Here is a 144,179-nt window from a genome sequence, read left to right on the forward strand (position 1 = left end):
TCATTTATATGACAGTATAGAACGCACATTCTCAGAGGCCCATGAGCTAGAGTAATAAATTAGTGTCTCAGAATAAAAGTGTTAATCATATGAAATATTAATATCACTGTTTTCGAACTAGTGTGGAAGGACGAAAAGATTTTTCATGCAAGTGCATGTAATGAAAGATTTATTTACAAGCCATACTAGAGGAAGTCGAACAGCTAGGAAGCTGCAGTGAAATGTGCTTCGGAAGAGGTGGTAGGGGTGGAGAAAAGACAAATAAAACATAGTGAAAGGAACTGCATGGAATTTTTCAATATAACGTCTCCTAGTTATGAATGATGTGAGACCTGAAACTTTGATAGCAGGCCGAAAACTGATTACTTTCCCCAGAAACACAAAAATGACAAAGGCTGGTTTCGCAAAGGGTAAGAAGTCCCGTCCCAAACAGGAGCAACCAATTTTATCTCCAAGAAGAATTATCTTGTTGAAAAATACCACTGCTGTCGGGAAACATGATCGTCATGAAGAGCCGGACGCGGTCTACAACCAGAGTACGAAACTTCATAGCCGTCATGGTGCCTTGCATAAGTTCCACTGAAAGCAAGCATGACCATGTGAGCGCTCCCCTTAACAATGAACGGCACATGCGTGAATCGCCAGCTGCAGAGGCCCATCGTTAGGAGAGTTCGGTGCACTGTGCTGTCAGACATTCCTGTACTCTGCCCAGCTTTAAAGTCTGCTGTTAGATCCACCACAGTTCGTCTCCAGACCTGTTTTATCCGTCCGCTTAGCCTACGACGTCCGACATCGATAATGAGGGATCGCCGCCAATTCCGAGGACGTATGGACATGCTTTCACCTTGGTTTCTCCACGTGTTGATGACTCAAAACAGCACTCCTCGAACATCCGACAAATCGTGCAGTTTCCGAAATGCTAGTGCCATTGGTCGAACTCGAATAGATCGCGTGCCTTCCCCCATTCTACGGTCGGACAGCACGCTCACTGATGCTACACTACTGGTCATTAAAATTGCTACACCACGAAGACGACGTGCTACAGACGCGAAATTTAACCGACAGGAAGAAGATGCTGTGATATGCAAATGATTAGCTTTTCAGAGCATTCACACAAGGTTGGCGCCGGTGGCGACACCTACAACGTGCTCACATGATGAATGTTTCCAACCGATTTCTCATACACAAACAGCAGTTGACCGGCGTCGCCCGGTGAAACGTTGTTGTTATGCCTCATGTAAGGAGGAGAAATGTGTACCATCACGTTTCCGAGTTTGATAAAGGTCGGATTGTACCTTATCGCGATTGCGGTTTATCGCATAGCGACGTTGCTGCTCGCGTTGGCCGAGGTCCAATGAGTGTTAGCAGGATATGGAATCGGTGGGTTCAGGAGGATAATGCGGAACGCGGTCCTGGATCCCAACGGCCTCGTATCACTAGCAGTCGAGATGACAGGCATCTTATCCACATGACTGCAACGGGTCGTGCAGCCACGTCTTGATGCTTGAGAAAACAGGTGGAGACGTTTGCAAGACAACAACCATCTGCACGAACAGTTCGACGACGTTTGCAGCAGCATGGACTATCAGCTGGGAGACCATGGCTACAGTTACCCTTGACGCTGCATCACAGACAGTAGCGCCTGCGATGGTGTACTCAACGAGGAACCTGGGTGCACGAATGACAAAACGTCATTTCTTCGGATGAATCCAGGTTTTGTTTACAGCATCGTGATGGTCGCATCCGTGTTTGGCGACATCGAGGTGAACGAACATTGGAAACGAGTATTCGTCATCGCCGTAGTGGCGTATCACCCGGCGTGATGGTATAAGGTGCCAATGGTTACACGTCTTGGTCACCTCTTGTTTACATTGACGGCACTTTGAACAGTGGACGTTACATTTGAGATGTGTTACGACCCGTGGCTCTACCCTTCATTGGATCCCTGCGAAACCCCACATTTCACCAGAATAATGCACGACCGCATGTTGCAGGTCCTGTACGGGCACACAGAAAATGTGTGTCTGCTGCCCTGGCCAGCACATTGTCCATATCCCTCACCAACTGAAAACGTCTGGTCAATGGTGGCCGAGCAACTGGCTCGTCACACTACTTCAGTCACTACTCTTTATGAACTGTGGTATCGTGTTGAAGCTGCGTGGGTAGTTGTACCTGTACACGCCATCCAAGCTCTGTTTGGCACAATGCCCAGGCGTATCAAGGCCGTTATTACGGCCAGAGGTGGTTGTTCTTGGTACTGATTTCTCAGGATCTATGCACCCAAATTGCATGGAAATGTAATCACATGTCAGTTCTAGTATAATATATTTGTCCAATGAATACCCGTTTATCATCTGTATTTCTTCTTGGTGTAGCAATTTTAATGGCCAGTAGTGTACATGCACCGTGCGTGTGTCTGACATTCTTCGGCAGGTGATGCTGCTATCACCTGGACGTGTTTATATCGGTAGCAGGTTGGTCATAATGTTCTGGCTGATCAGTCTATACTCCTTCGTTCACAATTTGATAACAACATTAACATTCTGAAATACGCTGATGAGCGAATACATTCTGACAGCTAGTGAAGATAACACTACAGAGCGATATAGATTTTTTCCTGTAGTTTCTATTAATGGCTTTCTGCTTTATTTTCACGATACATTGAAAGGGTTATTTCAGGTTAAATTTTGTAAATTTATTTCTTTGTACAAATATGTTCGTGTTACGTAATACAGTCGTTATGAATGTGATTGTTATTTTAATTTATTCAGATGCTGTATGTTTTCTCGTTTATTACGATGTCGTTTAAATTCATTTTCTACGAGCGGAATAATATGAAGTTATAGTTCTATATAGAAATATAAATCGATGTTATCAGAATCTTTGAATGTGAAGTGTGAAGCGAGATGAATGAGCTTTATAGAACCATAGGCTGACATTAGAACACAAAATTTTCTTTGGAACGTTGGTCAAATTTTCTTTAGTCAAATCTACCACTTCTTCCTAGATCTGATCAAACAAAGCGTTCAGCTTCTGTTGACATCATGGAGAAGTGTAACCGCTCGCAGCGCTGGCATCGCTGCAGCTGTCTGCCATCTATCAACATGGCTCTGAAGTTTACACGATGCGTCGTATCTACTACAAGACTGATTGAAAGGTACGAGGCATATGAAACACTGCACACTGAGACTAAGGTGATGGCGTAGCGATATTTTCCGTGTACATACGGCATAAAAGGGCAGGCGTTGTCAGGGTCCTAATCTGCGCTCAGGTGATTCATGTAAGAAGGTTTCAGACGCGAGTATGGCCACAAGGAAGGAATTAACAGTCTTTGAAAGCGGAATGGTTTTCGACCTACACGAATTGCGCATTACGTTTCGGAAATCAAGAGGGAATTCTATTATGAGATCCAAGGTGTCAAGTGCGTGCACAGAATACCAGATTTCAGGTATTTGCCTCGGACAACGCAGTGGCCGACGGCCTTCCGTTAACGATCCAGAGCAGCGACGTTTGCTTAGAGTTGTCTGTGGTAACAGAGATGCAACACTGAGTGAAACAACTGCAGAAATCCACGTGTGGTGTAGGACGAAATGTGGCGTTAATGGGCTGTGGCACTAGACGACCGACGCGAGTGCCTTTCATACGCCTCGCCTGGGCTCACGACCATGTCAGTTGGATGCTAGACGATTTGAAACTGTGGCCCGGTCAGATGAATCCCGATTTCATTTGCTAAGAGCTGATGACAGGGTTATAGAGTGACGCAGACCCGAAGAAGCCAAGATAACAATGCACTGTGAAAGCTGGTGACGGCGCCATAACGGTGTGAGGTCTGTTTACATGGAATGGGCTGGATCCGGGTAATGTTGTGCTGCTTGGGTGACCATTTGCGGCCGTTCAAGGACGGCATGTCCACAAACGATTGAATTTTTGTGGATGACAATGCGCAATGTCACCTGGCCAGAGTCGTTCGCACTTTGTTTGAAGAACATTCTGGAGAATTCTAGCGAATGATTTGGCCACTCAGATAGCCCGATATGAATCCCATCGGACATTTATGAGACATAATCGAGACGTCAATTCGTACACAAAATTTCTGCACCGGGAACAGCTTCGCAGTTATGGACGGCTATAGCGGCCGCATGGCTCAATATTTCTCCTATGGACGTGTGCCACGTCAATTTCCCGCTCTACGTCGGGCGAAAGGAGATTCGACACGATATTAGGGAGTATCCTAAGATTTTTCTTACTTAAATGAATAACTTGCGGAATCCCGAATAGTAAAATAGAATAGGAAGAAGCGAGAGATAAAAAAAAGATGCAGAGGGGATTAAGCTTGAAGTACGACCAGGGATATAAAGGAGAAAATCTACAGCTTTTGCAGAAATAGAAATATTTCTCAATGGCTGAAGTATGTACTAAACAGTTATCTGCCTTCCGATTTTCCTCCTTTGTTGCTTTATAAACAGTTTCACAAGTTTCTGGAACTATTTTCGTCTATGTGCACCGCCGTATTCGAGTCCTATACCGTAAACTGGAGTAGCTTTCTCCTGCTTCAAGATACGCAGAATTACGATAAGTTTGTCTTTTGCGGCTACAGCATTTCTGACGAGGGAACCTCCCCATCGCACCCCCCTCAGATTTAGTTATAAGTTGGCACAGTGGATAGGCCTTGAAAAACCGAACACAGATTAATCGAGAAAACAGGAAGAAGTTGTGTAGAACTATGAAAAAAATAAGCAAAATAACAAACTGAGCAGTCCATGCGCAAGATAAGCAACATTTAGGAAAGTATCAGGTTTGGAGCGCCGTGGTCCAGTTGTAAGCGTGAGCAGCTGCGAAACGAGAGGTCCTTGGTTCAAGTCTTCCCTCGTGTGAAAAGTCTACTTCCTTTATTTTAGCAAAGTTATCATCTGTCCGTTCGTTGATTGACGTCTCTGTTCACTGTAATAAGTTTAGTGTCTGTGTTTTGCGACCGCACCGCAAAACCGTGCGATTAGTAGACGAAAGGACGTGCCTCTCCAATGGGAACCGAAAACATTTGATCGCAAGGTCATAGGTGAACCGATTCCTCCACAGGAAAACACGTTTGATATATTCTATACGACACTGGTGACGGCATGTGCGTCACATTACAGGAATATGTTGACGACCCACCTAACTTGTACACTTGGCGATTGGGTAAAAAGATTCTTCTACCTTTCCCGATTTATGTTTTCTTGTGGATGTGATAATCACTCCCAAAAAAGTGATGAAAACATAAGAGTTTCTCACATAAACTGCAACAAATGAAGGCAACAGTTTCACAGTCGCACAGTTTTCCCTGTGCTCTGTCAAAACGTATGTTTTTAACGTTTTCAAATTGTTCCTTGTGTAGAGCGTCAAATCCTCCATATGTCCAAGCAAATCTGAACATGTCCTGGAATTTTGGAGAGCGAAGTTGATTATTGTGAGTGCCTGAACATTGATAATTGTCTGAAAATAAAAAATTAAAGTTTTTGAAGTGTTGGCAGAAGAGCCAACACTGTGTTTCTAGAGGAGGCCGAAATGCACGCGTTTAATTACACGCTGACTGGCGTGAGGTCTGGAAGAGTTAAGGGAATTAATAGTAGCAAATAAAGTACGTAGTTGATATAATACTTAACTTTAATCCACAATTGGTGTACATCGCTCTTGACGGTACATGTTATAATCCCATTATCAAATGCTATGGCGCCTTTCTAGGTCGTAGCAAATGACGTAGCTGAAGGCTATGCTAACTATCGTCTCGGCAAATGAGAGCGTAGTTGTCAGTGATCCATCTCTGGCTAAGTCGGCTGTACAACTGGGGCAGTGCTAGTACGTCTCACTAGACCTGCCGTGTGGCGGCGCTCGGTCTGCCATCACTGACAGTGGCGACACGCGGGTCCGTCGTATACTAGCGGACTGCGGCCGGTTTAAAAGCTACCACCTAGCAAGTGTGGTGTCTGGCGGTGACACGACATTCCTCCCCCGCAAATCGGCGGACGGTTGTGTTATAAGGCTTCCGCCCGCCGTGGGGAGGACCCCATGTTGACCTGTGCGACAAGGTGGGGAGCCTAACAACAGGCGAGGCTGTGCCACCCGCACCCGGCCATTCGGTCCGAGGGGGGCTAGGAAACGCCTGAAAACCTAGTCCAAGGTGCACGCCAACATCCGGTGTATGCGCCCGTAGATAATCAGGAGGGGTCGAAGGGTCGACCTCCATCGGGTCGGAGCACCCGACGGGCGAAGACGACATATGGTCCGGAGCGGGCAAGAGTTCCATGGCGGAGGACAACTGGTCACGGGAAGCGATCGGCGGCGTGTGACTCAGGGAGGCGTCCGGCGGTTGCAGCGACGCGTCCACTGCGGGCGTCGCCGGCGGGAGAACAGGCGGCGGCGGCGGTGCGTCGCCATGGAGCAAAATGGAAGGCAGCGTCGGTAACACCTGGGGATGAGGCGAGCCAGTAGATGGGTCCCCAGGGCGCTAACCGGACGGTACCGTCGCTGAAAGCAGACGGGGAGCGGCAGAACCCGTGCAACGACAGAGGCGCAGCTGATTGAGATGCCGACGCACCTCACCAGAGGCCCCCAAAACCAGATTCATAGCGCGGCCGAGGCAGCGAAGAATGCGCCCTGCGAGCCAACGCCGTGAACCGCGATAGTTGCGAAAGTATACAACGTCGCCTGGGGCAAAAGCAAGTGTCTGCCGCTGCACAGAAACCTGATTCGGCGGATGCAGCAAAGACATCAAGGTTCGATGAGGGCGACCATGAAGCGACTCAGCCGGCGAGCGACCATCTCGGGGCTGAGAGCGATACGAGGACAAAAAGTGGAATAACACGTCCTCCCGAGAATGCGACTCTTTCAACTTCAACATCTGGGACTTGAAAGTCCGGACCAATCGTTCAGCGGCACCGTTTGAATGAGGCGAAAACGGCGCGGATGTCAGATGTTGAATACCATTGGCCTTGCAGAATGACTGAAAATTACACCTTGTGATTCCAAATCATTTAATGTTCTTGCGACCTCATCACGCAATGCGTGGGGAACATTGCGCGCTCTGTAAAATTTCGGTTGCGCGTTGACTTTCAGTTCCAAATGTGCTTCATAGTTCTTAGCGAAACCAAGGCCCGGTGCAAATATGTCTGCAATTTCTTCACATAGACGAGAAACACTGGCTGAAGGCACAGTCTGGTTCACTGATAGGACCCGATTGACTATAGACAAGTTAAACAACTGAAATAAATCTAAACCAAACAAGTTCACTGCAGAAGAAGAACGAAGGACGTAAAATGACACAAGTTTTGTTTGTCCCTTGTATGTTGCAAGAAGGCTGCACTGTCCTAACACAGGGATCCGCTGTCCTGAATATGTAGTTAGCTTAACATTTGCGGCACGCAACAGAGGTTTTCCCAGCTGTTTGTACGTGTCGTGATTGATCAATGAAACTGCAGCTCCGGTATTGAGCTGGAATGGCATCACGTTTCCGTCAAAGTCCAAATCTACAAAAAGTTTATTGTCCTGCTGACGACAAGAGCGACTGTCTCGTGCAACGTGAACTGTTTCTGGGACAGAATCACTTTCGACTTGACGGGATTTCCGTCGATGTCGATGCACACTTTTCGTGGGACGAACACAGTCACTGTTAGAGAGAGAAGCACTGGATGGAGTGGCATTAACTACATGAACTTCCATGGGCGAAGGTTCACGAGCCCGAGAATTCTTGGTTCGATTCCGGCGCGAAGCAAAGGGCCTGGAATGATTGTGAGTGTCCGATCTAAGCTTTTTCTGGCAAACAGTTTGAACATGTCCTTTTTTATTACAGAAAAAGCAAATAGCTTGGCGTGACGGGCAATTCTCATGCCAATGTCTAGTAGCACACCGCGGGCATGACTTTAGTACTGCATTTGCTTGCTTACGCGGCACACGTGGCTGCGCGGAAGGGCGCGAGGGCTGTTTACTGTTCCGTGCAGCTCGCCCGGCGGGCCGGTTAACGTGACACACGGCTGGCGAAGTTTCAAATGATTCCTGAGCAAAGTCAAGTGTGTCTTGCCTATCCAATATGTCCATCACTTGTTGAAGGGAGGGATTGACTAGTATCAAAATCTGCTCCCGTATACGAACATCAGAAACGTTCTGTGCAATTGCATCACGTACCATAGTATCGGAATAAGGGAGTCCACATTCACACTCAAAAGCACAATCCCTAGTAAGGCCTTGCAAAGTCGCAACCCACTCCCGATTAGTCTGACCTGCCGTACGTTTTGTACGAAAGAACGTATACCTTTTTGCAACTACATTGACTGATTCTTTGAAATATGCATCTAATGCAGACAAAATTTCTTCGTAGGACAGAGTTGCTATGTCGCGTCGGGGAAACAATTTGACTATCACACGGTAGGTGGACACACCTACACAAGAAAGGAGATGAGGCTGCCGCTCGTTACCTTGAATTCTGTAGGCGGCAAGATGGAATCCAAATTGGCGTGACCACTTCGTCCAGCGTTCCAACGCCGCATCAAACGAACGAAAAGGTGGTGCAACAGCGTGTTGTGGCTGCTGTCGTGGTGGAGCGGCGACGGCCGCATCGTTTTGCTTTGCACGTTGACCCTGGACGAGCTGTCCAAGGGCATCCAATAACGCCTGCGTCTGCTGATTCTGCAAGCGATAAAATTCGGACAGTACATCTGGAGATTGTGGGGAAGCCGTGACACAAGGAATTTAAGCAAGTATAAAGAACAAGACCCTTTTTATACTCGTCGCCATATGAAGTGTTGGCAGAAGAGCCAACACTGTGTTGCTAGAGAAGGCCGAAATGCACTTGTTTAATTACACGCTGACTGGCGTGAGATCTGGAACAGTTAAGGGAATTAATAGTAGCAAATAAAGTACATAGTTGATATAATACTTAACTTTAATCCACAATTTGTGTACATCGCTCTTGACGGTACATGTTATAATCCCATTATCAAATGCTATGGCGCCTTGCTAGGTCGTAGCAAATGACGTAGCTGAAGGCTATGCTAACTGTCGTCTCTGCAAATGAGAGCGTAGTTGTCAGTGATCCATCTCTGGCTAAGTCGGCTGTACAACTGCGGCTAGTGCTAGTACGTCTCACTAGACCTGCCGTGTGGCGGCGCTCGGTCTGCCATCACTGACAGTGGCGACACACGGGTCCGTCGTATACTAGTGGACCGCGGCCGATTTAAAAGCTACCACCTAGCAAGTGTGGTGTCTGGCTGTGACACCACAGTTTTCATTCGTGGGAAGACTTTATCCGAGGACCTCTCGTTCTGCAACTGCTCACGCTTACAACTGGACCACGGCGCTCCAAACCTAATACTTTCCCAAAAGTTGCTTATCTTGAGCATGGACTACTCAGTTTGTATATTTTGCTTATTTTTTCATAGTTCCACTCAACTTCTTCCTGTTTTCTCCACTGATCTGTGTTCAGTTTTTAAAGGCATATCCACTGTGCCAACTTATAACTAAATGTGAGGGGGGTGCGATGGGGAGGTTCCCTTGTGAGGTGAGTGTTCTGCTTCATGATATGAGGAGCCACTTTCTTGATGGCATACTGAAATGTACTTTCGTCCATTCAAAGAAATTTGCATGCGAGTTTACGTCCTCTGCTTGCAGTTCCTGTAACGTTTTTTTGGATGCTTTCAGCAGCTCGCTGTGAAACCCACTGGTTCACCCAGGTTTTCATTTTCTTTTCTTTTTCTCCTCCTTCAAGTGTAAGTACGATGTTGTGGCACACGCAACTGCAGAGCACAGTAAAGAGCCATCTTCGCCCATTTCAAAGTTTCTATGACGTCCAGGATCTTTGTCTTTGATGACATGTACAAAGTCAAATATTTTGTCAAAGAAAATATGATGAATATTCGGTCACTTTTGTTGTCAAAGAATGTCTGACAGTGTAATACTGGCCGCATCGACGGGTCGACAGAGAAAAGCACCAACAAAAATTCCCGAGCAAGAAGAACATAATGGATTTGATTGTCGTGTCATGCTTGTACTATTACGTATTGTGTTCGTGGTCGCTTAAAAATACGTGTTTGAATAGTGATTTCGGTGAGTGCAGCGAACAATGAACTAGTAACCTTACGTGCCACGTTGCTCAGTAGCCGGAACTACAGTCTGACTCATTAAGCTCAGAACTCTCATGTTCAGAGCGGTAAGCTGCGTTAACTCTGTGAATACACAAAAATGCGAGTACAGACAGCAGTGACTGCTTAGTTCGTACCGCGGACTGTGAAATTAAGCCGAAAATATATTAACACACTTTCTTGTCGCTTATTGATACAAAGAACTTCGTCTCTGAATGCACGGTGCGTACTTGAAATGATTATCGAGACAATTGCGCTCATCACGGATCGTTTGGTAGAAACCACGGACTGTTGATTCTCGGTACAATCATCTTAATATACCTTCGCAATGCTGGTGGACATACTTTGAAATGTGCCGAGCCGCGATCGAATAGTGAAGTATAAACTTGAAAACTGTAGCTATAACGACAAACAAACATGACATCGGATGCGTAACTCACACGTTGATGGAAAGAAGCGCGTCTTATGTTCGTCGTTGCATGGAGACATGCAAAATGGAGTTACCTCTACACACATCGAGTGTTTCTGTGAACTCTCGCATCAGGCGCCCACAATCAACGAGATCAGCAAGATGACAGCCGACAGTGGATTGCACGCTCGAGGGTCATAGACTAACGACACGGACGTCGACGACTTGCAGACAGCATCAGCTAACTATTTGGCCGAAAAATACCGCGAACTATTTTTTTTCTAATCAGTGATGTAAGAACTCATGTTGCAGAAAGAACAGCATCTTTCACTTTCATTGATTTTGGGTAATTGCGAATTGTCATATTCGATAGCTATTCTAATTTCTTTCCAGTAACATTCAGCATAACAGTTAATACTTGATTTAGTTCATTAAATTGTCACTTTCATTAATCATAATAACTTAGCGAATCCATTAACTTCCAACACTGTTATTCCTGTAACACTAATGAGCTAACTGTCAAACAGTTTTATTTCTTTTCTTACGCTTTTTAATTATCAGTGCCTCTTCGTTTGTGTAATTTGTGTTTATCTGCATTTGCATGTTTAATTATTTTGTATTTAATCTCTTGTGAATTACTGTGGTGTTCCGATGAGATACATGTGCTGTGCATTATCCATCATTAAATTAGCAGGGAGTAGTACGTCACGAGTTGTTGATACTTTTAAGGAGAATATCTTATCACTGGTAGTCTGTTTGATTTGTACTAATGAGTGATCACTAATAATGTTATAGTTTTTGGGATATTACTTGCATGCTTGACTGTAATGACCACTTTTTTTTCCTTTCAAGTCTGTTTTGTCTTGCCAGTCACTTCCCTGTGTAGACGAGATCATGACGAATTCCTCTCGGCAGTTGCACACTATCATATGATATAAGATGTGCTACTCGCCATCAGAAATTAGTAGAATCTTTGAGACTTTCTTATTGCAAAACTATCATCACTTATTGTTATTATAATATTACTGGTTTCAGTTACCTTAAAACTTCCGTGCACAGAAATCAGAGGAGACGGATCACAGTTTTGTCAGTCTTAGTATCTGAACATGGTCGGTTCTAGCTCGATCAGTATTCGAGGTAATACTGTTTCGGGTGATGGAGCTTGATATTGAGACACCACTGATCCGTTATCTTCACACGCTGCTGACCACGAGACCAAATGCTCTTGGATGACGTTTTGGGTACAGACACGGTAAGGTAAGCATGTAAGTAAGCAGATATGAATGGCGAATCATTGTATCGACGACAAGGGCTGCAGGTAGATAAATCCACTGACATAAGAGAGTCTGACAAGGAACAGAAGGGTATGTCGCTGCATCTGTAAACGAGCATCCCGGAAACAGTGCAGCTGGTGGGTCGTTCGCATACTGCTGTTTGAGCATCTGTGGGAAGTTTTTGAAGGATGGTCAAATTACTAGTTGCCGGCAAGAATGATAACTTGGTGTCACCTTTGCAAACTTTCAACATTTAAGTTACTGCTTTCACTATTCTGTTATTTCGCAATCTATTCAATGCAAATCTTCTCCGAAGGTGGGATCCTATACCTATTACGAATGCGAACCACTTACTCATCTTTGATTCTACCTTTGAGGTTTTCGAGTCTGAATATGGACTTGTTCCCTGACACACTTGGATTAAGACTTTGAAGTCTGATGCTCAGGTTGCTGTACGTCGTACGGTGTGTTGGTAATATTTTGTTTGCCTGTGTGCAGAAAGAGACACTTGAAGTAGGATTTTGTTAATCATTCACAGCGAGTAGATGGTTTATGCACTGTTATTTTCTTGATTCACAGCACGAAGTTATTGCACGTTCACGGTTTGGACTCTTGTCACATGTGGATATTCGGCCTCTCAATATTTGTGAGGAGAATATGTTACGAGGCTCGTTAGAGAATCTATTTGTTATTAATTCAACTAAATAGTGAAAAAGTTGTTTTCATCACACTGCCTACCAGTGAAAATTTGTCAACGGTTTCTGAATTATATAAATCTTACCTTGTTAAATTTTCTGTTGTGTTAGAACTATGCGTGCCACTTGTTTTCAGGCATTAATATTACACACGCTGTTGTCATTGTGTTACTTGTGGGAGTAAATTATAGGGATTTACATTTAAACTTTTTTTTTTCAAATCAGTTTTGTCTTGCCAGTCACTTCCCTGTGTAGACGAAATTATGAGGAATTGCTGTCAGCAGTTAGCATACGATCATATTATGTGAGATGTGCTACTCGCCATCAGCAATTATTAGGATTTGTACGAGTTTTTATTGCAAAACTATCATCATTTACTGTTGTTACAATAGCCTGCAGCGTTTACGTGATCCTTCAGCAGAAAAAGCAAATGTGGGGGAAGGCAAATCAGGCACAGCAGCGCTCCTTCATTATACGAGGTCTGTTCAAAAACTTCCGGAACATTCGTAATTTCACGGCAATGGTGTGTTGGAGCGAAATGCGGTTGGCATTCCTGCACACGCCTGTGTTTAATGTGCAACTGCCAGAACTTTTATTGTTGTATGTCAGTTATTCATTGTTCAGTGCTGTATTGAGTAGAACGTTATTTTGCACAGTTTGCTAATCATCCGCATAAAATTTTGCGTCAGTCTCAAGAAAACCTTTACAGAGACACATCAAATGATGCAGGAATCCTACGGTGATGAATTATGAAGCCGTAATCGATGTTGCGAGTAGTTCATATGGTTTAAAAATAGCGGGACGGAAGTTAAATATGGCTCACGTTCGGAACGCCCTCCAACGTCTGCCATTGGTGCTCATGCAGGAACGTCAACAAAATTGTGCGTGCCAATCGAAGAATGACTGTCCGAGGGATTGCAGAAGAATGTAACTTTTCAGTTGGATCATGTCATGAAATCCTGTGACAGCATCTTCGAATGCATCGTGTTGCTGCCAAGTTCGTCCCACGACTCATGAGTCAGAACCAGAAAGACGTTCGTTTCGCAACCCGTGAAGAGATTTTAGATCGAGCAAATAAGAACGAGATGGTACTAAAAAGAATCATAACTGGTGATGAGACGTGGGTCTACGGTTATGATGCTGAGACCAAGGTTCGGTCTTCACAATGTGTCGGGGAACGTTCTCCAAAACCAAAAAAAGGCTCATCAGGTCAAGTAAAATGAAAAAGCCATGCTGACAGCTTTCTTTGACTTTGAAAGATTTGTTCACATGGATTATTCCCACAGGACAAAGTGTTAATCGATGGTACTGTCGGGAAGTGTTGGGACGTCTACGAGAAAATGTGAGAAAGAAATTACCTGAAATGTGACGAGACAATTCATGGCTCTTGCATCACGATCACGCACCCACACATCCATCCCTGTTGGTGAGTGACAATTGCACAAAAGCGAAATCACGGTTCTGCCTCATCCTCCCCAATCTCCAGACCTATTCCCAGCCTACTTTTATCTTGTTTCTAGAGGAAAGGAAGAAGATTTGCAACGATAGACGAGATAAAAGAAAATTCGCGCAATCCAGCAAGAGGCAAACGAAGACTGCTCCCGGAAGTAGAAACGACGTTGGGAGCGGTGTGTCAATTGTGGAGGAGAGTATTTCGAAGGGGACCACGCACAGTAAGTAAAACGTAAATGGTTCAGATGGCTCTGAGCACTATGGGACTTAACATCTTAGGTCATAAGTCCCCTAGACTTAGAATTACTTAAGCCTAACTAACCTAAGGACATCACACACATCCATGTCCGAGGCAGCATTCGAATCTGCGACCGTAGCAGCAGCGCGGTTCCGGACTGAAGCGCCTAGAACCGCTTGGCCACAACGGCCGGCAGTAAAAGGTAAGCGTAGAAAAATTTTGCGGACAAAGTTCCAGAATATTTTGAGCCGGTCAAGTGCATAAAGTGTGATTACCTGATGCAATTAACTGTGAGCTGTGATAACAGAGTAAACATGCCCATAGCATTGCTTTACAGAATTTTATTACATGGTGAGATGCTTGTAACAATTAGTCTGGTTCATGTAAACTGAGTATTATTTTTCTATGCCCTATAATATCATTGCAGAAAGATGAAAGTGTTCGCTTCCTAGGTAAATTTCAACAAACTCCTTGCAGTCAGGATGCATTACTAATTTGATTTATGGGTCCAAACAACAGGTATTAGTGACAAACCATTTAATTCAGGGTATATGCGGATTTCTATTCTCCACTGATCCATTTTCAAAATTAGTAGGCGCCTTACAAGGTGTTCGAAGGTGGAGGATTGCCCGCTCTATAAAGCAGAAAAAAGGGGATCTGGCAGATCTGTTGAGAGACTACAGCGCTCATACAGATACGTATGGAGTGCGTCATTCAGCCCACAATGTTTTACATGGGGCTGTGTAACAGAGGACCCATACATGTTCCAGTGTTGACGTAATGGTAGCTTCAATTATGACTGCGGTGTATCAGTGCAAACGTGCTGCCCGAACGTATGGATTACGGTTAGTGTTACATCAGGTCTGTGGGCATGTCCCTATACGCACTCATCCAAGCTAACAGATTCTCGAAACATGTATCGCACCACGTACGAAGGCACGTCCGTGCGTAGCATAGTTAACTCTCCTCGTTGCGAACGAACCAGCTTCTAGCAGACTTCGTTAAAGTTGCACAAAAATGGCGCGTGGTGTCGTAAAGACAACAGAGACTGACGACGGAGCCCTCCTCTCAGTTTCTGAAGGCATCGTGAAGCGGGTGATCCGAAAGTGATACGATTTTCAAACATATTTTATAGCCGAGTGGTACATTTCCGGACGGGCTTTCTTGACTTAAGCCTTCTGGCTGGTTTGATGCAGCCCGCGACGAATTCCTCTCCTGTGCCAACCTCTTCATCTCAGAATAGCACTTGCAACCTACGTCCCAAATTATTTGCTGGATGTATTTCAATCTGTCTTCCTCTACAGCTTTTGCCCTCTACAGCTCCCTCTAGTACCATGGAAGTCATTCCCCGATGACTTAACAGATGTCCTATCATCCTTTTCGTTTTGCTTGTCGGTGTTTTTTACATATTCCTTTCCTCTCCGATTCTGCGCAGAACCTTCTTACTTTATGAGTCCACCCAAATGTCAACATTCATCTGTAGCACCACATTTCAAATGCTTCGATTCTCTTCTGTTCCGGTTTTCCCACAGTCCCTGTTACACTACCATACAATGCTGTATTACAAACGTAAATTCTCAGAACGTTCTTTCTTAAATTAAGACCAACGTTTGATACTAGCACCCTTGTCTTGGCTGGGAATACCCTTTTCGAAATTGCTATCCTGCTGTTGACATCTTCCTTGCTCCGTCCGTCATTGGTTATCTTTCTGCACAGGTGGTAGAATTCCTTCTTCTATTTCGAGATCTTAAGTTTCTCACTGTTCTCCATTTCTGCTGCTTCTCATTACTTCCACCTTTCTTCGATCTACCCTCAGTCTATATTCTGTACTGATTATACTGTTCATTCCACTGAGTAGATCATCTCATTCTTCTTCACTTTCACTCCGGACAGCAATGTCATCAGCGAATCGTATCATTTTTATCGTTTCACCTTCAATTTTAATTTCACTCCTGAATCTTTCTTTTAGTTCCATCATGGCTTCTTCAATGTACAGATTGAGCAGTAGGGGCGAAGGACTACATCTCTGTCTTACACTCTTTTTTAATCCCAGCACTTCGTTCTTGGTCTTCCACTCTTATTATTCGCTATTACCTGTTGTACATGTTGTATATTATCCGTCTCTCCCTAGCTTACCCCTGTCTTCGTCAGAATTTCGAACATCCTGCAGCAGTTTACATTGTCGAACGCCTTTTCGAGGTCGACAAATCCTATGAACGTGTCTTGAGTTTTCTCTAGCCTTGCTTCCGTTATTAACCGCAACGTCTGAATTGCCTCTCTGCTGCCTTTACCTTCCCCAAAGCGAAACTGGTCGTCATCTAACACATCTTCAATAGTCTTTTCTGTTCTTACGTATATTATTCTTGTTAGCAGCTTGGAAGCATCAGCTTCTAAGCTGAATGTCCCATAATTCTAGCACTTGTCAGGTGTTGCAGTCTTTGGAACTCTTTGGAAGATATTTTTCCGAAAGTCTGACGGTATGTCGCCGTACTCACACATTCTACTCACCAACGTGAATAATCGTTTTGTTGGCACTTCTCCAATGATTTTAGAAATTCTGATGGAATCTTCTGCTTTATTTGATCGTAAGTCCTTTAAAGCTCAATTAAAAAATGATTCTGCAATCTGTTCTAAATGGACTAGCGTTTCTTCTTTTATCACATCAGACAAACCTTCATAGAAGCCTTCCGTATACATTTTCTCCTCTCTCTTCTGCGTTTAACAGTGGAATTCCCGTTGCAATCGTAATTTTACTAGTCTTATAATTTCACCGAAGGTTATTTTGACGTTCCTATATGCTTATCAGTCCTTCTCACGATCTTTTCTTTTTCGGTTTCTTCATATTTTGTCATGCAGCCATTTCGTCCTAGTTTCCGTGCATTTCCTGTTTACTTCATTTCTCTGCGACTTGTATTTCTTTATTCCTGAACTTCCCTGAACATTTCGGTACTTCCTTCTCTCATCGAAGAACTGAAATATCCCGCCTGTTACCCATGATTTCTTCGGTGTTACCTTCTTTTTTACCTATGTTTCTCTTCCAAATTCCTGTAGAGATGCCCTTTTTAGAGACTTCGATTCCTCTTAGACTGTACTACTTGTTGAGCTATTCCTTATTGCCGTATCTGTAGCCTAAGATAATTTCAAGCGAATCTCGTCGTTTCTTCGTACTTCCGTATCCCACTTTCTTGTTTATTGATTCTTCGTGACATGTCTTAACACCAGCCTATTCTTCATGACTACTACATTATCATCTGTGTCTATATCTGCTCCTGGGTACGCCTTACCATCCAGTATCCGATTTCGTGTCTCTGTCTGACCATGATATAATGTAACTGAAATCTTCCCGTATCACATGCCTTTTTCCAAGTATACCTCTTTTTCTTGTGATTCTTTATGAGAGTATTCGCATTTACTAGTAGAAATGTATTGCAGAACTCAATTAGTCTTCCTCCTCTCTTATTCCCAGGCCCATATTCTCCTGTAACCTTTTCATACACTCCTTCCCCTACTTTACACGTCGGCATAAATACCTGAATTATCGTTGATGGTCTGGTGTCGGTTCTGATAACAAGACTCTTATCATTCAAGTGTTCACAGTAACACACCCTCTGCCATAACTTCCTATTCATAACGAATTCTACTCCAATTATAACATTTACTGCTGATTTTGTAGTTACCCTATACTCATCTGACCATAAATCCTAATCTTCTTTCAATTTCACTTAAGTGACACCTCCTATATCTAGATTGAGCCTTTGCATTTCCATTTTCAGATTTTATAGCTTTCCTACCATGTTCAAGCTTTTGACATTCCACGCCGCTACTCATGGAAGGTTTCCTTTCGTTGGTTGTTGAGTCTTTCTCCGACGATCACTTCCCCTCTGGCAGTCCCCTCCCGGAGATGAGAATGTGGGAGTTTTCCGGAATCTTTTGCGAAAACTGCGTATTACGTCGCCTCTGCAACATCTAGAAACTTGTCACTGTGAATTGTGGAACACCCTATATATACGGGATGTTTCTCCTAGTAATTAGTTGCATTTTTTTGACCATATTGCAGTGTAGTTATTGCAGTGAGAAGAGGGATTCAGCCAAAACAAATACTGCATCGCCCCAGAGTCAACTAAAGCAGCTGATTTGTCTCTCATTACAAACAAATATATTAACAGATACAGAGAAGCACGAAGAAATAACCAGTGCTCCGACAGTGACCGAATCACTCTGGGCAGCACCGACTGCTACGCAGTGCAGCAGCGCTGATCAGTCGCTGCTGGAATACAAGCCCTTTCTTCGTGTTTCACTGTCACTGTTAAAACATGTTACGTTTTCGACAAAGAACGTTGTATGAAAGACGCGACGAGCAGTATTTGTTAGGACTGACTAAACTAAATTGCAAATATCTGCGAAAGACTACGGAAAATGCAGTCGATGACTCTTAGTAGTACATAGAGGGTGTTTATCTCGCCCTATGGCTCTTAGAAAGGGCACGTGATTTTATTGCGGATGAGTACAAATCAATGTAAATTAAAAAATCGTATGAACAGTCAGTATGATGCCATATTTTCCACTGTGTAAATGTGAAACTCTGTCGCTCCATATCATGGCGAGTGATCACAAATATAAAAATTAAAAACCACAGTAATCCTCCGTGATATGTTACCGCCAAGTAACATACTTCGATGAAACTTGGACAGTACATAAAAAGTGCCGCTATAGTATACTACAGAAGGTAATCGAAAGACACACGCAATGAGAAGGACACAAACGACACTTTTGTTCAAAGACATGAAGTCGTCGCAGCTCATGGTGACCCAGGGCATTACAGACAATGGGACAGGGCTCTTAGTAGGGTGTATGGTCGAAGGGGATGGCAGTGCATGCCTTGCAACGTGTTCCTACGGTAGCCACAAGGTTGGTAGGGACTTTTTGTGTCAGAGCGTTCCATTCGTCCATCAGCGTGGTTGGCAGTTGGTGGATGGTTGTTGGTGCACGTGAGGGAGCTGAAACACGTCTTCCCACGCATCCCACACGCGTTATATGGGGCGTAAGTCTGAGGGAAAGGGCAAGCCAGTCTGTTCGACGAATACCCTCTAGTTCCAAGAGGTCCTCCACCTACGCTGTTCCACGCAGTGGTCCATTTCCGTCTACAACACTGAAGTCAGGGCCGAATGCATCTCGGAAAACACGTACAAGGAGAAGCAGTATGGTGTCACAAGAACGTTGGTCTATGAGTGTAGCGTGTTCAAAAACTTGGAGGTCAGTACGCACACGCAACATTGTGCTTCCCCTCGCCATAATAACTGCAGAAGGCGATGAACAAAATAAGACGTTGATTCTCCACAAAATCGGCAACGACAGGAATTTACGAGAAACACTGATAAAAAGAGTGGACTGATTTACTAGGGCTATGTTAAGATACCTCCCATGAACTATGGACATTGCCATTGGTTGGGAGACTTGCGTGCCTCAGCGATCCAAAACAGCCGTACCGTAGGATATGGAGGGATATCTGTTGAGAGGTCAAACAAACGTGTTGTTGCTGAGAAGGCAGGGGCAACAGTCTGGATGATTGCCTGGTCTGGCCTTGTAACATTAACCAAACGGCCTTGCTGTGCTGGTACTGCGTACGGCTGAAAGCAAGGGGAAACGACAGCCGTAATTTTTCGCGAGGTCATGCAGCTTTGCTGTATGGTTAAATGGTGATGGCGTCCTCTTGGGTAAAATATTCCGGAGGTAAAACAGTCCCCCATTCGGATCTCCGGGCGGGGAATACTCAGGAGGACGTCGTTATCAGGAGAAAGAAAACTGGAGTTCTACGGGTCGGAGCGTGGAATGTCAGATTCCTTTATCGGGCAGGTAGGTGAGAAAATTTAAAAACGGAGATGGATAGGTTAAAATTAGATATCTTGGGACTTAGTGAAGTTCGGTGGTAGGAGCGAAGACTTCTGGTCAGGTGAATACGCGGTTATAAATACAAAATCAAATAGGTATAATGCAGGAGTAGGTTTAATAATGAATAAAAAAATAGGAATGCGGGCAAGCTACTAAAAACAGCTTAGTGAACACATTATTGTGGCCAAGATAGACACGAAGCTCACGCTTAACACAGTAGTACAAATTCATATGCCAGCTAGCTCCGCAGATGACGAGGAGATTGAAGAAATGTATGATGCTATAAAGGAATGTAGTCAGATATTTAAGGGAGACGAAAATGTAATAGTCATGTGTGACTGGAATTCGATAGTAGGAAAAGGTTCAAATGGTTCAAATGGCTCTGAGCACTATGGGACTTAACTTCTGAGGTTATCAGTCCCCTAGAACTTAGAACTACTTAAACCTAACTAACCTAAGGACATCACACACATCCATGGCCGAGGCAGGATTCGAACCTGCGACCGTAGTGGTCGCGCGGTTCCAGGCTGTAGTGCCTAGAACCGCTCAGCCACACCGGTTGGAGTAGAAAAAGGAAGTGAAGGAAACGTAGTAGGTGAAAATAAACGAGGGGTAAGGAATGAAACAGGGAGCCTGGTAGAATTTTGCACTGAGCATAGCTTAATCATAGCTAACATTTGGTTTAAGAATCATGAAAGAAAGTTGTATATGTGGAAGAGGAGACACTGGAGGGTTTCAAATAGATTACGAAATGGCAAGACAGATACTTAGGAAGCAGGTTTCAAACTGTAAGACATTTCCAGGGGCGGATGTGAACTCTGACCACAATTTATTGTTTATAAACTGTAGATTAAAACTGAAGAAACTGCAAAAAGGTAGGGATTTAAGAAGATTGGACCTAGCTCAACTAAGAGAACTAGAGGTTGTAGTAAGTTTACGAAGAACGATTGACAAGAACGGGGACAAGAAATACAGTGGAAGAAGGATGGGTAGCTTTGAGAGATGAAATAGTGAAGCCAGCACAGGAACAAGTAGGTAAAAAGATGAGGGCTAGTAGACATTCTTGGAAAACAGAAGAGATATTGAATTTAATTAATGAAAGGAGGAAATATAAAAATGAACTAAATGAAGCAGGCGAAAAGGAATAGAAACGTCTCAAAAATGAGATTGACAAAATGGCTAAACGGGGATGGCTAGAGGACAAATGTAAAGATGTAGAGGCATGTATCACTAGGGGTAAGATAGATACTGCCTACAGGAAAATTAAAGAGACCCTTGGAGAAAAGAGAACTGCATGTGTGAATATGAAGAGCTCAGATGGAAAACCCGTCCGAAGCAAGAAGGGAAAGCAGAAAAATGGAAGGAGTACATAGAGATTTCATACGAGGGTGATGTACATGAGGGCAATATTATGGAAATAGAAGAGGATGTAGACGAAAATGAAATGAGAGATATGATATTGTGTGAAGAATTTGACAGAGCACTGAAAGACGTAAGTCGAAATAAGGCCCCAGGACTAGACAACATTCCATTAGACCTATTGAAAACCTTGGGAGATCCACTCATGAGCAACCTCTGATATCTTGTGTTTGGTGAGCAAGATGTATGAGACAGGCGAAATACATCCTGACTTGAAGACGAATATAATAAGCAGGTGTTGACAGGTGTGAAAATTACCGAAGTATCAGTTTAATAAATCACGGTTGCACAATACTAACACGAATTCTTAGCAGACGAATGGAAAAACTGATGGAAGCCGACCTCGGAGAAGATCAGTTGGGATTCCGTAGAAATGTTGGAACACGCGAGGCAATACTGACCCTACGACTTATCTTAGAAGAGAGATCAAGGAAAGGCATACCTACGTTTGTAGCATTTGTAGACTTTGAGGAAGCTTTTGCCTGGAATGCTTCTGAAGGTGGCAGGGGCAAAATATACGGAGCAAAAGGCTATTTACATTTTATACAGACATTTGCCTAGCTAATAATGTAATTGCAGACTACATCAAAAACTCTGTGAATAGCGTGTCATCTGCACCAAAGAAAGTGAAAAAGAAAGTGGAGATTTTATGACTAAAGCAAGAAATGAGGGAACTGTATGCTAAAAAGCAATAGCTCAGCGCTGAACTTAACCAAACACGTTTAGAATTGGCCAACAAATTTACAATACAAGCTCACTTTGAGGAAATAGCAGAGAGAGAAAAGGCATACATACAGAAATTAATGCAAGACAAACAGGAGAAGCAAAACAAACAACTCAACAGAATAATTAATAGCACAAACACACCCACTAGAAACAATCACAATCAAGAATATAAATTCCATGACAGAATCGTTAACCTAGCTGACATAAATCTTACCAAACCAGAAAAGAGCTTACTAGAAAAGGACCATACAGAACATTAATACAAACATATCACACTAAACAATAGAAAATCTCATAACGGAATCACAACACATTATAAAAGAATAAGAAAGACTGAGTACACCAAATTTTAATGAGAACTAGCCAAGAGAATTAGTAGCTGCAGAAATAACACAGATAATCAAAACACACAAATCCACAATTATTTCTCATCATAGAACATTAGAGGGAATCACAGACAACAAGCTACTACAAAAATTGTAACAGAACAATGGCTTAGTAACAAAAGCAGACAAAATGGAATATCACTGTAATTATGGATGAAAAATAATACATAGAGAATACACTAGATTTTCTCAAGGGCAACATCACAAACCTGACCAGTGACCCAACATCAAGGTACCAGAAAAACATTCAATAGACACTGGAAAACATCAAAAATACATTCACAAAAGACCAGGTAAAGAGGATGACACAGAAAAATCCAAAAGCACTAACCTTAAATTCCCTACCAAAGGTTCACAAGGATAATATCCCATTATGGCCTGTCACTAACTTCCGAATCGCTCCATTCTACCACTTAGAGCAACAGACACACGCACACTACCAAAAAAATTGTACACTTTTCACAAGAACAGGCACCTTGAAAACTCAAAGGAACTAATCAACAGAATCAAGAACATACACATACCAGACATAGCAAGTCTCATATCATTTAATGTCACATCAATGTACACCTGTTTTCCAGTAAATGAATCAATCAACTTCATCACACAAAAATTAAAACAACAAGGAAACACATCAGACACACATCAATGTAATAACAACCATACTCAAGATCATAACATCACAAAATTATTTTGTGTTCAACAAAGAGTTTTATTCTCACCATGAACGACTGCCGTTGGGATCACCAATTAGTGGCCTCCTAGCTAACATGTTTATGAACAACCTGGAGAACATGATCTTCAGACAAATAATAAAACTAAAACACTGCAAAGGTATATACTGTACCATTATGTCGATGACATAATATGCCTGATTGTTAACCACTTACACACATAGGAAAGCTACACAATGAAATAAACAACTTACACCCACGAATTAATTTCACATTAGGAACAGAAACTAACAACACACTACATTTTCTAGATCCCACAATACATAAAACAAACAATACACACAACTTGACAATATTCAGGAAACTGACAACTACAAGCACCACCATTCACAACCAATCGAACCATCCATTTACACATAAGCAAGAAAAATTCAGATTCATACTCAATAGATTAAACAGAACACCAATGAACAAACAGAACTACACATAAGAATTAAACACATTAAAACAATTAGCAGTAGAAAATGGTTACGATATCCATATGATAGATAAATTAAATCAAAAAATATGTAAACAGTACAAAAATGAACATACCATACATACACAAATCCTCACCCAATACAGAACAATACAAAACACAAACAACGACCACACACAAGACACACCAGAGGAACAACACACAACAAAACGAAATGGCACATCCTACAATTTTAACTGCAAACACGGTAAATACAAGGAGCTGTAAATCCAAATGAGGAATGGACAGTGTCTTGAAGGGAAGACGTAAGATAAGCATCAACAGCAGCAAAACGAGGATAATGGAATATAGTCTAATCAGGTGATGCTCAGGCAATTAGAGTAGAAAATGCGACACTTAAAGTAGTAGATGAATTTTTGTATTTGATGATGATCGAAGCAGAGATGATATAAAATGTAGACTGGCTATGGCAAGGAGAACGTTTCTGAAGAAGAGAAATTTTTTAAGATCGAGTATAGATTTAAGTGTCAGGAAGTCTATTCTTAAAGTATTTGAATGGAGTGTAGCCACGAATGGAAGTGAAACGTGGACGATAAATGGTTTAGACAAAAAGAGAATAGAAGCTTTCGAAATGCGGTGCTACAGAAGAATGCTGAAAATGAGGTGGGTAGGTCATGTAACTAATGAGGAGGTTGTGAACAGAATTGGGGAGAAGAGGAATTTGATGTACAACTTGACTAGAAGATGGAATCGGTTGGTAGCACACGTTCTGAGGCATCAAGGGATCCCCAATTAAGTATTGGACAGTAAAAATTGTAGAGGGAGACCAAGAGATGAATACACTAAGAAGATTCAAAAGGATTTACGCTGCAGTAGTTACTCAGAGATGAAGAAGCTTGCGCAGGATAGAGTGTTATGGAGAGCTGCATCAAACCAATCTGTGGACTGACGACCATAACAGCAACATGTTAAGACATTAAGGAATGACTTCTATGGTGCGTGAGGGACCTTAAGGGGGAAACAGTTATAGTATAAGGCAGTGACCGGAGTATATCGTGCAAATCATTGACGAAGATTGGTACAGGAGCTGCTCTGAGAGGAAGATATTGGCACAGGAGAGGGATTCGTCACGGGCTGCACCAAAGACTAGACCAATGGCCCAAAAAAAGTACGTACGCTTTGCGTCAGTTTTGAGCATTTAGGCCGATGTTCAAACCGCTAACAACTTACGACTATCAAGAAATGCGAAATAAACTGTCGCTGCAACTTGGAATCTTAGTATTTGCTTACTTCAATTGATAGCTGTTCTCAGCTGTCATATTTTAACTATATTATACACAGTGGAAGATAGGTGGTGTGTATTCGAACTGTATGCATCGATTTCTTCCACGTAGTCGTAGCGCCGCAAGCCGTGTTTATAGAAAGTCTTGGACTGTGACCTGTGATATTCTCAGTGCTTCTTCACTACCGTCCTACACAAGCTTCTTAATTCACTCACAGCGGTCCCGACCGCTCATATAGTGCAGTTATGGCTCCCAGTGTACCTCGTTAGAATACCCTGTGTTTTGCATTTGAGTAATCTTCCAGGAATGTGCAACCGAGTTCTCTAGAAATCCATGACTGGATAGTAGATATTATTGGCATCACATCCGATCAGGTCCACACAGCATATTATGACATGGCGGAAAACTGCTTCTTTGTGAAGTTTTTAGACCAGATACAACTGGAGAAAATTTAGGTGAATACTGGCGGGAAAGCAGAGTTCCGACATCGTGATCAGTCGGTGAGTACAGTTTCAATAACTAACGCTGACATTGAGTATAAACAAGTGCGAGTGTTCAATTTTCCACCTGAGGTTGAGAATTGTTTTCTTAGAGATGTCCTCGCCAAATACGGTGACATCCGACAGATTAGAAACGAAAAATGATCGACCCGTCACAAACTCCAATGTTATAGTGGGGTTTGCTCAGTTGACATGGCCGTTAAGCTCAATATCCCATCCTATATAATGGTTTGTGGTTATAAGGCTCATGTCATTTACGAGGGGCAAGTAGGCACTTGTTTTATCTGTAACACGAGTGGCCATTTACGAGAGGATTCCCCATGACGCGTTGTCGTACTTCGAAACAATCTGCAACAACGACAGAGATTAACATTGGCTGATGTCCTAACTCAAATCAGACGCCTTCTGTGACTGACTCCCAACCGAGTGAATCTGTGTCAGAGGACAACGATCTCGGTAGCAGCACCTTCCCACTCTTGCCTCAAGAAAGAGTGGCCAGTCACCCCTTAGCCACCGGTCTTGCATTATCTTTCGGTAACAAACGACGACGTACTATGAGTGACGGTAGTGGTTCCGGCGACCAGGTCGTAAAAAATCAAACCGATGACGCGGAGCCACGGGCCTCCACACAGGACACGCATGTGTCGGATGGCTCAGTTACGACCCGCCAAATTCCCATTCAACCGCCCGACGCAGAAACTGTCAATACGAGTGCAGTCGAGTGTTTACAGGATTCCGTTTCGATGCCGCTTGCCGACTCGCCGCAGGTGGCCAACACACAAGAGGTGGCAGTCAGTCAACTGCAATTCGTAGACACAGCGGATGAAGCACGCGGTGTAGAGCGTAACATAAACTGCCGCCACCTCGAAACTGCTTCCAAACAACACGAGGGGCCGGACAGCTGTGTACAAACAGCCAGTGCGGCTCCAAACAAACACAGTGAGCCTACTGAAGCCGCGTCTTCTGACTTGCCGTCACCCGTTCCGAAGCAAGGACTTTCACATACTGCTTACAGCCATGACTCGCCGACTCAGCCGTCTTCAATGACACTTCGGACGACTTTGCGACGGCAAAATAAAGTTAAACCAAAGGACTCCGTGGCTGGAAGTAACTCAGAAAGTAAAGTCAGCGCAAAAACTGGTACAAAACCTGCGCATGTAGGTTCGAAGTCCGACGGTGAGATGGACTGGGCTTCCTACGCTTCCCATCACCCACAAATCTCGGACGATCATGAGTTCAAATGGCTCTGAGCACTATGGGACTCAACTGCTATGATCATAAGTCCCCTAGAACTTAGAACTACTTAAACCTAACTAACCTAAGGACATCACACACATCCATGCCCGAGGCAGGATTCGAACCTCCGACCGTAGCGGTCGTGCGGTTCCAGACTGTAGCGCCTAGAACCGCTCGGCCACTCTGGCCGGCGGACGATCATGAGTCAAGAGTCAAGCTTATAAGTTTTTGTCCCTGAACATTAATAGAGTTAGGACAGATTTAAAATTAGCAATGCTACGGCAGTTTATCTATGAGTCCGAAGCTGATATAGTTCTGTTACAGGAAATGTCTATCTTAAGTTTTCATGTATCAGGATTTGCAACAATCGTAAACACTGTGACGGACGGGGGTACAGGTACGGCCATTCTATCACGAGACGGAATCCCAGTGAGCAATATCGAAATGTTGGACTCCGGTAGAGGCATAGCTTGCCAAATTTTTGACGTCACCCTCGTCAATACCTATGCTCCATCTGGAACGACCTTAAAACCAGAAAGAACTAACTTCTTTAAACAAGACATCATATACTTGCTACGCCTCAACCCAACCCAGTTGATAATTAGTGGTGATTTCAACTGTGTGATCCACAGGAAAGACCAATCGCCAAACTTTAATTACTGTAGGGAACTACATGATCTGGTGCGTCACCTCCAGCTGAAGGATGCGTGGGAACTAAAATTTCCTACCCCGGTAAAGTACACGTACCTGACCACCACCGCATGTAGGCGCTTAGACCGTTTGTACATCTCTGAGAACATTTGCCAACATATTCTGGACGCCGATGTCATTCCGGCTAGTTTCTCCGACCACTGCGCCCTCTGTGTCACGATAAATCTGGCCAAACAGCACACTAAATGGCATAGGATTCCGTGGAGCCTAAATGTTTCTATTCTCGACGATGACTTGCTACAAGATGTCATCTCCACGACATGGGCGGTTTGCCTCAAGCAATGCTGCAGATATGCGAGCAAGATAGCCTGGTGGAATGCTGTGGTCAAACGGAAAATGCGATTATCCTTAAGAAACTACAGTTGGCAACGGGCGCAAGATGTCAACCGCACGATTGATTTTTACTAGACAGTTCTGCGAGAGTTGTATGCGACTACGACACCAACCAACAAAGAAAGACGAAGCTTATAGGCATAAAGCGAACGCAGCTTGAAGGACTGAAGATCAGATCTAAAGCAAAATCGCTTCAAGAGGTCGAACTTGCATCGCTGTATCACCTCATAAAACACCGTGCCCATCGCAAGCGAGCTTTTATCGGGGAGCTGGACACAGATGATGGACTCCGTCTGACCCGTCAGAGTGATATTCTTACTGCAGTTTACCGGTACTTCACGGATCTGTACTCGCAATGCGATACATATGGTGATAACGGCGGCGATATCGTGCGTGCTCTGCCCACCGTAGTCACGCCTGCGGACAACTCGGCGGTTGTACACGATGTTGCTCCAGACGAAGTCCTTGAACTGATTTCTGGCTCGCCATCGAATAAATCTCCTGGCCCTAATGGTTTGCCACGGGAATTTTATGTGCGCTTCTGGCCCATAATCGTACACGCATTTACAGATGTTCTCAGTGAAGTGATGCGAGGGAGTGACATGCCGGCCGAAATGAAGGAAGGCCGAATTGTATTGATACCAAAAAGCAAACACCGAAAAACATTAGATAACTTTCGACCTATCACTTTACTCAATTTCGATTACAAAACCTTCGCCAGAGCAGTCTACAGCAGATTGTCTCCGTTAATGAAGCAATTGATTCACAACCATCAATCATGCATCCCTGGTCGCACTATTATGACGCCCCTTTCGGTATATAGAGATGTAATAGCCATAGCGTCAGTCACTAACGTGAATCTCGCATTGCTGTTTATCGACTTATGCAAGGCTTTTGATCGCGTCCGCCACGAGTACCTCCTACAGCTACTGCAGCGGTGTGGCTTTGAGCAACGGGTTATAAATGTCGTGCAACATTTCGTCACGGGCATTACAACCAGAATCAGCGTAAATGGACAGCTTACTCAACCCACCGAGGTCCAAAGAGGACTGCCGCAGGGGAGCCCTCTCTCCATGATGTTATTTGTTTTATCACTCGAGCCGCTCTTACGCTCTATTCATGACAAACGTGCAGGCCTTTCGATCGCCGGGACGTCCTTCGTGGTTCGTGCTTACGCCGACGACGTCGGAGTGTTATTGCGCAACGACGGAGACGTATCAACCCTCAAGACCGCGGTGGACGAGTACTGTCATGCTTCCGGTGCTAAAATCAACGCCGGTAAATGCACCTTTGTCAACATTCGAGGATTCGACGCAGTTATTATACCTTGGGTGAAGCGTGTCGAAACCCACACCACTCTGGGGATGATTATCGACATATGCCCACTAAAAATGAATGCAAAAATTTGGAAGTAGGTCACCAATAAAATGCAAGGTGCCATCTATGAAAACAATTGGCGGTCCGTTAACATTCTCCAACGCATACGACTCCTCAGCAGTTATATATTCAGTAAAGCGTACTATATGGCCCAACTATTTCCAGTCCACAAGATGCAAGCCAAACACGTGTTGAAACTCTCTAATAGATTTATCTGGCAAGGGCATCTGTTCAAAGTGAAATGCACCACGCTGACGTCTTCCAGACAGACCGGCGGACTAAACATGCCTGACATTAACCGAAAGTGTACTGCGTTATATATTAAACGAATCACCCATTTGTTGGACAAGGAACCTCTCGGCGTAACCAGTTGGCTCTTCCGAACCTTACAACCCACCGATATGCATCCACCCATTGATGTAGGTAAAATACATTACTAACTACGACATGTCAAGCAGTTTTTTCTTGAAGTAAGCTATATTGATGGACATTATTTCACGCAGGATTTACCGACGACGCACCTGTTATTAAAAAGATGGACATCTCCAATAGTCCGGAATCCCATTGAACTTAAATACCCGAGTGTTCATTGGAAGGCAGTTTGGGACAACATAAGTTTAACAGTCCACACTGCTGAAGTGGCGTCCACATGGTATAAAGTGGTAAACGATGTTATACCCACTAATGAAAGGTTGCATAGAATCTGTTTAAGTGACAGTGATAAAAGCGTCTGCTGTGGTCTGGTCGACACCTTACGCCATCGCTTCACTTGTGGCGGTCATCTCATTAACTGGAAATGGGTGCAGCAGAGGCTGGGCCTGATTACCCGCAGCAGCCCAGCCAGCCACTGCACCGACACCCTGCTCTGGCCGGACGCGAAACATTTTCCCGCTACCAAGAACAACACCGTGACGTGGCTGTCAGGACAGTTTGTGACATATATCGTCATCCACAATAGTTAAGATAATCTCATTAGTTTCGATGCTTACATGAGAATAGCACGCTGGAAGATGAAATGTTACCCAAATGTTTGCTAACATGTGTAAGTAGGCTGTTTATATTTTCTTATTGGCAACGTTACGTAGCGCTCTGTATGAAAATCAATTGCTGTGCTGTGTGCAGTCTGTGGCTAGTTAGCATTGTTGTCTGCCATTGTAGTGTTGGGCAGCTGGATGTTAACAGCAGCGTGTAGCGTTCCGCAGTTGGAGGTGAGCCGCCAGCAGTGGTGGATGTGGGGAGAGAGATGGCGGAGTTTTGAAATTTGTAATACTGGATATTATGAACTGCTATGTATATTATGATTTTTCAACACTATTAAGGTAAATACATTGTTTGTTCTCCATTAACATCTTTCAATTGCTAACTATGCCTATCAGTAGTTAGTGCCTTCTGTAATTTGAATCTTTTATTTAGCTGGCAGTAGTGGCGCTCGCTGTATTTCAGTAGCTTGAGTAACGAAGATTTTTGTGAGGTAAGTGATTTGTGAAAGGTACAGGTTAATGTTAGTCAGGGCCATTCCTTTGTAGGGATTTCTGAAAGTCAGATTGCGTTGCGCTAAAAAAATATTGTGTGTCAGTTTAAGCACAGTCATGTATAATTGTTCTAAGGGGACATTTATCTGCATTGTTGTCTTTAGTGTAATATTTTTTCTTCTTGAGCTTTGTCATGTTTAGGTATAAGTTATAGCTTTTGCTGCTGCTGTTTGCCAGGCATAATGTTACTGAATTTGACTTTGTATTACGCTGTTAAGCCAGTTTTACTACGGATTTTTTTGTTTGTTTGCTGCACAGTGCCTTATATTAGTTGTAATATTGCAATTGCTTTGCCAATTTGAATTTTTTGTCGTTGCTGTTCGTGTTAATTGTTTTGTGCTGCTGCATTGCCTCGTCCCTTAGTTTAGCATCTGAGCTCAGTAGATTTAAGTTAGCGTAAGATGGGGTAGGCTGTATGAGAGAACGAGTTGTGATGAATTGGAAAAAATGCATTGAGAAGCTATAAGAAAATGGTTTGGCCAAAAAAAGTATTTTGAAAGAGGATATGAGCAAAAAAGTAGGGTTTAGGGACAACAGGTTTAGGTAGGATTTTGTTGGAAATAAATGATGAGGTAAGATAATGGAAAATAAATAATTAGGTGAGAAATATGTGAACATAAAAATACAGAAAGCATGCTTGGATAGGATTTTTTTGGTGGAAACAAATGTTGAAATAAGACGAAAGATCTATGGAATGAAGTTCTAGGTTGGACTGCAGTATGAAATGTTACACTGAAAACAAATCCTGCCCTTTCCTCTTGTGTTATTCTGCTATGTGTTTGTGTACTCTTGTATATTTGTGTTTTTCCTGTCTTTATGTGTTTGCTGATATGAATTATGTTGTGGAATTTTTCTAATAATATGTTATTTTCTTTGTAAAGATATTTAGACATTATTTATTCTGTTTTGTTTTAATGCTCATGTGTAAAGTTGATGTTTCAAAAGTTATTCTGATCTTTTATGTATTTACTTATGTCATATTTCCTGTAACACTGATGTATATGTTAGTTCGATTCTTTTGTAAAGCCTGTACTACAAATGTTATCTGTATTGTTATGTTCTTTAATTATGTATTTTGTACCTTTGTAATTGTATTCTTATGTTATAAAATTGTAATTGACACCAGTTCATCATATTATTAACTTGTAAGTTACATTTCACTGCACACGTTTCTGTTGGTCATAGTATATGGACAATATGTGAGAAGTAGGGACTGATAGTGTTTGCACATGTGTTAATAATTCAACAAGGGACTGGTTAACAGCATTGCTGGTTCTAAGGATAAAAAAAAAATTAAAAAAATTTGTGATTGCACAAGTGGTGGTTTATGGACTTGCTGTATTCTCCGCAAGACTCTTCGATGGTGAATGTGCACCTGCACAGTCGCAACAGATGGCTGCCGGCCGTCTCTATATGGACTACAGTGGGTCTGCATCTTTGATGACCCACCAATTCCATTATTTCAAAATGGACTACAGTGGGTCTGAATGTTTGATGGCCCACCAATACCATTATTTCTACAAGGACTGCAGTGGGTCTGCGCCTCTGATGGCCCACCAATACCATATTCTCTACCAGGACTACAGTGGGTCTGCTCTGTGATGACCCACCTACCAATATTCTTCAAAACGTCGAATGACTCTGCTGTGGGTTTGCTCTGTTGTGGCCCATTACCTGTCAGCATGTCAAGAGTCAGCATTGTCTTTCCGTTGGAAGGACAACACTACTTCTTCAAGACTGCATGGACATCCACTACTTCCGTGTGCATTGTCTTTTACTGCTCAGACTTTGATAAAAGAAATGGCAGTTTTACTGTGATGAGTGATCAGGACTGTCTTTATGGACAGTGAGAAAATTTTAGCTTTTGACCAACATTGTATTAATAAGTGTGTGCATTGGATATCTTTCTTATTGTAATTATGAAAAATTTTATCAAATCATTATTGGCCACTGAACAAAACAATTTGTAAAATTTTTTTGTGGGGAGCATGGGGGCTATGTATGTAGGCTGTTTATATTTTCTTATTGGCAACGTTACGTAGCGCTCTGTATGAAAATCAATGGCTGTGCTGTGTGCAGTCTGTGGCTAGTTAGCATTTTGTCTGCCATTGTAGTGTTGGGCAGCTGGATGTTAACAGCAGCGCGTAGCGTTGCGCAGTTGGAGGTGAGCCGCCAGCAGTGGTGGATGTGGGGAGAGAGATGGCGGAGTTTTGAAATTTGTAATACTGGATATTATGAACTGCTATGTATATTATGATTTTTCAACACTATTAAGGTAAATACATTGTTTGTTCTCCATTAACATCTTTCAATTGCTAACTATGCCTATCAGTAGTTAGTGCCTTCTGTAGTTTGAATCTTTTATTTAGCTGGCAGTAGTGGCGCTCGCTGTATTTCAGTAGCTTGAGTAACGAAGATTTTTGTGAGGTAAGTGATTTGTGAAAGGTACAGGTTAATGTTAGTCAGGGCCATTCCTTTGTGCCACGCCCGGGTTCCCGGGTTCGATTCCCGGCGGGGTCAGGGATTTTATCTGCCTCGTGATGGCTGGGTGTTGTGTGCTGTCCTTAGGTTAGTTAGGTTTAAGTAGTTCTAAGTTCTAGGGGACTTATGACCACAGCAGTTGAGTCCCATAGTGCTCAGAGCCATCTGAGCCATTCCTTTGTAGGGATTTCTGAAAGTCAGATTGCGTTGCACTAAAAAAATATTGTGTGTCAGTTTAAGCACAGTCATGTATAATTGTTCTAAGGGGACGTTTCACATGTTAGACATAATTTTTAAAAAACAAGGCGTAAGGTAATTCTCGATGCCGGTAAGGCCACAATCACATGCAAGACTATGTAGCGAACAAAATACACAACGAATAAGGGGTTATACCAGTTCCTAGAACTACTCCCGACTTCTCAATGGTGTTATTAACTTCTTTATGACGTTTTCATTAATTTATGTTCCTGTGCATCTATTGTTATCCGTTTGTAAGCTCCAAATGACTTTGAGTTTGGACGGTTATGAATCAAATGACAGAACTGTCATTCCAGTTAAGACAATCAATTATATATATGTTTTCGTTTCGGATCTATGTCTCTGTCTGGACTGAAGAGGCTATTGTCAGTTTAATAATTTGGTTCTATTTTGTAAGCTTACAAATGGCACTATATTGAAATGTGTTCTTCAGTCTATTGTAGGATACAATTCGTGTTGAAACAGTTCCAGCACTTCAATATTTTTTTGTGCTTATGTACATATATGGTTGTTTTAATAAAGGAAAAAAGGTAAAAAATGTCTCATGGAGTGGGGAGATATGAGACATAATGTTGCAAGGGCGTACTGACCGTATTCTCACCGATCACACCTCCTAATGTGCGATTTTTCAGGGGAGCATTTGGTGAAGACCCTATTTTTGTCGATGACAATGCGCTACCGCATTGAACAACGCATGTGGAGGTACTATCGGAATGAGAGGATTTTCGGCGACCTAACACCTCGACTGCCGGCAACGTGAACCTTGCCTGCCATTTTTATGGTTTTTCAATGTTTTCTGTTAAGAGCACTAGCAACTTTTTACTGTTATACTTACGGTTTATAAATTCGTGAAATCACTTCTTCTAGTTTACATGTATAAATTTACACATTTCTTTCACATAGTATAATTTTTTCAGTAATGCGCCCAGACAAGGCTTTTGGCACACGATAAGTTGGGACTGTCTTTCCTTGGAGCCTATACTGTTTTCCTACAACGAATAACAAAAAGTGTTTCATGGTTCAGAAAATGAGGAGAAAACGTTTCCACGAATGTTTTATGAAATCAAAATGAGAAATACTCATTTAAAATGTAGCACAATTCCTCTTGCACAAAGTCAGGATCATCGTCTGAATCGTCGATATAGTCATATACATTGTCACTGTCAAATCTACAATTGACGTAAAATTTCGTTGTCTGTAACACAAAGTGAAGCCACGTCTTTCGTATCATTACATTCTTAACGCGCAGCTCGCGCCTTCCAGCAGATTGACTTCGTTCAACAAACGGCTGTTTTAGAAACTACATAACCCTCCAACACAATGGAGACCTATCGAGCCCATCGATAAATAAGGTTTCGTATTAAAAAACAGAGAAACTGTATCCTGTGACATGTCGGGATTTGCAGTCTATCGAAATTTTCGCTTACCTTGTGGCTCCTCCTCCTTTTTGTACTCTTCGTGAGTACTAAATTTATTAAGTTATCGAGTGACGATATCTTCGACCACCAGAGTTGTGTTTAGTTTATTGTTATTTAAAGCTGGGAGGATGAGTCACACACTTCATTAAAATCTCTTGAAACAGTAATGGTTGACGTAATGTAGCTTGACATCGTCGTAAATTGTTTATTCACAAGCCCTGTTATTCGTCGTAAGTAAGTCTTCACGTCAGATTACACGTTGAAAGTCAGAGAGGTTGCTGCAAAGTAGTCGGTGAAATTCTTCAAATAAATGACAGTCAGCCGATTGCTCTGTGCTGCGTTCGGAAGTTAACATTTTCATGAAAGTTGTTTAACTGCTGTTGAATTCAGACTTAATTATTATATTTTTAAACCAATCAGCCTCAGATGTAAAATCGTAACACTTCAATAATTGCACATATTAAAATCGATAAAAAACGAAGCTGAACCAGAGATTACCTTTGATTCTGTTTTCTTCTTCGACCATACTCTATGGTCGAAGGTTTTCTTCGTAAGTCGTACGAAACAAAACATTCAGAGATAACACTTTTCAACAATAAACGTAAATCTAACCGAAATCCTGAGTGAGAGCTAACAGACTAGAAGATATCGCTACGGTCGAAAACATTTACTTATACTAATAAAATCAAAACACTGAACAATGTAGCCGGCCGGTGTGGCCGTGCGGTTAAAGGCGCTTCAGTCTGGAACCGCGCGACCGCTCCGGTCGCAGGTTCGAATCATGCCTCGGGCATGGATGTGTGTGATGTCCTTAGGTTAGTTAGGTTTAAGTAGTTCTAAGTTCTAGGGGACTGATGACGACAGATGTTAAGTCCCATAGTGCCCCGAGCCATTTGACTTTGGAACAATGTAACACCTGCTTGTTATTCTGCAGCACTTAGCCTGCTTGAAATTATTTTATTATAATAATAAACTTATAAATTTCGAACAAAGATTAATATAATAACTCATCTAAATAACTCTAATAAAATTAAATATTTCAATTTCTATATTACGCAAGAGTAGCATCACGTTTAAATCGATGGAACTGGCAGTCAAAGTGTTAAATCTCGTCGAGCACGTGTGGGTTGCATTGGGGAAGCGCCGTGCGGCACGTCCACATGCACCAGCGACTATCTGGTGGAAGAATGGAAACCTTACCATAAGAATTCCTTACAAACACGATGGCCAACGCGGGAGCCCACTGCTGAGCACTCTCTGCCGTCCGTGGTGCCTACACGCCCTGTTACGAACTGTCTCCTGCCGTTTGCAAAGTCCAGAATTGTCACGAATTGCTGTGACTTCAGTGTTATTTCTGTTGCACTCACTGTCTCTGTTACTGAAGGTACGAGCATACGGAATAGGTTCCCAGACGTGATTGGCATGAAGGCTTCTTAAGCAATAGTGAAAAATACACTCCTGGAAATGGAAAAAAGAACACATTGACACCGGTGTGTCAGACCCACCATACTTGCTCCGGACACTGCGAGAGGGCTGTACAAGCAATGATCACACGCACGGCACAGCGGACACACCAGGAACCGCGGTGTTGGCCGTCGAATGGCGCTAGCTGCGCAGCATTTGTGCACCGCCGCCGTCAGTGTCAGCCAGTTTGCCGTGGCATACGGAGCTCCATCGCAGTCTTTAACACTGGTAGCATGCCGCGACAGCGTGGACGTGAACCGTATGTGCAGTTGACGGACTTTGAGCGATGGCGTATAGTGGGCATGCGGGAGGCCGGGTGGACGTACCGCCGAATTGCTCAACACGTGGGGCGTGAGGTCTCCACAGTACATCGATGTTGTCGCCAGTGGTCGGCGGAAGGTGCACGTGCCCGTCGACCTGGGACCGGACCGCAGCGACGCACGGATTTCAATTTCCAGGAGTGTATATACACGGGGTAATTTAATTCAAGTTTTGTAAGAAAATGTCATATTGAAACAGAGCTGGTCAAATGTAGTATCGATTGTGTAGTAGCGTCGCTGCTCAACAGCGATCGATGATTCAATGTGTAATCGGTAATGTGTTGGAATAATTTTAGATCGAGAGATGTACGGAGGACTCTCAAGTGTAAAGACGTGTTGTATCTTTTGTGTTATGTATATATACTTACTCGTTACGGGCAGTAATTATTTGATTTATTTGCAAGATACTATGATGATTGCTAACTGAAAAGGAATCTCAACAGAACTTGAAAACAACTACGGTGAAGAAAGTTGTTTTGTTACTAATGCAATGCGCGTATTGAAAGTCATGTTTGAGACAATATATAGCACTGACACTCAATGATTTTGTAAACCTAATTGTTAATGTATAACCAGTTTACTGAGTGTGTTTATTGTGACCATTATTAATTTTCAAAGAGCCGAAATACAAATTTTAAAAGTGCCATATTCTTACTTACCCCTGTTTATAGCAGTTCCGATTTCCACCTTTTCGATTACCTATTTTTCTCAATAAGTTATTGCCTAAGTCACATTCGAGTTAATTAAAATGTATGCTAAGCAACAGTCTTGCACAATAGCTGTTTGCTGCCTATACAATTTAAAATACTAACAAAGAGAAATGCGGAGAGCGTTACCATGGCGCAGGTAAAGGTAAGAAATTTTATTACACTCCTGGAAATTGAAATAAGAACACCGTGAATTCATTGTCCCAGGAAGGGGAAACTTTATTGACACATTCCCGGGGTCAGATACATCACATGATCACACTGACAGAACCACAGGCACATAGACACAAGCAACAGAGCATGCACAATGTCGGCACTAGTACAGTGTATATCCACCTTTCGCAGCAATGCAGGCTGCTATTCTCCCATGGAGACGATCGTAGAGATGCTGGATGTAGTCCTGTGGAACGGCTTGCCATGCCATTTCCACCTGGCGCCTCAGTTGGACCAGCGTTCGTGCTGGACGTGCAGACCGCGTGAGACGACGCTTCATCCAGTCCCAAACATGCTCAATGGGGGACAGATCCGGAGATCTTGCTGGCCAGGGTAGTTGACTTACACCTTCTAGAGCACGTTGGGTGGCACGGGATACATGCGGACGTGCATTGTCCTGTTGGAACAGCAAGTTCCCTTGCGGGTCTAGGAATGGTAGAACGATGGGTTCGATGACGGTTTGGATGTACCGTGCACTATTCAGTGTCCCCTCGACGATCACCAGTGGTGTACGGCCAGTGTAGGAGATCGCTCCCCACATCATGATGCCGGGTGTTGGCCCTGTGTGCCTCGGTCGTATGCAGTCCTGATTGTGGCGCTCACCTGCACGGCGCCAAACACGCATACGACCATCATTGGCACCAAGGCAGAAGCGACTGTCATCGCTGAAGACGACACGTCTCCATTCGTCCCTCCATTCACGCCTGTCGCGACACCACTGGAGGCGGGCTGCACGATGTTGGGGCGTGAGCGGAAGACGGCCTAACGGTGTGCGGGACCGTAGCCCAGCTTCATGGAGACGGTTGCGAATGGTCCTCGCCGATACCCCATGAGCAACAGTGTCCCTAATTTGCTGGGAAGTGGCGGTGCGGTCCCCTACGGCACTGCGTTGGATCCTACGGTCTTGGCGTGCATCCGTGCGTCGCTGCGGTCCGGTCCCAGGTCGACGGGCACGTGCACCTTCCGCCGACCACTGGCGACAACATCGATGTACTGTGGAGACCTCACGCCCCACGTGTTGAGCAATTCGGCGGTACGTCCACCCGGCCTCCCGCATGCCCACTATACGCCCTCGCTCAAAGTCCGTCAACTGCACATACGGTTCACGTCCACGCTGTCGCGGCATGCTACCAGTGTTAAAGACTGCGATGGAGCTCCGTATGCCACGGCAAACTGGCTGACACTGACGGCGGCGGTGCACAAATGCTGCGCAGCTAGCGCCATTCGACGGCCAACACCGCGGTTCCTGGTGTGTCCGCTGTGCCGTGCGTGTGATCATTGCTTGTACAGCCCTCCCGCAGTGTCCGGAGCAAGTATGGTGGGTCTGACACACCGGTGTCAATGTGTTCTTTTTTCCATTTCCAGGAGTGTATTTCAGGAATAGCATTCATTAAACACAGGGCCATCATTTTCAAATTGTTCAAGTTTTGTTTTATAACCACGGCCAGTTTCAAATGAATAGTGTTGCATCAGATTCACTTTTTGCGTTACGTAGATTGATGCAGTTGTGTTTAGGTTTAAACTTATTGACAGTTTACATTCTCATAGCTAAATTAAATTTACCTTTTCGCAGTCGGAAAAGTTCAGTACAGGGCAAATCGCATAAGCAACGAGATAAAATACACGTTCAGATGATATTTATTGTGGATTGGCAAGAGAGCCAACCGACTATGAGAGGAAGCCGAAAGGCACGCGTTTTAGCTCACGCAGGCTGGCGTGAGGTCTGGAACAGGTCAAGGAAATGAGACTAGCAAAAAAGGACGTAGCTGTGGAATACTTAACTTTAATCCATAAATGGTGAACATTGCTCTTGACGGTACATGTTTTACAGCATCAATAGTAGCTGGTAATGGCGCCTTGCTAGGTCGTAGCAAATGACGTAGCTGAAGGCTATGCTAACTATCGTCTCGGCAAATGAGAGCGTATTTTGTCAGTGAACCATCGCTAGCAAAGTCGGCTGTACAACCGGGGCGAGTGCTAGGAAGTCTTTCTAGACGTGCCGTGTGGCGGCGCTCGGTCTGCAATCACTGATAGTGGCGACACGCGGGTCCGACGTATACTAACGGACCGCGGCCGATTTAAAGGCTACCACCTAGCAAGTGTGGTGTCTGGCGGTGACACCACAACATTCCTATTGAAACAGTTGTGTTTCACACTACTGCCAGTTACGTAATTTCAATCACATGTCAAACGCTGTATGTTGTCCTCGATGACGAGAGTTCATTAAAGACCAGGGTTCGTTAGGGGTGTTCCATGAAGAAGTGGGGTTTTACTGCTGTTATTTTGTGCACACATAAATGATCTGGCAGACAGGGCGGACAGCAGTCTGCAGTGGTTTGCTGTGATGCTCTTGTGTAAGGGAAGGTGTAGAAGACGAATGATAGTAGCATGGTACATGACTTACAGAAAATTTCTGGTCGGTTTGATGACTGACAACTGGTTGTAAATGTAGAGTAATGAAGTTAATGCGGATGAGTAGGGAAAACAAATCCGTAATGTTCCGATACAACTTCCCTAGCGTCCTCCATGACACAGTCACATCGTATAATATCCGGGCGTATCGTTGAAAAGCAATATCAAAGCGGAATAAGCATGCGAGGAATGTGATGGGCAATGCGAGTGGTCGACTTCGGTTAATTGGTGCGCCCTGTGCTATAGTACTGCCTGAGCGTTCAGTTGCGCTCCAGGTCGGATTAAAAGAAGACATCCAAGCAAGTCAGAGGCGGGCCGCTAGATTTGTTACCAGTAGGCTCGAACAAGACGCAGGTGTTATTGAGACGCTTCGGGAACTCAAATGGGAATGCCTGGAGAGAACCCGACGTTCTTTTCGAGGAACACTATTGGGAAAATTTAGAGAACCGTCATTCGAAGCTGACTGCAGGACGATCCTACTGCCGCCAACATACATTTCGCGAAAGGACCACGAAGATAAGATACGAGAAATTAGGGCACATTCGGAGGCATATAGCCAGTCATCTTTCCCTCGCTCTGTCTGCGAGTGGAACAGAGAAGGAACACAACTAGTAGTGATACACAGTACCCTCCTCCACCCACTGTGCGGGGTATGTATTTAGATGTGAATATTTCCTTCAGTACCTTCTGTGCTGTACTGTAGCGGTTTTTGCTATGTACGGTCAAAGTTCCATCAAGCTATGTTACTTGGCAGTGACATATCATGCGAAAGTAACATGCAAAAGTTATTATCGTTCTTAACTTTTACACACCGGTGTACCATCCATGGAAATTTGAACACAAATGAGGAGTTTTTATCAGGAAGAATATTTTGACAGCAATTAACTGAAGGGCTTATTTCAATAGTGGTAAAGTCCAGTTTTGTTCATTCTGAGATAGTACTTAAGTTAAATGAGTGCTGAAAAATCTGCAGTTGAGATACCAGAAATATTAAAGCATACCATTTCTTGCTAGAGATGAACCTTTCTTTCTGTTTGTTTAGACCATTAAAATCGGATGCGTTATAGACAGAAAAGTGGAGGTAATGGAGTTGTACCACTATTGAAATAAGCCCTTCAACTGTTTACGACTGCCCTAAATGGCTATTTTCCAGCTGTTCTTTTTCAATCGCAGATCAGGGACTGAATTTACAGGTAAATTATTGACCTAAAAGGCCACTAAGTCGAGGAATAAGAGTTGTTTTCAGCAGAAAAACAGTCACTCATTTCTCACTTGTAGACGTTTCACTTTACCCTCGCACGGAGAACAGAAGGACCTGCCAGTGGCTGCTCGGGCCGACGGCCGGGTCATTAGCAAACCGCAGGCAGGTCAGACCGCAGACCGCGCACCTCGGAGGGCCGACCTCGATTGAGACGTCCGGCGGGCCGCGGGTGCGGGGGCGGATGATCCCTTCGTCGCTCAAAGGGCGGCGATGGGCCGCGAGGAAGAGCACCGCCGCCGGCCCGCGGAATTTAATAACGAGCCGCCTCAGCACACTCCCTCCCCCCTCCACCCACCCACCACCACCACACTCACACCACGCTATCCTAACGTCGGCGTCCGCTTCCTCAGAGTCGGCCGGGAGTCTGCTGCAGAGCTTCCACCTGCGAGCTCGCTGTCCAAAGGAGGCCGCAGCGGCGTCTCGGCAAGTGATCTCTACCGGAGAAATGGCCAGAAAAACTCTAATACCAGCCGGGCTACATTTCAAACGAACTGCCCTGAAGAGGACCGCAGTAGGTCGGTCGAAACGTCGGCAGTTTAGTTGTTTTATTAGTTTAACGTGACACAATACCCAAAACAGTCTTACCCAAAAAAATTGCAATATTTCATGCACATTCTCCCAAAGTAAACGTGTGAAAACTGTTGTGTTGGGACAAGTGCCAACACCGTGTTACTAGAGGAGGCCGAGATGCACGCGTTTTAGCTAACGCAGGCTGGCATGAGGAGGGAAGGACTATACCGACGTGAGGTCTGGAACATGACAAGGAATTAGAATTCAGAAACCGGACGTAATTAGTGTGATACTTAACTTTAATCCATTAATGGTGAACGTCGCTCTTGACGGTACATGATTCACAATATTATCAGATCACAATACATTCTTGAAGAGTATGGCGCCTTGCTAGGTCGTAGCAAATGACGTAGCTGAATGCTATGCTAAACTGTCGTCTCTGCAAATGAGAGCGTATGTAGTCAGTGAACCATCGCTAGTAAACTCGGCTGTCCAACTGGGGCGAGTGCTAGGGAGTCTCTCTAGACTAGACCTGCCGTGTGGCGGCGCTCGGTCTGCAATCACATAGTAGCGACACGCGGGTCCGACGTATACTAACGGACCGCGGCCGATTTAAAGGCTACCACCTAGCAAGTGTGGTGTCTGGTGGTGACACCACAAAGACATTTTTCGATGTTCTTCTCGATGCAATAATTTACCAACAGCCGTATGTATTGTAGAAATAGAAGTTCATAAAAAAAAATTTCTACAGTATGAGAGGTGGCATGAGCCCCCTCTCATATTTCTATCTTACGATTTTCCTCTCTAATTGCATGCAGTGAAAAGTCGCTGTTCCTTCACACGCGGACTTCCCACGCAGCGTCTCTCGTCACCCGGGTGGTCCAGTGACAGGCGGGCTCTGCTGATCTGGCAAGCGTTAAGCCGACGGGTGTGAGGAAGTCGAGTCAATGCTTTGCAGACGCCGACATTGTCAAAAGACACGCCCGGAGCGGTCTGAAGTAGCGGCTGGGCTAGAGCTTCCGTTACTTCGCAGAAACTTAGCGAAAACACTTTCTGGCGGGCTACCAGCGAGGCGTGGGAATGACTTGTGTACCCAGGCAGTTGTGGCGGGAAAATTCCCGCGCTTTCTGCAAAATAGTAACTGTGATTGGCTTGCTCAGGGCATAGCTCCGTGACGTAGCAAAATCAGCGCAGAAATTGGCGCCAAGAATCTCCATTGGTGGAATGGTAGTGCTGCGGCAATAGAGGGGAATTTTCCGCCGGTTTTCGAGTTGCTGATTGGAACGTTTAACCACGCCCACTGTCGTGGGGGCGGGAATGTTGTGTGTTCGGCCTGTACGGGTGCTCTAAGTAGTCGGCTCTCGCCTTTCGGTCGAGGACGTCGTAGCAACCAGCCATCGCCTCCGGTACGCCAGATCGTGTTCTGGCAGTTAAAAAGACAGATTGGTAAGGTATGTCCGCAGCACCGGCAGACAGGGATTTTCCTAGGTGATAATCAGAGCTCAGCAGAGCGCGCCTGTTCGTCTTTTTCTCTGTTCTGTCTTGGGTAGCAGCAATTAATGTTGGGTTGGCTATGTGTTTTTTTAAGATTTGAGTTGCAAGGAATTGGCTGCACATACCACTCTGTCATAATCCTCACAATCTAGTTTAGGGACAACTTCACATTCACAGCGTTTGTTTGAGTATCCAATTTGAGCCAATTTTATGTATTGTAAATGTTTCATGTGTTTGTGTTTATTATTTTGTGTTTAGTCTTAATAAATCATATTGTTATTATGGACAGAACTTTCATTCTGTTAATCGGTAGAGCAACGCTATCATTCCTCACTATGTTAATGAAACCTTCGTTTATTTAACTTATTTATCAAATTAAATTATTGCAGGTGCCAAACTCTCTTCTAATCCACTGGCACGGTTGATTAGAGTCAGTTCGCGTATTTTATTTTTTATCCTTGTGCAACAGCAAAAGTCGGAATTAGAATAGGGGAGGCTTAGAGCATCATTTACATATGTAGATTCTAGAAGAATTTAGTGTTAAATACACTGCTAGCCCCGGCACCTCGCAAGTACATACGCCTGAATGAGATTTTCACTCTGCAGCGGAGTGTGCGCTGATATGAAACTTCCTGGCAGATTAAAACTGTGTGCCCGACCGAGACTCGAACTCGGGACCTTTGCCTTTCGCGGGCAAGTGCTCTACCAAGGCAAAGGTCCCGAGTTCGAGTCTCGGTCGGGCACACAGTTTTAATCTGCCTGGAAGTTTTATATCAGCGCACACTCCGCTGCAGAGTGAAAATCTCATTCTGGAAACATCCCCCAGGCTGTGGCTAAGCCATGTCTCCGCAATATCCTTTCTTTCAGGAGTGCTAGTTCTGCAAGGTTCGCAGGAGAGCTTCTGTAAAGTTTGGAAGGTAGGAGACGAGGTACTGGCAGAAGTAAAGCTGTGAGTACCGGGCGTGAGTCGTGCTTCGGTAGCTCAGTTGGTAGAGCACTTGCACACGAAAGGCAAAGGTCCCGAGTTCGAGTCTCGGTCGGGCACACAGTTTTAATCTGCCAGGAAGTTACATACGCCTGTTGGTAAATTATTGCATGTCATCTTCAGGCCGAAACTGGTAGCACATAGAACTTCATAAAATAAAATAAATTTCTGCAATACATACGGCTGTTGGTAAATTATTGCATCAAGAAGTTCATGCCAGCCGTCGTCCCACGATCCACAATGGATCAACGAAGATTTTTCGATGTAGGTGCTTGATGGCAGTTGGCTAGAGAGCAGATGTTGCAGCGTTTGAGTTCGGTTACCACTGGCCTTGAATTATCTGTCAACACCAACGGTTTCCTGCTATGTTAGTATGTCCTTTTTGTGTCCATTTCCCTCGATTCACAGCTTCCTTTTTGACCCTAGTAATACCAAGTCATTTTCCATAACACACATTACCAAGGGCGGCCGTACTTTATGCCCAGTCGAAAAAAATAAAAAGAAAACTACGTACTTGCTAAAGAAGTACTCATGTTGAAGTGGGATCAGGAACCTGAAAATACGTTTAAGTGCACTTTCAATAACGCGTACTTCAAGATCACCCAAAAAATTGAAAGATGCAAATTTCGTTCATTATTGTTCACTTTACTCTCGACATACTTTCTAAAAAGATGCTAGTGTACATGTAATCTCAATATACTGAACAGGACATTCAGTGTGGGAAGTGACATCTGTTACTGAGACTTAGGGATTTGCGTTAAGTTTAACTGAAAAATTTAAATTGTATACGGAATCTGGTGGAAGAATTCATTAAAAAATAAGTATTTTTTGAAATTTTTAAAATAAAAAGATGAATCGATTACAGTTTTTTCAAAAGTTGGGCTTAGACCATCCTCGGCCCTTGATGTTGCTGAATACGCTTCTATACAGCACATCACAATGGATCTGAAATCTCTTTCACCGTCTCTTCCTCCAGCTCTCACATGACCCTCTAACACTGTTTTTGCAAGCCCATACTCTTTCTTAATTCATATACGAAGTAGATGCTTTTCCTTCTGCTTAGTAAAACAGTAACTGCTCTCCCACTCTCAGTGCTCCATTTGGCACTCTGTTCATCGAACTTCCACTTTTCATCCTCCGCCAACTCCACGTATCGAAAGCTTCCTGTTTTGCTCTGTCTTTATTCCTCATTGTCCTCGTTTCAGCGCCATACAGGAGGACACTCTGTCCAAAACATTTTGCTTGTCTTTTTCTCAAATACTTTCGATACTGCTGAAGGAAACACATATTTGTTTGAAAAATGCCTTCGTCATCATTGCCATCCAGGTTTTAAAATCAGTGCTGCTCTTCCACTCGTTTCCTATCCTGCTTTCCTGCTTCCTACGTATCCATAACAACGCAAATTATCCAATTTTCATTCTGCAACTCTTTCTTTTCCTTTCACTTCAGTGGTTTCCACTATACACTATAACAATTTTTTGTCTCTTGTTAGAAGGACTATGTCTGCAAATCAGAAACTTCACACACTTCTTACTCCAATTTTTACTCCCTATGTATCTAGCGGGGCGTGTTCAGTTATACTTTATACTGTACACATTGAAATGGATTGGAGAAATCCAGTAACCGTGTCTTACTCGTTAAAAGCTTAATGTGATATTTATGTTTCGACTATCTTTCCAAAATAGTGTTATTTACACTTTAAATTGTACCTCTGTAGCAAGTACGTAACTAAGCTCAAACAGGTTGGTGGGCCTTAAGGTATATATGCCGTGTAGAAACATTTATCGGAAAGAATATTTTGTTCGAACCTGTTTTTAGGTACATGAAGTAATCTGAGATCGAAAATAAAAAAGCGCCTTCGGTGTGAGGAAGCATTTCCTTATTTTTCTCTCCTCATTTCATTCTCGTTGACTTACAAGACATTACCTCGATCAGTTTGCTTTCAATTGATGTTATCTGCTGGTATGAACGGATGCTGCTGCAGCCGTTTACATTTGGTAGAAGTCAGCGGTCTCTGCCAGACAATACAATGGCAGGAATAAAGTTGATGTACAAAATAATTCGTCGCCAAAGCAATTAAGGTATTCAAACAGCAATCGAAATGAGATGCACAGCAGTTAAAATACTGGATTCTAATTCGGTGGTCTCGCAGTGAGGGAGGAGATAGGAGTAGGGTATTCTTAAACTTTTAGGTATTTCACTTTTTTCACGTGTTTACAAAAGGAGTTACATGCAGCCCGAGCATCACACAGGCTGCCTTCCGCTGTCCTTGAAATAACAAATGCAAAATATATACTGACAGGTACAGCAATCATTTATAGGAGGGGATTGCAAAGTTTCCGATTTGAAAGCGACAGTTTACTTCGCACTCCAAATGAGTCGTAAACTGTTAGCAGTTCATTTTGCGTTCCAGATAAGTCTTAAACTGTTAGTAGCTGGAACGTCAGTCTAACTACTGAAAATTCACAGAAGCGTACTATTTACTTTTGCGTCATCAGTCTTCTGACTGGTTTAATGTGTCCTGCCACGAATCACTGTCTCCCGTGGCCAATCTATTCATTTGGACCCATCCTCCAAATTATTTGTTGAATATACTGCAGTGACTTTCTTACCCTACAATTTTTTCCCCTTTCAGGTCCATCACATACCATGGAAGTCACTCCATGACATAACATACACTACGGGAAAAAAAATCACTAAACCAAGAGGACGTTGTGTGACATAAAGTTGGTTGGCGTTTTTCTTTATCTGAAAGATGATGTCCATTCAGATTTCGTGCCAGTGGAGTAAGTGTGGTGCTAGTAGCGTCACGATGAGGATACAAACCGGTTTGCTTTGAATACACGGTTTAGGGTTCTTGAGGGCTGGTTACCTTTGAGATTGGATGTGTTGAGTTGACGTTAGTGAAGAATGCCTTTAAGACGACAAAGACACCATTATCAACAGCTAAATGGTTTAGAACGACGTCATGTAATAGGGCTACGAGAAGCTGAATGTTCCTTCCGTGGTATTACAAAAAAGCTTGACAAGAATGTAGTCACTGTGCATAATTGCTGACGGTGGTCACGGGAAAGTAAGGTAGCAGGACGACAAGGCTCAGGACAGCTGCGATGCACTGCTGAGAGGGAAGATCGTCGTGTCTGACGCGTCACTACGACTCATCGTATTGCCTCTGCAGCAGTAATTTGAGCAGCAGTTGGCATCACAGTGACGTAACGAACTGTTACAAGGACAGCTCCGAGTCAGAAGTTCTGCTTTCCACTGACAAACCACTACTGCCTTTTACACTCAACTGTGATGTGAAGCTAGAGTTCATTGCAGGGTGGAGTGGAGGTCTGTTATATTTTCTGACGAATGTCGGTACAGCTTCTGTGCCAATGATGGCCGTGTGTTGTTTAGAAGGAAGCCAATTAAGGCCTGAAACCAGCATATCTGCGTGCTGCATACAGTGGACCTCCAACTGGAGTTATCATCTGGGATGCAGGAGCACTATCGTGGCTATCTCTGGCACCCTGAATGCAAATTTGTACGTCAGTCTGGTGATTCATTCTGTTGTACTACCGTTTAAAAACACTACTCCAGGGGGTGTTTTCTAGCAAGACAACGCTCGTCTGCATACCGCTGCTGTAACCCAACATGATCTACAGAGTATCGACATGTTGCCTTGGGCTGATCGATCACCAGATCTTCCTCCAATCGAGCACATATGAGCCATGATAGGACGACAAACGGAGCGTCATCCATAACCAACAGCAACCACCAATGCACTGACTGACCAAGTTGCAGGAGGCTTGGAATTCCATCCCACAAACTGACATAACGAACCTGTACATCACAATGCATGCACGTCTGCTTGTTTGCGGTCAACATTCTGGTGGTTACGTCGGTTGATAATGTACCAGCATTTGACATTTGCAACAGCTTTTTTCGCGCTTACATTAACAGGTGAACTTGCAACCTAAACCACTTGAATATGTTACCTGGACAAATGTATTCCCGAAACTGCATTGCTCTCCATTGTTTCTTAATGTTGGGATCTTTTTTGTCCGTCAGTGTATCTGCTGGATATAGTGCAGCCTTTGTTTTACTTTAATAGTAGACCCTACAGGTCCCTCACCCTTCATTCAAGTAATTCAATGATATCCTAACAAGTGTCCCGTAAAGCTGTCCTTTCTTCTGCTCAGTGTTTCTCACACGTTTATATCATTGCCGATTTTGCGGAAAACCTCTTGTCCGTGTATTTTTTAACATCTTTCTACAGCATCATATCTCTATTTTTTAATGAAATTTCCGCGATTTGACTGTTTATTTCAGTATTTATTTCCCTCTGTAGCTCTTTCATCCTTATAGCCGTTATGAAGGGCATAGGTGATACATCTAGAAATGTCCGACGTACCTGAACAACTTGTAAACGTCGAAAATTATATAACGCGAAATAAAGCAATATTAAAATATACATTTAATGGCAAAAATTGCTATCAGAAGTTTCTACGTGACTGTGGTCAACAAATTGGTTCGGTTGCCCTCTGTTTTGGTAAGTGGACTATAAACGTTCAAGTCCAATTGAACTCTTCAACTAATACGTCACACTCAGTCTCGTTAAGTTTTTGGAACACCCGCTGTCAAATTGCTGCCCTCTCGGAACACGTACCTTCCTCTGTCGCCGTTAGTCACACAATATCCACATCCTGAGCAACCCGTTCTCTCGCTCCGGATAGAAAGCCCATTCCTACTGTTATTTACATTCCATAAATTAATAGAGAACTACGAATTCCGTATATTTATCACAGGTAAAGCTAATAGTAATAGAGTCACTCCGGTTTACTAAAACCTTTTAAAAAGTTGTGGTTGATTCTCTTTTTCATTGTAATCCACTCCCAGTTTGTGATTCGAGTCGAATGGTCGATGGGCTGTTTAACTCGTACCTCCCTTCTTTCCTTCAGTCAGAACATTAGCGAATACTGGCACGTCAAATAGTTTAAATAATCAGAGTTTTGTGAGGGAATTGTAGAGTGTTTCTGTAGGGGGAAAACTGTCCCAATTGTGAATACGAGACAGAGCACTCGACTATTGAAGGGCAAATATTCCTCATGCGGCTGTTTCAGTAGTATAACATATTGGTGACATCTAACACATTCGAAGATAATTCATTGTGTCATGAAATTTTCTATAGGGAGCTCGAAATTCTGTTTAAACAGAAGTGTCTAAAAATGTGTGATAGAGAGTGTACAAATTATTTGACCGGAATTACTGCAGCGTTGAAAATATGCCAGGGCTGGATGCACACCCGCGAAAATGAGCGAATATTATGTGCGCAAGTTTCCTTAAGTTGCATTAGAAATTTAAATAATGTAATCGGATAACAGGTCGCGTTCTAAGAGTAATGAAAGGAAGCATTCTAAGAGTAATTAAAGGCAACTGCTACAATTTTACGTGCGTATTCACTAACCTATCCTCGACGAGAAGCAGAAAATTAACTGAAGTATATATTTCATGTTTTGATACTAATCAGCCAGGTTTTGACGGGAGATTGTATTGTATTGAATTCTGCGCCTGAAAAAACGACGAGAAAATCTTCGTGACATAAATTCATGACATGATTGTCATTTTTCACATTTGGAATTTTTCAGGAATTTTAATATACCAGTTTGTTCTGATTAATTGTGTCACATTAATTAAGGTTAGAGAATTGATAAAATCTGATTATGCACTTACAAAATTGCATAACGTTTTAATTAAAATTCCTGAAGTGATTGCACTTTCGTATTGCCTCCTCCCTCAACGAAATATTACAGTAACACCGTACCTGTGATTTCGAAAGTATTTAAATTATAGGACATTTCTAGCACATCATTCATCATCGTAGTAGAGAATTCACAGAAAAAAGAGATCAAGATTCTGTTTACACACATCATCATGAGACCTGTTGTCCATTACAATGGACATAGAGTTTTCTGTCCCGGTATCAGAGATTCTGCATTTTCAATCGCAACATCAGTGGCTCACGGACATAATGGTGCAGGCATCTTACGGGAGAAACGGTCGCTAGCTTTGTTTGCGATGTGTTAGCTTTGGAGGTGAGTACTCCGTTATTAGAAACTTACTTCGTGAAAATACACTCCTGGAAATTGAACACCGTGAATTCATTGTCCCAGGAAGGGGAAACTTTATTGACACATTCCTGGGGTCAGATACATCACATGATCACACTGACAGAACCACAAGCACATAGACACAGGCAACACAGCATGCACAATGTCGGCACTAGTACAGTGTATATCCACCTTTCGCAGCAATGCAGGCTGCTATTCTCCCATGGAGACGATCGTAGAGATGCTGGATGTAGTCCTGTGGAACGGCTTGCCATGCCATTTCCACCTGGCGCCTCAGTTGGACCAGCGTTCGTGCTGGACGTGCAGACCGCGTGAGACGACGCTTCATCCAGTCCCAAACATGCTCAATGGGGGACAGATCCGGAGATCTTGCTGGCCAGGGTAGTTGACTTACACCTTCTAGAGCACGTTGGGTGGCACGGGATACATGCGGACGTGCATTGTCCTGTTGGAACAGCAAGTTCCCTTGCCGGTCTAGGAATGGTAGAACGACGGGTTCGATGACGGTTTGGATGTACCGTGCACTATTCAGTGTCCCCTCGACGATCACCAGTGGTGTACGGCCAGTGTAGGAGATCGCTCCCCACACCATGATGCCGGGTGTTGGCCCTGTGTTCCTCGGTCGTATGCAGTCCTGATTGTGGCGCTCACCTGCACGGCGCCAAACACGCATACGACCATCATTGGCACCAAGGCAGAAGCGACTCTCATCGCTGAAGACGACACGTCTCCATTCGTCCCTCCATTCACGCCTGTCCCGACACCACTGGAGGCGGGCTGCACGATGTTGGGGCGTGAGCGGAAGACGGCCTAACGGTGTGCGGGACCGTAGCCCAGCTTCATGGAGACGGTTGCGAATGGTCCTCGCCGATACCCCAGGAGCAACAGTGTCCCTAATTTGCTGGGAAGTGGCGGTGCGGTCCCCTACGGCACTGCGTAGGATCCTACGGTCTTGGCGTGCATCCGTGCGTCGTTGCGGTCCGGTCCCAGGTCGACGGGCACGTGCACCTTCCGCCGACCACTGGCGACAACATCGATGTACTGTGGAGACCTCACGCCCCACGTGTTGAGCAATTCGGCGGTACGTCCACCCGGCTTCCCGCATGCCCACTATACGCCCTCGCTCAAAGTCCGTCAACTGCACATACGGTTCACGTCCACGCTGTCGCGGCATGCTACCAGTGTTAAAGACTGCGATGGAGCTCCGTATGCCACGGCAAACTGGCTGACACTGACGGCGGCGGTGCACAAATGCTGCGCAGCTAGCGCCATTCGACGTCCAACACCGCGGTTCCTGGTGTGTCCGCTGTGCCGTGCGTGTGATCATTGCTTGTACAGCCCTCTCGCAGTGTCCGGAGCAAGTATGGTGGGTCTGACACACCGGTGTCAATGTGTTCTTTTTTCCATTACCAGGAGTGTATGTACCTATTGTAGTATATATAATGAGAGTGTGAAGTGAAATTGAAAGATGACAACTATTTCTGGTCAGACGAGAATATGGTATTCCAACAGCATCAGAAAATGGTACGAGAGCATGATTCGTTATGAATAGGAAGGTAGAGCAGATCTTGAGTTACTGAGAACAGTTCAGCAATATGTTTGTTTTCAGCAGAATCGACGGCAGACCGACATGGCAAAAAGCAGTTGGAAAGACTAGGATCTCGGACGGGTAATTCAGAACGTAAAGAGATGAAAATCTAATAGTGACTGCAAGGGCTTGTAGGGGAAGGAGTAGAAAAAAGGGTTACGAAAGAATATGGGCTTGGTAACAGAAATGACAGATGATAAAAACTAATTGAGTTCACTAGTAGTAGCGAATACGCTGTTCAAGAATCACAAGCGGAGGAGGTATACTTGGAAAAGGCCAGGAGATGCTATAAGATTTCTGTTAGGTTACATAACGGTCAGGCAGAGATAACCAGATATTGAACTGTAAGGGGTACCCAGGGGCAAATGTAGACTCATATCGCAGTTTGATAATGGTGAAGAGTATGCTCATGCTTAAGAGACTAGTAAGGAAGAATCGATGTGCAAAGAAGCGACACGGAAGTGCTAAGGAATGAAGAGATAGTCTTGAAGTTATGTGATGCTATACATATTGCGATAGTGAACAGCTCAGTAGGCAGTTCAGTTGAAGCAGGTTGTCTCCATATCCGTATACGTCCACACGCTTGATACCATTGTTAGATGACTATAAATTTGGCTTTAGGAAAGGTGAAGGTAGAAGAGAGGCAGTTCTGTCGTTACGGTTAATAATGAAAGGAAAGCTAAAGAAAACTCAAGACAGTTTCGTAGGATTTATCGACCTGGAGAAAGTATATCAGTGTTAAGATTTGCTGATGGCATTTCTGTCCTCAGTGAAAGTGAAGAGAAATAAAGGGATCTGTTGAATGGAATGTACAATCTAATGAGTACTAAATATGGATTGAAAGTAACTCGAAGGAAAACACAAGTAATGAGAAGTAGTAGAAACGAGAACAATGAAAAACTTAACATCATAAATGGTGATCACGAAGTAGATGAAGTTAAGGAATTCTGATACCTAGGCAGCAAAATAATCCAGGACGATCTGAGCAAGGACAACAGAATAAAACAGATTAGTACTGCCAAAAAGTTCATTCCTGGCCAAAAGAAGTCTACTAGTAACAAACACAGATCTTAAGTTGAAGAAGAAATTTCTGAGAATGTAATTTTACTGGATTTGCATCTGATCCAGACAGTGGACCGTAAAAACAATTTTTTACTTCATAGATCTGGGAACGATTCGCCAAAGGTGACTATGCCCCATTACCTTGATTTCAACTTAAGGATTACAGAGCGTTTGTTAAGTTTAAAAGATGAACAGCATTCTGAGGAAGGAGGTAAGGACTCAGCTCCTAAAGCAGGAGCAGTATTGCCCTCACAGTCAAGCTCGTCTATTGTAGCCCATTTTCCAGAAATGGTTGAGCTGAAAAGTAACTTGAAGCGTAAGAAAACCGGCTGCACGAAAAAAACCGTAATTAAATGGCAAATCGGTTCAGCTTTTGTCTGTTCTAACCTCGCACAGCAACTGTTCCTCTGAGTATCATCAGAAATTAATTCATAGTCGGTATGTGATACAAGTGACATCTGCCTAATTGCCTAATAAGACTGTATTTTGTTAACTACCAATAAAATACTTTGTTTTACACTTTTCACGTTCTTTTTGAAGCTTACTTACATGTCACCAAGAACCGGCGTCCATTGTAATGGACACTCCTAAAAATCATGACTGTTTTAAATTCTAAATTTTTTTGTGAATTCCCATGTGATATCTTCTGTTTAACAAGTGTATAAAATCTGTTTCTAATAAATTCGTGACAGTTGCCTTCAAGTCTCAGCGGGTCACTGCATCCAAATAGCTATACTAGTTAAAAGTACAGGTTTAAAAAAACAGGAGAGTAGAAACTTCACATTTCGTGGTTTGCATAGTCACTTATTGACTGCGATCTATTCGTGCAGAGTTCTTTGTGGCAACGTTCAAATATTCGGTTACACAATTGGCATTCATACTTTGCGTTTGGTTCAAGATACGTTGTGTTGTTGTAAATTAAATGGAAGCCATTGTCTGCCATTCCGCTAGTCACGTGTCCCATTACAAAGTTTTTATTTGTTGATCAGTGCCATAATATCCTAGAGGTACATATCCCCACCAGTATTTTAGTAACCTTTCGGAAGCGCAAGTGTTGGGTAGTATGAAGTTTGTCGGTAGATCTTCAGTAGGGAAAGGTTCTCTCGCCTGGAGGTATGCGAACCTGGGTCGCGTGGATATGCATACTCCCAATTCCACTGAAACCACAGCTCTAGCGTTGCTATTTTTTTTCTGTGAAATGTGGGCTGACGATTTCTTCACCGTTCGTCAGTATGGCGAGATTTTGGGTCTCAACAGTGTCATAGCTGTCTCTAGGTTGAGGGAACTAACGTTTTCTGTCTCGTAAAAAGCCATTACTGCTTTTTGTTACACGTTTTCTAAGACATTTTGCAATTCTTGACACGTAGGTATTTTGCACGTGGAACGACATTTTGTTCTCTCTCCCGTATGTACAGCTAGGTTAGCTGTGCCTTTTGTCCATTACTGAGCATTGTTTTTTTGTTTTTGCTATATTATTTTCGATAAGGAGAGAGAGGTTGTCTGAGATTCTTCTTTCATTCAATCGCAGTATCCTGTTTGTAATTCGTGTCAATATGTTATTTCTGTTTCCTCAAGGTTTTTTTCTTTTTTTTTTTTGTCACTAGCCTTATGTTGGTAAGGTCAACGGCTTTTGCGAAGACTATAAATACTACATAAAACTTTTCTCCCTGTTCAGTGGCTTCCCATACGCTCTTTTAGTAGGCATTTTGTTGAGGTCAAAGTTGATCTTCCTTTCCTGAATTGCATTTCCTTTTCTAGGAGGGATCTTCAAATGTTTATTTTATTATTTCCGTTACAATTTCTGCGATTATTTCGAAAGACAAGGTGTCTAATGCCACCCTTTTATTTTTTATGGTGTCTTCTTTCCCTTTATATATAATTTTTATATGTGCCTGTGGTATAGGATTAGCCTTTGCCTAGAAATAAAATGTTCCGGGCCCCGGTTTCGAACCTTGCTAACGCTAGAATTCTGAAAAAAAATTATCAGAAATTGCGGCCAAAGACTTCTGGCGTAAGAAGTCAGCGACGTCCTGCTAACGGCCTTGTCAAAGACGATGGAGAAGCAGTCAGATGTTCACTCTTTTGTTCAAATGTGTTTGAATTCCTAAGGGACCAAACTGCTGAGGTCATCGGACCCTAGACTTACACATTACTCAATCTAACTTAAACTAAAAACAACACACACCCACTCCCGAGGGAGGACGCGAACCTCCGGCGGGAGAGGCCGCGCAATCCATGACATGGCGCCCCCACCGCGCAGCCACTCCGCGCGGCTCACTCTTTTGTCCTTTGGGCGGAAAACTGCTCCTACAAGACGGAAGAGTCATAAATGATAGCGTAGAAGGCAATATAATCCACTGTACTAAAGACGCAGAAACGAATAACCACAAGATATGTGGCCGGTAATTGAAAAGTATTGTGATGGTATTTCCATTGGCAAAATAGTCAGGATTAGCCCCCCTTTCGATTCTTTGGGAGGGGACTGCAAGGGAGATTTGATCACAAGAAATAGAGTAGGGGCAAGAGTAAAACAAAGGGTTACCGGAGAATGTGGGCTTGATAGTGGGAACCACAAGATAAAAGGACTAATTGAGTTTTGCTATAAATTTCAAACAGTTATAGCGAATCACAAGAGGAGGAGGTATACTCGGAAAAGTCAGGGAGATATGGGAAGATTTCAATTACATTACATCATGAACACGCAGAGATTCCGAAATCCAAATATTGGATGGTAAGACTCAGTTAACAATGCAGTACTGATGAAGAGAAGACTGAAGTTTAAGAGAATTGTATCGATGAATCAATGTGGAAGGAGGTGGAGTACTGAAGTAATGAGAAATAATGAAACGCATTTGAAATTCGTTAAAGATGTGACAACTGCAATAAGAAATAACAAAGAATACACTTCAGTTGAAGTGTATTCTTCAATCATAGATGTTGGACAGAAAAACTAGAAACTAGGTGCACGGAAGATAAAAGCGAAGAAATTATGGAGAAGAGAAGAAATACTCCAGTTGATCAATGAAAGAAGAAAGTTCAAAGATGTTCAGGGACAAACAGGAATACAACAATTAAAATAACTTATGAATGAAATAAATAGAAGTTCAGGGAAGTCAAGGCAAAATTAAAGAATACAATGTGGATTCCACTGTTAAACGCGGAGGAGATAGTGGATAATTGGAAAGAGTTCATCGAAGGCCTCTATGATAGGACGAATTGTTTGATGTGACAGAAGAAGAAATTGTAGAGGATGTGAAAGAGATGAAGGATTCGTATAAAATAATTTGAAAGAGCTTTGGAAGTCTTATGATCAAATAAGGCGGACGCTACAGATAACATACCATCGAAACTTCTAAAATCGTTGGAGGACATGGCAACTACAGCAGGCATTGCCTGTAGGGGGAGCGACTATTAAACCATGTTTTTGAAAACAGTGACAAGTCGCACTTTGTACTTTTTTATTTAGCGGTACTTCTCTTCAAATGAACAGGAGCATCAGAACATGAAGTTACAACTGGCTAATAGCAATAAAGATTGTTTTTACAGTTGGGTGGCAGCTCTAAAGATTAAACTGGCTGCGCTGTAGTAAAACGGTTAAAGTACGTTTAAAGTGCAGTAGAAAATTATAAGATTGACAGCGTCAATCTTTGGCGTGGTCAGTGTCTTAAATGAAACGCTTTAAAACTGAAGCAAGACTGAAGAAAAGACAGGACTCTTTCATAGGATTTGTTAGTGTGGAAAAAGCGTTCGAAAATATAAAATTCTGTAAGATGTTCGAAATTCTCAGAAAAATAAGAGTAAGGACTGGGGAAAGACGGGTAAAATGCGATATGCACAAGAAGCAAGAAGGAACAACAGGACTGGATTTTTTCTATGTTCATTCATTCGATTGATGGTCTGCAGTATTTCGTGAGTTGATTTGCGTAATAAAACGACAGGCTGCAGGAGTCTTATTACGTCAAACAAATGGAAGACCAAGAACGAAGTACTCGGACTAAAAAGGGTGTAGGACAAGGATGTAACCTTTCGCGCCCTCTGTTCAGCCTGTACATCGAAGAAAAAAAGACGGAAGTAAAACAAAGGTTTAAGCGTGAGATCAACGACAAGATTCGCTGGTGACATTTCTATCCTCAGTGAAGGTGAAAAAGAATTACAGGATCTGCTGAATAGAATGAACACTGTAACGAGTACCGAATATGGATTGAGAGTAAATCGAAGAAAGATAAAAGTAAAGCGAAATGGTGGAAATGAGAACAGCGCAGAGGTTAAAATCAAAACTGGTGATCACAAAGTGACGAAGTGAAGGAATACTGCCGCCTTCGAAGACACGACGGACGATGGAAGGAAGCCGTACGAAGCAGGCAAGCACTGGTGGAAAGAGTATTTCCGGCCAAGAGAAGTCTACTGTTAGCAAACATAGGCTATAATTTGGGGAAGAAATTACTGAGAATGTACGTTTGCAGCTCCTCAGCGTTGAACAGTGGAATCCGCATGGTACTCTTAATTTTGCAACCGTAGACTTTTTGTTTTGCATAGTAGTGAGTCATGAACTGTGGGAAAAGCGGAACGGAAGAGAATAAGGCGTTTGAGATGTTGTGTTACAAATGAACGTTGGTAAGCAAGTGGCAGAGTGGTTCTAGGCGCTTCAGTTCGGAACTGCGCGACTGCTACGGTCGCAGGTTCGAATCATGCCTCGGGCATGGATGTGTGTGATGTCCTTAGGTTAGTTAGGTTTAAGTAGTTCTAAGTTCTAGCGGACTGATGACCTCAGATGTTTGTGCTCAGAGCCATTTGAGCCATTTTGGTAAGTAAGGATACTGATAAGATAAGGAATGACAAGGTTTTCCGTAGAATCGGCGAAGGAATATGTGGACAACACTGACAAGAAGAGGGGACAGAATGATACGAGATGCGTTAAGACCTCAAGGAGTCATTTCCATGGCGGCAGGATAGAAAAATACTTCACGCTTTTATTATTTTTACAGTCGATTGTCTCCAGTCTCCATTTTTCTGATGTTGGCAATGGCATATTTTATAGTTTTGCTATAGCGCCTGCGGGACCTACAACTTTTTTTGTTCTGGACGCTGTAAATGGCATCTTTGACCTGTAGCTAAAGGAGCCGATTTTGAAGTTGTTTGCTGCAGAGTCTCCTGTTTTGCTTCAATTTTGCATTTTATTCCCTCCTTGATTAGTGTATTGTCGACGTGTGTCCCCCATTCCTTTATATACCTGTAATATGTTTCGACTCTTTTCCTGAGTAGTGCAAAGTACGGGTCTCTTGTGGTTTATCCACAAGACTCTTTCCTTCTCTTTCCTAGAATGTTCTCTTCTTTTCTTTTATAGTTTTCTTGTAGGCGTGACAGTTTGCCATGTAAGTTCTGAGTATGGTTATCTGCGTATCTTCTGAGCTTGTGTAGGGTAACTTTCCGTGTTGAACCACTGTTTCGCTGGTTTTTTAATACTGTGGTTGGCGACTTGTCTCAGGAGTTCTCCTAGTGCTTGTGTTGCTTCGGCTAGACGTTCGTTACATATTAGCGACTCAATTTGATTTAACTTTTCTGATTTTGCTTCCACTTTCCCAATCTCTGTTACTCTTGAAGGAGCTTGTTCATTCTCTACTGGCTTTCTCCTTGGATGCGTGTATCCACGCCCAATGGGTGTGGTTTGAATAGTATGACTCAAACATCAGATAAATATGTCCACTACCAACGTATTTTGGTATACTTCATGTTTTTAAAACGAAAAGACAAGCAAAACTGTCTTTTAGCTTTTCATATTATTCTTAACTTACCGTGCATTATTACCATTATCTCATTACCACTGTAGTCTTCACGAACTCTTTTGAGGAGCAAGTAGCTGAAATGGATAACATGGACGAGGCTTGCACAATGTATAACACTCCTGTCTGCTACTGCTATACCATAACCTCAAAACTGGAGGCAATTTGCAAAACAGAATTATTTTGTTGGAGTAATAATGGTATAAAGCAACAGAGAAGTGCTACCCCTGAGAGGAATTTTGTTAAGCTGACCGTGTTGTACCTAACGGAGGTGGCTTATCGGAAATGAAAGTCAGAATTACGTAAATATTTGAACAGTACGAACAAAATTTTGCCTATCTGCACTGTTTAACTGATAAAGAAAACGGTCGCCAGCCTAACTAGGCAAGAGAATGATTAACATTCTCGTTTAAGAAAGGAGGTATAAGTAACTATAATGGATAAACACAACCTTTACTTTGTCACACGCGAGTGCAGTGAAATCTGACACATACATATATTTACGGTAAGATTGAAACCAACAGTTAGAGCAGCACAAACTATTTGCAAAATTATAACAGATACCGAAACACACTATTACTTTCAGGGCTTACATAAAGTGAATGGTCTTTATAACATTACTATTAATATGCACTTCTAATACACAAGAGATACAAACTCTTAGTAAACATGAGTATATAACGTTTCACAACTGCAGCTTTCTACTTTTACTACAGTGAGACACAAAATTAACATATATGTAAGATACTGACTCACCTTCTGCCATTTACAAAAGGCAGTAATGTGATCATTTACTAAGCAAAACTTTATAAGCCTCAGTCTTAAGAACTTTTAATTTGAAGTTGGCAACAACACATTAATAAGCAGTTTTACTAGCCAAATTATTTTCAGCAAGCATCATTGACTTTAACTCACTCTTTTGCCACATTAACTTTAACTTTCTCTTTACTATGTTCAAGAGGCATTGATTAGAAAAGAAACACTGGTTTTTAATGTTCTTTCAGTAGGGACACTTGGTAATCACTTTAGTTCAAACGGATAGGAACCTGAGAGGTGTAATGATAAGGAAAAAATCAAGGTAGGTACATAAATTCAGATATAAATTACCTTATATTTGAGTACACTAACACATCCATTAAGCTGATACTTCACTGTACATCATTGTAGTATTCCGATACAATGATTGCGCATTGTGCTGGCAACTGCATGTTGTTAGGTGAAATTGCAGGTAGAATAGCTAGACTCTGTCGTTTCTTGATGGCGATGATAGATACAAATTCCAGAATAGTTCCAGCTATTTATCCATCCATCCGAGGCATTGGAAAGTAGCAGAAAAAGCCTCTCTCGGAACCAGCACAATATGCATCTTTTACATGGCAGTGCACGGACTCGTAGCTCGTCCCTGACTCGTAGCTCATCTTGTCCCCGACTGACTATCAGTTCCACCTTTCCTACCTAGGCCAACCACAATTTGCGCGCGCTACACAGTTCCGTTCCCGAGGGGAACCACAACAACTTTTACATACACAATAACTAAGAACCCTAAGTGAGGATCAGCAATTCACATAACAGTAACCAAATACATTAAATAAAACAGAACATTTGCACATATTGACATTTCTATCAAAAATTATTCACACAAAATTACAATTATATACAGTAAGTTTTGTTTCCTCCAAATGGGACAAAGAGTTTAAATGAAAGATATGCTACACAGCATAGAACCAAACCATGACATCAAAGTTTGTATAAAGAAAGCAGTACACAATTTTGTGTTATCGATTCAAACACATTTACAGAAGATCAACAATGTAACATTAAATAAAACAAAAGCAAAATAAATTAGTAATTAGAGCTATGGTGTTACAAATGTTTCGCACCATAGGAAGAATATTACCTGCCGGCCACTCCTAATCTTTACGGATATGAGAGAAAGACATTTTGTACAAAGATTCATTGTAATCATTTGGTAATTATAGAGAGACTGTATGCCATTGGATGTTGTCTACTATTAGAAGTTCTCTTAATAAGACGAGACATCCTGCATCTTTCAGAGGCTGTTACCAAAAAAACTGACCCAAACTGGTTTGACTGATATAATTAGAACTGGTAAACTATGTGAGTTCTCACGATTAACTAGGGACAGAGAAGTCTAAGTAGATAAGGCCGCTTATGTCCAGACACGTGTAATGTTCGGTAAATGCAGAGCGACGTTTAGGGGCTGTCTGGCTGAGTGCTTACGGATGTTTCAGCACAACATCCATTCACTTCGTCTACATGTAACACACGTTTACGTAAATGTCAACGTTTCCCTCTTCTTTATTTTTAATTACTATTGTAAGATCTAAACTGCAGAGTTGGGATATTATCAAGCATGAATATTGTTGAGATCCGAAGGCGGACGTTCAATCAACTGTAATGATTAGCATCTGCTTTGCGACGCACTGCGACCTTCCAATAAACAATATACTCTTTTTAGTTGCCGATATTTCCAAAACCATATATCAGCCACTGCTGAGTTTTATTTAATGTCTTAGTACGCAGTCGCAAGTAAGATAACATGGCGAATATAAGGGATACGAGTGTCTACTCAGTCCTAGATATTTGTACAGACAGTTTTGTAGCCGCCCGCATCTCGTGGTCGTGCGGTAGCGTTCTCGCTTCCCACGCCCGGGTTCCCGGGTTCGATTCCCGGCGGGGTCAGGGATTTTCTCTGCCTCGTGATGGCTGGGTGTTGCGTGCTGTCCTTAGGTTAGTTAGGTTTAAGTAGTTCTCAGTTCTAGGGGACTGATGACCTAAGATGTTAAGTCCCATAGTGCTCAGAGCCATTTGAACCAGTTTTGTAGCCGTGACAAAAATGAACATTTCAAAAAGTGGGAAAAAGAGTAAGGTAGGAATAAAAGAAATATCACTACACGTAACGTATACTTAAAAGATGAAGAATGGTCTGTCAAGCAATAGAAAACTGACTATCCCCTCCTTATTCATTGATGAATACCACTCTCCCTTCTCTGATAACTTCGTGCGGTACTAGGCTTCATTCATTCCATATCTGTAGAAATAGTTTACCCGTAGATTACTCTGAGGTTGGGGCATCCGCTGCTGTGGTACTACATTTTTTTGCGAGTACAGCGCAAACCGCTGTACTTTGAACCAATTTTATTTAGGCAGTATCGGTTTCGTGGTTTATTGTCGGGTTCTTATAAACATTAGCACCTGATGAACAACACGGTGGAGAATAGAGGCCGCGCGGGATTAGCCGAGCTGTCTGAGGCGCTGCAGTCATGGACTGTGCGGCTGGTCCCGGGGGAGGTTCGAATCCTCCCTCGGGCATGGGTGTGTATGTTTGTCCTTAGGATAATTTAGGTTAAGTAGTCTTTAAGCTTAGGGACTGATGACCTTAGCACAAAAAAATTGTTCAAATGGCTCTGAGCACTATGGGACTCAACATCTGAGGTCATCAGTCCCCTAGAACTTTGGAACTACTTAAACCTAACTAACCTAAGGACATCACACACATCCATGCCCGAGGCAGGATTCGAAACTGCGACCGTAGCGGACGCGCGGTTCCAGACTGAAGCGTCTAGAACCGCTCGGCCACCATGGCCGACAGCTTAGCACACACACATTTTTTGGAGAATAGAGAATGCCCAACATTCATAGTTAAAACCGTAATGTCCACAGGTCGGATAGTCGACGAATAAATTGGGGGGCAACGGAAAACGTCAGCCGGCTTGGGTGGGCGAGCGGTTCTATGCGCTACAGTCTGGAACCGCGCGACTGCTACGCTCGCAGGTTCGAATCCTGCCTCGGCCATGGGTGTGTGTGATGTCCTTAGGTTAGTTAGGTTTAGGTAGTTCTAAGTTCTAGGGGACTGATGACCTCAGAAGTTAAGTCCCGTAGTGCTCAGAGCCATTTTTTTGGAAAACGCTAGCATCTACATCTACATCTACATCCATACTTCGCAAGCCACCTGACAGTGTGTGGCGGAGGGTACCATGAGTACCTCTATCGGTTCTCCCTTCTATTCCAGTCTCGTATTGTTCGTGGAAAGAAGGGTTGTCGGTATGCCTCTGTGTGGGCTCTAATCTCTCTGATTTTATCCTCATGGTCTCTTCGCGAGATATACGTAGGAGGGAGCAATATACTGCCTGAGTCCTCGGTGAAGGTATGTTCTTGAAACTTCAACAAAAGCCCGTACCGAGCTACTGAGCGTCTCTCCTGCAGAGTCTTCCACTGGAATTTATCTATCATCTCCGTAACGCTTTTGCGATTACTAAAGGATCCTGTAACGAAGCGCGCTGCTCTCCGTTAGATCTTCTCTTCTGTCAACCCTATCTGGTACGGATCCCACACTGCTGAACAGTATTCAAGCAGTGGGCGAACAAGCGTACTGTAACTTACTTCCTTTGTTTTCGGATTGCATTTCCTTAGGATTCTTCCAATGAATCTCAGTCTGGCATCTGCTTTACTGACGATCAACTTTAAATGATCATTCCATTTTAAATCACTCCTAATGCGTACTCCCAGATAATTTATGGAATTAACTCCTTCCAGTTGCTGACCTGCTATATTGCAGCTAAATGATAAGGGATCTTTCTTTCTATGTATTTGTGGTGTCACCGCCAGACACCACACTTGCTAGGTGGTAGCCTTTAAATCGGCCGCGGTCCGTTAGTATACGTCGGACCCGCGTGTCGACACTATCAGTGATTGCAGACCGAGCGCCGCCACACTGCAGGTCTAGATTGACTTCCTAGCACTCACCCCAGTTGTACAACCGACTTTGCTAGCGATGGTTCACTGACAAAATACACTCTCATTTGACGAGACGATAGTTAGCATAGCCTTCAGCTACATCATTTGCTATGACCTAGCAAGGCGCCATTACCAGTTACTATTGATACTGAATCATGTACAATCATGAGCGACGTTCACCATTAATGGATTAAAGTTAATTATTCACCAGCGACGTCCGTTTTTCTAAATTCTAATTTCCTTGTCCTGTTCCAGACCTCACGCCAGCCTGCGTGAGCTAAACCGCGTGCCTTTCAGCTTCCTCTAATAATATGGTGTTGGCTCTCCTGCCAACCCACAACATTGGCGACGAGGCCACACCGCGTTCGTAACTATACTGCCCTGATTTACGTGTGTAATGGCTTCGCCACCATCTCCACATGCACTGTCCGAATTTTATCGCTTACAGAATCAGCAGACGCACACCTTACTGGATGCCCTTGGACAGCTCGTCCAGGGTCAACGTGCGCTGCCACACGATGCAGCAGCTGCCGCTCCACCGCTAACGCAGCCACAAAACGCAGTTGCACCAACTTTTCGTCCTTTTGATGCGGCACTGGAAAGCTGGACAGAGTGGTCGCGCCAATTAGGATTCCATCTCGCCGCCTACAGAATTCGAGGTAACGAGCGGCAGCCTTGTTTGTTATCCTCCGTAGAGGTGCACACGTACCATGTGATAGTCAAATTATTTCCCCGACGTTATGTAGCAACTCTGTCCTACGAAGAAATTTTGTCTGCATTAGATGCATATTTCAAAGAATCAGTCAATGTAGTTGCGAAAAGGTATACCTTCTTTCATACAAAACGTACGGTAGGTCAGACTAATCAGGAGTGGGTTGCAACCTTGCAAGGCCTTACTAGGGATTGTGCTTTTGAGTGTCAATGTGGACTCCCTTATTCAGATACTATGGTAAGTGATGCAATTGCACAGAACATTTCTGATGTTCATATACGGGAACAGATTTTGAAACTAGTCAATCCTTCCCTTCAACAAGTGATGGACATATTGGATCGACAGGACACACTTGACTTTGCTCAGGAATCATTTGAAACTTCGCCACCCATGTGTCAGGTTAACTGGCCCGTCAGGCGAGCTGCACGGAACGGTAAACAGTCCTAGCGCCCGGCCGCACCACTGCCACCAGGATCTCAGCTACGTGTGCCGCGCCGGCAAGCAAATGCAGTGCTAAAATCATGCCCGCCTTGTGCTACTAGGCATTCGCGTGAGAATTGCCCGTCACACCAAGCTATTTGCTTTTACTGTAATAAAAAAGGACATGTTCAAAGTGTTTGCCAGAAAAAGCTCAGATCAGAATCTCAAAACCATTCCAGGCCCTTTGCTTCACACCAGAATCGGAATCTAACCAAGGATACTAAGGCTCGCGACACTTCGCCCATGGAAATTCATATAGTTCATGCCACTCTGCCCAGTGCCACTCTCTCTATCAGTGACTGTATTCGTCCCACATATATTGTGTGTCGACATCGCCGGAACTCCCGTCAAGTCGCAAGTGATTTTGTACCAGTGTCAGTTCACGTTGCACGAGGCAGTCACTCTTCTCGTCAGCACGACAATAAACTTTTTGTGGACTTGGACATTAACAGCAAAGTGATACCATTCCAGCTCGATACCGGGGCTGCAGTTTCATTGCTCAATCAAGACACTTAGAAACTGCTGGGCACACCTCCATTGCGTGCCGCAAATGTTACGTTAAGTACCTATTCAGGTCACGAGCTCCCTGTGTTAGGACAGTGCAGCCTTCTTGCAACATACAAGGGACAAACAAAACTTGCGTCATTTTACGTCCTTCATTCCTCTTCTGCAGAGAACTTGTTTGGTTTCGACTTATTTCAGTTATTTAACTTGTCTATAGTAAATCAGGTCCTATCAGTGAACCAAACTGTGCCTTCAGAAAGTGTTTCTCGTCTCTGTGAAGAATTTGCAGACATTTTTCCACCGGGCCTCGGTTGCGCTAAGAACTATATAGCACATTTGGAACTGAAAGTAAACGAGCAATCAAAATTTTTCAGAGCGCGCAATGTTCCCCACGCACTGCGTGATGAGGTCGCAAAAACATTACACGATTTGGAATCACAAGGTGTAATTGAACGTGTGCAGGCTTCTCTCTTGGGTTCACCCTTAGTAATTTTGCCAAAACCTTCCGGAAAATTGAGACTTTGTGTGGGCTTCAAGGCAACAGTGAATCCACAAGTAGTGACTGCCACTTTTCCTTTACACCGCCCGGAAGATCTTTTTGAGAAACTGTGCCCGGGTAAATATTTTTCGAAGTTGGACCTAGCAGATGTGTACTTGCAAATACCGGTGGACGAAGAATCCCAGCGCGTTTTGGTGGTTAACACGCATCTTGGTTTGTATCGATTTAAACGGCTGCCTTTCGGGTGTGCATCCGCCCCTGCATTGTTTCAGCAATATCTACAAACTGTTTGTGCGTCGGTCCCTACTGCAGCAAACTATCTGGACGATATTGTGATCTCCGGACAGACGGAAGATGAACATTTAGCCAATCTCAGAACGTTATTTTAGGTCTTGCGACTAAATGGTCTTCGCTTGCGGAAGGACAAATGTGTGTTTTTTGCTCGTGACTTACCCTATCTGGGTTATGTACTCAATGCCCAAGGCATACATCCCAGTCCAGAGCACCTCCGGGCCATACAAGACTTGCCTTCGCCGCAGAATTTGAAGCAGCTACTGAGTGTGCTGGGCAAAATTCACTATTACCATCGCTATGTTCCCCACGCCTCTTCCATTTCAGCTCAACTTCATCGCTTACGCCGTAAAGGTGTGGCGTTCGTCTGGACGACGGAATGTTAACGCGCCTTTCGCCAGTTGAAATCGGCGTTGCTTTCTAATACTTGCCTTACGCCATTCGATCCCGAGAAGCCCTTTTGGTGATGGTGGATGCATCGGATTTCGGGATCGGTGCTGTGCTTGCGCACAAATATGGTTCGCATGACCGCCTATTGCCTTTGCGTCCAAATTGCTCTCGTCTGCGCAACGAAATTATTCACAGATCGAGATAGAGGCATTGGCTCTCGTATTTGGTGTTACAAAGTTTCATAATTTCTTGTATGGTCGTCACTTTACCATCATCACAGACCACAAACCTTTGACATCGCTTTTTCATCCGACCAAGCCTGTACCTCCACGTACAGTGCAGGAATTCATTCGCTGGTCTATTTTCCTCTCGCAGTACCACTACGATATCTTGTATCGGTCCACTGCTAAGCACGGAAACGCCGCGATGCGTTGTCCCGTTTGCCTGTTGCTGAGGATAGAGCATTCGATTCCTCCGAACTTGCTTGCATGTTCATTGATTCGGAAACCGATGACGTGGTCGAATCGTTTCCGATTGATTTTCGTCGTGTAGCTACACCCACAGCTGCCGACCCTGTCCTTGCTACCGTTCTGCGTTTTGTTGCTACGCTATGGCCCTTGTCAAAGTCACGGATCGGGGATCCGTTGGTTCGCCGATCTTTTGCTCACAAGGAGAGACTTTTTGTACGACGTGGTGTTTTGCTGTTGCGTTCTGATAATGATCAGTCCAGGGTCGTGGTCCCACGTCCGTTACAGTCCTCTGTCTTAAGGCTTCTCCACCAAGGACTTTAGGATTATAGTGAGAACGAAACAACTTGCTCGTCAGCACTGTACTTGGTTCGGAATCGATGCCGCGATTACGAATATGTGCTCCTCTTGCATGTTTGTGCCGAACAACAATCAGCACCACTGCGGAAATTCTTTCCATGGCCAAAAGCCACTTCCCCTTGGCAACGCTTACACATCGATTTTGCTGGTCCATTCTGGAATGCTCGATGGTTGGTTGTGGTAGATTCATTCAGTAATTTTCCTTTTGTTGTCCGAATGTCTTCCACGACGTCATTTGCCACCATCCAAGCGTTTTCTGCTATCTTTTGCATTGAAGGTCTTCCACAGACTATTGTTTCCGACAATGGCCCACAATTCATGTCCGCAGTATTTCAGTCATTCTGCAAGGCCAATGTTATTCAACATCTGACGTCCGCGCCGTTTTCGCCACAGTCAAACGGTGCCGCTGAACGATTGGTCGGGACTATCAAGTCACAGATGTTGAAGTTGAAAGAGTCGCACTCTTGGGAGGACGCGTTAGTGCTCTTTTTGTCCTGGTATCGCCCTCAGCCCCGAGATGGTCGCTCGCCGGCTGAGTTGCTCCACAGTCGCCCTCATCGAACCTTGATGTCTTTGCTATGTCCGCCGCATCAGTTTCCTGTGCAGCGGCAGACACCTGCTTTTGCCCCAGGCGACGTTGTCCACTACCGCCATTATCGAGGTTCACGGCGTTGGCTCGCAGGGCGCATTCTCCGCTGCCTCGGCCGCGCTATGTATCTGGTTTTGGGGACCTCTGGTGACGTGCGTCGGCATCTCAATCAGCTGCGCCTCTGTCGTCGCACGGGATCTGCCGCTCCCCGTCTGCTTTCAGTGACGGTGCCGTCCGGTCAGCGCCCTGGGGACCCATCTACTGGCTCGCCTCAGCCCCAGGTGTTACCGACGCTGCCTTCCATTTTGCCCCATGGCGACCCGCCACCACCGCCGACGCCACCTGTTCTCCCGCCGGCGACGCCCGCAGTGGACGCGTCGCTTCAACCGCCGAGCGCCTCCCTGGGTCACGCGCCGCCGATCGCTTCCAGTGACCAGTTGTCCTCCGACATGGAACTCTTGCCCGCTCCGGACCCTATGTCGTCTTCGCCCGTCGGGTGCCCCGGCCTGATGGAAGTCGACCCTTCGGCCCCTCCTGTCTCTCTGAGGGCGCATACACCGCATGTTGGCGTGCACCCTGGAGCAGGTTTTCAGGCGTTTCCTAGCTCCCCGTGGTCCGAATGGCAGGGTGCGGGTGGCACAGCCTCGCCTGTTGTTAGGCTCCCCACCTCGTCGCATACGTCAACATGGGATCCTCCCCACGGCGGGCGGAAGCCTTATGCCACAACCGTACGCCGATTTGCGGGGGAGGAATGTGGTGTCACCGCCAGACACCACACTTGCTAGGTGGTAGCCTTTAAATCGGCTGCGGTCCGTTAGTATACGTCGGACCCGCGTGTCGCCACTATCAGTGATTGCAGACCGAGCGCCGCCACATGGCAGGTCTAGAGAGACTTCCTAACACTCGCCCCAGTTGTACAACCGACTTTGCTAGCGATGGCTCACTGACAAAATACGCTCTCATTTGCCGAGACGATAGTTAGCATAGCCTTCAGCTACGTCATTTGCTACGACCTAGCAAGGCGCCATTACCAGTTACTATTGAGATTATTAATAATGTACCGTCAAGAGCGACGCTCATCATTAATGGATTAAAGTTAAGTATTCCACCAGCGACGTCCGTTATTCTAAAGTTTAGTCTCCTTGTCCTGTTCCAGACCTCACGCCAGCCTGCGTGAGCTAAAACGCGTGCCTTTCGGCTTCCTCTAATAATACGGTGTTGGCTCTCCTGCCAACCCACAACAGTATTCGCAGGGCATTACACTTGTCTACATTGAGATTCAATTGCCATTCCTTGCACCATGCGTCAATTCACTACAGATCCCCAGTACAATTTTACATTGTTACAACCTCTCGATATACCACAGCATCATCCGCAAAAAGCCTCAGTGAACTTCCGATGTCATCCACAAGGTCGTGGAAGCCGCGGTGGCCGTGCGGTTCTGGCGCTGCAGTCCGGAACCGCGGGACTGCTACGGTCGCAGTTTCAAATCCTGCCTCGGGCATGGGTGTGTGTGATGTCCTTAGGTTAGTTAGGTTTAAGTAGTTCTAAGTTGTAGGGGACTTATGACCTAAGATGTTGAGTCCCATAGTACTCAGAGCCATTTGAACCATTTGAACCACAAGGTCATTTACGTATAATGTGAATAGCAACGGTCCTATGACACTCCCCTGCGGCAAACCTGAAATCACCTTTACTTCGGAAGACTTCTCTCCACTGAGAATGACATGCTGCGTTCTGTTATCTAGGAACTCTTCAATCCAATCACACAATTTGTCTGATAGTCCACATGCTCTTACTTTGTTCATTAAACGACTGTGGGGGAACTGTATCGAACGCCTTGCGGAAGTCAAGAAACACGACATCTGTCTGGGAACCCGTGTGTATGGCCCTCTTAGTCTCGACGAATAGCGCGAGCTGGGTTTCACACGATTGCATATAAACATCGACAATCCGGCCTACAGGATTTATTGTTTTAAGTATGAAGTTGGGGCCTTCTGCATTCTCCGGTGTGTTGTCTACCTTGTTTTAATGTTTAAATACACCTGATGATGTGGCTATAAGTCGATAGTAGCTCAATCAATCTGATTTAAAATACAGCTGTTTGAGGATTTATTGCCAAAAAGAGGCACAGTGTCATTTGACACAACAATATGGCCGTCCTGTGATTAGAGTGACTGCTCTCGGCATTATGTCTTGATCTGTCGTGTAAATCTTCATCCTCTTAATGTGCGAGAAGGACTCACATGAAAAGAAATCAATCAAATTTCAGATAATATCTGGAAATCATTGTTTTAGTGCTAGGCGCACTCAGGAACCATTAAAAAAGTGCCAAAGGTTTTATATTGTACTCGCAGCACAGAGAAAACTTAAATTTATAAACACTGTGTTCTGACGTGGTAATAAATCACAATAAATATTTTTCACCTGTGTTACTGACCCATGAACACATCGAACCATGGACTGTCTACTATCTGCGAAGGTCCCACGCTGCGTCTAAATGGTTTACCGGTCATCCATGCTGGGTTTCTGGTGTAACTCATCGATTTTCCTGCGCATTAATGCAGTGAACAAGTTAAGGTGAGAGTCTGTCAAACTAAATGTGATTGTTATTCAGTGTGTTCAGTATAACACACAAATAGGGATTTCATAACGTGATCTGCTACACACCTGTCAATACGCTATTAGAGAGAGTTTCTCTCAAAACAAACTAGACCATGGCCATTTGGGCTAAGAAAAAGGCGAATACAGATAAGATTACATTACAATTTACTCTATTTATCATATACGCAGTACATTAGACAATAGCAGTGCGTATGTTTGACATCTCCTGCTGGCTCGTCAGACATGCCGTTCTAATTTATTACTTATTTCCTACTAAATCTATTTGCAGCATATTTTCCAGACAGTATACACATATACACTTAATGTGCCTGCAAAACTACTTCGATGTAAAACACGTAGTTTACGAGATATGTCATAATCACTGAGATAGAGCACATAAGCAGTCGTCAGCACCTTACTTAGAAAGTGACTTGACGTCACTTAGTTCCAGTGAGATGGACGTAAAGGAATTATGGGCAAAGTTTAAACATATTTTAAATAGTCGTTTGGAGAACTAAGTGCCTAGTAAGTGGACTACGGCAGAAGAAAATCCACCATGGTTTAACAACGAAATTCGGAACGTGCTAGGGAAGCAAAGACTATTGCACTCTCTGTCCAAAATACGAAGCATAAACGACGATAGATAAAGGCTGAAAGAGGTTCGTGCGCCTGTGGAACGATCTATATGCGATGCGTACAACTGCTACGGTCACACCTTAGCAAAAGATCTGGCCGAGGACCCCAGAAAATTCTGGTCCTATGAGAAATCGCTAAGAGGGTCTAAGTCTTCCATCCAGTCAGCCATTGACCAATGTGGTGTGGCATTCGAAGCTAGCAAAATGAAAGACAAAGTCTTAAATTTCGTGTTTAAGAAATAGTTATGGCAGGAGAATAGTACAAATCTACCGTCGTTTGGCCGCTGAGCAGACCCTCGTATGGATAACGTAGTAATAATTGCCCATAGCGTAAGGAAGTAACTAAAAAGAATTGGAAACAAGTGAGTCTCCGCGTCCGTATGGAATTCCAGTTCAGTTTTAGAAAGACTACGTTGCACCACTGGCCCCTTACCTACCTTCCATTTATCGTGAATTTCTCGCCCAGTGCAAAGTCCCAAGCGACTGGAAATAAGCGCAGGTGACTCCTGTATATAAGAAGGTTAAAGAAACGACCAGAAAAATTACAGACCAATATTCCTATCATCAGGTTGCTACATAATCCTTGGACATATCCTCAGTTAGAATACAATAATTTTTCTAGAAACTGACAAGCTTATGTCCACGAATCAGCACCGTTTTAGAAAGCATCGCTCGTGCGAAACTCAGCTTCCGCTTTCCTCCCACGAGACCTTGCGAACTGCAGATGAAGGACTTAGGCAGAGTGAATATTTCTATATTTCCGGAAAGCATTTGCCACGGTACCCTACTGCAGACTGCCAACGAAAGTACGGGCATATGGAATAGGTTCCCTGATATGTGGGTCGCTCTAAGACTTCTGAAATAATAGGACCCAGTATGTTGTTCTCGGCAGCGAGTTTTCGTCAGAGACAAGGGAATAGTCAGGAGTGCTCCAGGGAAGTTTGATTGTTCCGCTATTATTTTCTGTATACGTAAACGATCTGGCGCAGATGGTGGGCAGCCATCTGCGGTTGTTTGCTGACGATACCGTGGGTACAGTAAGGTGTCGACGTTGAGTGGCTGTAGGGAGATACAAGACGACTTAGACCAAATTTACAGTTAGTGCGACGAATAGCAGCTAGCCCTAAATGTGGAAAAATGTAAGTTAATGCGGGTGAGTAGGAAGAAGACACCTGTGATGTTAGGATACAGTGTTGCTAGTGTCCAGCTTGACACAGTCAAGTCGTTTAAATATCTGGGAGTAAAGTCGCAAAACGATGCGAGATGGAATGAGAATGTGAGGGTTGTGGTTTATTGGGAGAATTTTAGGAAAGGGTGGTTCATCAGTAAAGGAGACCAATGACAGGAAGCTAGTTACCTATTCTTGAGTATTGCTCGGGTGTTCGGGTCGGATTAAAGGAAGATAACTAAGCTATTCAGAGGCGCGCCTTTGCATTTGTTACCGGTAGGTTGGAACAACACTTAAGCATTACGGAAATACTTCGGGAACTCAAATGGAATTTCTTAGAGAGAATGCGACATTCTTTTGCGGAACAGTACTGGGAAAATTTAGAGCACCGGTATTTCAAACTGTCTGCAGAATGAACGTACATTTCGCGTAAGACTCACTAAAATAAGATACGAGAAATTAGGGCTCAAACGGAGGCATATTGACAGTCGTTTATCCCTAGCTATATTTGGGAGTGGAACAGGAAAAGAAATGACTAGTAGTGAAGTCACATCAATAGGTGACGTTCCAGATTCGTATTTCTTCACTAACAACTCTATTTGTGGCACATTTCATAGACAGCATCCACATATACTACTGAGTGTATTTACAACTATACGAGAGAAGTAAAGTTGCTACTCACCATATAGCGCAACTTGCACACACGTCTGCAGTGTCAGAAGCTGAAACTACCTCTGTGAGACTGCAGACGTGTGTGCAAGTTGCGCCTGCGTGAGTGTGTATGTGCGTGTGTGTATGTGTGCCTACTGCTGACAAAGGCCTTGATGGCCGAAAGCTATGATTGTGTGAATCTTTTTATTTTGCCTATCGCGACTCAGCATCTCTGCTATATGGTCAGTAGCAAACTTTCCTTCTATCGTATTGTTACATTCCATCCTGGATTTTCCATTGTTTGAATGTATTTACAAAATTGTATTGTTGTACGACGTACGTTTCAGTAAATATGTCATAAACAACGAGTGCTTAAAGAACTAGGTTTTCTTAAGACAGAACGCAAGCTATGCAGACTACACTCACTCAGTGTGTATAATGAGGGCAACATGCTTGAGACAGCAGAGGCTGAAAATACCGCTTGCGTTGTGAGGTTCTTTTTATTTAAAACAGACCGATTTCGGGCTCTTACACGCCATTTCATCAGATGTTACAACTTTGAGCGCCGAGGTGGACGAGTACACAACGCTGTGCATCACCAGCGACCACAACAGAGCACGGTGGCACGCCGCGCCTTGAACTCGTCCAACGCGGCTCCCGGGATCACTGCTCAAAGTTGTAACATCTGATGAAATGGCGAGAACCTCACAACGCAAGCGGTATTTTCAACCTCTGTCATAACGCTCAGTTTCGAATGTTCCTCCGACAAGATTATTTATATCTGAAACACAATTTCAGACCTTATCTAAGCATTTTCTCGGTTAGATGCCTCATGTCAAATATTTAACACATTTACTAATTTGCAAAGTTATCAGAATACTGGAGCTGTTTTATAGCGGGCAGTTCGATTCTTCAAAGAATCCGGAGTTTATTGGTTACATACTGTCTGGAAAGAGGCACACAGGGGTTTAAGAATCACCTACATCCCACAGAGGTAGCAATGAAGAGGGAGTGGCACTGAAGTATAATTTAGGAATATCTGGGGCAATGTCAGCTAAATTTGTTAGGTGCACGGCTTATTATTTGTATGAATATACTGTGGGAGTAAGATTCGCCGCTAATACTAGGAGTGAGGGAATGGATGATAAGGGGTAAAGTAAAAATGTTCGGAAACCACCTGTTGGTATTTATTTTCTTATTTACTTGATTTGGAATATTTATAAAAGTATGAAGTGCAATTTATGTATTATCTGTGCTGTGTCTTTTGCATTCTAAGATGAAGCCACACGGATGAACACCACACACAAATTTGACATTCTGTCTGTAATCGTATAGTGTAAATCAGCAGAGATTCAGGAATATGTGTGCAACATATGTTACATTCGTCTATGTTCAGCATCTCCTCATAAGCCCTTTGTTCTATTTCAGACAACTTGGTACACATAGCAACTACAAGGTGTCCAGCGAAGGACTCGACTGGAAATCTAAGATCGACAGACGAGTGTAACAAAAGGTATGTTTACTGTGAAAGCTGGCGCTTACGCATTGCAGCTCGTACAGTGTCAGCGTGCTTCAATACATTCCTCCTCTACAACCAGTCTCTGCAGTCACATCACAGTCTTTTCGAATCGTTCGCCAGTCGCAGATTCAAGGTGGCGCAAACGAACAATGAAATTTGCCACTGCATCTTGTAGTGCCTCAACGGAAATGTATTCAGATGACATACAGATCGCCGAATCGAGCTCAACCACCATGGTGGGACACTTCTGGTGGAGTGTATCTTTCAATGTGGTTCACAAAAAGTAGTCAAAAGGAGTCAGATCGGGCGAATATGGAGAACAGTCTACCCCTACACCAGCAAATTTCCAATAATCTAACACAATTCCCGAAGTATTCATCAAGAAAGCGAAACATCTGTTTGGTGCGATGTGGTCTGGCTCCTTTCTGCCTGAACCAATCGCTGCCTGGTCGATCCTGTTGTGTGGCAACAAACTGTTACCAAATTTCAACGTGACGTTCACTAGTGATCGTTTTCCGCATGAAAACAGGGCCGGTATGCCTCTACTGCATGCGGCAGCCCAAATAAGAACTTTGGGACAATACAATCCTTTCGATTCGCACAAATGGGGATTTTCGGAACCCCAAAATCGCCGGTTTTTGCTCACGACTCCAAACCGGATGGATGTGAGCTTCATTTGTGGACCAGATGCAGTCAACATCAAATTTTTCATTGTCAAATATTGTGAGAATCTGGCTCGTAAAGTCAGTGTCGTGCAGCTGTTACAGTTGTGGCCTGGTGGCTCTTAATTTTGAATCGACACATGTGTACCTCTGTCTCAGTGTGATATCGATCTGGATCGCTGAAAACCAGGCTCTGCTGAAATTATTCGGATGGATTTCATTGGATACTTCCAGAAACTTCTTCTGAAATTATTCGGATGGATTTCGTTGTATACTTCCAGAAACCACGACGACATTTTCAGGAGTAAGTACATTTGGCCTGGGGCCAACATTCCATGCTAGGGTCCATTTGGAACATTAACTAGTTTTTCGAAACTTCGCCTCGTTGCCGTAGGACTGTGTTCTAACCTGTAGTACTCCAGTACCAGAAAAACACGTTGTTCAATAGAATAGATAATTTCAAACTCTTCCTTTGGTACCCTAACCTCCTTTAACGTTCCAACATTGGAACCGATCGCTTTCAGTCTTAGTGCACTAATTATAGGCACTACGTGTTGCAGTTACGGAGCCATATATTGGCAGCGTTTCGAACTCTTTCTAAACTTCTGTCTAACTTCTGTGTCAAACTCTCACAGCTTTCACGATAAATGTACAACTTTTCGCATTCGTCCATCGACCTTAGTTTTCGACATAATTTCCACATCCTGGATTTCTTTACTGGACACTATGTATCTCGAAAGAGATACTGTGGGTGTAAAAACTACCTGTTCCGATCTCTGCTATGCATCCACCCGTCTCTTACGAGGTCTCTCATTCCAGTCAATCGATGATTCATTACCCTTTTCAGCAATCGATTTTCCATTAGTCTATCAACATGATCCTTCCATTTCCTTCTACACACTTCCATCTTCTCATTAACTCAAACGTTTTTAAAGTCTAATCTTATCGTTTCATTCCTTACTTTATCCATTTTATTACATTCCCTTATACATGTCATGAACTTTATTTCTGCCACCTGTATACGTAATTTTCTTTTTTTTTTTACTACTTGGAACAAGATGATGATATAAAAACCAGCAACTACTCATTGGATGGACGTGGGTGTGAATACAGGTGGTGGGCAGAGAACGGAGAGATGAATAGGTGGACAGAAAAGGTGGGGGAGGATTTGGAGAGAGAGAGAAGAAAGGAGGAGATGTACAGAAAGGGGAAGGAGGGGGAGGAGATGGACAGCAGAAAGAGAAAGAGAATGAAGAGGAGGAGGAGGAGGAAAAGATGGATAGAGAAATGAGGATGGGCAGAGATAGGAGGAGGAGGATATGGATAGAGAGAGCTGAGAGGAGTCGAAGGACAAGAGAGGCGGAGATGAACACAGAGAAATGGACAGAGATGGGGGAAGAGAGGATGGACAGAGAAACGAGGAATGAGATGATGGGCTAAAAGATGATTGAAAAAAGTAAATAACTATGAAACACTGATTCTCAGGTAGTACATGCAGGTTGATTCAGGAGGAATGTCACATAATTTCTGAGGTGATTCTACATAAACTGAAAAAGTCTTATGAACATGTGTCCGATCATTACGAAACTGGAGCGGATTGAAGACTACAATGAATGTGAGGAGGAGTGTGAATACTACTATACTGAAATGCCGTGTAGGCGCTGTGGTGGACAGAGGGGGTTCTTCAGCAGATGAAAGCACTGTGAAGTCGCACAGAAGCAACAGCTGCAAGCATACCCAGTGTGCAATCTTGTGTTGGGTCAGTGAGCAATGATGAGAGATGTTTCCCCGATCAAGGAACTCCCTGTGACAGGGTATTTCCCAGGGTTTTTAAATATTACATGAATCCAGAACACTATCCAGTGTATACGTTACTTCAGAACGCGAAGCCATCCAGTTAGGTGAGGAAAGGGAATTCATATAGCAATAGTGCGACCGAGTCCCACCACTAGTACACTGAACTTCAGCGGTCAGCTATATATTCCACAAACGCAGGCGTGGTGTACGTTACTTTCCGAAGGTTTGTACCCATCCCGTCGGCAGTCCGTGCAACATCTGCATCCAGATGACTCAGATAGGAGACAAAAATTTTGTGAATGTTTGGCTGCACAGAGGGACGTCGCGAAAAACCCTTTATTTATAGATGAAGCCGCCTTTATACGCAGTGGTATCACGAACACTCACAGTCCTCATACACGTGCGAAGGAGAACCCACATGAGACTAGGGAAGCCAGATTCCAAGCTAGGTTCTCAGTGAACGTTTGGTGTGGGTTGACTGATGACTCGGTTTTACGGCCTTTGTTCCTGCCAAATCTCAAGACGGCCACAGCATAAGCGCATTTCCTGATAGAAGACATATCTGCTCTTTTGAAAGACGTGAGTCGTATTGGAACAGCGACGGTAAATTTACCCGCAACATCTGGCAGGTTAGCGGGGGATGTTTAAGATATGAAGATGGATACATTTTAAGAAATTGTCTCTCGCATCATTGACGCTGTTGACAGCATTAAAGACCGATGAGATAATGTTCGATGTGCAACACAACACACCCTTCAATGCATCGAACAGTGCGCTCAGATGAGTGGAGGCCTTTTTGAACACTTCTAGTAGGATGGATCAGTCATATGTACCATCATTATTCCGACCACCGCTGCGTCTGCACAGGATTTCGGTAAGTAGTATTCACACTTATTTTCATAATCATTCATGGATATGTGTAGTCTTCATCACGCTCCAGTTCCGTAACGATCGAAAATCGGACACAAGTTCGTACTACTTTTTCGGTTCACATTCACATCTACAATCACCTCACAAATTATGAGGGATTCCTCCTGAATCATCCTACACACACTCACGGTGTTTCACAATTCATGTTAGACGCAAACTAGAGATCGTAGATTGAACTTAGTAGATCCAGTTTTACGTAGGAATCCACGTCCGGGAACGTCATCCGTCGACGCTAGATAGCGTCAAAGTTGCAGGCGCCGGCGCCTGTAAATCTGTGTATATTATTCATGATAATACCTTGTCGGTGTTAACAAACGTCCACTGTCAGAGGTAGTTTTCACTTACAACTTTCGACTCGTTCGTTTCCGGTCCAGGGCCTCTTACGTCCGATACATACATTTATCCTTCCCTATCACCCTAGAAAGTTTGTAACCATCACGAAATCATCCTGTATGTACGTACATTTACAGGATCCTCTGCCTGTAACTTTGAAGCTCTGTAGCGTCCTAAAATGCATACCTTAATAATTACGAGCACTGCTCAATACAAGAGATGCGTTTCACAGTGGCTGAGATGGCCAAGTGCTCATAGCTCGAAACGTTTGCACTTTAGGGTCCATGTTTACTGGAAATTTTTGTTTGTCTTAGTCCATAAAACCACTTATCAGAGCATAGAATGCAAGGTGTTTGCAGTAGAAGAAATTTGTTTCACAGAATCGATGAAGTGCTCATAGGTCTTAAAGTACGGATTTTAGAGTCCTTGTTCACTAGATTGTTGGCTTCGAATGATCGTTCATACCCATGGACACGACTTTGTCCGTTGGGCGAAGAATATTGAATCGCCAGTGTAGACATTGTGCCAGCTCCATCAGTTCAATAAGTCGTGACTACATAACATTAATAATATTTAAGAAGAATGGAAAGACTGAAAGAAGCTGGCCTTGGAGAAGACATTTGCGCTTTGCAGAAATATAGGAACGCATGATGTAATACGTCTGACCTTACAAGCTACACAGGAGAACGACAAACTTACATTTATAACATTTGTAAATTGAAAATGAGGTTTTGGTAATGTTGTTTGAAATATTTAAGCGAAAAGCAGAAGGTACCGTGCGGAAAGGCACACTACAGCTTGGACGTTATTAGACTCGAAGTATGTGCAAAACAAACACTACTGTAGAAGGGAGTGAGGCAGAGATGTACTCTGTCCCTACGTTATCCGATTTTTACGAAGCCCAAGCAGTACAGGAAATGAAGCATAAATTTGGAAAATGAATTAAAGTTCAGGGAGAAGAAACAAGAATGTTAAGGTCTGCCAATGACAACGTAATTCTCTCAGAGACGGCTGGGACTTACAAGTTGAACGGAATACACAGGTGGGCTGAAAAACATGAACAAAAGTAAACCAAGAGAACATAGCGTATCGCAGTTACATGAGGCAGCACTGAGGAAATCAAGTTACGAAATGGGACAATAAGAGCACTGACTGACTTTTGTAATTCGAGCAGCAAAATAACTGGCCTTACTAAAGATCATATATAGTGCGGCACTATATCACTAAAATCGTTTCTGAGTATTACAAATACACTGAGGAGCCAAAGAAACTGGATGACCAGCCTAATATCCTGTAGGGGCCTGGCGAGCATGCAGAAGTTGCGCAACACGACGCGGCATGGACTCGACTAATGTCTGAAGTAGTGCAGGAGGAATGACACCATGAATCCTGCAGGGCTGCCACAAATCCGTAAGAGTGGAGATCTCTTCCGAACAGCACTTGCAAGGAATCTCAGATAGGCTCAATAATGGGCATGTCTGGAGAGTTTGGTTGGCAGTAGAGGTGTTTAAACTCAGAAGAGTGTTAGTGGAGCTGTAGCAATTATCGAAGTGTGGGGTGTCGCATGGTCCTGCGGGAAATGTCCAATAAACATGTATGAATGCAGGTGATCAGACAGGATGCTTACGTACGTGTCACCTATCAGAGTCGTATCTAGACGTATGAGGAGTCCCATATCACTCCAACTGCATAAGTTCCACACCATTACAGGGCTTCCACCAGCTTCAACACTCGTCTGCTGACATGAAGGGTCCATTTATTCATGAGGTTGTCGCCACATCGGTATACGTCCACCCGCTTGCTACAATTTGAAATGAGACTCGTCCGCCCAGGCAACGTCTTTCCAATCATCAACAGTCTAGTGTCAGCGTTGGCAGGCCCAGGTTTGTGCCGTGTAGTCATCAAGGGTACACGATGTTTCGTTGAATGGTTCGCACGCTGACACTTGTTGATGGTGCAGCACTGAAATCTGCAGCAATTGGCAGAAGGGTTGCACTGCTGTCACATTGAACGATTCTCGTCAGTCGTCGTTGATCCCTTTCTCGCAGGACCCATTCCCGGCCGCAGCGATGTCGGAGATTTGATGTTCTACCAGATTCCTGATATTCATGGTACACTCGTGAAATGGTCGTACGGGAAAATCCGCTGTTAATCGCTACCTCGGAGTTGCTGTGTCCCATCGCTCGTGTGCCTACTATAACATAATGTTCAAACTCATTTAAACCTTGATAACCAGCCATTGTAGCAGCAGTAACCGGTCAAACAACTGTGCCTGACACTTGGTTATATTATACAGGCGTTGTCGACCGCAGTGCCGTATTCTGCCTGTTTACACATCTTAGTGTTTGAATACGCATACCTATAGCAGTTTTTTTGGCGCTTTGGTGTATTACTCAGGTAACACCCAGTGATTAGTCCACGTTCGAAGCCACTGGGCGCTCCCACCGACAGAGTCTGCTGTTGGTGCTTCCCTACCGGCGATGCAATCTGTAGTGGATTGACAAGACAGCCAGTCCACAGTGACGGGTAACCGAAAGGCACGCGTTTACACACGCCGGCTGGCGTTAGGTCTGAAACAGGATACGTAATGAATGCTATAAAGAAAAGTACGTAGCTGCGGGAATACTTAACTTTAATCCATCATTTGTATACAGCATTCTTGATGATACAAGTGAGACTCTCTCTAGAAATGGTTAATGGCGCCTTGCTAGGTGGTAGCCATGGACTTAGCTGAAGGCTATTCTAACTATCTCTCGGCAAATGAGAGAAAGGCTTCGTCAGTGTAGTCGCTAGCAAAGTCGTCGTACAACTGGGGCGAGTGCTAGTACGTCTCTCCAGACCTGCCGTGTGGTGGCGCTCGGTCTGCGATCACTGACAGTGGCGCCACGCGGGTCCGACATGTACTAATGGACCGCGGCCGATTTAAAGCTACGAGCTAGCAAGTGTGGTGTCTGGCGGTGACACCACCTCCTTTTCCACTGGCGTGCCCGTATTTCGTGATGTCTAGTGGTCAGTTCCGCATTACGTAGGGCGCTCTGATACATCTAATCAGATAGAGTACACATTGTGATTTAAAATTAAGTGCACACACTTCATCGATGTAATACATGCATTAAAATAAGAGTAAAGCGTTAAATAAAGTTTTGTCTGAAAAATTTTTGTTTCCGGAAAAATGGTTCAAATGGCTCTAAGCACTATGGGACTTAGCATCTGAGGTCATTAGTCTCCTAGACTTAGAATGATGTAATCCTAACTAACCTAAGGGCATCACACACGTCCATGCCCGAGGCAGGATTCGAACCTGCGACAGTAGTCGCCGCGTGGTTCCGGACTGAAATGCCTAGAACTGCTCGGCCACCGCGGTCGGCTTTGTCTACGAGTTATGACGCATAATGTCGTTTGTGTAGGCATTACAAACGCTTTTGGCGAGTTTGCCGGCATATCGACATGTGTTACTTTGAAGAGCCTTCTATGCAGCACGGTGGATTCTGGAACGAAATAGCTTTGTTTACTTGACTTCGTGGGTTTCGTTGTACTCTACGGTACTGTTGTAGTGTGGCGGCACTAGACGTACAACGTACATTCATTCTTCCAGTTGCTCATAGATTGCAGTCGTTGTCTATAGTACGATTGTGCACTCAAAAGGTGAATATGCGCCCCCTTCGCAGCTCAGGAGAAGCAATGCACAACAACAAGACGGTGGTATGTGGAAGAAGAGTACCAAACCATCAGACTTCCAAAGCGGTGGACAGGCGTTTAAGGGGCTATGGCATTCGTGGTGTAGTGGATATTGAGAACATCCTAAAAATAATAAATGGAGTACCCGCCGTATAAGTGGCACTGTAGGGATTCGTCAGTCAACTGTATGTTACCTGCTCTGGAGACACGAGTTCCAACCATCTCACCTGCGGAAGGCAGAGGACTACCCTAGAGAGAAAAATTTCTGTCAGTAGTAACTCAAGCGCCATGCTGCTGATCCACTACCCGGTCATCTGATACTGTTTATGGATGAGAGCCGCTTTACCGATGCAGGTATTTTGAACTCTCATAACATAAACGTGTCGGCTTATGAGACTCCCTGCGTGACTACAGTATGAGCTTAGTAACATCGTTTTGCCGTGAAAATTTGGTGTGGTATTGTAGATAGTCAGTTACTCGCACTGCATGTTGCTCCATAGTGCCTGACTGACAGTTTTGGAACATGAATTGGGTGGTCTGCTCCATGGTGTCCCAGCTGCTACACGAAGAAACTTACGGCTTATGCAGAACGGTGCACCTGCACATTTTTGTCGGGGTACAGGAGAGTATCTCAGTGTTGCTTATCCCAGTGAGTGGAAAGGTGGTGCAAGACCAGTGCTTGACCAGCCCCATCTTCAGATCGTAAGTTCTACCTTCGCGGCCGTCTCCAGTTTGCAATTAGGAATGTAGGACAACTATAGCAGCGAAATTTAAAAAAAAGCTGAGAAACTGTGTACAATGAGACGAACGGGGACTAAAACCCTCCGAGAGCGATAAAACGTCGAGCACGTCACTGTCTTCGACTACATGGACATCGTTTTGAACAGGTTCTGGGGCAAATACACAGTAGTGGTGTTGCGTTTCGGGTCTCTTCGTGTAGTTGCTTTCTCAGAAGAATTAACTTTCTATTCTTCGTGTTACACTTTTGATTGCTACTCTACTGCGTAGTTCGGGAATAAAGCAACTTCCAACAACGCTTTATGTATCATGTTCCTCTTGTTTTGATGTATACATTACACCCATGATGCGAGCGGTCTCAGGCGCTGCAGTCATGGACCGTGCGGCTGGTCCCGGGGGAGGTTCGAGTCCTCCCTCAGGCATGGGTGTGTATGTTTGTCCTTAGGATAATTTAGGTTAAGTAGTGTTTAAGCTTAGGGACTGATGACCTTAGCAGTTAAGTCCCATGAAGTCCCATGAGATTTCACACACATTTGAACACACACACACCCATGGTGAGTGTCGGGCTACTTTTGAAACATCCCATACAATTCTTGGATTAGAAAATGGCTCTGAGCACTATGGGACTCAACATCTTAGGTCATAAGTCCCCTAGAACTTAGAACTACTTAAACCTAACTAACCTAAGGACATCACACACACCCATGCCCGAGGCAGGATTCGAACCTGCGACGGTAGCAGTCCCGCGGTTCCGGACTGCAGCGCCAGAACCGCTAGACCACTGCGGCCGGCTCTTGGATTAGAAACCACGTCAAATACTAATCAGACCGTCACATTACGTACACTGCTTTCGACCTCTTCAGCAGTTGCCTAGCTATCCACTCTACTGTAATGTATACAAGGGCGCTCTCAACTCCTCTTTCTCCTTCTCTGACCACCTCTCGTCTATCCTTCTCCCTCTGTTTCGCGGACATTGGAAGAATAACGGTTTCGTCCAGCAGGTTCCCTGTGACACTGCTATTTCAAGGAAACATAGCGTGGCCGGCTGAAGAGTGACGACTGGGGGCGGGCCAGCGCCGCCCCCGCCCCCGCCCCCGCCCTGCGGCGGACAGCTGCCACGTCGCGCCGCGCCGCGCCGCGTCGTCAGCCGCAGCTGCCGCGGCCCCCCTGTGAACGGCGACCGCCGCCGTAATTAATGCGATGCGAGTCGCGGGCCAGTTCTCCGGTGTCGCGCGGGCTACGTGACGCGAATGTGGGCAGCGCGCGCGCCGAGTTACACGAAACCTGCGCCGCAAAACAGCCGTGCCCGCAGCCGCGACACGCGTCCTGCCAGCAGCCGCCAACCCGATCCTTCCACTGGAAGTGACTTCTAATTGCAAAAGCAGACCTAATGTCTGACGGGACAGCAGCAATCAGTGATTGTACAATCCGTCTTGATTGCAAATTGTTTCTCATTCATATGACCGGTTTCGGTTCATCCAGAACCATCTTCAGATCTGTAACGATAATGATACTAATTTACTATTTCACGAAAGCAAATCTTTTTCATCCTATCTAATCAACATCAAATGTACCAGAATGTACCTGATATTTCGGTTACAGGAGTAACCGTGCAAATCCAGCAACTTTCACATGCTGCGTCACATAAAATTGGTTGGCAGAATGCACGTGATTTATATTAATAATAACACTATTACCGACAAGTGGCGTCTGGTACATTTGTTACATTCCATTAGCACATATTGTATTCAGTAGATTTTTTTGATTAACTTTTATCTCCAAAAATACTTAATTAAAATCTGTAGATGTCAAGGTTAAAATCTGTACTTGTCAAAATTAAAAAAAAAACAGTAAAATTATCATTTTTATACGATCTTAAAAACATAGGGCGATTTCTGTATCTATGGCGCCGGTGTAGATTTGTTTTCCTCTACGGTCTGCTTCCGTGGTTCCCGCCATACACCCACAAAAATAAAGATCCAGATTTAATCCTCAACGAGCAAAGCGAGTTCAATCATAACGCCTATTTTAGCATTTATGACGACTTACTAAGATGACAACTGTTGCGTGTGGAGGTCCAGGCCGAGGGATGACAGATGGTACTCGGTGGAGAAGCCGGAAGACGCGTACAGCGCCTGGCGTCGTTGACGGGGCCCTCCTGTGCGGCCCTCTTTCCCACGGCGATGGACATCAGACGATTGAGCGGATCGCGGCACAACACCGAAATGGCGGGAACCACGGAAGCAGACCGTAGAGGAAAACAAATCTACACCAGCGCCCTACATATAGAAATCGTCCTATGTTTTTTAGACCGTATAAAAATGATAATTTTACTGTTTTTTTTTTTTTATTTTGACAAGTACCTTGACATCTACAGATTTTAATTAAGTATTTTTGGAGATAAAAGTTATTTAAAAAAATCTACTGAATACAATATGTGCTAATGGAATGTAACAAATGTACCAGACGTCACTTGTCGGTAAGAGTGTTATTATTAATATAAATCACGTGCATTCTGCCAACCAATGTTATCTCACGCAGCATGTGAAAGTTGCTGGATTTGCACGGTTACTCCTGTAACCGAAATATCAGGTACATTCTGGTACATTTTATGTTGATTAGATAGCATGAATAAGATTTGCCTTCGTGAAATAGTAAATTAGTATCATCGTCGTTACAGATCTGAAGATGGCTCTGGATGAACCGAAATCGGTCATATTAATGAGAAACAATTTGCAATCAAGACGGATTGACTTCTAATTGCACACTCCAACGTAGGTACTGCGTCCCCGTTTCTGTATCGGCTAATAAGCTCACCGACGAAACGTTACCCACACCCTTAAAAGAGCTCACTGATCGCTTTTGAGGGGTTTGGAACACTGGCACATAGTGACATTTCTGTGAAGATGCACTTCTGCCGAGCATGGGGCTCATTTTCAGCTAAGTGGCTTTTCTCAGGTGGCATACAAGCACAAAAATAATTTGTCTTTTGTGTAGCAGTGTAGCACAACATTCTACAGTATCCCATGCATGTTACTAGTATTTTTACTTGAAAATAGTCCACTGAGGTACACTTATATGTGGCACCCGAATATTGTAATGATACTAATGTAAACTAAAATGAGGCTATTGTATTGCAAGTGAACTATGTCTCTGATGGGCTGTATAAATCGAATCGCTGACTTTGCACTACCGAAGAGCCATAGGTACTGCTTCTGGTCTGAGATTGTAGTGTTGGCGTAAGAGAGCACTCGCCGCACAGTAGTAAGTTTGTAGCAGTCTGTGAGCGAAAGAGGACGCAGTAGTCAGTTCCTGTGGTATATTCTGTAAAGACCCCCCTGTGTTAGATTATAATCTAGGAATTTTCTCATACCAATATTTTGTGTTACACCGAACGTAAAATAGGTAGTAAAAATGATATGCCGGCCGCTGTGGCCGAGCGGTTCTAGCCGCTTCAGTCCGGAGCCACGCGGCTGTCTCGGGCATGGATGTGTGTGATGTCCTTAGGTTATTTATGTTTACGTACTTCTACGTCTAGGGGACTGATGACCTCAGATGTTAAGTCCCATAGTCCGTTAGAGCCATTTCAACAATTTCTTAAAAATGATAAGTGATATTGTAATGAAATGTAAATTAAATTGTGACAAGAAAGGATTACTGGATTGATATTACAAAGAAGATTTACGAGTACATATATTATTGGAAACATATCTTTGCCAGCAGAAGTCTTCTCGCACTTAAGGTAAAAAGTTAATTTTTACAATTTTCTTTTTGCCAGGCGCGTTAGTGTAAGTGAGTTATGTGTTGAGAAACCCTAGAATATGTGTAAACAGATTTGATGTATAGCCTAGTTAGATATTTCATTTTTGTAATGTTTCTAAGATCTGTTAACACAGGTATACGAAATATCATCATTTGTCTTTATGCTTTTTAAAGATGTGAGATAATACTTGCTGTACATATCTGATTATTTGTGACTACGTTAGCAAAGAAAAGTTTGCAATTATTAAATAGCTTGTAATTTTTCTTAGTAATGTAATTTCAATTCTCAGATGTTCTGATAAGAGGAAGTTAACTTCGAATAAAAGTTCACTCTGGAAAGCGATACAGATAGCCGTGCCGTAGGTGTAACCACAACGGAGGGGTATCTGTTGAGAGGCCAGACAAACGTGTGGTTCCTGAAGAGGGGCAGCAGCATTTTCAGTGGTTGCAGGGGCAACAGTCTGGATGATTGATTGATTTGGCCTTGTAACACTAACCAAAACGGCCTTGCTGAGCTGGTACTGCGAACGGCTGAAAGCAAGGGGAAACTACAGCCGTAATTTTTCCCTAGTGCATGCAGCTTTACTGTCTGTTTAAATGATGATGGCATCCTATAGGGGAAAGTATTCCGGAGGTAAAATAGTCCCCCATTCGGTTCTCCGGGTGGGGACTACTCAAGAGGACATCGTGATCAGGAGAAAGAAAACTGGCGTTCTACGGATCGGAGCGTGCAATGTGAGATCCTTAATCGGGCAGGTAGGTTAGAAAATTTAAAAAGGGAAATGGATAAGTTAAAGTTACATATAGTGGGAGGAGGAACAAGACTTCTGGTCAGGTGAATACAGGGTTATAAATACAAAATCAAATAGGGGTAATGCAGGGGTAGATTTAATAACGAATAAAATAAAAAGTAGTGCGGGTAAGCTACTACAAACATAATAGGGAACGCATTATTGTGGCTAAGATAGACACGAAGCCCACGCCTACAACAGTAGTACAAGTTTATATGCCAACTAGCTCTGCAGAAGATGCAGAAATTATTCAGAAAGTGATGGGAGACGAAAATTTAATAGTCGTAGGTGACTGGAATTCGATAGTAGGAAAAGGAAGAAAAGAAAACGTAGTAGGTGAATATGGATTGGGGGTAAGAAATGAAAGAGGAAGCCGCCTGGTGGAATTTTGCACAGAGAGTAACTTAGTCATAGCTAACACTTGGTTCAAGAATCATGATAGAAGGTTGTATACATGGAAGAACCCTGGAGATACTAAAAGGTATCAGATAGATTATATAATGGTAAGACAGAGATTTAGGAACCAGGTTTTAAATTGTAAGTCATTTCATGGGGAAGTTATGGACTCTCACCACAATCTGTTGATTATGAACTATAGATTATAACTGAAGAAACTGCAAAAAGGTGGGAATTAAAGGAGATGGGACCTGGATAAACTGACTAAACCAGAGGTTGTACAGAGTTTCCGGGAGAGCATAAGGGAACAGTTGACAGGAATGGGGGAAAGAAATACAATAGAAGAAGAATGGGTAGCTTTGAGGAATGAAGTAGTGAAGGCAGCAGAGGAAGAAGTAGGTAAAAAGATGAGGCCTAGTAGAAATCCTTGGGTGACAGAAGAAATATTGAATTTAATTGACGAAAGGAGAAACTATAAAAATGCAGTAAATGAAACAGGCAAAAAGGAAACTATCGTCTCATAAATGAGATCGACAGGAAGTGCGAAATGGCTGAGCAGGCACGGCTAGAGGACAAATGTAAGGATTTAGAGGCTTATTTCACTAAGGGTAAGGTAGATACTGCCTACAGGAAAATTAAAGAGATTTTTGGAGAAAAGAGAACTACTTAAATGAATATCGAGATCTCAGATGAAAACCCAGTTCTAAGCAAAGAACGGATACCAGGAAGGTGGAAGGAGTATGTAGAGGGTCTATACAAGGGCGATGTACTTGAGGACAATATTATGGAAATGGAAGAGGAAGTAGATAAGATGAAATGGGATATATGATACTGCGTGTAGAGTTTGACAGAGCACTGAAAGACCTAAGTCGAAACAAGGCCCTGGGAGTAGACAACGTTCCATTAGAACTACTGACATCCTTGGGAGAGCCAGTCCTGACAAAACTCTACCATTTGGAGAGCAAAATGTATGAGACAGGCGAAATACCCTCAGACTTCAAGAAGAATATAATAATTCCAATCCCAATGAATGCAGGTGTTGACAGATGTGAAAATCACTGAACTATCAGTTTAATACGTCACAGCTGCAAAATACTAACGCGAGGTCTTCACAGACGAATGGAAAAACTGGTAGAAGCCGACCTCGGGGAAGATGAGTTTGGATTCCGTAGAAATATTGGAACACGGGAGGCAATACTGGTCCTATGACTTATCTTAGAAGCTAGATTAATAAAAGGCAAACCTACATTTCTAGCATTTGTAGACTTAGAGAAAGCTTTTGACGGTGTTGACTGGAATACTCTCTTTCAAATTCTGAAGGTGGCAGGGGTAAAATACAGGCAGCGAAAGGTTATTTACAATCTGTACAGAAACCAGATGGCAGATAAAAGAGTCGAGGGACATGAAAGAGAAGCAGTGGTTGGGAACGGAGGGGGACAGGGTTGTAGCCTCTCCCCCATGTTATTCAATCTGTATATTGAGCAAGCAGTAAGAGAAACAAAAGAAAAATTCGTAGTAGGTATTAAAATCCAAGGAGAAGAAATAAGAACTTTAAGGGTCGCCGATGACATTGTAATTCTGTCAGAGATAGCAAAGGACTTGGAAAAGCGGTTCAACGTAATGGACAGTGTCTTGAAAGGTGGTTATAAGATGAACATCAACAATAGCAAAACGAGGATAATGGAATGTAGTCGAGTTAACTCGTGTGATGCTGAGGGAATTAGATTAGGAAATGAGACCCTTCAAGTAGTATAGGAGTTTTGCTATTTGAGGAGCAAAATAACTGATGATGGTCGAAGTAGAGAGGGTATAAAATGTAGACTGGCAAAGGCAAGGAAAGCGTTTCTGAAGAAGAGAAATTTGTTAACATCGAGTATATATTTAAGTGTCAGGAACTCGTATGGAGTGTAGCCATGTATGGAAGTGAAACATGGACGATAAATAGTTTGGACTAGAAGAGAATAGAAGCCTTTGAAATGTGGTGCTACAGAAGAATGCTGAATATCAGATGGGTAGATCACATAACTAACAAGGAGGTATTGAATAGAATTGGAGGGAAGAGAAATTTGTGGCACAACTTTACAATAAGGGATAGGTTGGTAGGGCATATTCTGAAGCATCAAAGGATCACCAATTTAGTATTGGAGGGCAGCATGGAGGGTAAAAATCGTAGAGGGTGACCAAGAGATGAATACACTAAGCAGATTCATAAGGACGTAGGTTGCAGTACGTACTGGGAGATGAAGCAGCTTGCACAGGATAGAGTAGCATGTAGAGCTACATCAAACCAGTCTCAGGACTGAAGTTCTCAACAACAACAACATTGAAAACATCAGTGTTAGTAACTCACCTAAATCATTACCGCCTCCCTATCAAGGTCATATGTTTTTTTAAAGTCACTGAGTATTTTTTAACTGTTTTCATTTATCAGCCAAAAGAATTTCATGTGCATTTCAAAGTGTTACGACCAGCACTGCACTCCGCTGAGCCTGTAGCTAGTATATTTTATTCTTCTTCATCAGAGGGCAGAATATAAAGCGATCCACCGTTGTTGCTTTAGAGGTAAGACAATTTTATTCATTTGTTATGTACACAGGGACCAAAGTTATCAGTCTTCAGAAGGGGCTTGATGCATTTTGCAGTGACTACATAGCTTTGTTGGTATTGTGAGGTGCATTGCTCAATCAGTTCGTATAAAGTTTTGCTAACAATAACACAGAGCAAAATGAAAATGCCGTGTGGCTAGGGCCTCCCGTCGCGTAGACTGTTCGCCTGGTGCAAGTCTTTCGAGTCGACGCCACTTCGGCGACTTGCTTGTCCATGGGGATGACATGATGATGATATTGACAACATAACACCCATTCCCTGAGCGGAGAAAATCTCCGACCCAACCGGGAATCGAACCCGGGCCCGTAGGTATGAGATTCCGTCGCGATGACCACTTAGCTACCAGGGGCGGACAAAACACAGAGTAAGCACACCACTTGCAATTACAACACGCTACACCACAAGTCCAGTATTATATGCATTTGCAGTTCAGTCTTCATTTAATTATTTCAATAAAGTATAAAGAACGTTACAGTGTTAATGCATGTTGGAAGGTAGAAAAAGTTCTGGCCGCCACTTTTCTGTTATAATTTATTTTGCCTTTGTCAGTTTCAAGCTGGTTTTCCCATCTTCAAGCGATGTCTAGGTTAGGTTAGAATGTGACAGATCGGTTGTCAGTTGGCGAAGGTAACGAATGTGAAAACAAAAAAGGTAGGTGTGATGACAAATTGATGTGTAAGTTAGACCGATGTCTAAGTTAGGCTGTAAGGTGAGCGTGAGTTTTTCAAGGTGACGAATATGAAAACAAAAAGCGTTGTAGTGGTGACAGACTCATTTGTTGCTTAACCTGAGTTCTAAGCTAGGTTGGAAGGTAACACGTTGGACGTAATCTGGTGAAGCCAATGACTGTGAACAAAAGAAAATTAACTGAAGTGCCTTGGGCTCCACAGCAGTGTCAGCGTAATACATTTCCGCACAAGTGTTAGCCAGCAAAACTTTCACAAGCTCCTTTAGAGCGCTGTACAACGTGTGAAACTCGTACCAGGTAGCGATGTCACGCTCCATAGGTAAGTCATAGCAATCAAGATACGTGTACAGGGGTGGGCAAAATAATGTGAACACTATGCAATATTGTACATCTTGCTGCAAGATGGCACTCTGCGTGCGTGTAACTACTAAGACACGGTTGCAGTGCATAGCCGACGATCAACTTCTTGGGGCTTATATTTCAGTCTGTTCTATGCTTTGTTTGCGACTGTTAACACAGGCGATTGGAAAAAGGCAACTCTTCGGTGTGCAGTTAGCCGGAGCATCTGTGATGAAAAAGACTGCACTGTTCAACGTTTCGCGAGCGAGAGTATCCACGGTAATAACAGCATACACAAAAGGTGGCAACACGTCATCGGTGAAGAGGAATAGTCGGCGAAAGCCGAAATGACCGAGACCGAAGGGCACTAAAAAGAATTTTGGGCAAACAAACTAAACTACCGCGGCAAAAGTGACTGCAGAACTCAACACGGTGTTGTCAGAAACAGTACAGTGGCAGCTTCAGAAGCCTAACATCCATGATAGGGCTGCAATTCCTAAACCCTTAATAACGAAAGTCAACGCGAAGCACCGAGAGCAATGGTGCCACGATCATAAAGCGTGGACACTTGATGACTGGAAGAATGTGGCACGGACTGATGAATCATTGCTTGCATACATTCCTACAAACGGTCGGGTTTATTTATGGAGAAACCCAAGAGGAGTCTACGATCGGGTTTGCCTGCTTACCACAGTAAAGCATGCGGGGATGTTCCGTTATGATTTGGGCGGCTATTTCGTGGTATTCGGATGTTTCTATTATTACCATGACTGGCTGGATTACAGCGAATGAATATCTCGACATCCTCTACAGTGAAGTGCTCGCTATAACTAGCATAATACTGCCAAAGACTGTACGTATTCCAAGAAGATAAAGCGTACATACACACTGCCAAAAAGATTCAGCTGTGGTTTGTGGAGCATCAGAATATCACCAAATTTTCTCCGGCCAGATCAGTCGCCAGACAACATCACTGAACTGTTATGGTGAGTTTTAGATCAGAGACTGAGGAACAGATTTTCAACCACAATTTCAGCTATTCTCAAAGTCAATGGTGTCCCAACTCCATACTGATAAACAAATACCGTTTATACGTCGGGTGTATATATCATTTTGCATGTGCCACTCAGTTGTATGGAACCAGTAGAGTAATATGAATTGAAATGGAGACGGGACAGAATGGCAGAAAAATTGGATCGTGTCTGGATCACACCGTAATGAACTCACCCCTCCCATTCGTTGTTTTGCCAACGAGGACTGTACAATATTTCTTCAAGGTATGATGTACCATTCAGAGCAGTGTAATACGGCTTAAAAACGGATCCAGACCGTCGGGAACTGGGAACGGGTTTCACGCCTTTTCAGTGACAATCACTTTCAAATGCCACAGAAACTGCTGCTATCAGTGGATGCAGATCCATATCAACTAGTTTTCAAGTTAATACTACACTGGTTAAGCCGGAGATGGTTCTGTGATGTTTTGGTGGCGTCCTTCATATAACTACTTTTACGTACTTACTTTGGTTACCGTGAACCTGAACCTTGATGTTTATTTCGACATTCTTGGTGACGAAATGTTGTCCTTCCTTCTACAGCTACGAGTTAAATAATCTCTGATTCCTTCCGTCTTCTGAGAAGACAACAATCGTGTTCGTAGGGCTGATCTGACGAACAATCAGGTATCCTGTCGTACACTGATTGACTGGAAAAAACATTCTTACCTTATTCACATGTAAATATCTGTGACTGTTTGGCAAAACGTAGGTAAAAACATCCCCTCAGTTTGGTAGCTCTTCGCGTGCTAATCATGAATGAGTGTCGTCTTGTGAAATAACTTGTGAACACTCTTTGTCGTCGAACTGAACCCTTTACCGAAGGTAGAAGCGATGTTACAAGGTATTAGCGTTGTGTCACTTGGGAGTGAGTAATTTTTTTCTGGTGTAATTATATGAGGGCTTCGACGCTGCTGTACATCTCGAGGTGAAGAATACATGACTTTATATAACTGGACTCAGGAGCTACCTTACTGTTTATTGCCGACAATACATCATCATCATCATCATCATTTAAGACTGATTATGCCTCTCAGCGTTCAGTCTGGAGCATAGCCCCCCTTATACAGTTCCTCCATGATCCCCTATTCAGTGCTAACATTGGTGCCTCTTCTGATGTTAAACCTATTACTTCAAAATCATTTTTAACCGAATCCAGGTACCTTCTCCTCGGTCTGCCCCGTCTCCTCCTACCCTCTACTGCTGAATCCATGAGTCTCTTGGGTAACCTTGATTCTCCCATGCGTGTAACATGACCCCACCATCTAAGCCTGTTCGCCCTGACTGCTACATCTATAGAGTACAGTCCCAGTTTTTCTTTGATTTCCTCATTGTGGACACCCTCCTGCTATTGTTCCCATCTACTAGTACCTGCAATCATCCTAGCTACTTTCATATCCGTAACCTCAACCTTGTTGATAAGGTAACCTGAATCCACCCAGCTTTCGCTCCCATACAACAAAGTTGGTCGAAAGATTGAACGGTGCACAGATAACTGACTTCCTTCTTGCAGAAGAGAGTAGATCGTAGCTGAGCGCTCACTGCATTAGCTTTGCTACGCCTCGCTTCCAGTTCTTTCACTAAGTTGCCATCCTGTGAGAATATGCATCCTAAGTACTTGAAACCGTCCACCTGTTCTAACTTTGTTCCTCCTATTTGTCACTCAATCCGTTTATATTTCTTTCCCATTGACATTACTTTCGCTTTAGAGATGCTAATCTTCATACCATAGTCCTTACATTTCTGATCTAGCTCTGAAATATTACTTTGCAAACTTTCAATCGAATCTGCCATCACAACTAAGTCATCCGCATATGCAAGGCTGCTTATTTTGTGTTCACATATCTTAATCTCACCCGGCCAGTCTATTGTTTTCAACATATGATCCATAAATAATATGAACAACAGTGGAGACAGGTTGCAGCCTTGTCTTACCCCTGAAACTACTCTGAACCATGAACTCAATTTACCGTCAACTCTAACTGCTGCCTGACTATCCATGAAAAGACCTTTAATTGCTTGCAAAAGTTTGCCTCCTATTCCATAATCTCGTAGAACAGACAATAACTTCCTCCTAGGAACCCGGTCATATGCCTTTTCTAGATCTATAAAGCATAGATACAATTCCCTGTTCCACTCATAACACTTCTCCATTATTTGCCGTAAGCTAAAGATCTGGTCCTGACAACCTCTAAGAGGCCTAAACCCACACTGATTTTCATCCAATTGGTCCTCAACTAATACTCGCACTTTCCTTTCAACAATACCTGCGAAGATTTTACCCACAACGCTGATTAAAGAGATACCTCTGTACTTGTTACAATATTTTCTGTTTCCGTGTTTAAAGATTGGTGTGATTACTGCTTTTGTCCAGTCTGATGGAACCTGTCCCGACTCGCAGGCCATTTCAATTATCCTGTGTAGCCATTTAAGACCTGACATTCCACTGTATTTGATGAGTTCCGACTTAATTTCATCCACACCAGCCGCTTTATTGCACTGCAATCTATTGACCATTTTTTCCACTTCCTCAAATGTGATCCTATTTCCATCATCATTCCTATCCCATTCTACCTCGAAATCTGAAACATTACTGATCGCATTTTCACCTACATTGAGCAACTCTTCAAAATATTCCCTCCATCTGCCCAAGGCATCCACAGGATTCACCAGCAGTTTTCCTGACCTGTCCAAAATACTTGTCATTTCCTTCTTACCTCCATTTCGAAGACTGCTAATTACACTCCAGAATGGTTTTCCAGCAGCTTGACCCATAGTCTCCAACCTGTTTCCAAAGTCTTCCCACGATTTCTTCTTCGATGCTGCAATTATCTGTTTGGCTTTGTTTCTTTCTTCAACATAACTTTCTCTGTCTATCTGGGTTCTGGTATGTAGCCATTTTTGATACGCCTTCTTTTTCCTTTTACTGGCTGCCTTGACTGTATCATTCCACCAAGCTGTTTGCTTCATCCTACTTTTACACACTACTGTTCCAAGACATTCTTTAGCCACTTCTAGTACTGCGTCCCTGTACCTTGTCCATTCCTTTTCCAATGACTGTAATTGACTACATTCAACTAACTGGTACCTTTCTGAGATCACTGTTATGTACTTGTGCCTGATTTCCTTATCCTGAAGTTTCTCCACTCTTATCCTCCTACATATGGACCTGACCTCCTGCACTTTCGGCCTCACAATCCCAATTTCACTGCAGATTAAATAATGATCAGTGTCATCAAAGAATCCCCTGAATACACGTGTGTCCCTCACAGCCTTCCTGAATTCCTGATCTGTTATTATATAGTCAATGACAGATCTGGTTCCCCTGCCTTCCCAAGTATACCGGTGAATGTTCTTATGTTTAAAAAAGGAGTTTGTGATTACTAAGCCCATACTGGCACAGAAATCCAAGAGCTGTTTCCCGTTCCTGTTGGCCTCCATATCCTCTCCAAATTTACCCATAACCTTTTCATACCCTTCTGTTCGATTTCCAATCCTGGCGTTAAAATCACCCATGAGCAGAACACTGTCCTTGTCCTTTAACAAGTACATCACTGAGTGCCTCATAAAAACTATCCATCTTATCTTGATCTGTCCCTTCACAATGCGAATATACTGACACAATCCTAATTTTCTTGCTAGACACTGTCATGGTTCATGGTGTGGGTTCCTGTAGTCATGTCCTAGTTCATGAACCACGGGCAACGTATGAGTGGCCAAGTAAGTGGTCCGGACAGTCGGGATACCAGTTACTTTGGAATAAGGCTGGGCATCTCGGACATATTCTGAGTCGTGGTCACCTTGTGCTCATACGGCAAAGACTACCAAATCCACCGGTTAGTCCCTGTATTCCTGTACCAATCGAGTCTGATGTGAGGAAAGAACGATTGTGGTAGCACAGACTTTTCTAATTTCCCTCAAAACAATTGTCCTATGATATAGCAATTACTGACTGAGTTTAAGAGGAGCTTTTTGCTGTACGTACGATTACTACTAAAGGTGTTTTAAATAGAAAAATAATTGCGTTCAGAAATGAGTTACAGAATTATTTCCCGGGGGAGCACAACTGCCGGCGACAGTATTTCTAGAGAGCAGAAGCCCGTTGTAAGAATTATATCTGAAGCTAGTTCCAGACTGGCTTGCAGGAACCTCTTTACCAATGGTCCCATTTTCTCAAAAAACAATAAAATACCTACACTCCTGGACGAAAAACAATCTCAAGAGAGGTCAACATTAATAATAAAGAAATCACATACATGGATACACCAACCTGCCAAATAATATTAGGTATCCTGTAGGTAAGTTGACGGAGTGTAAGACTTACGTATATCCAGTTGTTCCCGTTTGATCATAAGGCAGCAGTTAAGACCTTTCATCTGGTACTGTTTGCAGACAGACACTTCACTCCATGTTTTCAGCTCTGACAGTTTCATCTTCCGTTGTTCTTCTCCAGGTCTTTTTCGAAAGGGCCCCGTCTATGTGCCTATGTGTGTTCCTTGAAATGCTGCCTTTTCTATAGCTCCACGTTGCTTGCGTACTAGGTGATCAATCCACATCCATTCCCTTCTCTTTATCTCTTCACTGACTGGTCGCTGCCTTGTTCTCTCCCACAAATCTTAATTGGATATTACATCTGGCTCACTGATTTGTCGCTGGTTAGCTGTCGTCCACAAGGCGTCATCTGCTATTACATCTGGACACCCCACATCTGTAATTTGCGGAAGGCACCAGTTAATGGAGACTTGCAGTTGTGACAGAGTTTAAGATTGAGTTAAAACCTTTCTATTGGGCAACTCCTACATATGGATGAGTATCTCCGCAGAAATCCTTGTAATTGAAAGGTTAATCTGTAAATAACATTAACATTGTATTACAACAATCTTTCATAACGTTAAGTAACTCCTGTGTATTACAATTCAATGAAACGAATGAGTTTCATTTCCTTCCATGGAATACGCAGGATATTACCGATCTATCGGTGGAGTAACACGTTTCTTCTCTCGTTTTTTGGGTTCTCAGAGTTTTGAAGATAACGCAGTGTTCCATCAAGCTTTTCTTTGAATCCAATTCCAGTTAGTTGAGCACTTCCATAACACTCTAACGCTGACTATTCAACTCATGGTGCAATGTGCAGCTCTCCTTTGAATTTCTTCTATCACCTTAGTGAATGCAACTGACCGATAAGACTTACTAGATAATTGAACTAACTGTTTCTGCAGCAGTCTTTGCACCTTATATTTTTCCTAAGTATTTGACGATTCTGACTGGCTTAAGTTGCAAGCCGTCGCCTGGTTTAATCATAAATATATGTGTGATTGATGCTAAATGACTTTATTTCTAAATAAAGAAAAGTATTATCTTCTCAATAACTTTTATGTGTGGATTGGTGAATTTACTCATGGCAATTTTGTTGCCTATGTCTTTGGTCACTTTCAGAACTCAAATTAATAATCAAATTAATTAATTTAATATGATTCAACCTTAAATTTGTTGCACCCACGAACCGCCAAAATAAAATAAAAACAGTGAATAGTTGAGGGAGTATGAATGAGAACAGTGGCTTACTTAACTTTACAAAGTAATGACAGGTTTTATTAAGCCTTTTATAACTACAACTAGCTGATAATCTTACACAAAAATGACGAATACAAATCAGAAAAAGAATGGCGATTGATTGGCAAAGCATTCACTGGGGTGGAAGATATACAAATTATCCCCTGAATTAATCCCTTTTACAACGCAATCCGACTTTGTTTACATGTATTCACTTTGAGGCACAACTCTATTCAGATGGAATCAACTACGACCATGTACACCACAAACTATTGTTCTTCTGAGAACATGCACCTGTAAATGTCACGTAACAACGCTACGCCAGTGCAGGAGTATTTTAGCCTTTCATATTGATTCAGGCGGCAGCAAGAAACAGGCGCTGTGGGTAAGGATCGGTGCGCTGCAGCAACTGTAATGTAGTGACGCGTCCACGCAAATTTGCAAACTACGCGGTCTGGCGTTGTGATTATCAGAACGCGGGAAACTTCCCTATCAGAGACCTGACACCCAGGAAATTCCAGTATGAGGTGCACCCATTTGCTGGCCTGACCAAACCAGTTTGACTCACAGGCACCACGATGCATGACGGAATTGTCAAACGTCCGACGGCCAACTCAGGACGAATAAGTTCACCTTCTTGATACGCAATATGTCTGAGATGATATGCAACTGCACTGTCGGTACTGTTGGAAAATGTCACTGGGTCTCAGTCCACCACAAGTTGCGGACAACATGTCTCAACCACTAGGGAAAGACCTGAAGTTCTTTACCAGAGAAGGGCCAGTAGACTAAAAAGGCAAAGAATCACAACCACTTTCCACCATGCCCCGATACGGGAGCTGAAAAGCAAAAACGAATCTGCCCTCACGTCATATAAACCAGTCGAACTATCCTCTACTCATTGAATCTCCCCTCTTGACTGTTGTGTTGGCCTGGTAGCCAATCCAGACACGGCACCGGGGTTCCCACACCGGGGGTGCATGCTTCATCTTTGCATATCCTGACAGGAGCCAGACAGCTACTCCACATGTCTCTTGTCTGAAAAATAAGATTTTAGATTAAGGAGGCCTCATTCTTACGGTAAGCAGGGCCACGTTTTGGCAAAAAACTTGTACCTAGATTGGACTGTGGTCCCTCATTGATGGAGAGATGTAATCTTTGTGGGCCGAACCATTCCAGTTTTTGAAAGGAGGCTGTCAAGCTTCCCAGTCATTCGTGTCTGTGAAGTAATTGTTTTTGCTGCTCGCTGGAAGAACCTGGCGTCTTCATGGCATCGTGGTGGTTACAGTCTTGCCTCCACTAGAAACGTGCTTAAGCTTCTCTGTCCGTATCGTCCCAGCTTCTAACAGGAGAATTAACAGAGCTCCATGACTTGCCCACCATTTGCACAAAGGTTCAATTTACAACAGTCTTCCTCCACCCAGTTTTCACCAACTGGTCGCCTTCGCGATGGACTGCTATCTGACCCAGTGAAAATGTTTTCTGAACCGGCGTCCTTCTGTCCTACCCTAAACAAGAAGGCAGAGAAGGCTTGGGCCACAAGTGACTTTGCAGGTACAATCCACCAAGTACTGCTTCCCAGAATCACTCACACTGCCAGGTCGCTGCGCTCGTCATTTATGGCGCCCAGGTTCATCTTTCTCCGTGTTCTCGTCGTCTCCGCTACGGCCCCTCGGTTACAAGGTCTATACAGTTTACACATGCAGTTAAATAAAAGTTCTGCCCTCAATTTCCTCGCGAAAAAAGTAATAAACACATCTAGCAAATGTAGTACTGTGGAACACCAAGATCATGACCTAAAATATCAATAATGTGACCGGCAACATTGTTAAAGTGAGAGAGTAGCATGCCACCTCTAACAATGACTTTCGGATTTTTTCATCTAGTTATGTAAAAATAAGGATTTATTTTGTATTAATTGTAACATGAGTGTAATTTCAAAATATTGTCAAGAAAATGTAAGAGATAGTACATGTTGAAGTTGGTTCAAAAAGTTCGTTTCAGGTATCACTTTTGTTGGATTCTGCATCGGCTATCATTATGAGCAGGACTCACAGGTCATCGTGAAAATCCTCTTAGACTTCTACTTTCTGTTACAAATGAAGAAACTTGACTTTCAATTGAGGTACATATCTTCAATATTACAACAAAAATTACAATCAGATCAAAATACTTGATGTACTTTTGGAATTTCAGAATATTTTCCTGTGATTTCTGGGTATTGAACGTGTGTTGGATTTGTCCTGAATTGTAACAGACATGTTGCAAACTTTGTAAACCTAGTGTACCTTTTGTCACTAGAATCCTTTCGAGCTACCTTTTCGATACGAACACTCGTGGTATGCGTACTTCGTCCTCCAGTGTCTGGTCTGTCGGCCGTGCAGATGTCTTCTGTGATCGTATTACATCAGTTTTTAGATGACGTTCTTAACGTTACCGATACATAAAGGTGGAGGTGGCCTGGGCGTTTCGTAAGTGCTTACCTGGGTTGAATCTCTTGTGGTATTCAAATTATAATCAGACAAAGTATAAATTTCGTTTACAATCAAAACATTCCCTTCTATTTTCTCTCCCAGTGGGTGATATGGCAGTCGGAAATGTATCTTTGCCAAACTGCACGAATATAAATGTAACTGAAATTCGTTGAGATCTTTGAAGAACCTAAAAAGACCACAGCGAAGAAGCTCCTATGACATTACAATTTGCTAAAAAGTAGTAATTTTCATGATCACTATCACCATCACATTTCCACATCATTCCAGCTTATTCGAACCATCGGCAAATTTTCCTTTTTCCAAATTAAAACCAAATGGGCATTACTTATATATATTTATTATTACATTATATTATTATAGACCTTACATCTACATCTACACCTACATGACTACTCTGCAATTCATATTTAAGTGCTTGGCAGAGGGTTCGCCGTACCACAATCATACTATCTCTCTACCATTCCACTCCCGAACAGCGCGCGGGAAAAACGAACACCTAAACCTCTCGGTTCGAGCTCTGATTTCTCTTATTTTATTTTTATGATCATTCCTACCTATGTAGGTTGGGCTCAACAAAATATTTTCGCATTCAGAAGAGAAAGTTGGTGACTGAAATTTCGTAAATAGATCTCGCCGCGACGAAAAACGTCTTTGCTGTAATGACTTCCATCCCAATTCGCGTATTATATCTGCCACACTCTCTCCCCTACTACGTGATAATACAAAACGAGCTGCCCTTTTTTGCACCCTTTCGATGTCCTCCGTCAATCCCACCTGGTAAGGATCCCATACCGCGCAGCAATATTCTAACAGAGGACGAACGAGTGTAGTGTAAGCTGTCTCTTTAGTGGACTTGTTGCATCTTATAAGTGTCCTGCCAATGAAACGCAACCTTTGGCTCGCCTTCCCCACAATATTATCTATGTGGTCCCTCCAACTGAAGTTGTTCGTAATTTTAACACCCAGGTACTTAGTTGAATTGACGGCCTTGAGAATTGTACTATTTATCGAGTAATCGAATTCCAACGGATTTCTTTTGGAACTCATGTAGATCACCTCACACTTTTCGTTATTTAGCGTCAACTGCCACCTGCCACACCATACAGCAATATTTTCTAAATCGCTTTGCAACTGATACTGGTCTTCGGATGACCATACTAGACGGTAAATTACAGAATCATCTGCGAACAACCTGAGAGAACTGCTTAGATTGTCACCCAGGTCATTTATATAGATCAGGAACAGCAGAGGTCCCAGGACGCTTCCCTGGGGAAGACCTGATATCACTTCAGTTTTACTCAATGATTTGCCATCTACTACTACGAACTGCGACCTTTCTGACAGGAAATCACGAATCCAGTCGCATAACTGAGACGATTCCCCATAGGCCCGCAGCTTGATTAGAAGTCGCTTGTGAGGGTGTCAAAAGCTTTCCGGAAATCTAGAAATACGGAATCAACTTGAGATCCCCTGTCGATAGCGGCCATTACTTCGTGCGAATAAAGAGCTAGCTGCGATGCACAAGAACGATGTTTTCTGAAACCATGCTGATTACGTATCAATAGATCGTTCCCTTCGAGGTGATTCATAATGTTTGAATACAGTATATGCTCCAAAACCCTACTGGAAACCGACGTCAATGATATAGGTCTGTAGTTCGATGGATTACTCCTACTACCCATCTTAAACACTGGTGCGACCTGCGCAATTTTCCAATCTGTAGGTACAGATGTATCGGTGAGCGAGCGGTTGTATATGAGTGCTAAGTAGGGAGCTATTGTATCAGCGTAATCTGAAAAGAACCTAATCGGATACAATCTGGACCTCAAGACTTGCCCGTATCAAGCGATTTGAGTTGCTTCGCAACCCCTAAGGTATCTACTTCAAAGAAACTCATGCTAGCAGCTGTTCGTGTTTCAAATTCTGGAATATTCCATTCGTCTTCCCTGGTGAAGGAATTTCGGAAAACTGCGTTCAATAACTCCGCTTTAGCGGCACAGTCGTCGGTAGCAGTACCATCGGCACTGCGCAGCGAAGGTATTGACTGCGTCTTGCCGCAGTCGGAAATGTACCTTAATTGTAGTAATTAGTAAAGCTGCAAAATGAAAGCAGAAATGTACATATTTGCTAGAAACAAGTTGGGTGTAGGATTGCTGCGTTTCGTGCAGGTATATAAATAGGTTTCCTTTAAACGTTAAATAAATTTCGGTTGCTGTTCTATTACATATAGTAGAATACAATTTCAGATGCCCCTCTCTCATTAATGAGATACAGATTTGAAGAGATTTATACGCACAAATGATTTATCGAGTAACCCACGTAACATGTACACCCGTAGTATATCATAAGACGTTCAAAATATTTAAACAATATTCGCGATAAATTATATTATAAGTGTTCTCAGTCCCAAGCAAGATCCTGACATGAATAATTCTAAATAGGATAAAAACATATGTAGACAAGAAAATAAGGATAGAAGAAGCAGGATTCAGGGAAGGTCGTTCTTACATTGACTACATAAACACCTTGATAATCATAGCTGAACATTCATACGAATGCCAACTGCCGCTTTACATACTGTTTGTAGACTTAGAGAAGGCCTTTGACAGTGTAATTTATGGAGCTCACTGCAAACTTTTGGAATTCCCAAAAAAAAAAAACAATTGTTCTTCTCAAGTGCATGTATGAAAACTACACATGCTAAGTTCAACATTAAGGTCTGCTACGATGCAGTAGCAGTGAAAACAGGAGTTCAACAAGGCTGCATGTTCTTACCGGTACTATTTAACAGCCGGCCGCAGTAGCCGAGCGGTTCTAGGCGCTTTAGTCTGGAACCACGCGACCGCTACGGTCGCAGGTTCGAATCCTGCCTCAGGCAAGGATGTGTGCGATGTCCTTAGGTTAGTTAGGTTTAAGTAGTTCTAAGTTCTAGGGGACTGATGATGGTTCAAATGGCTCTGAGCACTTATGGGACTTAACATCTATGGTCATCATTCCCCTAGAACGTAAAACTTCTTAAACCTAACTAACCTAAGGACATCACACAACACCCAGTCATCACGAGGCATAGAAAATCTCTGACCCCACCGGGAATCGAACCCGGGAACCCGGGCGCGGGAAGCGAGAACGCTGGGACTGATGACCTCAGATGTTAAGTCCCGTAGTGCTCAGAGCCATTTGAATCATATGAACTATTTAACACAGTGCTGAATCTCGTAATGACGCTTGCAATAGATAAAGTGAGAGGAATGAAATGGAGCAGTGGAACACACCTAGAACACCTAGATTTTGCGGATGACCTTCGTCTTCTATCCCACAGCCTCAACGACTTGAAAGAGAAACTAACATCTGAAATCTGCCTCCAAGACAGTCTGTTTGAAAATTAATGCCGAAAAACAAAAGACGTGAGGGCAAATGATATCAACACTGCAGGGCTTAAGTCTAGGAGCCAGATAACCGAAAGAGTGGGTAAGTTTTGCTACCTTGTAAGCATGACTGCACCATATGGTGGTGCAACGGAAGACATTAACTGTTGTGGATTGGCAAGAGAGCCAACCCGGTGTGAGAGGAAGCCGAAAGGCACGCGTTTAGCTCACGCAGGCTGGCGTGAGGTCTGGAACAGATCAAGGAAATTAGACTAGCAAAAAAGGACGTAGCTGCTGGAGTACTTAACTTTAATCCATAAATGGTGAACATCGCTCTTGACGGTACATGTTTTACAGCATCAATAGTAACCGGTAATGGCGCCTTGCTAGGTCGTAGCAAATGACGTAGCTGAAGGCTATGCTAACTATCGTCTCGGCAAATGAGAGCGTATTTTGTCAGTGAACCATCGCTAGCAAAGTCGGCTGTACAACTGGGGTCGAGTGCTAGGAAGTCTCTCTAGACCTGCCGTGTGGCGGCGCTCGGTCTACATCACTGATAGTGGCGACACGCGGGTCCGACGTACACTAACGGACCGCGTCCGATTTAAAGACTACCACCTAGCAAGTGTGGTGTCTGGCGGTGACACCACATTAACAGTAGTATCAAGAAAGCCAAAGCGCTTTTACAGCTCGCCGTTCTGTCTGGAGATGAAAGAAAATAACTCTGAGGAGCAAATTACGGATAATTGAAAGTAATGTGAAATCTGTTCTTCTGTATGGACGTGAAACGTGGAAAGTGTCAAAGCAGCTAATCCAGAAACCGCAGACATTCGACAACAGAGATCTGAGGAACATGCTGGTGATATGGTGGCCAAATGTCACCTCTAGCGAAACACCCTGGGAAAATACCAACCAGAAGATAATTGAGCTGCAAATACGAAGCAGGAAGTGGAGATGGTCAGGACATTCGGGAAAGACCAAATGAAAAAACTGGGAAGGAAGCACTTTATTGGATCCCGCAGGAACGACGGAGCAACGAATAGGATGGGAAGAAGTGAAAATAGTAGTACTAGAGCGAGAAAGACGGCAAATCTTTGTTGCAGCCCTATGCTCTATATAGGGAGTTAAAGGAATGAATAAAATAGTAAATAAATTGTCAAGTAACCTTCAGTATGCATAATATTTGTACCTTTCTTACCGTCTTCTATTGGACTATCCTGACGATAGCGTTGTCTACGATGATCACTCGCCGTAGAGGAAAACGTACTGGTTCCCATTAATCAAAATTTTTTCAAGTCATTCACATATGTGAGAACATATTTCATATGCTCTGATCATTGTTAACACTCTGCAGTGTTATACCGTGCCACATGTCCTCCGTAAATCTACGAATATGAAATCTGTTCCCCTTCGTCCGTGGTTCGTAGTATATCGTGCGAGAAAATTTGCGATATGAGTTTCGCATGAGTAATGCTATTTGAGTCCGTATTCATTTGTGGATAGAAACATCTCTCAAGGAATTTTATTATACTCGACCACAGAGTATGCTCAAGTATCCTACAGCACACCGGCGTTAAGATCATTAGTCTGCAATATTTCGGATCCAATCTTCTATTATTCTTTTAAAAAAAAACGTTGTCTAGGGGTAGCGTCGTTGATTAATAATGAAAACGTCTTCGGTCCCGGGTTGGAAACTCGCCACCGCATAAGTTTTGATTAATAATCAGCATTGGCGACGTAAGAAGTCACCTTAATTCTGTCAACGTCCTTGTCAAAGAAGCCGGAGACGCGTACAAAGCTTCAGGACACACTCTTGTCCTTGGGGTGGGAAACTGCCCCTAAAGGCGGAAGAATTAGCAATAATCAAAGGCATGAGGGTGCAGAATACAATAGAAACAACTGCATTCAAGACACATAATGTGTATCCACACGACATGTAATTGAGAAGTGTCATGATTATCCCTCCATTGGAAAAGGATTCCGCTCGCTCGGATCTCCGGGAGAGGACTGTCAAGGGGGAGGCGACCATGAGAAACGCACTGAATAACCAACGAAAGGATAACGTTCTACGAGTCGGGGAATAGAATCTCAGAAGCTTGAACATGGTAGGGAAGCTAGAAAACCTGAAAAGAGAAATGCAAAGGCTCAATCTAGATATAACAGGGGCCTGTGGAGTGAAATGGAAAGAAGACAAGGATTTATGGTAGGAAGATTACGGCGCAGTATCAACGGCAGCAGAAACCCGTAACGGGAGTTGGATTCGTTATGAATAGGAAGATAGGACAGACAGTGTATTAGTGTGAACAGCTAAGTGACAGGTTTTTCCAACCAAAATTGACATCAAACCAACACCGGCAACGATAACCCAGGTGTATATGCTGACGTCGCAAACTGAAGACGAAGAGATAGAGGTGTATGGGGATATTGAAAGGATAATCCAGTATATGAAGGGAGATGAAAATCTAATATGGGGGACTGGAAAGCAGTTATAGGGGAAGAAGTAAAAGTTACAGGGGAATATGAGTTAGAGACAAGGAATGAGAGAGGAGAAAGACTAATTGAGTTCTGTAATAAATTTCGAGTAGTAACAGCGAACACTCTGTTCGGATATCACAAGAGGAGGAGGTACGCTTGGAAAAGGCCGGGTGATACGGGAGAATTTCAGTTGGTTTACATCATGGTCACACGGAGATTCCGAAATCAGATGCTGGATCGTAACGCGTACCCAGGACCAGATACAGACTCGGATCGCAATGTAGTAGTGGCGAAGAGCAGCGGAAGTTTAAGAGATCAGTCAGGAAAAATCAACACGCGAGGAAAGGTACGACGAGATATGTTTGAACTTCTCTAAGGCAATAAGGAATATCTCAGTAGGCAGTAAAGTTGAAAGGGAACGGACATCTCTAAAAAGGGCAATCATAGAAATTGGAAGAAAAACGGAAAAAGCACAAAGCAGGTAACTGCGAAGAAATAATGAGTAACTGAAGAAATACTTCAGTTGATCGATGAAAGAAAAAAGTACAAAAATGTTCAGAGAAATTCAGTAGTACAAATGGTTCAAATGGCTCTGAGCACTATATGATTTAACATCTGAGGTTATCAGTCCCCTAGAACTTAGAACTACTTGAACCTAAATAACCTAAGGACATCACACACACCCATGCCCGAGGCAGGATTCGAAACTGCGACCGTAGCGGTCGCGCGGATCCAGACTGAAGCGCCATGAACCGCTCGGCCACAAAGGCCGGCTCAGTAATAGAAAAGTACTAGTTGCTGAGGAATGACATAAATAGGAAGACTAAATCTCTGCAAGAAAAATGAGAAATCGAAAAAAAAAGTGATTGTTTGGAGGACAGGCTCAGCATGTAAGAAAACATCCTTCGGTGATATTAAAAGCAAGGGTGATAATATTAAGCGTCGAACGGGAATTCCACTGTTGAATACAGAGAAAGAGTACACTGAAAGCCTCTATGAGGGGAAGATTTGTCTGATGTGATAGAAGAAGAAACGGGAGTCGGTTTGGAAGAGAAAGGGGATACAGTATTAGAATCTGAATTTAAGAGAACTTTGGAGGGCTTAAGATCAAATAAGGCTGAAGGAATAGATAACACTCCCTCGCAATTTCTAAAATCATTGGGGGAAGTGGTAACAAAACGACTGTTCACGTTGTTGTGTAGAATGTATGCGTCTGGAGACATACCATCCGACTTTCGGAAAATTATCATCCACACTATTCCGAAGACTGCGAGAACAGACAAATGCGAGGATTATCACTCAGTCAGCTTAACATCTCATGCACCCAAGTTGCTGACAAGAATAATATACAGAAGAACTGAAAAGAAAATTGTGGATGTGTTAGATGCCGATCAGGTTGGCTTTAGGAAAGGTAAAGGCATCAGAGAGGCAATTATGACGTTGCGGCTGGTAACGGAAGGAAGACTAGAGAAGAATCAAGACAGGCTCACAGGATTTGTCGATCTGGAAAAAGCGTTCGCCAATGTAAAATGGTGCAAGACGTTAAAAATTCCGAGAAAAAACGGGTAAGCTACAAGGAGAGACGAGTAATATACAATATGTACAAGAGCCAAGAGGGAATAATATGTGTGGACGACCAAGAACGAAGTGCTCTGATTAAAAATGGTGTACGACATGGGTGTAGTCTTTCGCCCCTACTGTTCAATCTGTACATCGAAGAAGCAATGACGAAAACAAAAGAAAGGTTCAGGAGTGGAATTAAAATTGAAGTTGAAATGATATCAGTGATACGGTTCGCTGATGTCGTTGCTATCCTGAGAGAAAGTGAAGAAGAATTAAATGATCTGCTGAATGAAATGAACAGTCTGACAAGTACAGAATTTGGGTTGAGAGTAAGCCGAAGATATAAGAAAACAATAAGAAGTAGCAGAAATGAGACCAGCGAGAAACTTGACATCAGGATTGATTGTCACGAAGTACATGAAGGGATTTTACTACCTAGGCCGCATAACCCGTGACGGACGAACCAAGGAGGACGTCAGAAGCAGACCAGCACTGTCAAAACTGGATTCCTGGCCAAGAGACGTCTACTAGTATCAAACACAGATTTTAATTTGAGGAACAAATTTCTGAGCATTTACATTTGGAACACAGCACTGTATGCTAATGAAACATGGACTGTAGGAAAACCAGAACAGAAGGGAATCGAAGCAGTTGCGATGTGGTGCTACAGAGGTATGTTGAAAGTTAGGTGGACTGATAAGGTAAGATATGAGGAAGTTCTGCGCAGAATCGGAGAGGAAACTAATATGTTGAAAACACTGACAAGGAGAATGGACATGATAGTAGGACACCTGTCAAGACGTCAGGAAATGACTTTCATGGTACTAGAGGGAGCTATAGAGAGCGGAAGCTGTAGAGGAAGACAGAGCCTGGAATACAGGCAGCAAATAATTTGAGGAGTTAGGTTGCTCCGGGATGAAGACGTCGACACAGGACACAGGAGATGAAGTCGCAGGGGGCCGCATCAAACCAATCAGAAAAATGATTGCTCAAAAAAAAAAAAGAAAGCTGGAGTGCCTTGCACTTTTTTTTTCAGATGCTTCAATTTCTGCAATGGAGAGAGGTTCGAAAAGAATGCAAGCAAAGTAAGAGACCAGTGTAGAAGAGTAATCTCTGTAAAATCAAATTGTGATTCCATCTGTAGCTACAATTTTATCGATATACTCCTTCTTATACGTTTTTTAAAGTAGTTGTTTCTTTACTGGCATTGTACATCTTATCTGAACTTGAATGTAGTGACATACTGCTCATTTAAGTTTATAGCGATATTTTCCATAAAAAAGAGGAGGAAAGTGCGTCGATACATCTACATTAAGACTGTTGGGCAAAAAGAAGATTTACATCGAATGATACATAAACACTGAATAGAGAGCCGGAAATTGATGGCATATTCCTGCCAGCCATTTTTAGTACATTCCCCGCCTCCGATTACGAAATTTATACCTATAAACACTAACAACCGTCACGATATTATAAGGCTCATATCAAGGACTGTCGCCAAAATAGTATTTTTCCCTTTTAGAAATCCATAGTTTTTTCCAGTATCCGTAACAAGGACATACATACAAGGGGTGGGGGCTGGACCTGGAATTTATCGAGTGCTTCTAATATTTTGGAAGAAGAATCGCGGCTTTAAGAAGTCATAAGAAAGTTCCGTTCTCGACTCTGTTAGAAACCTGTGTATTACCGACTCTTAACTCATTTTCTTCGAAGAAAAACATACACTGAAATCTTTCTTGTGTTATCCATAGTATTACTAGAAAGTAATTGCTCGACCTGAACGGGAAGTCATTCTCCCCTACCTCTCAACAATTCCGGCGCTTATCTCTCTGCTCCCACTCGAGGGACGAGCAAACAGAAGTTTCAGATTGGTTCATTACGTCGTATTTTCATCGCAGGGAAAGTTCCTTCGCTGCATGTCTTAGGAAATAAGAGAAGCGGTACAAACTGTGTCGTTGCTACACAATCTAAATATTCCATAGGCTTTCTCTGTCCTTAGAAGTTTCTTTTATCGACTGATTTTTACCTGTGGAAAATCAAGTTTTTCTAACAACCTCCAGTTTCCTCAGACATCAATGTGTACACAAGGCACTCGGAAACACTGTCGACACTAGCTGTGTACGACCGAAATACGTTGCAGCATTTAAAATACACAAAACGCAAGTGCGACTGAAATAAAAGGAAAGGACCTGCCAGTTAGCAATAGGAGCGATCGAGACGCTCGATCGTATAAAACTGGACTTGTATTGGTGAAGGTGATGATTCAAATCCCCATCCTTACATCCACATTTACCATTCATGTGACTTTCTGAAACTACTCGAGATTCAAATCGGGCACTGCTGATTTCCTTCCCTATCCTTCCTAAATCCGTGCATATATTCCTCCTCGTCAGCGGAAGGTTAAACCATAATCTCACCTCGTAAGGGACTGACGTAAACTCCATCTCCCTGCGGAGAAATGGTGTGGTAATACACAGGAGCTCTACCGCACTTCATGAGCACATAACGGGTCACCGTATATAAAGCTCTTTGCTAGTGATGGCGCATTTATGTGTTCTCTGTCATTAATAGACAGTAAGGACACTTCCCTCCCGCCCTCTCCCCCCTCCCCCTCTTTCCTGTGTCATTGTGCGAACCCACTATGAAGATAATCATCGCAGGCAAGTTAAGGAGAAACAAAGGAAATTTTACGGTTGTGCTAGTGTTGTTTCCACATTATTCTCGTTCAGTTCGAAGCCTGGTTTGATGTACCTCTCCAAGGTAGTTTATTCTGCACAAACCTATTCATCCTCCCACCACAATTTTTATCATCCCCCCCCCCATCCACCCTAAGCTACCTTTCATTACCAATTTGACGATAGCTTGATGACCCAGTAACTGCTGTATAAACTAATCTCTTCTGACAGGCAGGTTGTCCCATAAATTTTGCACGTTTAGATTGTGGCCAAGATAGACACTAAGCCCACGCCTACTACAGTAGTACAAGATCATACGCCAACTAACTCTGCAGATGACGAAGAAATTGAAGAAATGTATGACGAAACAAAAGAAATTATTCAGATAGTGAAGGGAGACGAAAATTTAATAGTCATGGGTGACTGGAATTCGGTAGTAGGAAAAGGGAGAGAAGGAAACGTAGTAGGTGAATATGGACTGGGGCTAAGAAATGAAAGAGGAAGCCGCCTGGTAGAATTTTGCACAGAGCACAACTTAATCATAACTAACACTTGGTTCAAGAATCATAAAAGAAGGTTGTATACATGGAAGAAGCCTGGAGATACTGACAGGTTTCAGATAGATTATATAATGGTAAGACAGAGATTTAGGAACCAGGTTTTAAATTGTATGATATTTCCAGGGACAGATGTGGACTCTGACCACAATCTATTGGTTATTAACTGTAGATTAAAACTGAAGAAACTGCAAAAAGGTGGGAATTTAAGGAGATGGGACCTGGATAAACTGACTAAACCAGAGGTTATACAGTGTTTCAGGGAGAGCGTAAGGGAACAAATGACAGGAATGGGGAAAAGAAATACAGTAGAAGAAGAATGGGTAGCTTTGAGGGATGAAGTAGTGAAGGCAGCAGAGGATCAAGTAGGTAAAAAGACGAGGGCTAGTAGAAATCCATAGGTAACGTAAGAAATATTGATTTTAATTGATGGAAGGAGAAAATATAAAAATGCAGTAAATGAAGCAGGCAAAAAAGAATACAAACGTCTCAAAAATGAGATCGACAGGAAGTGCAATATGGCTAAGCAGGGATGGCTGGAGGATAAATATAAGGATGTAGAGACTTATCTCACTAGGGGTAAGATAGATACTGCCTACAGGAAAATTAAAGAGACCTTTGGAGAAAAGAGAACCACTTGTATGAATATTAAGAGCTCAGATGGAAGCAAAGAAGGGCAAGCAGAAAGGTGGAAGGAGTATATAGAGGGTCTATACAAGGGCGATGTACTTGAGAACAATATTATGGAAATGGAAGAGGATGTAGATGAAGATGAAACGGGATACTGCACTGAAAGACCGGAGTCGAAACAAGGCCCCGGGTGTGGACAACATTCCATTAGAACTACTGACGGCCTTGGGAGAGCGAGTCCTGACAAAACTCTACCATCTGGCGAAATACCCTCAGACTTCAATAAGAATATAATAATTCCAATCCTAAAGAAAGCAGGTGTTGACAGATGTGAAAACTGCCGAACTATCAGTTTAATAAGTCACGGCTGCAAAATACTAACACGAAGTCTTTACAGACGAATGGAAAATCTACGAGAAGCCGACCTAGGGGAAGATCAGTTTGGATTCTGTAGAAATATTGGAACACGTGAGGTAATACTGACCCTACGACTTATCTTAGAAGCTAGATTAAGGAAAGGCCAACCTACGTTTCTAGCATTTGTAGACTTAGAGAAAGCTTTTGACAATGTTGACTGGAATACTTTCTTTCAAATTCTGAAGGTGGCAGGGGTAAAATACAGGGAGCGAAAGGCTATTTACAATTTGTACTGAAACCAGATGGCAGTTGTCGAGGGACATGAAAGGGAAGCAGTGGTTGCGAAGGGAGTTAAGACTGGGTTGTAGCCTCTCCCCGATGTTATTCAATCTGTATATTGAGCAAACAGTGAAGGAAACAAAAATATTTGGAGTAGCTATAAAAATCCATGGAGAAGTAATAAAAACTTTGAGGATCGCCGATGACATTGTAATTCTGTCAGAGACAGCAAAGGACTTGGAAGAGCAGTTTAACGGAATGGATAGTGTCTTGGAAGAAGGATATAAGATGAACATCAACAAAAGCAAAATGAGGATAATGTAACGTAGTCGAATTAAGTTGGGTGATGCTATTAGATTAGGAAATGAGACACTTAAAGTAGTAAAGGAGTTTTGCTATTTGGGGAGCAAAATAACTGATGATGGTCGAAGTAGAGAGGGTATAAAATGTAGACTGGCAACGGGGAGGAAAGCGTTTCTGAAGAAGAGAAATTTGTTAACATCGAGTGTAGATTTAGGTGTCAGGAAGTCGTTTCTGAAAGTATTTGTATGGAGTGTAGCCATGTACGGAAGTGAAACATGGACGATAAATAGTTTAGGCAAGAAGAGAATAGAAGCATTTGAAATGTGGTGCTACAGAAGAATGCTGAAGATTAGATGGGTAGATCACGTAACTAATGAGGGGATACAAAATTGTTAAGGCTTTCGTGGCCACTTGTTGACAAACTGCCTATTGGCTTCTATCTCGGGTTCTTCGGCCGCCGACAATAGAGTGTGAAGCTTTGACAATGCCAGCCACTCGTGCTGGCGAAACGTCAGAACAATCATTAGATGAACGTCGGCCGAAGAACCCGAGACAGAAGCCAATAGGCAGTTTGTTAATGAGGAGATGTTGAATAGGATTGGGGAGAAGAGAAATTAGTGGCAGAATTTGACGAGAAGAAGGGATCGGTTGGTAGGACATGTTCTGAGGCATCAAGGGATCACCTATTTAGTATTGGAGGGCAGCGTGGAGGGTAAAAATCGTAGAGGGAGACCAAGAGATGAACATACCAAGCAGATTTAGAAGGATGTATGTTGCAGTAGGTACTGGGAGATGAAGAAGCTTGCACAGGATAGAGTAGCATGGAGAGCTGCATCAAATCAGTCTCAGGACTGAAGACTACAACAACAACAGATTGATTAACTCCTTATTAGTTAAAATTATAAATTATGCAACCCACCCTTCTTCTGACTTCAGCAATTACCGTGCCGCATCACGCTTGAAAAGCTTCAGTTCTCTCTTTTCTGATATTTCTATCGTCCACATTTCACTTCCTTTTTAGGCCACATTCCAACTACATTTGGACAATTTCTAATCTTTAGATTTATATTTGATATTAAAAATCTATCTCTTCCAGAAATTCTTTTCTTGTTATTACAAATGCATGATACAACCTCTCTTTTTTGGTCAGTGTCGCTTATCTTGTGCCCAAATGTCAAAACACCTTTGCTACTGTTAACGTCCTGTTTCGTAACATAATTCCCTCAACATCACATTATTTAAATCAGTGACATTCCTTTAGCCTTGTTCTATTTTTAGTTAATATTCATCTTACGGCATCTTTTCAAGACGCTATTCAGTCCGTTCAACTAACCGCCAAGTCCTTTGCCGTCTATGACAAAAATGTTATATCATTGGAAAATTTCAAAGATTTTTTTCTTGTCCCTCATATTTTTAATTCCCCTTGAAAATTCTCTTTGGTTTACTTCACAAACTGGTCAACAACCATATCTCACTCACTTCTCAGCTACCATTTCTTTCACATCCTTCGAACTTCTAAATGCAGTCTGGTCTCTGTATCAAGTCGTAGACAGCCTTCCGTCCCCTGTATTATATTACTCTTACCTTCAGAATTTTGAAGAATATATTACAATAAATACCGTCATTCAGTCCTCAGTCGATCTTCTAACTTAAGTCGAATAGTCGGTATTGGCTCGGGTGGTCCCACATTTCTTCGGAATCCGAACAGGTCTTCCACATTGTGGGCTCTACAATTTTTTCCAATATTCTGAAATAGTCAGTGTCTTTATTTTGCGACTATTACTTATAAAATTGGCAGTTCTGTGATATTCACAGCTATCAGCTTCTGAATTCCATGAAACTGGAATATTACATTATACTCAGGTCATTACCCTCTGTTTGTTTTTCATATTTTTGCTTTCTTACGTTAACTCGCTCGCGTTTGTCTATGTTCCCGCCGCTCAAACAGTTGCATTGTCTCTTTGGTCGGGGACGCGCGCCGCCACCCGCACCAATCTGCCCCGTCACTGTTGCGGCTGTTCGTTTTCCGGACAACGGCGACCAAAATGTTGCCCGTTGAGGCTTCCCCGCGCGTGACCACCCCCTCCTCTCCTACCTCGGTCTGCTCGAGTAAATCCCACGTCATATTCATTACGTCTTTCGTTATTTTGGTGATTGTTATAATTGTTCCTACTCTGATAATTATGACCGCCCTGGAACCGATTGTCAGCGTCTCGGTACCTCGCGTCAATGTCACCAACTTCCTTCAAAAACTCTGTTTTACTATTTTCATCCATTAAGTAACCTCGGACACTCCACGGTAATTTTCTGCGTAGTATCGTCAGCATACTTTTTTCCGACATCCGTCCCTGAACGTACTCGACTTCTTTGACTAAGTCTTCACAGTATGTCTTCATGTTTGTATCTTTGCTTGGCCGGTAAGGGGAAGCTTACATAAATTCTTGCAACACTTCAAATGGTTCAAATGGCTCTGAGCACTATGGGACTCAACTGCTATGGTCATAAGTCCCGTAGAACTCAGAACTACTTAAACCTAACTAACCTAAGGACATCACACACATCCATGCCCGAGGCAGGATTCGAACCTGCGACCGTAGCGGTCGTGCGGTTCCAGACTGTAGCGCCTTTAACCGCTCGGCCACTCCGGCCGGCCTGCAACACTTCGTCCTGCTTATCCGCAGACCAGTATTTATCTTCGAACTTGGTTAGAAATTCCTCCAATGTTCGACATTTATCCGTTGCATGGACGACCCAGCTACTCGCGTCTCCGATTAATTTAGTTTTCGCAATTCTAATCCTTCGGGTAACGCGGACGGAATTATTTTCCTGCGCACGTCCATGAATATAACGGGTTGGACCCCTCCTTTCGGATCGAATTTCCCGATTTCAAAAGTCACATGGCTAGAATATGTCGCACCCAACGCGAACGTAGTCGTCAATTTTTTTACATTTTCTAAGTTTTTCACTTGCTCTTTGATTCTATTGGCTTCGGACCTCAAACTCTCTACTTCTGTATTTTTAAACTATACGAGTTTGTGGTTCACGCCGACCTCTAACAATCAGGTTTTATCCTGTACTTCCGTATTAATTGCGATTACTGTGTCATTTAATTTCTTTTCTGTTTCATTCTGAACCTTCACGATCTGTCCTTTCAAGGTACTGACTGGCCGATCTAGTTCGTATCGGATTTTCACTTATTCGTCAGTGACCACTTTAATTTCCTGGTCTACTTTTTCCTTCAGATCATTACGTATTAAATTGACATCGTCCGTCAGCCTACTGCTAACTGCGTCACACAATTCCTCTCTTTGATTTTTAATTTCATTGCTGACTGACTTCTTTAATGCTTCCATCTTATTATCAAATTTACTTTCTAACTCATTAACTTTTTCGGTTAACTTTTTGTCCATTTTCGTAGTCAAAGTTTTAATTTGCCCACCAAGTTGACTTTTCAACAAACCCATATTACTATTCACATTGTTCAGATGATTTTTCATTTCACTTTTCATCGAACCTATCATCTGAAATAATTTATCCCAATTATTAGATTCCAAACAACCTGCCATATTAATTGTAACTGAGGCGGAATAGGGGGAACCAGTCCGCATTAGCTGAGGCAGATGGAAAACCGCCTAAAACCCATCTACAGACTGGTCGGCACACTGGACCCGGGCGGACTCGTGCCGGTCCCCGGCACGCCTTCCCTCCCGGAAAGCAGTACGTTAGACCGCACGGCTAACCGGGAGGGCACTGAATGAATGGTTTCTTATCTGTTCCATAAAGAATATTCTCTTGTCTCAGCGTTCCTTTGACAGTATCAGTAACTAAAAAATTGTGCACTATACGCACAAATACTTTCGTTCTTCTTGCGCACTACTTCCATCTTATTTATTTAACACTAAGTAAATCATTTTTAGAATTTCAGCAGATTTACCTATCTCCTTTCATAAATTGCTCATAGATCCATAAAAACTAGCTGTTACTTTGTAACTCAATCACTAAATACGTGCGAAATTATTTTGTTTAACACATGCGTTATTAACAGCGTCAGTCTTTATGAACTGTAGATTCGCTGAGAATTGAGTATCGAACATCTACTTTCTAACAGAAAGACAGCAGAGTATTCTCATGACAGTTTCTACTGACACGCCTATTGGTAAAATACTGGGTCATTATACAATAGCAGTAATCTAACGCGTGTAATCTGCTTTTTCTTTTATTAGTGATCAACAACAGTAAAACTTCACTGAGGTGGCAAACGTCATGGGGTAGCGATACGCACACACACGCATGGCGGCAGTATCTCGTGCAGAAGGTATGAAACGGCAGTGCGTTATCGGAGCTATCATTTGTAGAGTACAGGTGATTCACGTGGGAAGGTTTCAGACATGACTATGGTAGCACGAGGCGAGTTAACAAAGTTTGAACACGGAATGATAGTTGGAACTAGACGCATGAGACAATCCATTTCGGAAGTCGTTAGAGAATTGAATACTCCGAGATCCACTGCATCAAGAGTGTGCCGAGAATACCGAGTCTCAGGCATTACCTCCCACCTCTCACGCAATGGCTGTGCGGCCTTCACGTAACGACAGAGAGCAGCAGCGATTGCGTAGTATTATCAGTGTTAACAGACAAGCAACACTACGTGGAATAACCAGAGAAATCAATGTGAGACTAGGACGGACATATCCGTCAGTACAGTGCGGCAAAATTTGGCGTTAATGGCCTGAAATCCCTGCGCTAGCATGACAGAGCGGATGAGGTTATATTTGTGGAAAGGACCAAAATAAGTTACTGTCAGTTGCACTCAACATATAAACTTTATTTCTTAAAACAGACAACCACAGAAGCAAGAGTCAAAAACTCTCAAGTTTTAACAGAAGACCTCCTATGATTAAATTTAGATCTGCTGAAGGCCACATCGAAACGCCGAGGCACAAGGCCTAAGCAAGGAATTGAGGTACAGGAGTTCTTCTGGAGGTTTCACTTTTTTAGAAATAAAACTTTTATCTTCAATATAAATAGGCTGAAAGCTTTAGCTTAAATTTTTCCCATAGAACTCGGCTGAAGGCTACACATTAATCTAGACGAGTGTTACGATATAAGGCCGAAACAAAGATTTTCAATGTTTAATCTAAATAGGCTGAAACCTCGGCTGAAAGCCGCATATCAACAAAACAATTTAATGGCTTAAGGCCTAGGAAGAAGAGCTTTCAATTTGAAAAAGCTGAAGGCCTTATCTTAAAATATTTCGTGTAAGACTCGGCTGAAGGCCTCATACTAAAGAATAACAATCTTATGACTTAAGGGCAAGACAAGGATTTTGAATTTTTAATTTAAGAGAGATTAAAACTCGGCATAAGGCCACACACCATGCAGAAAACAATTTTATGACATAAGGCCTAAAGGGATGAGCTTCTAAATCTCAACTGAAATAGGCTAGAGCCTTATCCTACAATGCTTCACATAAAATTTGGCTGAAAGACACATACGAAACCCAAACAATCTCACAGCTTAAGGCCACATACGAAATAGAAAATATTTCTTACGGCTTAAGGCCTAGGCAAAATTTTCAACTTTTGGTTTGAAAAGGCTGAAAACTCGGCTGAAGGTAACATACGAACTAGAAACAAGTTTACAGCTTAAGGGCTAGGCACAATAAAATTTTCAATTTTAATTTTGAAAGGGTGCTACACGGCTGAAGGGCACATACCAAAGAAGAAACAGTTTTTTTTTTTGCGGCTTAAGGCCTAAGAGGAAAAGCCTTGCAATTTGAATGAGCTAAAACTCGGTTGAAGGCCACAAAGAGTACTTAAGACTAAAAACGAAATGACTATGTAAAATACAAGGAGCGGCGCTCAGAAGATTCCAAGGGTCGGCCCGGGAAGATAACACTAATGCACGTTCAGGTGAGACAATAATGGGACTTAACATCTATGGTCATCAGTCCCCTAAAACATAGAACTACTTAAACCTAACTAACCTAAGGACAGCACACAACACCCAGCCATCACGAGGCAGAGAAAATCCCTGACCCCGCCGGGAATCGAACCCAGGAACCCGGGCGTGGGAAGCGAGAACGCTACCGCACGACCACGAGATTCGGGCTCAAGTGAGACAGGCAGCCAGACCGACAACCTCTTAATCGGAAGGCAACCCAACCGCAAGCCACACGACGAACCAACCAACAAGATCAGTTCTGCTCCACCCGACCAGGAAAACGACAACAAGATGTCAATAGCAAAACGTCCTGGATACTGGTGCCCAATCCAGCCAAGTCAGAACAAACGCCAAAAACTACCAACACCACCTCAGCTGTCGAACTACACGCCGTGCTGGACAGCACCAACACGACGAGGAAAATACACTGCCAAAAACTACGTTAAAGACCAGGGCAGGTCACCGGAACGTCAACGGCCATAAGACAGAAGATACCGCTGGCACATATCCTTAATGAAGGAATGAATTAAATTAAGTTAAACACCACACAGGAATACGGCTGAAATTCTAGCCGACTTCAATGCACACACGTTGCTGCTGGCGGGAATCTCCCAGAAAGCGACAACCAGGATCAAACGAAGAGATGTGATAGTAGTTGAGGCTTGAGAGTAGGTTAAATGAACACTCTATTTTAGTGTCCAGGATCGGTGGGCGACGAACTTCGTAAGCCTCCCAAGAAACGCCTCACAACTCCAACTTCGCATGTACACCGCCAGCGGCTCCGGCCTGACGACGCACCACGGAGACTTCCTCGCTGCTCTGCCCCAACCGACCGACTGCCAGCAGCAGGAAACGGTCGAAGGACCAGACGTCGGCTGATGGGACGACCGACCGAACGACCAACCAACGGTCGTTCCCACTCCAATCTCCTTCAATCGGACAGTGCATGTGTGTTGCCAGCGGTCGGCAAGTACTGGCTGTCCGCAATTCACTGGTGCTCCGTCCCCGACGCTCCTTCGTCGCCGACCACTGCTCTGTCTCCCACTGCACAGCTGGTCCGTGTCCAGACACACCACGACCCGGAAATACTATCGGTCGCTACAGAGATGGTACGACAGTGCACTGTCGATACGCGGTGCTGCTGCCACTCATGGGCAACTAAGGCAGGAAGTTAGTGACGCCAGTAAATGGAATAAGAAAACGAGGCGGCAGTACCGTAATATAAGATGACACGGCTAATGGCTTAAGGTAGCAGACGGCCGACGCAAGTACTTTTGCTAACAGCACGACGTTGCGGACAGCGCTTCATCTCAGGGCTCGTGACCATGTCTGATGGACCTTCGATGATTGGCTGGATAAGAGTGGCATGCTCAAATGGTTCTGAGCACTATGGGACTTAACTGCTGAGGTCATCAGTCCCCTAGAACTTAGAACTACTTAAACCTAACTAACCTAAGGACATCACACACATCCATGCCCGAGGCTGGATTCGAAACAGCGACCGTAGCGGTCCCGCGGTTCCAGACTGTAGCGCCTAGAACCGCACGGCCACACCAGCCGGCGTGGCCTGCTCACACGAGTCTCGATTTCGTTTCGTAAGAGCTGATAGTAGACTTCGAGTGTGATGCAGATCCCACGAATTCATGGACACAAGTTGTCAACAAGGCACTATGCAAGCTGGTGGTGGCTTCATAATGGTGTGGGCCGTGTCTACGTGGAGTGCACTGGATTCTTTGATCCAGCTGAACCTACCATTGATTGCAAATCGTCACGCTTGGTTACTTGTAGACCATTTGCAGCCCTCCGTGGACTTCATCTTCTCAAACACCGATGGAGTTTTTATGGGTGCCATGCTACGTGTTTTAAGGACATCCTGCACAATTCGAGCGAATGATTTGGCCACGGAGGTCGCCGGATCCCGTCGAACATTTTTCAAACATAATCGCGAGGTCAGTTTGTGCAGAGAATCCCACCCCGGCAACACTTTCGCAATTATGGATCACTGTAGGGGCAACGTGGCTCAGTATTTCTGCGGGGGACTTCTAACGACTTGATACATGCCACGTCGAGCTACTGCATGACGCCTGGCAAAAGAAGGTCGCACACGAGATTAGGGAGTATTCCACGAATTTTGTCAACTGAGTGCATATCAAATATACCTCTTTGCAGCCGAGAGCATGTACAATAAAACCACAAAATATTTTTTTATTTATTTTACGTGGTGATGAAAATCCCTCAAAGAAATTAAGATATTTCTAATTTATGACTGAATGATATGAAGCTATACATCTCAACTCTGGAGGGCATGGAGCCCAATATCAGACAGTTTGCAGAGAACTGTGTTCGTGAATACGTTCTTTTAGGAAGGTTTCGCTCATAGGAAAGAGGAATGAAAGGGCGGAGATGACAGAGGTGGGGAGCACACCGCTGGGAGCCTCCTTATTGCTCCATCGATCTCCCAAGCACTCACTTCTGGGCAACGGAAGCCCCCTTCTCAAGCCGTCCGGATGAAAACCGAGCGAATGAGAGCGGCGACTTTGTTGTTCACTCCAGGGAAGAACTCCATCTTCTTCCAGTTTCTGTGCGTGTGTCACTGCTTGCGACATTTATCGTACATTATGACGATTTTAGCGAAATTTATGTGTACAAGCCTCAACAGTATCCTCCACGTCATTAGAACCTGCAACAATAAGCATTTTGAATGCAGTGAACAATAGACAAGTAACATGGTTTCAAATATACTATAAATAGTGTATGGCTGTCCATTGACCATTATCAAGGGCAAGAGAGAACGCAGGCTTTCACTGCCATTGCTAATTGTGGTGTCACCGCCAGACACCACACTTGCTAGGTGGTAGCCTTTAAATCGGCCGCGGTCCGTCAGTATACGACGGATCCGCGTGTCAGTGATTGCAGACCGAGCGCTGCCACACGGCAGGTCTAGAGATACTTCCTAGCACTCGCCCCAGTTGTACAGCCGACTTTGCTAGCGATGGTTCACTGACAAATTACGTTCACATTTGCCGAGACGATAGTTAGCGTAGCCTTCAGCTACGTCATTTGCTACGACCTAGCAAGGCGCCATTATCATTTGCTATTTATCTTGTGATGCCTGTGGCGTCAGACCGATGTTCACCAATTATGGATTAAAGTTAAGTATTCCTACAGCTACGACCTTTTTTGCTAAAGTCTAACTTCCTTAAATGTTCCAGACCTCACACCAGGCTGCGTGAGCTTAACGCGTGCCTTTCGGCTACCGGTCATAGTGGCTTGGCTGTCTTGCCAAGTCACAACATTAATGACCCACTGTTGGATACAGGCTTGTTTTAAATACTCCAAATTTATCTCTTTCAGCCCTACGTATCCACATACTCCATGTTTAAAAGAAATGTCTCATATTCTCGCAGGAGGTACAACTGGTCAACAACAGAAAATGTGTTACAGAAGTATGTCTGGAGGCGAACACTAGTTGACGTATTTCGCGTTTTACGTGCGTCGAGAACGGTCAGCACTTATTGTAAATGTTCATTAGTTATTGGTCGTGTTATGTCTCCACACTTAGTCCTTTGACATGTTATGGAATTGTCGTGCATAGCACCTACAACTGTTCACATCAACTACTCCTCTATTGTTGGTTCTCTGACAGTAGCGGTGTTTCCAGTTTTGGGATGCTTTGGACATTTAGTCAATATTGCACTGAATATTTGATTCTATATCCGAATTATATTTGCAGATGAAGCACTCACAGTTTTTATTCCACTTTTTTTTTTTTTTCAATGCTTGTACATTTGTCGTTTCGATCCACCCAAATAGACGTCTATGGATCGACGGCTCAAAAACGCCATTGCTCTTCTTAACTGCCTCTGCTTTACCTTTCAGGTAATGCATGAGTGTCTTACTGCTGCAGTTAATTTTCAGCCCTATTCTCATATTTTCTCTGCCCTTCCAACGTTGTTACACTGTATAAGATAAAAAATTGCATGTAATGGAAAATGTGTTACGTAGATACGAATTCATAATCCATTACCAGAGATGTAAATACATTTTCCAAACCAACAAAATGCATCTTATCTCAAAATGTCACTTCACTCCTGTTTCAATTTAGCACTTTTTATTCTTTTTCTCTAAATAAATCAGTTATGCTGTACTCTTACTATAGAAGATATTTCAAAAACGAAAGATGTAGATTTATCTTCTCGGGCGGTTTCTATTACGATATTGTGATATAGTTTCGTTAAAGTAAGCTTTTCTTGCATTAATGTCAATTTTTTAAACATGGCGTATCGGCTGAGAATAGTCTAATACGCAGCTCTTGACGCCTTCTTTGCTTCAGGTATCTGATATCTTCTTCTTGGGATATCACTCTGCGTATTTCAGTTTCGCCATTATTCTGGTTGTTTTCAACTTCATTTTTATTCCATCTTCCTCAAAAGTATTTCTTTGTGAATGTGTGAGATGGATCAGTTTATTTCCACTGCTAATATTCCGGGAGCGAATTAACTGTGTAAACCTGGTATACATATCTCCAACCCCTCGAAGAAACTATTACCGGATGTCCTAGTAGACTGCAGTGCGTTTGATCGTCGACGTAAAGTTCGGCATCTCACTTCTTGCCACGGGACAATCGAGAATAAAAGTTGTTTCGTATTCTTCGGTTGCTCTCTGTTACCTGTCTTCTTCATCTACTTGGCAACACCACCGATGACACTTTAGTGCCTGGCAGACTGTTCGTCGAACCAGCTTCACAACAATTCTCTGTTATTCCACTCTCTAACAGCGCGTGGAGAAAACTAACAGTTATATCATTCCGTGCTAGCTCTGATTTCCAATATTTTGTTATGATGATCGCTTCTCCCTATGTAGGTGGCGTCAAAAAAACATTATCGGATTCGGAGGAGAAAGTTGGTGATCGAAATTTCGTGAGAAGATCCCGCCGCAACGAGAAACACCTTTATTTTAATTGTTGCATGTAAGGCCCGCCAGTTATGGCAAAACAATGCTTAATCACCTCTGTATCATCAGCAGTGGATTTCCGTTTTATTTATTCTGTACTGTGAACATTTTACTAAATTATTACAAAATCATGGTAGCTTATCATCTGCAACCAAGCGTCGTTGATGAGAAATTTTGTGGGAGGTAACCTATCACTTTATGCTTCAAATGTAATTTTGTTTGTGTTGTTATTTCGAGTATTTATTCGTTTTTACTTACGTTTTTTTGTAGAAAGCCCTTTTTTCCTCAGAATCCTGATGAGGTGTTGTGAAGCACACGTAAATATAACACATATTTTCAGAAATCTGGTAGTAAAAATGTTTTCAGTGCTCCCTGTGTCCGTCTTGATGCACGTTATTAGTTCAGGATTATTTGTTGCTAAGAATTCAAGTGTGCTTTCACAACCGTTTACTATTTCAAACTATTTTCAGAGACTGCGATTAGCACAACTTCGGATGATGTTTTATACGTATCTCCGGAATTAAACATGTATTTTCGCGAAAATATAGAGGGTAAATTGAAGCCACCATCAACTATAACTGTTCGTGACGGGTATGTGTTTGAAATTAGACCCAAGTTTTCTTTGAACTTTTCAGCAACTGTATCACCTGCGTTAGGACGTCAATAGAAGGATTCAGTTGTTATTTTCTTCTGTTTGCCAAGAATGATATCTGTCCACACCAACTCACAGTATCTACTTCTAACAGTAACAAACACGCGACCGGCAACTGTATTTAGCCTATCATTTCTGAACACCTTTAAATCCTTCTCAAAAATTTCCGCTGAACTTATCTCCAGCTTTAGCCAGCTTTCACTGACTATAACGAATTGCTCATCAGTGCTTTGTATTAGCGCTTGGAGCTCTGGTACTTCCCTAATACAGCCACGCAATTTACATCTGCTATGTCGATGCTTCCTAGATCTAGGTTCTTCCTGTGTCCGAGCTTCCCCTATTGAGGCTGAAACTCTTCCATGTTTCCCCAAGGCACTTTAACCAGACTGGACATCCGTTCGATCACCACTGCCGAACCACGACAGTAATGCCAATCCACTGCATCCTCAAGCATGGAGCAGAAAGCAGAGTGTCACCAACTCAGCTCGCATCGTCACACGGCAATCCTTACGCTACACAGACAAACAAACGACTATCGACGTGCTCTACGAAACTCTACTGTAGACACTGACGAACTGTGTGTAATAAAACAGATGAATGTGCAGAGATTAAAAAAGTAAACTATCAAAGCAAGCAGGTGAGGCTAATTCATTCGCTCCTGGTTAGGAACTTGTAAAAGGTCACAAAATTGATTACTTTCCGACACAAACGAAAGTTAAATTAAGGAGCAGAAATTCAGAAACCGAACTACCAAAGGACACAGATGAAACTATACAATCCGCTTGCGGTTAGAAACTCGTCAAATGTCACAAAATCGGTTACTTCCGTGTTGCTGCTTTGTCTTAACCCGGCGGCTGTTGCTTGACTGACTAACTAATGACAACGACCGATCTCTATAGTCCGTTAAAATTAGTTGCGACTTCTGACGTTCGGCTCACCAGATGGGACGTGACGCTGTTGTCCAGGTAACACCAATGGCGACCCGGCTTTCTCTACCAAGCCGCCTGCAGTTCGGTTGGTAAGGCTGCTTTGTTGCCACGCTGTGGATAAACGTACCACTTGGTGTCGCACATTAGACGCATGTTTGCATTCGTCAGCAAAGTGGTATTTTCTTGCGTTGGAGATTTTTGCAGCTGTCAGGTACTTTGAACAAGTGTTTTGTGTTAGCGTTGCATTAGTAACCACAGTGCAGAACGATTGAAAACGAGGTTCGAACTAAAAGTTGTTGCTCAAGAAGACAATCACCGGCTCTAAGTACAACGTTCTGCTGCAAAATATTTTTCCGAATTCGACAATAGTAATGGACATTGCGCATGCGGCTCTGTTGTGAGGGATAAAGCTCCAACAATGCTGTGGAGGAGAGGATATTTTGCTGTGGGTAGAAAGAAATGTTCCATTGGCTAAAGTTGACGTAGCATGTACAAGGCAGATTAACGTAACTTATAGTGCTGTGCAAGCCGAACATTCCACGCTACCAGGTCGACGATCTAGCCCTACCAAGAAGGTAGTTTAGTAGAAGGATTGATAAAGACTGACGAGTTCTGCGTAGTACGTAACTTCCCTTGTTGCCGTGTTAAAATCTGATTCTGTTCCCAAAACACAGCAGAGGGTCAATAACATTCTAATCCTGATACAGTATAACATTAAGCTAGCAGCTGAGAGTGAGACACGTTAATAGTTTATGAAAAATCCCATTCTCAGTATAAAAATCAACATGTAACTTCTTCACTAATATTGTTGCAAAACCCACAGCAATTCGTTTCACCAGCTATCGCTGGTCCTTAAAAATTACGTTATCTCACTGGAAAAATTCTGTAGTTGCTTGAATATCGCGGTAGGTATGGAAGTTTCACATGTTAATGATATGGTTGTGCTATCATTTGCCCCACTCGCTTCTTACTGAACTGTCAAAAGTCGCAACAAATTAAAAGTACTACAGCTTACAAAGCAAACGAACAAAAATCTGTCGACACGCACTACGAGACTCTAATTTAGCCACTGTCGAAAACGCAAGAACCACGTGTAATGATATAGACTGACACTCAGAGATTCAGAAATTTAACTACCAAAGCACACAGATGAAACTAATTAATCTCACAAAATCGGTTACTTCCCAATGCTGCTCTGTCTCGAACGGCGGCTGCCGCTTTACGATAGTCTGGCACAGATTTTCCCCTGTTTTCTACAGTTCTATACACTCTTTCTTCAGTTTTGTTCAGCTGCTAAAGTTGTGTAGAATTTCTTTTATGCTGTACTAACACTCCACGCTTTGTTACTTCTCAAACTGTTTTAGTTTTATCTTACGTGTTATCTCTCTTCATTCACACATCATTTGTGCCATTTAGTATGTTCCAGTGTAACGGGAATACGGCACAATATTTGACGATATTTGTAGCTGCTGTGAGTATATGCAAACGACTACTCCACCACTCTCATGGGTGAAATACGACCCATATTTGTAGCGACCGCACCCTCTCTCATTCATAATTTCATACTTTTCTACAAAATGTCACACGTAAATATTGCAGTTCCAGCATAGTGTCCTATACATTTAAAAAAATTACATTCATTCGCTGGTCGTTTAGAATATAGATCATTCAGGCTACGCAAGAGAGATATCGCGGCAGACTGCAAGGTAAGTGTGCCATTATGAAGTCCATGTACGACAATGTATCACTGCAGAGGTTGCCCGACAGGCTAAATGTATTTAAAATATTATACTGGCTATTCAGAATATTTATTACTGTCGTTATATTTCATACCTACCATTTTAAACAACTGAATCCATTTCTCTTGCATACGAAGATGTTTTGATTTTTGGACAGAAGATAATGATTCGAATTATGAAAACATTCAACTCTCCGTGAAATCTGACAGTCTTCTTCGTTAATTTATCGACAGCAGAATGGAAAAGAAACTTTTAAAATTAATGAAATGTATGAGACATAAAATTAGCTGTCTGCGAATCTGAAAGGTTTCAAGTGCAATAACTCTTCATACGTAAAAATTTCAAAGAATTGTCTGTGGGAAATACTTTTTAAAATGCAATGTAGGTGGATCAGAAAGTTTGTAGAAAGATTCTCCACTGACTCAGTTTGAAAAAATCACTGATCGTCTGGGACTTGCCCAAACCCTCGTGTGAGGAACTGAACATTCGATGTCGTCAGGCGGGTAGAGCAGTCTCCTCAGTGTGTGAGACAACTGCCGATTCAGGATTGTAACTGAATACTGCGATTCCCGAATCGGAAATGACCAATGTAGAGCATATTTTGCGGAACGAGGTGGCGCACTGGGCGACGGCACCATCCAGTTCCTGATTTCCAATGATTTCGCTAAATCGCTCTAGGAAGATGCTGTGAAGATTGTCTTAAGAGGGTGCGACCGATTTTCTTCCTCATCCTTGAAACAATCTGAGCGTGTGCCCCCCTCTAATGACATCGGTGTCGACGAGACGTTAAACCCCAAGCTTTCTTCCTTCCTTCGGGTGTATGTTTACGTACGTACATCAATTTACCAAAAGACTGTACTTTAATCCACTAAAAGGAATAGTATTTAAATTATTTAGTATGTTTTACATTTATTTTGGGCTAATTTTAGTTTTTATAACATTTGACGATTCATTAACAATTGTTAGAAAATACTGCTTTTGAATAAGTTCTTACAAATAAAAAACAACAAATTTTTAAAATAGCGTATGCAGTAAGGTAGAGAAGGACGTAGAATCCATGTGAAAATGTTATTTAGACGTAATTTATACGTAAATTATCAAAATGAGAAGAGACTGAAAAATTTACAAAGCTGTATGTAGTTCATTTTGCTTCCATGGGGGTTCACTGCCTCTAAGTGTTTTATAAAAGAATGGATTGTCGGTTGTGGGCTGTATTGTGCTTCACTGAAATCCTGCTATTAGCTAAATTCGGACATGAGCAGTTATCAAGCACATTAGGTCTGCCATGTAGTACATATTCTTCTATGTCGCATGCATTAAACAAGATGTCGTACTGCAACGTAAAACACTCTAAGTGCGGCAGGCTGCAGCACTTAGACTGTGTGATGATCATGATATGTGATGAGCACGATATGTTATACATGACAGAGCAAATGTGCCTGATAATGGTTCACTGCCGAAATCAGCTAATAGTACGATTTTACACACATAAAAAAAAGTTTTGCATCACCCGAATTCACAGACCTCCTGAAGGTAGACGTTGACTGTGGATATTGTATCACAGACACAGTCCCTTTGACTGTTCAGAGATGTCACTAAACCCGCCCAAAGATGTAAAGAACCACGCACGATGAGGTCCCATACTCCAAGGAGCATAGGGAACGATGGGGGAGACTAGGCAAGCTCCTAGCGGAGGTGGTTTGCCATTTTCTTCATCCGACCGTAATGGTGATGAATGATGATGATGAAGAAAACACAACAACACCCGATCATCTCCAGGCTGGAAAAATCCCTAACCTCGCTGAGAATCGAACCCGGAACCCCGTGCACGGGAAGCGAGAGCGCTACCGAGCATGAGCAGTGCCTGTTAGACGGATGGGGTCCGACAACCGATCGGTTTCAGTCATTTCACCAGAAAGGAGGTACACGGCTCTTCTTCGCTGTTCTTCAACCATGCATAGACGGCCAATACCGCGATTTGATTGCTTCCGCGTTGTTACTTTGTGCCAGGAAGGGCTCTCAACAAGGGAAGTGTCCAGGCGTCTGAACCACTGCGATGTTGTTCGGACATGAAAGAGATACAGAGAGACAGGAACTGTCGATGACATGCCTCGCTCAGGCCGCTCAAAGGCTACTACTGCAGTGGATGACCGCTACCTACGGCTTATGGCTCGGAGGAACCCCCCCCCCCCCCCCTGACAGTAACGCCACCATGTAGAATAATGCTTTTCGTGCAGCCGGAGGACGTCGTGTTACGACTCAAACTGTGCGCAATAGGCTGCATGATGCAAAAATTCAGTCCGGACGTCCATGGCAAAGTCCATCTTTGCGTCCATGACACCATGCAGCGCGGTACAGATGCGCCCAACAACGTGCCGAATGGACCACTCAGGATTGGCATCGCGTTTTCTTCACCGATGAGTTGAGGCGTAGCCCCGTATAACGATCCTGCCTTGGAGGCGGTTAAGTGGGAGTTGTGTCTCAGAGCTGGATAGTGACAGATGGTGACGCGAGACTGGATGCGCACGTAGTTTATGTATCAGCCAATAGAGGACAGTATTGGATAGGGGACTGATTTAGTTCCGATTGTGCCCAGTAGAGTACACTGAAGTCATAGAATGTGTTTCATAAACTGTTCTAGTATTTTCATAAAGTGTTATTATGTCTTTTTGTGTATTTAAATGTTATAAATGTGTTTTAGCAGTATGAATGATGTGTGAGTGTGGATTAATGTTAATATGAAGATAATTGTTTAACGAGTTATGTAGTAGGATTTAGTGTGGGAACATTTCGCAGAAGTATGGATATGGACAACGGACGTGTGCAGTATTAGTTCCGATGGAAATGATAAGTTGCCGGATTTAGCAGTGTTTCATACATCAAAAGTGTTGGAAAGTGACGGCATAATTATTCCGATGTGTGTGTAGAAATTTCGGAATTTTTAAGTGAGTTTTGTGACGAGAAAATTCATATACTCCTCGTGGCGTATAGAGCAGGTCGGTGGCTAAAAACTGTGACTGCATTTGGAACCAAAAGACTCAATATTTGGCGAGCGTTATCAATAAAAAACAATCAGTATTTTTGTAGCTATTGCGTTTTCGGGAAATGCAACACCATAAACTTGCTAACGTGACTGAAAGGGATTGTGAGTGACTGTGTTAAGACTAGCACGGGCTTGGCAGTGATACTTGTTCACCTAACTTTCAGACTATAGTAATTGACGACAAAATTTCCAACCTTTCATGTCATGTTTCTTCCGATACTTAGATTAGTGACTTTAATTGCAGCCTGGTTCTCGACGAAGTACAGTAGGTTTCACTCGGCTTTCCTACTGATGATCTGCTGAGACAATATTCACAGGTAGGTGCAGGTCCGTCATAAAGGGACGGAAAGAACAGCGCCGCAGCAGAGTGTCGCATATGCCTTCAACCAGACAATCGTCCGAGACGTGTTTGGAGGCAACGCGGTCAGACTCAGCACCTTAAACACACTGTCCAGCGATTGAAACATGGTGGAGGTTCCCTGGTATTTTGGGGTGGCATTATGTGGGGCCGACGTACGCCGCTGGCGGTCATGGAAGCCGCCGTAACGGTTGTACGATACATGAATGCTATTCTCCAGCCGATAGTGCAACCATATCGGCAGCATGATAGCAAGACATTCGTCTTCATGGTCGACAGTTGGCGCCCCCATCGCTCACATCTTGTGAATGACTTACTTCGGGATAACGGCATCACTCGGTTAGTGTGGCCAGCACGTTCTCCAGACATGAACCCTATCGAACATGCCTGGCATAGATTTTTTTATTATGTCAAAATTTAACAAGTGGTGCTGAAGTCTGATCAACTTCGTTGATTTTTACTTCTGTAGGGAATGGAAGGGGTAAAAATTTTCTCTTTATTTATTTATTCTTCTTTCAGCTTTAGTTTGGGCACACAGAAGGGTCCTTTAACTCGCTGCTTTTGGTGTGTATTTGAAAACAAGTGTGGAGAAGTGCTAAAGGACGATGTGTCCTTAAATTTTGGAGAAGTACATAGGGATATCATTTACGGAGGCTCAAATACTATCGCCTTCGGTACTTTATATTTGTGGTTGCGTAAGGGTTCTACCGTACCTACTGTGGTGAGTTGTGGTGTACTGTCACGTATCATGTCCAACTTCCGAAATAAGGTTCGTGCCTTCTCCTTGACCTTGTCTGAGAGGTAAGATTCGCTTAAGGCTCGATGAATGTCATGATTTCGGATCCACCATTGGGCTCCTGTGATCCATCGTAGGCATCTGCTTTGTACAACCTGTAACTTCTTGTAGTTAGTGGCACACGTAGTACCCCAAGAGGTCGATCCATACAAAATAGATGGTTCGACTGTGGCATGGTACAACTGGAGTTTCGTGCGTTGGCTGAGGTATGAGCTCTTCAGAAATGGAAGGAGAGCTCCCAGCATTTTGAGACCAGACGTCTTCTTCTCCATAATGTGATGACTATACAACAGTTTGGCGTCCAGATGCACTCCCAGGTATTTTACAGTTGTTGCCCAGGGAGGTGGCTGGTCTGATATCCGTAGGCGTTCATTGACGATGGGTCTCCGACGTGTGAAGACAATAACTTTGGTTTTCTCTGCATTGACCGTTATTTTGTTCATGTGGGTCCAGTGGTTCACTAAATCTAGTTGGCGCTGCATCCGTGTGACGAGGTGGTCCATTCTGGTGCCTGCAGTCAGGAGCGCTGTGTCGTCGGCATAGAAACTGGCAGTAACATGTGGCACCACCTGGCATAGATTGAAAAGGTCTGTTTATGGACTATGTGACCCACCAACCACTCTGAGGTCTCGACCCCAAATCGCCCTTGAGGAGTGGGACCATCTGGACCAACAATGCCTTAATGAACTTTCGGATAGTCTAGTACCATCCGCCGTGGAAGTCGAACACGCGGCAGAACAAATGGACGTGGTCAGCCCATAGAGGACTCCGCCTCCGCGGCGGCACTTCCGCGCAGCGGCTCTCGCACAGCGAGGGCGCCACCGCTAAGCCACGTGCAGACAGCGGCCAATAGCCGCTCCCTCCGGTTTCGTATGTAGGGACCCGCTCTGCCCTAGTCCAGCCAGTCTGGTACTCGCTCTGGATTCCGTTTCTATCTCGGCGGTACTGTGTTCTGGTCGTTGATCGTTGTTGACATTTGCCTGGCTCTGGTTCTGAGTGGATTTACGTTTGGTGTTTGGTGTTGTGGTTTCCACAAGCCTCCGTTGTTTATCTCTTCCTTGTTGTGTCGCTCATAGACGTTCGTTGTCGGTAGTTGTCGGTTGTCGTTGGTCTGTCGTCCGACTCGTCATGTGTTCACCCGGTGGTGTGTGCTCCACCGCCGGCGGCTTCCCCGCCTGGCGGCTCCGATCCGCAGCCGAAGGCTTTCCCGCTGTTGTTTGTGGTTACAACAGATAGTATGCCACGACGAATAAAGGCATGCATCAATGCAAGAGGATGTCCTACGAGGTATTAGAGGTATCTGTGTGTGCAGCAATATGGACTACCCTCTTTGAAGGTCTCGCTTTATCGTGGTACAACATACAATGTGTGGTTTTCATGAGCAATAAAAAGGGCGGAAACGATGTTTATGTAGCTCTCTATTCCAATTTTCTGTACAAGTTCCGGAATTCTCGGAACCGAGGTGATGCAAAACATTTTTTGGTGTGTGCGATAAAGCGCAATACAGCCTACAACAAGCAGTGTATTCTTTCAGTAATTATTGATAGATATTCACTAAAAGTTGTGCTTTTGAGCATTAAGAGTCAAATGAAGCCACGCGAGAACAATAGGTAACATTTGAAACACTTCTTAAGCTGATAGTTCCAACTGTAATAGCGTTTTTAACAAATTAAGAACTATATATACGAAGACAGTAACATGTTCTCGAAAGAACAGTTACTGTTGATGACCGTCCAGCTTTTCCCTGGAATAAATGATGACTAACTGAAAACCTGAGCTGCCGACAGGTGTTGTTGATATACCTCGATGTGGACAGCTGAAAATGTGTGCCCCGACTGGGACTCGAACCAGGGATGTCCTGCTTACGTGGCAGACGCTCTATCCATCTGAGCCACCGTGAACACAGATGAATAGCGCCACTGCAGGGACTTATCCCTTGCATGCTTCCCGTGAGACACTCATTCCCAACTGTCCACAATTCTACATATGTATTGTACCTTATAGACATTAAGAACTGTATGCATTATTGAAAGGCCATAAAAATGATCGTGGCTGCGACGTTATAGCTCAATATTTGTTTCCATCAGGAGCAGAACCTTCTATTGTGTGGAACTGCTATGATTTCAGTACTGTGTTGGGCAGTTATAACAGTTCTGGTCATGATGTAATAAAAGTTAAAAATAATATGAAACAAAAATGCTTTTATTTGTGTGTTTAGTCATGCAACAGATTCCCAGGATCGAAAATCAACACTTGACTGAGATACGTTACCGTGTCTGCATGTGTCTTGTTTTTAAAATGTGCCACGCCGCAAATAATGTTAAAGCACCTTATTTGTAGTTGTATTCATATAGATGAAAAAATCATACTCTGAAAGTTATTGTTTTGCAAAATGCGCTTAGGGAAGAAGTCGGCTCGTTATAAGTGAATACTAACTGACTAATGGAAAGTAGTTGCTGCCAACGGTCATGTACCACAATCAACAATTACGATTATAGAGGAAAAGCTTCACACATTTTCCATATCGATTAGTCAGTGTGCAGTTACACGTATCACTAGCACTGCGAGCGGCAGTCTAAGTTCTCCGTCAAACAATTTGTCCCGAATCAGTTTTCTATTAGCATTAACAAATGGTGACTGCTTTGAAGCTGAAACTTGGGCCATAGGTGAGTCTTCTATTTTATGTGGTGGAAGCAGTCGTATATGCATCAATCAGAACGATAGCTAGCCTTGTCGCGCAAGAAGATAGCACTGCGAGCCAACAGACGACCAAACGCGATTGGTTTATCTTCTTCGATGGTACTTCACGTCTGACAGTAAGATGTAGAGCTGGTGAGCGTTGAATATTCTATTAATTTCTATCATTTAATTTCCTTTCACGTATCAAAAGTTGCTGCTGCAAGTCGAAGGAGAGACAAAGTCTGCCAAGCTATTGAGTTACGACGCTACACCAGCAAGAAGATAAAGGAAATATTGCAGGTGAGAATTAATCTGAGAAATTCCTTTTTTTTCTTCGTCATAACATGAAAAGAAGTGCAAAGAAGAGACTGTCTTTGCTGGTTCTCAGAAAAACATTTGAGGCCTCACTTAGGGCAGAGTAGAAGGTAGCACAATGATGCAATCATGCAAAAAACTGTCATATATGCAATATAACCTGTCAAGCGAGTGTTAACACTACAATATAAATTTCTTTTATTAACTTCCCTCACTGACTTTAAGTGTTAATACGGCGTCATTGTAATACATCCACTTTTTCGTGGTATAACATACTTTAAGTGTTAATACGGCGTAATTGTAATACGTCCACTTTTACGTGGTATAACATAAAATACTTTGATCTAGTGTTACAAGTTCAGAGTCGCAGGTTGTCCAAAACTGAACTGTCCTAATTAGTAATTTACGTAGGTCATGACATAAAACACAAATCTCACACATTGCCACATCCATGTTTATGTAAAGAACAGTTCTTCTGAAATTTCCTGGCATGTTAAAACTCAGTGCCGCAACGGGACTGGAACCTCGAGGGCGGATCGTGAGTCCCTCTCAGCTGGTAGAACACTTGCCTGCGAAAAGCGACGTTTGAGTCTCACCCCGCGCATAGTTTTAACCTGCGAGAAAGTTTCACACAGTGCGTACTCTGTAGCAAATTTATCATGGAAGCAGTTCTTCTGTCCATCATTTTAGGTGACTAAATCTGTGTCAGCCTTATAAAAATTTTCGAGGCCAGTTTCATTTTCTCCGTCCCTCACGTGACTGCTGCTTCACAACGAAATGAAGGAAGGTTAGGATTTAACGTCCCATCGTCGGTGTGAGCGATTTCGAATCGGGAAAATTTGAGGAAGGTAATAGACCGTTAAGTTTTCAGTAGTACGTTCCCGACATTCTCTCCAGTCGAGTTGAGAAAATCACAGAAGATGTAATAGTTATGGTGGGGATGAGATTTAATCACCGCTCCTCAGTCGGCTTACGGAAGTCAGTGCTTAAAAGCTCGCACATTAGTCACTCAGTAAAACATGGAGGGGTTAACAGTTGACGGACGGACTATATAGTGTTAACATGTCGAGACAGATTACGCGCTACCGTTCAACTTCATCGTCCCTGTAGCACTGTTATCTGCTGCAGCCTCTGTCCGGCAGGCGGGTGCCGTGTCCCGCGTTTGATTAATCGTAAGCGGCTCTCATCTGCCCGTCGCCGTAATTCACAGTTTAACTCACGGCGCCATCAACTGGCAGGATCTTCACGAAGTTTATTGTCAGGGTGACGCGCTACATTGTCTCTGACCCAGCAATTTGTCATCAGAGTTGATAGGAAAATGGACTACACAAGTGAGAAACACCATTCCGCTTTGGAAGCAGCATCTCGTAATTCAGAACTGGACATTTGATGTCGGTCCCTAGTATCTACCTGACCGATTTCATCGCTGGAACCGTAGGAATATACAAACTTGTCGTGGCTTTAGTATAAGTACAAGAACTTCACTTGCGTCTCCCACCATAATATTGCATTTACATCTACATAAGTACTCCGAAAACCACTGTGAAGTGCATGGTAGACGTGACTTAACATGGTGCGACATGCAAGGGTTTCTTCCCGTTACACGGGGTAAAAAATACTTAAATACCTTTATGCTTGCTGTAATTAGCTTAATCTTGTATTCACTCTACCTACATAACCTATACGTAGGTGGCTGATCTATAGATACTTTATTTAATATTTGTTTTTGAAATTTTGTAAGTAGGCGTTCACGTCTATCTTTAAGTCTGCCCATTCTGTTTCTTCAACATTTCCGTTACCCTCTCCTGTGAAACAAACAAATTTGAGAACATCTGTACCGCTATTTCTTGTATTTTTTTCAATATTCCCTGTTATTCCTCTTTTGTATGTGTCCTACGCTCTTAAAAAATAGTCCAAGACTGGATGCAAAAGTGATTTATCGGCAATTATCAACTCTATTTCCACCCCTTTGGATATAGCTTCCTGCTCAGATCTTTATTCTTCCCCTATATGAGTTCTAAAGTTCTTGAACCCTTCATCTAAAATGTATCGTACCTGATCAATTGTAGTCATGAGTCGTTACTGCGTTTCTGTTGTTTCCCTCGTATAAATTTCGTACTGATTTGCGAATTCCGTTATATCTTCCTTAAATTTTCTGTACGAATTTGCTGCCAACTTTTTAAATCAGTTAATCTCCTGCTCACATTTTCGCTATGTTTCTCCACCTGTCAATTCAAAATTTAAATCTATTTAATGATCTTTTTACTGATATCATCTCCCATACTAACAGTTCCAGCATAACGACAGGCGCCGGCACGAAGATGAAGAACGCAAGAGCAGAGAAGGCTGTAAGACGCCAGTCAATAGTAAGCTGTCTAGGACCGCACCACGACAGATGCGCCCTCTGCAAGAAGAGAATATAAGTGCCCCTTCCCCCCTTGCCAGCCTCGGCCGGACTGTAGTAGACGTACACTAGTAGACCCGGACTAGAAGAGAGCACTACGACAGCCGTTATTACTGACTCACATCTGTTACTTGCATGGACATTGTATATACCGAGACATTGCTTTTTTGCATCACGCCCAAAGCTTACGACACCATTGGAAACCAAAGTTAAGTATTGTGAAACTACTTTATTGTAATAAAAACGATTAACGTTGTTGTATAGCTATCCGAGAAAGCAGCATCCTTTAGGCACCCTATAAGAGACGAGTGGGTAGGACCCGACAATAATAACTTCGGAAGGGTTCCACTAACCCCATATTACTAAATCCTTGTAAAATATACAATTGCACTGGTGTATAAAACAGAACATTCTGTACTTAATGTGCTATTCAACATACCACTGGCGATCTAATAACGGTAATTGACTGATGGGCCGGCCGGAGTGGCCGTGCGGTTCTAGGCGCTACAGTCTGGAACCGAGCGACCGCTACGGTCGCAGGTTCGAATCCTGCCTCGGGCATGGATGTATGTGATGTCCTTAGGTTAGTTAGGTTTAATTAGTTCTAAGTTCTAGGCGACTGATGACCTCAGAAGTTAAGTCGCATAGTGCTCAGAGTCAGCCAATTAACTGATGCATAACCTATAAATTATGACTTTCTTTGAATAAAAGTTGTAGTAAACTTTAGGATGGTTTAGTGGCAAAGTGACATTTTCTCTCCTTTGGTGCTTTACGGGCCAAAGACAAATTGCTAGCCAACTGATCGATTACCACATATGTGGATGCATTTGCGTATGGCGGTTGCGGTAATCAGGGTTAAAAAACCAAATGCAGTACTGAAATCTTTGTCATGATTTTGAGGGACAACTTTCGTAACGCCTAATTCCAAGGTAGCACAAGAACAGTGAAACTCAGAGTTTCGATTAATAGTCACAAATTTCTGATTTCCGAATGAAAGTCCTGTGCGTCACTCTCCGATACTGTCATCAAATCTAACACGTTCGAATCCTGCCTCTGGCATGGATGTGTGTGATGTCCTTAGGTTAGTTAGGTTTAAGTAGTTCTAAGGTCTAGGGGACTGGTGACCTGCGAAGTTAAGTCCCATAGTGCTCAGAGCCATTTGAACCATTTAGCCACCATTTGCCCAACACGTTTCAATCTCTTGTTATATCTTGAATAAATTCTCATGAGCACAGTCTCCCAAACTGAACTCATTGGACCCAAGGAAAAAATCCATAACAATTAGCAATCATAGATGAAGCTCAATCATAACAAAAGAAACAGCGTAATCAGCACACATGCTTCGCCTGAACTCCGCAATAATAACACTAATTGTCCTCTGCTTTTTTCAGAACAAAATAATAGTCCAATGCGGTTCTGTACCTACAAAAAACTTACGTTTCTCACGTTTAATGCATGTAACAATAAAGCTCAACCAACACTTCGTGCTACATAAAGTCTCGGATGGACGCTTTTGTCCCATCCAAAACTTGCCTTTTGAAAAACATTCTACACACATACAGACACGACACAGAGACAGACACAACACACACACACACACACACACACACACACACACACACACAATAACAATAGCAACAAACCACAATACTACAAAAATTCGGTACATTTAAAATATCTCACTGCAGTACTGTTCATTCAGCATCGAACAAAATTCATGCACTATGTGCCTTATTTATTTTCCTCGTGCATCCAAGGCATGGTATGCCATCTAAAATGCCTTCTAATAAAGATGTATCCTAGCGAGATCGAAATGTAAAAGCGATCCTCGTCACGTAAAGAGGTATCGTGGTAGGACCATCTACGTGAAAGATATCAGTAATAAAACGTGATGTGACAATAGTGTTATCTTCCAAGGCGCTACTCAAGGCGTCCGTAAATGAATGTGCGCAGCGGAAAATAATAAACGCTTAGGATCTCTTAATGCTCTTTTTAACATACAGATTACAATCTAAACATAAATGAATGTGAAGGCAACTAATACTACTAAATGATAAACGTTGTTGGTCAATATATATTTATTATACATTAAAATCAACCCTTTACGTACAATTGTCTATATTTCCTGATTAAAATTATTAATCAATTGCCCAACTCTGCCCCTTATTATGCCTGCGCGGTCTAATATCACTAACGCTAAATGACTGACATCATCTACGTACCAAACACTAGAAGACACTACTTTCAAAGATGATCTACGGTAGTGTGGAACCTCAGTGGAAATAAACTAAGGTGATCACAGCTGTTTAGCTTTATAGCCCTAGTAAGCCGAAGCAATTTGCGATATCACCGTGTGTACTGCGTCCGGTGCGTCGACGTGACGGTTCTCGTACACCTTTGCGACGATGGAAGAACTCCAGCCACAAATAAACGCTTTCAAACACTAGGACGGCAGAAGGCGGACCTCTAATACACTCTTATACTGTCTTCTCCTCTCTGTGTTCTACAGACGAGAAACGCGAACTCCCAGCCACAACGACAGAGTTCAGATAACTTCTCAACGTAAGTATAGGAAGAAGAAGTGCTCTTAATTACTGAACGCTGCGTACTCAACGACGACTTCCAAGCCGGAGAAGAAGTCCAGAATCGTATAGGTTGGCAACAGTACAGTGCCTAACTGATCTAACTATAAACTCTACTGAGAGCAGAGAGGCCAAGTCCGTCTGCACCATCAAAGCTGATAGCGAGCGACCATCACACACGGGCGCTCACAACAGAAGACCTCGTCTCTCCAGCGCTGGCTTCCCAGCAAGGCTCGGCTCCCCACCCTCGTAATTCCGAAAACGAAACATATTCCTGAAACCACGGAATATTCTCCCTCTCTACAGATTCTTCCGAACGCCGTCCAATCATATTTTAGTGTTTTGTCGTTCAGCGCAGAGAGTTTCCGAGGAAAAACCTATACTCGTACAATGGTACGCTTCTGAGTAAAAATCCTTGGAAATAACCCAGCCTGCGTGGTTTCTGAGGTGCCAATTCTTCGTTCCTGTCCAAGATTTGCAGAGTTCCCTGTTATCCTTCCGGATCCGCTACAACAGCGGCCGGCCGTCACCCTACTGTGCTCCAGAGCTCAGGTGCCACGACGTCCGCCTAGCTGCTTCCTGTTTTTAAGCAGGATCAACACCTGTGCGGGCCTTCCAACCAGAGCTTGAGTTCTGCCTGCCGTTTCATCTCCACTGCCGTTCCACCCTCAACTAGTATAGGCGTTCATTCATTTCGCCGTTCTGATAATGAAGACCATCCGTTATCTTTCATGCAATAAGCAGTAACAGTTATTTACACGGCGTACGTGACAATATCAGAATCCTTTAAATATCCACATATACGATGCGCTACCTACCAAATGACACCTAATTGTATTTGTAGTTCATGGCAAAGTAGGTGGAAGAGTGCTTGTAAGGCGCGGAATTATAGCCACCTTCCAATCTTAATAATCCGTGGATTTAGCTATATAGTTAACATAAAAACATGTCAGTCACCTTTTAAGGTTGTAAGAACTTAACAGGTGTTTCACTTTAGAAAAAAAAAACGAATATAAGACAGTCATGTAGACCATGTTTAGAAATAAGAAAGAATTATTCCAAAATTTCTCACATTTTTTGTATTATGTGCAAGATGGCTTATATACCAAAGCACTACTTGTATCATAACAAAAGGAGAAAGAATATATTAAGTTATCGGGGTTTCAGAAACACCGAAGAAAAGCTTATTTGAATTTGTAACAATAATTACGGTTCAGTAAGTGTAGAACGGATGAGGTGGTTCCGGATTTTGAGAAAACATAAGAATAAATTACCCAGACCAGTCACTTATGCAAAGGAAGTGCATGTGTAATCATGAGTGTAGCAAACGTTGGCTAAGACGACCTTCACACAGAAGGAACGTAAGTAAGTAGCCTGAAAATGTAAATCATGGCGGAGATGCCGGAAAGGTTATGTTTCATTCATAGAAAACCATTATCAGTAATGCAGTCTATGAATGTATACGATCTCCAACCTAGGCGTGGATTTAAAACTACACGGGATGAATGGTTATGTCTAATTTATTTATAAATAATATGGCCATAAAGGTTTGTCAAGAGTTACAGATATGAAGAGAATTGATCTAGGTCTGGCCCGTCCATTAATGAGTGTATGTATATTACTGGCTATATGGCGATAAAGTTTCTCACTACAGTAAGATGTTCGTAACAGTTGGCAGAATGTCGCAAGATAAACGATTCCCTTGAGAGCTGTCTTGCTGAAGCAGGAAGGCTTGACAGGAATTGCCTGATTAACGGTCAATAATTGACCGTAGAGCACTTAACTGAGGTAAAATACATTCACAATAATTTTTGTTAGTTTCATAGATAAATTGTTCAACAGGACCTGTGATGATATGAGCTGGTTACGATAGAAAGACACGGATATTAGTACATGGGGAGGAGAGGCAAGTATCGAGGCTTATTAAAGAAATGATTGCAATAGTTATCTCGCATAAACGACGATTAAGAATGGTAAATGTCACACTCCATTTACCATAGAGAATGCTGAGTGATATGTAATAACCATAAACTTAAAATTTTAGCACCAATTATTTAAGATCATAGGCATTATGAAAAGATTTCTCAGAAGCCGCATTGTTTAATTAAATAGGCTACTAGAAATAAATATCGTGAGGTGAATTTAAGAGTATTCACCTGATTGCTTTAAAAAGGCAATGGACAATCATGGTCAATCAACAAAAATTCTTTTATTAAAGTTCATACGCTGAAACGCAGTTCGTGGTAAAATGGCGAAACAAAATTAATATACAGTATTGTATTGTTAGTTAATAGTGTAATTTATGTTTCTGTAAAATGTGTTAAGAAATGGATGACAATAGACATGTAAACATGCTGATATAACTGTGTGATTAAAAGAGATATGTTCTAGCATCTGAAGCTATATTTATTCAGAGAACAAACGATTAAGAATGTTTGCATCATGTCTCATAAAAGGAAATGGTTGGAAGCTATTTAATATTAGCTGAAATGGAAAAAGTTTCCTACTAACCACATGTAACTGCGACTTAAAGCAAGAATTTGTATTGATATAGACCGCACAGTCTTAAGCGATATTTGACACAAACTGATAACTGCCCAAAAGAAACGGAATTTTTTAACACATTAGTTGCGTTAGTTTTTACGAGTAGTATGGAGTTGAAGCGGATACAGTCGTATGTCGTTCTGCTGATGATATCTCGATGTGATGAAACAGGAGTTCTTCTGTACCAGCTATCCAAGCAACGACATATGGTAAATGTCCACTAGAGCTAATTTGTTCTAAGTGTTACCTAAAATGGCATGTTTATATATGTGATGTAATTTTTTTGGAGCTGCGAATGTCTATACTTGTTTTGTGTGTTTCATGAGAGGCGCAGTAGCAAAGTAGCAGGCGAAGTGATCGTCAATCCTGCACGAGATGTTGACGTCACCAAACGTAGGCTTCAATGGGCGAACAGCAGCACAAGAGAAGAAGATGGTAGGAGCATCTGTTGCATGCTAGGGCCTGTTTTAAGGGGACCACACGCTACCTATCTAACCCATGTTAATTTAGGGAAGTATTTCACCCATTTCTGAAAAAAAACTATTTCATGCAGGACCTTATTGTTACATAATGCTAATAGAGTCAACTGTACTAAAATCTACTTTGTCCATTTTATAGTTTTTAAGAAATATTCTTTTAAATTTATTAACAAAAAATATTAAGTTTTTCCCTCAGAAAATATTTTTTGTTAACTTCCTTATGGGGGAATATTAATGAATGTAGTACCAGAGGTGGCTTTTTGCGTTATGCAGATTCTCTGAAAATTTCATTTGTTTATCTATGATAGTTTCTGACATAATGGGGCATATGTACTGAAAATTTTAGTTTGCGGGAAATTGACTTAAAGAAAAGATTTTGAAATTTGTTACTTACAGTTAATCAAAACTGTTCTGCTGCATATGATGGCCATTCTTTGGCCTCTAGCGCGTCTACCAGCTTCTTTTTCACCTTTATGGATGTTTGTCTTGCTTTCTTGGTCATATTAGATGCACATCTGTCTGCATCGGCTATCCTCATTTTATCGCAGTGTTCTAGCCCAGTTATAATATTTTCACCAGAATTAATTCCCAGCTTTTTCACTGCACAGCACTTTCTAATATTACCAAAATTGAATGTATAAACAGCATCATGAAGTCCTAGTGTCATCGTATACATGCCTACAAATACAGTTTTAGGAAGGCGGTTCCAAATTATGCTGTTGATACATTCATTTGGGATCTGTGTCTGCCCATGCAGACATTTCCTTAGAATGTCAGGATGAGCCAAGTCTCTGAAAATAAGTTCAATTGCCGTAATAACAGCAGCAGGAAGAGAATGCTGGTGAGAATATGATTCTCCTGTTGCCTGAGCCCTATTGTATTTGCAGCACGAATTTTCTCCTGATGGACACAATCCGTGACATGGCTTATCATCAGTAGAGGACTTATGGAAGAATATCGCCCAAACATATCTCTTCATTGCCTCCAGATTTTCTTTATTTCTCCTAATTGCCTGCCCATAGTATACCTGCAAGTTTACTATAACAAACTATAACAACCACTCGCAATCCCACTTGAACAAAACTAACCGCGTGTTTGAAAGCATGTTGTTTACAAACAGCAGAAACAAAAGAATAGCGATCGTTGCATTCCAAGGATAGCCAACACACTCTGGAGTAAATAAAATCCCTAACGCGCAAAGTATGGGATATAAAGATCTAAAATACATGCAGAAAAGTGGGTGACAGAAAAGTGGTACTGGCACATAAACACACGTGGTAGGAAAATACTCTTTAAATGCTGGAAAAAATTTTTTTCAGGAAAATCCTTTTCACAGTACTTAAATAAAACCTTAATCTATAGAAATATGATGAAAATCGAAAATAGATTTTTTTCGACCTGAACCACCGTGTGGTCCCCTTAATAAAACAATCTAAAACTGAATCAGACTCTTAAATTAAATTACCTATTATCGGTTCGGAACTAGCCAAGCTTGCTGACAAATGTTTATTAGACTTTTACATTATGTGGCGGTAGTAAGTAGATGGTTTGTGACTGTGGAAAGAAAGCTAAAATTCATTTTTTTATTTCTTATTTTAATTTAATTTTAATAAAATTCAAATTTTAATTCATTTATTTAGCTTCCATTATTATTGTAGACAAAGATGACACTTAAGTGCCTCCATGGAAAATTTAATTATAAGATCTACGAGGGTTGCCCAGAAAGTAATGCACAGTACTTTTTTTCTCACCCGAAAACATTGCTACGAATGCGAAACGTTGCGTATGTATTAGCTGAAGTCTCCCGAGTGAGCGCGCCATGTTCCCGTCACTTCCGACAGATAGCGTAGCTGCAGGACAGTTTCAAAATGGCGTCTGTAGGTGATGTACGTTACAAGCAACGTGTCGTCATTTAATTTCTCACTGCAGAACATTCACAAACACTTGTGTAAACTCTATGGAGCATCTGCTGTCACAGAAGTACAGTTAGTTGCTGGACATGAAGGGCGAGGTCATCAGAAGGCAGTTTGACGGCGCTCCACGATGTGCAGCGGTGTGGGAGACCATCCACGGCTGTCACACCTGACATGTTGCAGCGAGCTGATGTTGTCATTCGCTAGGACAGACGCATTACGACTTGGCAGTTGGCGCAGCATCTGTCAATCAGCAAAGGAAGAGAGGACGCGGACTGCTGAACACATCGAAAAACAAGGTTGGACAGTGTTACCCCATCCACCCTACAGCCCCGACCTAGCCTCCTCGGACTTCCACTTGTTTGGGCCATTAAAGGATGTCATTTGAGCAAGAAATCTTGAGGGCGATGA

The sequence above is a fragment of the Schistocerca cancellata genome, chromosome 5 (assembly GCF_023864275.1).
Source record: "Schistocerca cancellata isolate TAMUIC-IGC-003103 chromosome 5, iqSchCanc2.1, whole genome shotgun sequence".
NCBI lineage: Eukaryota > Metazoa > Arthropoda > Insecta > Orthoptera > Acrididae > Schistocerca > Schistocerca cancellata.